The 141,872-nt window shown below is 49.0% G+C and overlaps 3 protein-coding genes and 1 pseudogene across 24 annotated transcripts in view; 2 read left to right on the forward strand and 2 right to left on the reverse strand.

Moving 5' to 3' along the window:
* DSTN (destrin, actin depolymerizing factor) overlaps positions 1–20,797 on the forward strand; it is a 35,400-nt gene extending 14,603 nt beyond the window's left edge. For 2 of the 3 annotated variants that reach the window (XM_032248047.1, XM_032248046.1), the window contains exons 3-5: positions 13,659–13,966; positions 17,116–17,192; positions 19,584–20,797. In XM_032248047.1, the coding sequence (XP_032103938.1) occupies positions 13,659–13,966; positions 17,116–17,192; positions 19,584–19,693 (495 nt within the window). In that variant the 3' untranslated portion in view covers positions 19,694–20,797. Of the gene's footprint in view, positions 1–7,575; positions 7,680–13,658; positions 13,967–17,115; positions 17,193–19,583 lie in introns of all 3 variants that reach the window. The other variant, XM_032248048.1, reaches the window with a different exon arrangement.
* On the reverse strand, positions 11,865–12,410 carry LOC116530100 (annotated as a pseudogene).
* A 5,324-nt stretch (positions 20,798–26,121) lies between the features above and the next one.
* Positions 26,122–95,127, reverse strand: RRBP1 (ribosome binding protein 1). 20 transcript variants are annotated; one of them, XM_032248070.1, is made up of 26 exons: positions 94,878–95,127; positions 72,774–73,997; positions 72,504–72,533; positions 71,930–72,413; positions 56,160–56,308; positions 54,891–55,013; positions 49,557–49,709; positions 48,495–48,613; positions 46,326–46,479; positions 42,695–42,833; positions 40,494–40,672; positions 40,333–40,370; positions 38,553–38,643; positions 37,606–37,698; positions 34,459–34,551; positions 34,295–34,378; positions 34,063–34,152; positions 33,316–33,408; positions 32,919–32,990; positions 32,252–32,347; positions 30,928–31,011; positions 29,089–29,205; positions 28,302–28,385; positions 27,791–27,889; positions 27,100–27,243; positions 26,122–26,653 (listed from the first exon to the last, which is right to left on the reverse strand). In XM_032248070.1, exons 2-26 carry the CDS (start codon positions 73,974–73,976, stop codon positions 26,615–26,617), a joined length of 4,050 nt encoding a protein of 1,349 aa, XP_032103961.1. In that variant the 5' UTR covers positions 73,977–73,997; positions 94,878–95,127; the 3' UTR covers positions 26,122–26,614. The 20 variants fall into 20 exon arrangements, with proteins under 20 accessions (XP_032103961.1, XP_032103958.1, XP_032103960.1 ...); XM_032248067.1 differs by having other exon boundaries at positions 71,930–72,473; XM_032248069.1 differs by having other exon boundaries at positions 71,930–72,187; positions 72,218–72,239; positions 72,504–73,997.
* Positions 95,128–112,835: 17,708 nt separating this feature from the next.
* BANF2 (BANF family member 2) overlaps positions 112,836–141,872 on the forward strand; it is a 32,689-nt gene continuing 3,652 nt past the window's right edge. Inside the window, exons 1-2 of the mRNA XM_032248237.1 lie at positions 112,836–112,943; positions 136,384–136,512. Of these exons, the coding sequence (XP_032104128.1) occupies positions 136,387–136,512 (126 nt within the window). The 5' untranslated portion in view covers positions 112,836–112,943; positions 136,384–136,386. The remainder of the gene's footprint in view (positions 112,944–136,383; positions 136,513–141,872) is intronic.

A 141,872-nucleotide genomic window follows, 5' to 3' on the forward strand; every position in this document is an offset into this window, starting at 1 on the left:
TATATATATATATATATATATATATATATATTCAGTATTTGACTTGCTCAGTTATTCCAGTTAATTGTAAAATCAGAAGTAGCCTGTGTGTATTATTGTTAGGTAAAATGAAATTATCTTTATTGCTGTTAGGAAACTTAGTATTTTAAATCTATTATTTCACTTCTCCAATAACTTAGGCTTTTGTTTCTCAAGGAATAAAAAAACCTCTTGTTTATGCCATCTGTAAGAATTAAGATGATGGGGAGCTTGCTTAAAGTCAAGCCCCTGCCTCTTTTTTTTTTTTTTTTTTTTTTGAGACAGTGTCTTGCTCTGTTGCCCAGGCTGGAGTGCAGTGGTGTGATCTTAGCTCACTGCATTCTCCACCTCCTGGGCCCACATGATCTTCCACCATCATCCTGAGTAGCTGGGACTGCAGGCATGCACCACCACACCTGGCTGAGTCAAGCCCTCTTGTATGAAACTTTATGACGATCCCTCATTTTAGTTATTTTGACTCTTTCCAAAATGACACTCAGAATATATATTTAAAAGAAAAGTTCATGTAAATCTCCCAAGATTTCTTCCTTACCTTCAGAAATAGTTAACCATAGTTACTGTAGTAAGTTAGAATTGAAGTCTCCCTTGGAGGCATCCTTCTTCTTTTTTTTTTCCTTTTTTCTCTTTGAGTGACTTTGATATTAGAGGCATTAGTCTGTCATTGTGTACATGATAACTCAGTTTCCTGATGACAGCAGTCATCAATAAAGCTAAATATTGTTTTCTGAGACAGAAAACTATGAAATATGGCCAATAAATTTGTTTACTCCAGACATAATACTTTGGTATTAAGAGAGTTAATTTTATGTGTTACTTTTTATCAAACTATTTAAAATAAAATTTAAAATTTTTTCAGCTTTGTTAGCCACACATCAAGTATTCAGTAGCCACACTTGGCAGTGGTTACCATATTAGAAATGCAGAAAAGGAACATTTTTGCCTTATGTATGTGTTGATTTACTGAGCACGAGACCAGTACATGATGTATTTGTTCCCTACCTGTTCCTTTTCTCTTGCACAGTGTGGATTACCATACCCTCTTCCTTTCTCCTCCACCCACCTTTCCCCTTTAAATATTGAAGACTTCAAAATCGTCTTTGGAGAAAGTCATAGGCCACAGACTGTTTCTGTGCTTCTGGGTTCTGTTCTTTCGGGCTTATCCTTAACCTTGGCAAAATAAATTTTTAAATTGATGGAGACCTGTCTCCGATACTTTTGGTTTACAGAATTCACCTATGTCCTGGAAGCCCGGTTTGAAGTTATCCCACCTTTTCAGACTTAACCAATGTATACTTTACAGGTATTCATTGTTGTCTGCTTGTAACTTCTGCCCCTTCTAAAATGTGTAAAATCAACCTGTCACACAACCACCTTGGGCACATGTTCTCAGAACCTCCTGAGAGCATGTCATCAGCGTGTCCTTAACCTTGGCAAAATAAACTTCTAAATTGAAGGGAATAAAAAGGAACATTTGTATCATCACAGAAAGTTCTATTGCACAGCACAACTCTCTGCAAGAGCAGGACTAAGGATTTAGTAAGTCATGACTTCAAAGTGGTGGTGGGGGCGGGGAGAGTGTCTTAGCACTCATTTACATATGGTCACCTGTATCCTCTTTTTCAGTATGATGACTAGTCCAGAAAGAACTACTGTTTACCCTCTCCAGAGAATAAACGCCAGAATTCCAGGGGTAAGGGGCTGGCAGCAGGATGGTGTTCAGGAGGGAGTCTAGGAATCTCAGTGCTTCTTGGACTAATTTCACTCATTTTTCCTTATTTGAACTTCCGTATTTCGTGTCTTCTTGTCCTGGTGGATAAGAAGAGTCTTGTCCTGTTCTTTTTCTTTTTAGTCCCATTTTTATAATTTCAGTGGAGTTTTGGTAGGGAGATGTATATATTCAACCTCCACCTCCTTTTTTTTTTTTTTTTTTTTTTTTTTGAGTCAGTCTCTGTCACCCAGGCTGGGGTGCAGTGGCATGATCTCAGCTCACCACAACCTCTGCCTCCCGGGTTCAAGTGATTCTCCTGCCTCAGCCTCCCAAGTAGCTGGGACTACAGGCATGCGCCACCATGCCTGGCTAACTTTTTGTATTTTTAGTAGAGACAGGGTTTCACTGTGTTGGCCAGGCTCGTCTTGACCTCCTGACCTCATGATCCACTCACCTCGGCCTCCCAAAGTGCTGGGATTGCAGGCATGAGCCACCATGCCTGGCCTAGCTCCCCCATCTTAATACAGGACCTGTGAGGCCCTGAACACTGCTGTGAAGTGGAAATGTGCTGAAGATCTTGTCACTCTCATTTTATTTGTTGTCTCAGCATTATTTCTCAGAGGCATCAATTAAAATAGCCAGAAGCCCACATACTTTGTCGTCAGTCATTCTATTCCTGTTGGCCCTTATGCGAGGCGTGGTATAAAGTAGAATCGTGAACCCAGTTTTTATCTCCCCAACTCCTTTGAGAAGTTGGTAGAAGTAGGTAGGTTGAGAAGGAAGCTAATGACTTTTTTGCCAGTTTGAAAATTTGTGTTTGTCTCTAGTATCCTACATTCAAATATTTCAGACTTCAGCTTAGAAAAATAATTTTTAAAATAATTTTCTGAGGTAGTTAAAATAGCTTCCATCCTGTTTTCTCTATTAATAATAAGGATTATGTAAAGTTTAGTTGGTGTTAATTATGTAGCCAAGGTCAGGTGTCTTACTTCAGTTTAGTAGTGTAGGAAAAGACCACCATTTCTAATATTTTGGTTTAGGAGGTCAGTGCATTTAGTTTTTGGACTGGTTCAGTTGTTTACAAAAATCAAATTAGAAAAATTTAACGCTCAAGTTTCAGAGGTTACTATCCTTATGCTAGAATTGAGAGAATTGTTATTTTAAGTTGTGTTCTGTCCTTTGCAACTGAAAATACCCAGTATTCCATATTCTTTGTAACATTTACTTCTCTCTGTGTGAGTAGTATCATTTTTAAAGAAGCTTACACTGAGTGATTCTTGAGTAGTCAGAAAGGGCCTCAGATGTGTTGATTTAATCTCTGAATCATTATTTTACAAAAGCTCTGCCAGAGTAGATTCAGGCAGGTTTGAGAACAAGTTAAAAACTGGTAGTCAAGAGAGAGAAAATGTAGTGAAGTATATTTTTAACAGCTACTTTTGACATGGGGGTGGAGCTCTAAGAGCAACTGTTCTCCAGTGGTCACTGGTATATGGAGAAACTGAAGTTGTGGATAACATATCTTTTTAAGGTAATCACAAACCTCTTGTTATGATAGCAATCTATTTTTGCTCTCAAGATTTTCCTTCCCATTTGTGCAGCAAACTTGGTGCTTATATTCAGAGGATCCTTTAATGGTCTTTATTGTTAAAACCGTGTACTTGAATATCAATAACTCTTAGAAAATTTTGTAAGTAAAAACTAAATTTGATTTTGCTTTTTAAAATAAAGTTTAGATTTCTTGACAAATGAGCAGTTAAATCTAATAACCTTACATTTTAGAGAAATACTAGGGTTGGGCATGGTGGCTCACACTTGTAGTCCCAGCACTTTGGGAAGCTGAGGCAGGAGGATCACTTGAGGCAAGGAGTTCAAGACCAGCCTGGGCAACATAACAAGACCCTGTTTCTACAAGAAAAAAAAATTAAAAATTAGCCAGGTGTGGTGGTGTGTGCCCGTAGTCCCAGCTACTCTGGAGGCTAAGAGGATTGCTTGAGCCCATGAGGTTGAGGCTACAGTGAGCTATGATTGTGCCACTGCACTCCAGCTTGGACAGCAGAGCAACACCCTGTCTTCCCCCTCCAACAACAAAACAAAAACAGAAATACTAAAAGAATGGGTCTGATGGGAAAGGATCTTTTAAGTAAAAAAAGTAATGAATAGTGTAAAGCAGATGATTCTATGTATTGGTGTTACAGCCACTTTTGTTTTAAAATTCAACGTGTTGCTTTGTGATAACAAATCCAAAATTAGTACAGGAACTCTTATAATAGATAAACTATGATTCAGTATAATTGCCTTTTTTTAAAAATTTGTAATCCTGTATATTTTATTTTATTTGAAATCCTATTTCCAGAAAGAGTCCATAGGCTTTGCCAGGAGTCCATGGCACACCCAAAAAATGCTTTTGACTTTGGGCCTACTAGTATCAGTAAAATAAAATATTCTTATCACTGCTACTTCCTTATAAAAATTATGCCTGTAGGCAAAGAAGCCTATATAGCAATGAGCTACAATTTTATTAATTTCATGAAATTGCAGAGCAGTCTTAGTAATCATCACCTGGAGCTTACTGTAAATACAGACGCTCAGACTCTACCCCAGATATTCTGAATCAGAATCTTTAAAATCTGCAGGTGATTCCTGTGGACATTAAAGTTAGATAATAACTGATCTAGTTCACTCCCCTAAGTACTGTTAAAGGAACTAATTTAATTCAGAGATATGGAATGACTGGCCAAGGTGACAGAGCTAGTTAGAGGAATGTGGATGGATTGTTGCTCTCGTGGTTTTAGTGCTTTAATATATCTTCTTTTGGTCTCTGAGATGTGAATAAATTGCTGTTACTTTAATCATTATCTTCTTTTCATCCTTCTAATCTTTACTCCAGATTTCCAGTTCACCAACTAGAGGCAAAGATGTAGCAGAGCTACCAGCTTATTGAGAGTAGATACACAGACACTGGAAGAATGGTGTTTAGAAGGTCAGAGCCCTGGACAGTGTTGGGTCAGGCTTTAGGGTTAGTATTCCATGCTCTCCCAGTCTGCCTCTTGGTTTTAATTTTACTGTGTAAAAATCATTATCAAGAATCTAGGGACCGCAGCCATGCATGGCAGCTCATGCCTGTAATTCTGACACTTTGGGAGGCTAAGGCAGGCAGATCACTTGAGCCCAAGAGTTCGAGACCAGTCTAGGCAACATGGCAAAACCCTGTCTTTATAAAAGATACAAGAATTAGCTGGGTGTTGTGGCATGCACCTCTAGTCCCAGCTACTCAGGAGGCTGAGGTGGGAAGATGGCTTGAACCCAGAAGGTCAGGGCTGCAGTGCGCCGTGATCACACCACTGCACTCCAGCCTGGACGACACAGAGAGACCTTGCCTCAAAAAAAAAAAAAAAAAAAAAAAAATCTAGGGTCCAGTTGTTTAATCTTCATTTCTTTTCTCTCAGTGCAATTTTAAGGATGTGGTAAACCGTGGTATAACAATTTAAGTCTATTCTCTAAATCTAACATATACTGTATCTTGTGGGTTTTTTATTATTTTTACGGGCAAAATTTAGTATTATAGTGTTACTAGCCATGAAGAGCCATACTACTCTAATATCTAAGTTTCTAAAGCCACCACAGTGGAGAAATTAAGGAAAGTGAGCATTTGGCATTATTAATTAGCCTCCTGATCACCATACCATCTCCTTCCTTTCCACCTCCCCTCTCCAGTCCAGTGATTGTCAAGTACAATTGCTTACACTTATGCAATATCAACACCCATCACTGCCTCCTTAGCACTGCTGCCACTACCCTAGTGAAGCCCATTAACACCTCTTGCCTTGCTTGCTGAATTCTTTTAGCTGGAATGCCTACTATAGTTCTCTTCCTCTTCTTGTTCTCTTATGCATAGCTTCATATATTTTCCCAGAGCACAACTCTGTTCCTCTTATTCTTTTTAAAAATATCCAGTCTCCAAACTCCTAAGCCTTCTGTTGGAGGCCTTTTTCATCTCACCTCGGTGCAAGTCTCCAGTTTCCTTCTGCCATATCCTCCTCTCATGTTGTATTTGCTGAATTCTCTTAGTCAGGAACAGTCTTTTCATCCTTTCAGTCTCCTTGTTTTAGAGTGCTTTTAAGTCGGCATGAAACTCTACCTAATGACCTGTCTTTCTGTTTAAGCTACATTCTTTAAATTTCCTTCCATGGGAGTTTATCAAGGAATAAAATATTGAAGCTTTATATATGCTGTCTTTATCTTCTCAATTAGTCAAACTAATGATTCATCTGACTCATCTTTTATTTTTATCAGGGTAACGCAATAATGAATAAGACAGACACAGTTTATCTTAAGGAACTTACAGTTTTGAAGAACTTGTAGCCTTCTTAAGGAGATGATATTAATTACATAATTTTAAAAACAGAGCATTGACATGGTGAGAGGTGCTGTGTGGTAGAGATACATGATCTTATGGGACCATGTGATACTGGTTTTGACCCAGAAGACTGAAGACTTTTCTGCATAGTGAGAATTGATCTGACATATGAAGAGTATTAGCCAAAGAACTATAGGGAAGTGCTTTCCAGGCAGAGTATATGGTATGAGCAAAGATGAGCAAAGGCCCTGAAGTGGGTGGGAGCATGGCAAATACAGATGACTGAAGGAAGGCCAGGGTAATGAAATTGCAGTGTATGTGGACTATGAGATAAGGCCAAAGAGGTAGGCACAGCCAGATGGAGCATGTTAATTATTGAGCTGAGTGTGGTGGCTCATACCTGTAATCTCAACACTTTGGGAGGCCAAGGCAGGAGGATAGTTTGAGGCCAGAAGTTTGAGACCAGCCTGGACAACATAATGGGACCATGTCTCTACAAAAAAATTTTTTAAAATTAACTGGGCATGTGGCATGTGCTTATAGTCCCAATACTACTCAGGAAGCAAGGTGGGAGGATCACTTGAGCCCCAAAGTGCAAGGCTGCAGTTTGCTATGATCATGCCACTGCAGTCCAGCCTGGGTGACGAAGTGAAACCCTATCTTAAAAAAAAAAAAAAAATTGCTATTTTTTTTAATCTTCAGGTCAATGGAAAGCCACTGGACTATTTTAAGTATGTTGATCAGGTTCATGTTTATGTAGAGGATGAATTGGAGGGTAGAGGTGATGGGTACTTGGTATGGGCAGTCTTGTTGTATTAGAACTGCAATAACAAATTCAGAATCTCAGTGACTTAACATGGTAAAGATTTGTCTCTGTCACGCAGAGTCCAGAAGGGTTGGGCAGCCTTCTTCCATCATGAAGTATGCCTACCAGGATCATCTTGGTGGGAGAAAACAGAGCTTTAAGATCACTTTTAAGTTTAATTTAATTTTTGATGTTTTAAAAACCATTTTATTGAGGGAGGATTCACATGTAGAAAGTTGTATGTGTTTAGTTTATTTAAAGATCACTTTTAAAAAGCCAGGACTAGGAGTGGCTTATGTAACTGTGCCCACCTTGGCTGTGCAGAACTCAGTCATATAGCCCTGGCTCAGCTTTCTGGGAACTCTGGGGATGCATTCTTTCCTGTTCAGCCAGAAAAGAGAAAACAGTATGATGCACATATCCTAATCTCCCTCCTCTGCAACCAGTTGAGAATTTACAACAGTCTTGGTAAGAGGCAATGGGAGCTTGGACTGAGGGTGAAATGAGATGAATGTCTTAGAGAAAGATGAAAATCCAAAGAGTAAGGTAATGGGGAAGGAGTTGTTAACATCTGTTAGGCTTGGAGCCTTATGTGACTACAGGAGTGGTATAGCTACTGCGAAAGGAAGACTGATTAGAAATGGACTAGCTTGCTTTTTATTTTAGACATGTTATGTATCGGATGTCTTTGAGACATACAACTGGAGATGTGAGATAGGAAATTGAATGTAAAGACGGGAAGCTCAGAAGAGCAGAAGTTAGAAGAACATGTAAGTCATTTGGCTTAGCTGGTTGAAAGCTTGAGCTTGAGTAAACTCTGCGGAAGAATGCAGTTTGTTCTTTCCTTCACACTGCCATCAGCCTCTGCTTTCTGCCATGTTGCCTGCCACCCCCACCCCTTGACCTCAGCTGACCTTTTAGAGGTCCCCAGAGCCCTTTTCCTTGTCCCTTTGGAACTCCCTGTAATAGCTATTCTGACTTGTTCGTAGTATAGTAGTAGATTGGAGGAGTGCCCTCAAACCGGTCCTGCTCCTGCCTTGTACTTCAGGGAAAATAGAATCTTTCAGACAGTTTTTGGCAGTATATCTTCCTTCCACCTCAAAACTGTCATTTTTCCTTCCTCTCTATTTTAGAGAAAAAAATGTATATCTTTTTCTTAGACTAACTCTCCCATCTGTGCTCTGGATCTCTGTTTTTTAGATCTCTGACATTGTTAATTGCATGAGTGATATCTACTCTGGAATTACTTGAATCCGGGAGGCAGAGGTTATGGTAAGCCAAGATGGCGTTATTGCACTCCATCCCAGGTGACTGGAGCGAAACTCCATTCCCTTCCCCACCCCCCACTCCCCCAAAAAAAAAAAAAAGGTATCTCCTCTGGAGCCAAATTGCCAGAGTTCAAATCCCAGCTCTGCTATATTTCCTCTGTGACCCTGGGCAAGTTATGCCTCAGTAGAAAAATTTGCATCTTTAAGATGCAAATAGTGATCATAGAATTGTTGTGATTTAGAAGTGTCTGGCAGTAGTAAGTACTCAGGATTTTTTTTTTTTAATGTTTCGGCTCTTCCTCTCTTGTTCCTTCTCTTAAACATCTAGCATAGTTATATCTCCCCAGTCATAAGACAACTTTCATGAAGTAGCATTCAGTCTTCCCTTTTTCCTTCATTGTTAACCATCTTAGTTTTCTGTCTTTACCTCTTCAATTCCCTGTGGGTCCTCAGTCCATTATGGTTGACTGCTGTCCCATTCCTCCAATCTGTTGAAATGTTCAGAGTCCCGGTTGCCAAGCCCAGCAGGATGTTTCATTCTCTCAAATACTGCACAGTTGGATGTTAATGACCTTCCTCCTCAAAATAGTCTCCCTTGCTTCTAAGATGCTGCTTTCTTCCTTCTTACTTTTTCTTCTTAGTTTTCTGATTACTTCTTTTTAGTGTCTTTGATTGGTTTCTTTTTCTTTCCTTTTAGTTTTTACATACTCAATGTTGAGAAACTAGATTGGTTTCTCTTTTGCTGCTTAATGTTGGTGATGTGGGCTAGTCCAAGGTACGTATTAGGTAAAGCCTTCCCGTGAGATCCATGCTCATATTTCTGCCATTGTCTGGTCGTCTCCACCTAGATGCCTTGTACAGTCTTCAGAGTTAAAGTGTCATACTGTGTGGTATTTCCTTTTCTGGTCATATATCGCAGTCTAGTTACTAATCCTGGGGCTTCTCTGATACCACTCTTTCATGTCTCATTCAGCTATATTGGTTTGACTTTGACATGTCCTTGAATGTTTTTGTTTTCAGCCCTACTACTGTAGTTCAAAGCTTGCTTCTCTGAATGTTTGTAATTGTCTCAAAAGTAGTTTTCTGCTTCCAGTTTTTGTGCCAGTTTCTCCTTCATACTATTCAGTGTTAATTTCCTCAAGCACAAGTGTCTAATGGTATGAGAAACCTCCACAGACATCATTTCTGATAGAAAAAAAGACAAAATTCTTCCTTACTGAGGCTTTTAAGGAACTTGTAAGTTACAGCTAGATTTGGCTGAGATTTGTTTTGTAATTGCAGAATACACATTTACTTTGTTTTCTGTTACTGGTACGTGGTTGATTTAATTTACAAATCAATTTAGAAAGTTTAAGATGCTTAGATATTGATAGATGTGTTCAAATATTGGTTGATTCAATATAAGGCTTTAAATGTTGCCTTCATGCTTTTAGAAATTGGTTGTTGGGTCAAATGTGACTTATTAATCAACATTATGGACTAGGGCATTAGAGGCGTTGGAGTCCGTTTCTAGTTCTTCAGTTTTTGTTGCTTTGAATATTTTATTCATCTATTGCAAAGTGATTCTTAACTTGCCTAACATAAGATACATTATAAAAATCAGAAATATACTACTACTAAAGCTGTAAAAGATTTAAGAAAAGTGCTCTTTTTAAGTAGGAATGTGATATCATTGTGTAGTTTGAGTTAGTTTCCTAGTCTTAATTCTGTATCTGCCACTTTATTAGAGTGAATGTTCATTTATAAACAGAATATGTGGATTAGATGGCATTGGAGTATATTACTTAGAGATCTTTAATGAATGAGATGATGAAATGGCCCAGTTACCTTAACATTAAGTAAATGCTAGGATCTTAGTGTATCTTTCCCAGAATTCTTGCATGCATTTTAAAGTAACAACTTTATTTTTATTTGTTTGTATAAATTTATGGGGGTACAAGTGTCTTTTTGCTACATACATGGATGGTGTAGTGGTGAAGTCAGATCTTTCAGAGTATCCATCACCTAAATAGCATACATTCTACCCATTAGTTAATTTCTTATCTTCCCCTGGCCCTCCACTGTCTGTCACTTCACAGGCTATGTCTATGTGTACACATTATTTAGTTCCCACTTACAAGTGAGAACGTGCGGTATTTGCTGTTAACAACTTTATTGAGGTGTAATTCACATACCGCAAAATACAGTTCAATTCAGTGGTTTTTCAGTATATTCACAGTTGTGTATGCATCACCCCAGTCAACTTGCAGAACATTTTCATCACTCCAGAAAGAAACTCCATACTTATTAGCAGTCACTCCCCATTCCCCTTTTTTCTCAACCCCTGGAAACCACTAGTCTGTCTATGGATTTTACCCAGTTTGAACATTTCATATAAATAGAATCATGAAGTAGGTGGCCTTTTCTTTCTGGCTTCTTTCACTTTGCACAATGTTTTTCAGGGTTCATCCTTGTCATAGCGTGTATCAGTACCTCATTTTTTTAATGGCCAAGAAATATTCCATTTTATAGATACACTACATCTTAAAAATCAGTTTATCGCTAAATGGACTTCAGGATTGTTTCCACTTTTGGTCTATTTTGAATAATGCTGCCGTGAACATTTGTGTACAGGTGTTGGTGTAGACACATTTTCATTTCTTTTGAGTATATATACCTAAGAGTGGAATTCCTAGGTAAGGTGTTAACTTCATGTTTAACTTTTTGAGGAACTGCCAAACTGTTTGCCAAAGCGGTTATACCATTTTATAGTTACACAGGAGCACGTGAGGGTTCCAGGTTCTCCATGGCCCCACAAACATTTGTTATTGTCTATCTTTTTTATTTTAGCCCTCCTAGTGGGTGGCTCATTATGGTTTTGATGTGCTTTTCCCTAATCAGTATTGACGTTGAGCATTTTTTCCATGTCCTTATCGGCCATTTATGCATCATCTTTGTAGAACTGTCTTTTTAAATCCTTTAACTGTTTTTCAGTTGGAAGTATTTGCCCTTTTGTAAATTGTTGAGTGGTAAGGGTTCTTTATTCTGACAAGTTCCATGTAGGATTTTTGGATGTTTTCTCTCATTCTGTTGGTTATCTTCATCTTATGTGTATTTTTATTTCTTAAATATTTGACATTAATTTTGGGTATCATTAATATTTTTTCATTGTTTAGTATTTAAATTCTATTGTTTATTATTTATTTTTCTTTTTTAATTAAAATTATAGAGGTGCGGTCTCCCTATGTTACCCATGCTGGTCTCAAAGGTCTGAACTCACTCAAGTGATCGTCTTGCCCTCTGCCTGCAAAGTGCTGAGATTACAGGCATAGCTGCTACACCCAGCCTAAAGATACCATTCTTGACTCCGAGCATGGTTTTACATAAATTGACCATATGACCCAACAATTCTACTCCTAGTTTTCTACCCAAGAGAATTAAAAACATGTCCACACAAACCCTTGTATATGAGTGTTCATAGCAGTGTTAATAGCCAAAAAGTGGAAACAACCCAAATGTCTATCAACTGATGAATAGATAAGGAAAATGTGGGATATCCAAACAATGGAATATTATTCAGCAGTAAAAAGAAATGAAGTAACCAGGCGCTCTGTCACACACCTGCAGCCCTCGCTACCTGAGAGGCCAAGGCAGGAGAACTGCCCAATTCCAGGAGTTCAAGATTGTAATGTGCTATGATCGTGCCTGTCAATAGCCACTAGGCTCCAGCCTAGGCAACATAATGAGACTCCATCTCTCATGTACCCCATCCTGCATCAGGGCTGAACATTCCAGATACTTAACAGCTCCCACCTGCTTAGCCAGGGAAGGGCTTTGCTGAGGTGTCATTGGCACTCTGCTCCTTCAGCTTCTTCACTGTCTCAGGGTCACTCCACAGGTCCCTTTTGGTGCCTACCAGCAGAACAGATACATTGAGGCATTGATGGGAGACCTCTGGGTACCACTTATGCCTCTCATTGGCATAAGAAGGTGAGTTGCCAATGGAAAAACAAATGACAAAGATATTGGTCTAGGGATAGGAGAACGTTTGCAGTTGGTCATACTCCTCCTCTTGGCCAGTGGTGTCCCACAGGTTCAGGCTGATAATTTGGCCATTACAGATGTCTGGGCACTGTAGTTACCAAAGACATTTGGGATATACTCCTTAGGAAAGGCATTTGTTGTATAACTGATGGGGAGGCAGCTTTTTCCTACAGTCACATCTTCTACAACCACACATTTGATTGTCTGCATTCCTCCCTCAGTCTGATCATCCTCTAGTGCCATTCAACCACGACCGGCAGAACCTCCTGGGCATCTCTTGTTGGGCCTTATAATTATTGCTTTAGAATAGCTAACAGGCAAAACAAAGTAGTTAATGAGGCATAAAAATTATGGTTATAGTAAAGTTAATGTAAATAGCACATTCCTCAAGATGAAAAAACTAAAAACTGGTTTAAGATCACTTGTGCTATTAAGATCTTGTTTAATTGTTCCTTATCTCAGAACAGCACGTATAACATAGTGGAAAGTTATTTTTCTGGTCAGTATAATCCCAAATAAAGCTACTCTCTTTATTATAGCAGTAGACATTTTTAAATTTATTTTAGTCTTAATTTAAAGTTTGGAATTTTTTTTTTTTTTTTTTTTTTTTTTTTTGAGACGGCGTTTCGCTCTTATTACCCAGGCTGGAGTGCAATGGCGCGATCTCGGCTCACCGCAACCTCCGCCTCCTGGGTTCAAGCAATTCTCCTGCCTCAGCCTCCTGAGTAGCTGGGACTACAGGCACGCGCCACCATGCCCAGCTAATTTTTTGTATTTTTAGTAGAGACGGGGTTTCACCATGTTGACCAGGATGGTCTCGATCTCTTGACCTCGTGATCCACCCGCCTCGGCCTCCCAAAGTGCTGGGATTACAGGCTTGAGCCACCGCGCCCGGCCCTAAAGTTTGGAATTTTTAAGTAAAATTTTAATGGCAAGTGACAAATACTGAATATTGATCACATAATTTTGAAATGTGAGTAGAACAAAGACCTCTTAATCTTTAATTAGAGAAAGAGATGCTGTAGGGATGAAAATTTTCCAATCTAGCAGCTATGACCATCAGTAATACTGTGTATTATGAAAGGAGTTTTAATTATCGTCAGTATACAGGACTGGGAAGATGATCTGCCTCTGGTCAAGGCTCTAAGCAACCTGTGTAAGAAGAAAATAATCCAGCACCTTAGGAGACACTTCTTCTAAGGTTCTAGGGTAGGAGAGGCTGCTATAGTTGAATCTTTCCTTAACCCTGTGCAATAGTGGTGAATGGCATGTATTTGTGATCTTTTAAAAAGTTTGATGTCTAAAAGTAGTGATTACAACTCAAATTTCTAGTTTTTTTAATTAGATTATATACCTTTAAAATTTGGAATGTATGCCAATCTATAAGCAGAAGTTAGCATTTTACAATGAGCACAATAAAAATTGTAAGTCATTTTCTCATGTATTTTCTAACCATAGGCCTCAGGAGTGCAAGTTGCTGATGAAGTATGTCGTATTTTTTATGACATGAAAGTTCGTAAATGCTCCACACCAGAAGAAATCAAGAAAAGAAAGAAGGCTGTCATTTTTTGTCTCAGTGCAGACAAAAAGTGCATCATTGTAGAAGAAGGCAAAGAGATATTGGTTGGAGATGTTGGTGTAACCATAACTGATCCTTTCAAGCATTTTGTGGGAATGCTTCCTGAAAAAGATTGTCGCTATGCTTTATATGATGCAAGCTTTGAAACAAAAGAATCCAGAAAAGAAGAGTTGATGTTTTTTTTGTGGTAAGCATGTTAGTGTTAGCACTTGGAAAACCAGTTCCAGCACCAAAGTCATTTTTATTCAAGCTATTTGCAGTTGTTGTCATTTAATTTTTGTTTACAGGTTTCATAATGTTACCTCGGTTGATGTTTATGGGAGCAAAACTAAATTTTCACTACTTTCTGTCTACCTCTTATGTGACTCTCAGTAATTGATTTTTGTTGTTGTTGTTTTGGTGGGGAAGGGACAGGAGGCATCCTCTGAATATACTCCTTTTATAAGCTAAAATTTCCTACTTCTTTTAAGTTTCTTACTCATAAACCAAAACCCTACTTTTCCAACGATCCGTACCAGGAGCCAGCCTTCTACTCTTTTAAATATGCACCCTTCACTTGTACTCTCCAGTCTGCTACTTTTGAAGAAGTTAGTATCATTCCCTCCCTGCTATAATTTGCTCTACATTTGCACTGTCTAGTAGTGTAGTCCCTAGCCATATGTGGCTATTTAAATTATTTAAAATTAAAAATTCAGTTTGTTTACAGAATGAATTACCACATTTCAAATGCTCAGTAGCCACATCTGACTAGCGGACACCTTATTGAGTAGCACAGATACAGAGCATTTCCATCACTGCAGAAAATTCCATTGGGCAGTGATACTCTAGATAGTGGAAAAAGTGCGATAAAGTTATTTTTATAGACTTTTTCTTGAAATGTTGTTTAGTTATTCTGGCCTTTTCAGGTAAGTCAGTATTTGAGATGAAGCTTTAGAGGAAAGTCACACCTGGATCCCTCATTTATTGAATATTACACTACATTCCTTGAATGGCCAGGAATAGAATACTCTCTAGTTTCTGAGGGGAGGGAGAAATGGTAACATCATCTGATTTTTCAAGAGAATCCTTGCCCCTCTCAAAAAAAAAAAAAAAAAAAAAAAATCAGACACGCCACTGCACTCGAGCCTGGGCACAACAGGGCAAGACTCCGTCTCAAAAAAAAAAAAAGATGATAACTCGAAGTCGCACCTCACTTAGCCTTTACTGCATGCACTTGATTAAACCAAGTTGCGGTGAGGAATGAAAATATGAGATCAGGGTGCACGTATTCAGGCAGGCAGCTTAGAGTCCATTGAGGCTGGTACATAAGACCGAAAATTGACAATGATTTGAATGCAGGTGCATTTATTAAACTTTATTTCTACTACATGTCAGCTGTTGTGTTAGGGCCTGTGAAAACAGCTGTGAATAAAACAGGTAAAGTCCCTGCTTTTCTGGCATTCACAGCTCAGTGGCAGATAGTCCAGTTAATGGTTTAGGCTTTTAAATTGGCCAGTGTTTTCTTAATTTGCAGGGGTTTTTTTTTCTGCTTTTTATGTATTTTGTAATTATGAAAATTATACATTCTTATTAAAAACATTCGGTAAATAATAGAAAAGGAAATTTTGTGTTAGTGCAATGGTTTATTTTGCACTATTGTTTTAAGAAAAGTTAGAACCTTATTTAAAGGCATTTTCTGTAACAAGCTCTGCCCAAGGCCCAGGGAGTAGCTCTTAAAGTAGTTTAACAGTTTGGTTAGAATAAAATCAGAACAGCTGATGCCTTTTTGTTTCTGACCTATTTTCATAAGACAATTACCCACTCTGTAGCTCAAACATCTGCCAGTCCTGAGGTTGCGATGGCTTTCCTTCCTTCACTGGACCTTAAGATTGGGAGGAATAAGCCTCTGAGAGACAGAGACTGCCCATTTCCTGTTTCCTAAGAATAGAGTCTCTGTTCACTAGGGTAAGGAGTATACTAGGTGAGGGCCACATGCCAGGGCTCATGGTTGTTGAATGTCCTGGATATATGGCAGCTAAATGGAATTATTAAATGCTCAGAAGTATTTAACTATACAGTAATGTCTCATTTAGTGACCATCAGCAGGCTCTTGGAAACTGCAACTGTAAGCGAAACAACATACACCAGGTCCTCAAATAACATCATTTCCTTCCATGTATTTTTGTTACAGCACTGAGAAAGGTTTTGGTATATGTCATTTTGTTTTAAGTCACAGGCTCCAAGAACCGATTGAAAACGTTAAGTGAGGACTTCTGTACTGCATCTTCTCTGTGATAGTTTGGCAGTGTGGTATGAGGGTGGGCCTGCGGGTTGGTGTACAGAGGAAAGAAGGACTCGCAGGCAAGCAGTCTGTGGGACAAGGGTTTCTGTGCATTACTAATATTCTTAAGTATCGCTGTTGAAGAAGGTGTTGTGACACATATGCTGTGCCTCCAACACACTTCCATTTTCTGAGGGGGAAGGCGCTCAAATTTTATAAATACAAGATAGTAATAATATTGACAGTTAAGACGTGATTATTGGTGAGTTGCCATTTAGAAATCTTTGTGAAAGCTTTATGTAGAATCATGACATTATACAAGTGGATTTAATATTTTTTCAAGAGAATTATTGAAACTTGGACTCCAAGATCTATAATTGAACATGTACTGTTGTGTTAGACTAAGATGGAGAACAGCTACCTGTGAGATCAAAACCTGCTGTTGGAATAGATGACGGACTGGAGAGGTCTAAGAAGAAGAGGACTTTTATTTGTAGTTTATTATTTTTTTCTTTTATTTTTTTTTGTTTTTTGTTTTGATTTATTTTTTAGAAAACAATCTGAAGCAAAGATGCAAAAATATTAGCATTTAATTCTGGGTCACACATACTTACAGATTATTCTCTGTTCTTTTCTGTATTTTAAAACCTTTTTCCAACTAGAAAAACTGTTAAAAACCTTGTGTAAATAAGATTATCAGCCTGAACCTAAGCCTTTATTAATAAAAAATAAAAAATTATTCTAAAGAAAAAGAATTGGTTTATACAGTGAAGTACTCAGTGTTGGTTCTTTCATTACGGCCACTTTAATCTAATTTTTAATTGGTGGCTGTGTTTTTCCATCACTGGTTCTCTTTTTTTTCCCACCCTGGTTAACCTGAATGATTCTGTATTCACCTGTCTGTAGCATTTCCCCTCTAAGCTGCTGGGGAGGTAGAAAAAATGTGTAGTTACAAACAAAATCTCTTAAGGAGATTCTGAGGATTCTCACCTTGACACTGAAGTAAATGTTTAACACAATGTACGCTGTACTTTCTCTAAACCACTTTTTTTCATTTTTGGCGTCTTTCTATCTAGGGCACCAGAACTAGCACCTCTGAAAAGTAAAATGATCTATGCAAGCTCCAAGGATGCAATCAAAAAGAAATTTCAAGGTATGGTCTAAATTACTTCTGAATATGTAGGGTATGGTGACCATCCAGAATGGGGCAGCAGCTTTTCTGAGAAGTACCTCATTTTCTTGCAGAGCTTCGGGCACAGGAGAGAAGTGCTGCTTGTTTTGAGAAAAGCCAAGGTTGAACCTGGCTTTCCATGTGTCTTCTACTTTGTGCTCCTTGCTCTAGGACTGCACAGCCTATGTTTAATAACCCTGCTCCCTTCACTTTGTCTATATATATTGTTTATTCAGGCTGATTTTAAACTAGTTTGAGGTGCTGCCAGTTTTCTCACATAGAAGGTGGAGACTAATTGTTTTACACTGGGTATAATAGTACATTTGCTCTTGCCTTTGAATGTAGTTGTTATAATAAAGTTGCAAAAAGGAAGTGTTCCTAAATGAGAAAGGATGCTCTTTTCTCCAGCTTTACTGTTGAATGGCATGATTTTAGGTAATTGATTCATCTGTGTCCCAAGGAAAGTGCACCCACTCCTGAGCTGGTCAGTTCTATTTGACTTGCTCCTGGGTGATTGGGATCCTGATGAGATGGCCTGGCCAGACTCCAGCCAGGAGAAAATGTTGGTATGATTGAAAGAGCATGCATGGGGCAAGTGCCCAAAGGCCTGAACTGAGGGCGAAGCCTGTCTAACTGCTGTGTGGCCTTGGCCAGAACTGCTTAACCTCCATGGGCCTTGATTCTCTCAGCTGTAGAAGGGGAGACTTGGTCTCATGTGTGCGCTTTAGTTTAAGAGTTTGCCCTGCTACCTTCCTGCCATGGCTATTTCCAAACAGCTGAGTGAGCCAAGGTCACAAGGGCTTGGCCTGATGTTGGTTTTGTTTTGTTTTATTGTCGCTGGGTTTTATATTCTCATGGTAGAACAGGTTGGTAGCCTGTTTTACTTAGGAAAACAAAATTCTTGCCTCCTTTCCCAAGCCTTGCTGCTGCATAGTTTATTGCCGGGTCAGGTTTTTGTGCATTTGGGTTAATGCCTGGCATCCCCTAGAAGTGTGTCACTGGACTGCTAACTGGTGCTTTTAAATGATTCCTTAGCTTCAGCACTTTTTCAGCCCATCCAAAAGTTTCAGAGTAGATTCCTTATTATTCTTATTCCACATTGCCTTTCAGTAAAGGGAATTGCTTTGCACACTTGATTTGGTGATACTAAAAGACAGTGACCGGCCGGGCACAGTGGCTTATGCCTGTAATCCCAGCACATTGGGAGGCTGAGGCAGGTGGATCACCTGAGGTCAGGAGTTCGAAACCAGCTTGACCAACATGGTGAAAACCTGTCTCTACTAAAAATAAAAAAAAAAATTAGCCCAGTGTGGTGGCACATGCCTGTAATCCTAGCTACTTGGGAGGCTGAGGCAGGAGAATGTTTGAACCCAAGAGGCAGCAGTTGCAGTGAGCCGAGATCACACCATTGCACTCGGGCCTGGGTAACAAGAGTGAAACTCCGTCTCCAAAAAGAAAAAAGATGGTGACCACGCTACCTTTTTTCTAATGAAACCATCTACTGGCTTTCTCAGCTCAGTCCTGAGTAGCTGAGTAGTTCAAAAGCTGACCTACTGTGCTTTCAATAGCTTGAGAAATAAATGGTCTTTAAATGATGGGAATAACCATGCAGCGATTTAAAAGACAGTGGCTGTTTACAGAGAAGCTACTGTATGTAATCCATAATTGAGCTCATTTTTGCAGTGTGGTGATGTAATTTTTCTAAGAAAGGAATCAGTAACATATTTCACACAGTTTTCATTGTGATTGATTTCATAAATGTGTAGTGTAATATTGAAGAGCCAGCTGTTTACTTTTCAATACAGTTGACGAAATCAGCCGTGCAATAAAATCATTTGTATTTTTACTTATATTTTAAAAACCAAGAAAAAATTTTTTACTAGACCTGCTTTTTAGCAAAGTACAACATATCTGTAGAAAAGTACATGTCACAGAATATTGTAGAATGTGATGAATTTTTCAGAATGAATATAATGGTTATTTCATAATCTAATGACCAGCACCCCAGAAGCCTCCCTGGGATGGCTTCAACTCATAGCACTTCTGCCTGCCCCTTCCTCCTCAAGGTAGCCAGCACCCTGGCTTCTAACAGCGTAAGTTAGCGTGGGCTGATTTTTGTATGCTATACGTATACATATAATAGAATAATGCATTTTTAATCTGGATTCTTTCAGTGAATGTGTTTGTGAGAGCCATCTATCTCGATGCATGTAGTTTTGTAGTTATAGTTATTTATTCTCATTACCGTGTAGTATTCCGTGTTTGTATATACCACGGTTTATCCAGATTATAACTGGTCTTTTAAAAGTTTAATATTAGAGAAAGAGGTAAACTGCTGGCATAATTCTAAATAGAATTGTTTTTCCTCTCTAGGCATAAAACATGAATGTCAAGCAAATGGACCAGAAGATCTCAATCGGGCTTGTATTGCAGAAAAGTTAGGTGGATCCTTAATTGTAGCCTTTGAAGGATGCCCTGTGTAGATCATCATTCAGTGCCACAAATTGAAAGCTTCCATGTTTAATGTTATCCTCTTGCTATATAAATAAAGCAAATATATTTAGGCCAGGGTCTCACTGAGAGGGGGCTGTCTTGTCATCTTTTAGAGTAAACTAAATATTCTGTGAACATATGCAAACAGCCCTAAATAAATCTAAAGTCTAAAGTTTTATTGGTGTGAAATTAAATCCTTATTGGCCAAATGCCTGTTTTGATGAGTTGATTTATAAAGATTTTTGTTAAGCTCAGGATTTTTAATTATGCAGTTCACAAAACAGTACAAGGCCATGTGAAGAGAATTACTATATCTTTATTAACCTCAGCACTTACTTTCTTTTGCTTAGAAAATAGCTCATCATCTGGTTATAATTTTGGCCCAAATTCTTTATTCTTCCGTGAGCTAAGCAGAATAATGGAATATAGTATGTCTTCATAATATAACAACACTAATACACTACTAGTAAGATTAATTCAGGCAGTTTTACTTCTACCAAATGTGTAATGGAGATTGTCTCAAAATTGTGTCCACATAATCCACGCTGATCTTGCAAAGCACTATTTCAAGCACATCATTGGAATACAAGTAGCCCTGCACCTGCTGGTGAGCTCAACATTCACTGGTTGGAAGAGTGACCTGGCATCTTGGAAGTCATGGCGTTTCTTCAGGAGAATGTGCAGTGTCTTGTAACAACAAATTATAATGCAAATTAGGGCTACACTGTAATCTGCTTTGTTAATGAAAATGATAAAATAATATTGACAAGCTAGGACACCTGTGTGGTACCTTTAATTGTATCTCCTTCAGAAGTTTGCTTCTTATTTTATAATAAAGTGTGGAAGAATATTGAGTATATGTTTACTCTGGGCCTGGGAAAACTTAATTTCCTAGAGCAGTTTGTTGACTGTGTGCAGTGTGGAGAAGGTACCATGGTGACACTCACAGTCCCTGCCACTGTTCACTGCCACTTGGAAGTGGTCATTGTTAACATCACAGGCATAACACTTTGAACAATATAGAGATGCACAAACAGTTGAACTTACAAGTAGCAGTATTGGCTTTATGTAATAAAGGAAGCATTTTGGACTTATCTCTTGTGTAATTATTCATGTGTGAATTGGGAATATAGGATTTTGCCTTCCACATTGGGTAAGTCATTGAGGTTTGGGTATTTCCAGTAATTAAGAATTAAGGTTGGCTGAGTGTGGTGGCTCACTCCTGTAATCAGAGCACTTTGGGAGGCCAAGGCAGGAGGACAGTTTGAAACCATAAGTTTGAGAATCGGCCTGGACAACATAGTGGTAAACAGAATTAGCCAGGTGTGGTGGTGCACATCAGTAGTCCCAGCTACTTTGGAGGCTGAGGTGGGAGGATCACTTGAGTCCAGGAGGTCAAGGCTACAGTGAGCCGAGATTGTGGCACTATACTCCAACCTGGACGACAGAGCAAGACCTTGTCTCAGAACAAAGGGTTACAACTCCCTCTGGTGAATAAGAAAGTTGGTGTAAAAGTTGGGAACCTTTTTAATGTTTATTACACTTAATCATGTAAGTGTAATAAATATTACACAATTTATAAAGAATTCACATTTAAAATTTAGAAAATAAAAGGGATTAATTGTACATTGTCTTACCACACACCATCACATGGTTAGCATTTTGATACACAGCTGTGCATTTATTAGATGTCAAAGACTGCATATACTGTGGTGGTCCCATACAATTATAATACTGTATTTTCTGTTGTACTTTCTGTAATTCCATACATAAACACCATTGTATCATGGTTGCCGACAGTATTCAGCATAATCCCATGCTGTCCAGGTTTGCAGCTCAGGAGCAGTAGGCTCTGCCATACAGCCTAGGTGTGGTAGGCTATGCTATCTAGGTTTGTGTAAGTGCAGACTAGGATGGGAAACACTTTAAGGTTGATCCACATGCCAGGCTTTTGTGAGACAAATAAGGTTATGTTTTAATCAAAATGCTTATTTCAGAATTGTCTAGAAAATAGTGCTGGCTGCTTGTCATTCATCCTGAATTTCTTCTCTACTGTGTAGCAGTCCTTTTAGTGTGGTTTTGTTTTTTGAGACAGGGTCTCACTCTTTCCCAGGGTGGAGTGCAGTGGTACAATCATACTTCACTGTGTCCTTGAACTCTTGGGCTCAACCATGGCTCCTCCCTCGGCCTCCTAAAGTGCTGTGATTACAGGTGTGAGGCACTGTGTCCTGCTAGTGATTGTGATTAACAGGCCTCCAGGTAAGTGCCATAAGCCCAAGGTTGCCTTACTCAAAAGTCAGCCATGTGGATAAAGCCAGATACTTGGTCAAGGAGTTTTAGGAGGAGGAAATTTTTCCTGCAGTGTTGGCTTAAGTGTGGCACTATTGTGTGTGTGTAAGGTGCATTCTGTGGGAAGGATTTCGAACAGTATAAAGGGATGTGATTGCAAACATCTAGAACTCATTCCAGAAACAGTAAGATGCTAATAGTTAGTCTCTCTCTACGGCAACTTTTGAGAAAGTTTTAGTGGATTCCTGAGGCCCAAGAATTGTGTTAATAAGCACTCAGGGTGATTCTGGTACAAAATTAGGGTTCAGACCTCAGCTGATTGGTCTGGAACAAAACTGTAGGTATACTCTGCTTCCAGAAAATACATTTACCTCTGCACAAATGCTAACACATTGCAAAAATGTATTTGTGGAAAGCTTAGTTTCATCTAGTGGTTACTCTTGCCCTGGCAAAGCAGCAAATAAAGCCTCTGCTAATAATACAATCAGAGGTTGACTGTGAAGTCATCTCAGAGAATATTACTCCAAGAACACAGTGGACACAGTGACTTGGATAATAGGCTTAGTTTGGTGGTTTCCTTTCTGCAGAACTACTGCCTGAGTACTGGCTGCTCCAGGCACGGCAAGTGCAACTTGTTTCTTGACTCCGGACCACCAGAGACTGAATATGCCTAACAACACATGTCACTTTGTGATTTGGGGCATTTCTGAAACTTAGAACAGGCTCTACACTGGGTTTGCAGCTGGAAGGGGCAGTAATTGCATTATGTCCAGCGAGGAGAGTATAGAGTGGAAGGAAGGTTTGAGTACTATGTTTTGTTACTGAGGGCTCTCTGGGTTCAGCACAGTCCCAAAAGGGCACTGGGGAAGGGACTTAGGAGCTTCTGGCCAGTACCCTCAGTAGCCAGGCCAGAGGTGAAGTAACTTGGCTAAGGTTAATTGACTCACAAGTGGCAGAACTAGGACAAAAACCCAGACCTCTTGATTTCTGTTCCTGAGCTATTCCCACCACCTCAGGAGAACTTCATTTCTTACTATAATTGGATCATTTTCCCACAACATTTCTAACATCTGAAATTCAAAGGTTAGACGTCTCACCTAGGGGTGAGATTTCAAAGGGCCAAGAAGGAAAGCATTTCTTTTGGGCTCTGAGCTCCTGTTAGACCCAGCCCTGAAGAAATTGCAGTGATGACATCTGTGGAAGGCGTGGAGTGGGTTATATAACAAAACCTCACTTTCCCCACCTGTCCCTCAGGCCTCGCTGGCTCCCTGCCTTCGCTGCACGGTTTCCTTCTCCAGGTGCCATAGGTGTGGCCAGCAGGCACAGCATCCTGGGGCCCACGTGTTCCGGAGTATCATGCAGAGACGACTTGAGGAAGCTCGTCAGGCACAGCTGTCTGCAAGGGGCTTTTGAGTCTCATGCTGTCTGGGGGCCCCATTAACCTGGAACTTCACATCTACCCTGTGGGCTCTGGTCTTCACTAAGGGCCCGGAGCCAGGCCCAGGAAGAGCAGTGGGTCCTCTGTCAGGCGGCAGCTGGGTGAGTCCTGCCTCCATAGTGAACTTCATTCCAAGAACAGCACAAGCCAGTCCCCTGGTGCTGCCTGAGCTCGGCTACAGCTGCAGGACAAGAGGCTGTGAATGGCCAGGCCAGTGACCTGTGCCATGCTGGGGAACTCCATGGGGCTGGGGAGGGCTGCCAGTTCCTTCTGCAGGAAGTCTGCAAGGGCTGTGTCTTGGCAGGCTTCTCCAGAGCCTGACCTGGAACCTGGCCTGGGACAGCTGAAGAGGCTCGGCCCACCTAAGGCAGGGCCCAGCCAATGGCCTGGCAGACGGGCTCCCTCTTCCTGCCTGGGAGGTGCCACTGCCAGGCCTAAGGGCTGCTCTGGCCCTGTTGGTGCAGGCAGGGACAACAGATGAGCCCTTAGAACTGGAGCTACAGAAGAAAAGCTCCCAAGTGGCATTTTCCTGAACTCACAGGAGGCCAGCTATACAGGAGTCCTACACCCTGCGCTGCCTGCCTTCGGCTTCCTTTCTTTTGCACGAAGACCCAGGGTTCCCAGCAGGCAGCCTGATGGAACAGGCTCCAGCCAGAGCCCAGGAGGAGGCCACTGCTCCTCAGAACCCAGAGGCGGCAGCATGGCACCCGAGCATCCCTTGTCTTTCCCCAAGGTCTCCCTTTTCCTCTGCTCACAATGGGTACCCCTGCCCCATTCCCGTGTCTTCAGATGGCATCACCCCAGCATGGGGCACTCAGTCCTGCAGTGTGGTAGGACAAGGGGGTAATCTCGTGGCAGCACTGGTGCAGGGCACAGGTCAACCTGTTCCCCACACTCACTCGCGCCCACGCCACTGACCTGACCTACAGTCACCCATGTGCAGAGTTCTGCCTCCTGCAGGCGGCCTCCCTCACCCAGAGTCTGTGCTTCGACTCAGCCCCCTGCCACGGATGCAGGGGGCCCAGTGGCTGCTGCGGGATGCTCGGCCCAGGGTGCTCTTCACTGGGCTCCCTACATTCCAGAGCCCAGCCCTGCCCCGAAAGCACTGACCTCCTAAGCTGCAGAGCCCGGCCACATGTCAGAGGTGGGTTTGAACCCACCCTGCCTTTAGCCCGGAGAGGTTCTTCACTTCCATGGGGCAGGGCTCACCTCACCAGGAGGACCGAGGGTTCACTGAGCGCCAGGCACAGGGCTGGGAACAGGCAGCCATCAGGTGTCCTTACAGGCACTTCCTGCTACTCAGTCTCCCAGCCAGAAGCCACGGTGTCAATGTCCCCAGACCATGGGCTCCCTTTCCACATCAGCCTCTAGAGATTGTTCTACAGCAGGCAGGCTTGGCTCTCCCTGCTCGGAAACCTTAGTAGCTGTACAGCCTTTCCCGGCCAGCCCCACTGGCCTTTGTGACCTGGCTCCACAATGGGCCATGCCTCACCCTGCCCTCCATGCCTCTGTGCTGATGCTGCCTGGGTGCCAGCCTCCCTCACCTGACACACATCTGCTTTTCCTGGGGGCTCAGCTTAAGCCCACTTCTCCAGGGACCTTCCTAGGATTCCCTGCACCTAGAACAGCCAAGACACACAGCACTGCACACCATGGCTGGTGGCCCATAGGCACTTCCGGAGAGCTGAGAACAGAAATGGGCTGAGCAGTTCAAGACTGCAGGCAGAGGTCCTGTGGAAGGTTGAGGAAGGGAGGCAGGGCTTCCCGAGGTCTAGAGGTTCTAGGCTGTTCCGTGAAAACCGCCCCCGAGCCACAGCCACTGCCTGAAAGGGCCATGCGCAACAGAGATCCCGAAGCAGGCCACCTGCCATGCCTACTGCCACTGTTCTGACAGCACCCGCCTCACAGTGCCACCCTGCAGGACCTGCCAAGTGCCCAGCTGTCTGTGCCCCAGACAAGTTCAGCCAAGCAGACCCTCTCCCCTAATTCCGAGGCTTGGCAGGGAGATGAAAGTATAACAGCCCTTGGTCAGGACAGACCTGCCTTCCATTCCAGGCTTGGTTAGGGCTCTCCTACGACTCTGAACCTCTAACTGTCTTTTTGTGGCCGAAGCTGCAGGTTCCTATTGTTTATACTCAGAGACACATTTCTTGGGACCAAGGACCACGCTGTCAGGGGCCACTGAGGACACTGGGTCTGAGGGTCATGGCAAGTCTAAGCTGGCTTTGTCAGGTGAAACTCCACTTCCCAAGGGCAGGCAGTGGTCTGCTGCAGCCCTGGCTCACCCTGCTGGGGTGTGGGTATTTGTTCAAGCCCCTGCCAGGACAGAGACAACTTGTTCATTTCCGGAGCTCTGCCACACAGCGGCACAGGCCACCAGCCGCACTCACAAACCTCAGGCCCTCCAGGGTGGGGGGGCCGCAGTCAACACGTCTGGCTGTCAGGTGTCGCAAGCCCTGCTCCCTTATCCTGCCCGGTGGGCACTGAGGTCCTGGAGGTAACGGGGAAAAGTGCTTGGGTCTTCGGAAGCAGCGATCTCAGCCCCATGCTACGCAGAGCTGCAGAGGCCCTGCCTTCAAAGCAGCTGAGGCCCACACCTGCTCTCTCCCTGAGGGCAGCCCCCCTGGGTTCTTCATTTTGAGCCCAACAGCCGGTGTGGAAGCCCCAGCAGAAGACCAGACGAGACTGCAGCACCGGGCACCAACGTTGGTTTTAATGGCATCAACACCCAGGAGGTTGCACGTCAGTTCTGGTTGGCAATGTCTAGGGGTGAGGGGCTGTGGCCTCCGGTCGGCCCCACAGCCTGAGAACTCACTGCCCGGACTCCCCGCCTCCCGCCCCACTGAAAAAAGACAACAATTGCACTAACAGACAGACCCCAGAGCGCCCGGCCTCCCACACACCCCCGGGCTGTCAGAGTCATCGAGGGCTTTGGCGTCACTCGGCGGTGGCCCGGGGCCGTGCCCGGGATAGTGTTTATCAAATGTGACACAGGTTCGTTTACAAACTGGGGCTCTGGAAGGTCTACTTCTGTGGTTCTAAGAGACTCTCGTCTCTAATGGCTTCTTGCGGAGCTACCGGAAGTTGGGCCTGGATAACGCTGTAGGTTGGTTGGTTGATTTGTAAGGAATGTGTAAGGCATTTTGGTAAGTTGAACAGTAACTTCTTTTTCCACAGAGGAGACTCAGACAGAGGTGCCCTCCTTTGAGCTGCTGCTGTCCTCCTGTGAACGAAGGCAGGCGGCGTCAGCGGGAGGCTGGGCCAGGAGCCACGGCGGGACCACCTGCCCTCCCTCCCTGGGCCTTCAGTCCCTCCCTGGACTGACACTCTCAAGCCACTCCAGTCCCTCCGAGGACAGCAGCCTCAGACCCCTGGGCTGGGAAACAGGGAGGAGTTGGTGGGAACTGAGAGCTGAGGCGCTGGCTAAGGGGCCCGAGCCAGTGCCAAGTGAGGACCTGGGCCGGCAGTCGGCTCAGACACTCGCTTCCCAGTGAGGGAACCCCAGAAGGGTGGGTGCTGGGCCTGGTGGGCTGGGGCCCTTGTTAGCAAGTCTCTGTCCCCCCACCTCCACCCAGCTCTGCCTCTTCTGGTCCCGCCTCCCCAGGGCTCCCGGCCCCGTGCTTCCAGGAGCTCCGCCTCCTCCCGCCTGCTTCGCGGTTGGGCACGCACTGTCTTTTCCAGCTGTTCCTGCAGCGTCTTCACGGTGTCCTTCTCTCTTGCCAGCTGCTCCTGGGTCATCTTCAGAAGCTCCTGCAGTTTGGCGGCGGCACGCCCCAGGTCACTCGTTAACTTTTTCTCTTTTTCTAGTCTCTCCTGATGGTCAGAAGGTTGACGGGGGTCAGCCTTTGAGTGGCACCAACAGGAGGGCCACCCCAGCTATGCCCATGGGACCTGGACACCAGGGGGCTGGAACCCTCTAGGGGCATAGGGAAGGCAACTCCTGGTCATCCAGAGACAGGTGCGGACGACAGGGAAACCGCCCGTGCTGACCGTCAGGGCTGGGTCCTGCTGCTCTCAGCACTGCCAGGAGAACTTCCTGGGGAGGGAGCAGTCTACTCTGTACCGTCCAAGGCAGCACAGGAGACGCGCCTGACCACCGAGCGCAGGACATGTGGCTGAGGAATGCACTTGGTTCTACATGATTTGCATTTCAACAGTCACCCAGACTAATGGCTGCCATGTGACCGACCATGTGACACTGCAGGGCTAGAAGCCCCCACCCCAGCCCCGGGTAGTGACAAGGGGAAGCCAGTGCCCTCGGATGGCTCTCCCCTTCCTGCCCCCTTTCCAAGGCCAAGAGTGGCCCCAGCCCCAGGGCAGACCCTGGGGTGTGTGTGACCCCGCCCCAGCCCCTGCCTGCCTTCAGCTGTGAGGCCTCCTCTGTTTCTGAAGACTCCAGGGGGCCGGCTGTGCGGAGCTTCTCCAACTCTTCTTGTAACCGACATGCCGAGGTCTGAGCCTTGCCAGATAAGGAAGTGGGGTCTGGGTGAGACACCTTACAAACTGCTGAGCTGTCAAGCTGTCCCACCAAGCATGACTGGGGACCAGGGGGCACCCCCCCAGCCTGATGGGGCAACAGCTCTATCCTGTAGCTGGAGTGGTGGGCTGGACCCCCAAGTTCAAGGAAGCCAGGGACTGACCCCAGCCCCAGGCCAAGACTCCTTAGAGATGCAGACCACCCACAGGGCTCCCAAAGCACCTCCAGCCTGTGTTCCACCTGACCAGACCCCACCCACTGCTGCCCAGAAGGCCCAGACCCAGCCCAGGTGCTGCTGGGCACAGCCAAGGGGGGCAGGGCCAACCCACTCATTCCCTGGAGACTCAGGGCCCAAGGGCTGATGGGGGCTGAGAGCCACCAGGCAGGGCCTGACCTCCTCAAACTCGGCTGTGAGCTTCTGTCGCTGCGTCTGCTCGTCCTCCAGGATGGCTTCTGTCCGCTCCAGCTGCATCTTCAGCTGTGCAAACACCACAGACATAACCCGGCTGCCCGGCGAGGAACCCTCCGGGGACCCTGGGTTCCAGTGCAGGTCCCGCTCTCTAGCTGCTTACAGCTCCCCCTTTCCCTGTCCCAACACTCCCCTCGCTGGGGAGAGGGCATCTCAGCCCCTGGTACAAACTCGGGTGTGGCTGAGGAGCAGCTGATGAGGCCTCTGCAACCTCAGGAGCCTCTAATGAGACTCACAGGACAAGAAAGATGTCTCCGAGCCCTGGCCCCACAACGATGGCCCCCTAGCAGCCACACCACGGCCACCCGGGCACAGGCTCTGCCTCTTGGTGGCTATTGCTGGCTCCAAACTCTGGAGAGCGGATGTCCTGCTAGTGGCATCCCAGCTGGGGCTGCAGTGGACGACAGTCCCTCTTGGTGGCTGCAGACCCTGACTAGGACTGCTCCCCCAGCCCTGTAGGTGCAGACCCCAAATCGTGGACTCCCTTCTCAAGTCCCACCTCCCCCCACTCCTCCAGCCTCTCCACCTGGCTGCCTACCTGTCCCGTGCTCTCTGTGTCTTTCTCAGAACCTGGGTGACCCGTGTGGGGTGAGGTGGGGCGGGGAGGGGAAGCAGGGGAGGCCAGGGCAGCCAGTGCAGAGTCTGGTCAGAACAAAGGCAGCAGGCCCTGCACTCTTCCCGGGGTTGGTGATGTGTCTGGGGACCGGCTCACCGCCCTAACCTGAACAGGGTCCTGCTCGGCTGGGGATGCCTCTGGGGAGGAAGCCGGCGCCGCAGCTATGTCACCATCCTCTACGTGGGTCTTCATTTCACTCAACTGCTGCCTGACCTGGAACAGGGAGGGGTGGGTTTGCAAATGCATGGCCAGTTGCACACGCACCATGCTCACTCTTGCAAGGACCCCCCTCGGAGGACCGTGGCTGCTTTCAACAGCCAAGCCCCTTTAGGGGACCTGGCTTGGTAACTGTGACCTATATCTGGGTCCCCAACCCCTCAAATCTGAGCCAAACCAAGGTCACCAAGCCTCTGGGCTAATGAGACCCATGTGCTCTGCTCCAAGGTCAACCAGAGCGGAGCCCTCCCTGGGAGTGAGGTGACACCCCTGACGGCATGGCCCACAGAGCTAACGAATCTGAGTGGAACAGAGGGGTGGCCGCAACCGTCTCCATCCCCCATTTCCCCGCACAGTCCACTGCTCAGAGCCCCTTCTGGGGTCTAGAAAAGATGATGAGATTTTGCCTAACAAGGTCCCCCACCCCTGAGCTCCACCACTGGGGGTGGGTGACGTATCTGGCTGCCCCCAAACCACTGGGCCTGCAAACTGAAGGGCAGTGTCACTCGGTAAGCCCGGGGAGCGGTTCCACTCGGAGACGCAGGTGGGGCCCTTGGCATAAGCTCCCCCGGGAACATGGGTGGTCTCGGGCCCTGGCTCTGAGGGGCCACCCGAGGTACGTGGGACCCCCCACACATCCTTCCCTCCCTCTGAACAGCCCCTCCCAAGGCAAATGCCAAACTGCACAGTTGGAAGACAACAGAAACTATGAGGGATTTTCTCTGCACACCCCCGGCCTGGGCCATGTCCCCTGGGCTTGTCACCCCGACCTCGCTCAGCCAAGGCTTTAGTGAGTGGCTCCTAGACCCAGGAGGGCAGGTGGCCTGGGCAGCACAGCCTCTGGTGTTTTGGGCTAGGTAAGACCTGAATGACCAAGGGAGACCCAGGTGTTGGAAGCGCATGCTGGACTCACTGGCTGCAGGGGGAATGCCAGCCCATTTTTATTTAAAATCTCCCAATTTCTCCCTGTTGACAACGAATTCAAGAATTAAAAAAACACTGCAGATCAAACAGAACATGCCTGCTCATAACACGAGCCTTGGGGCAGTACCAGATCTGGTGAGGCTGGGTGGAACCTGCCAAGGAGCCGGGACTTGGCACCAGACACCCGAGCTGAACACTAGGAGGGAGACTCAAGAGGCCGCCTGCACAGGCAGAGCTCGTGTGGTTTGCCAATGGGGCTGCTCTCTACACTGGGTACCTGGTACAGGGCCGGGTGTGGAGTGGGTCCTTCCTGCATGCCTGTGGCTTTGACTGATCCGATCTGAGCTGTCACTGAGGTGAGAAAAACCCAGAGAAGGAACAGGACTTGCTGAGAGCCCCAGGGCGATGGGTGGCCAGGCCAGGAGGAAGCCCTAGGCCTCCTGGTCTTGTGACGCTAGGGGTTGCAATGTCTCTGACGCCCCCAGGTGACTAGAGTGGGCTCGTGGGGAGTGCAGATGCCCAGAACTCCTACTGCCTTGAATAAGGGACCAGGGAGCCAGGGGACAGGAAATAGCGTGGGAGCACCTTGGTCCCTGCAGCCACAGGCCCAGCTCAGAGTTTTGGGCAAATGTGCAGGAAGGCCCCCGAAAGCTGGCCCCATGCTGCTCTAGGGGTGACACCGTCCCTTCCCCAGGCTTTATCTTTGGGTGTACGCAAACACATGACTGGCAAATGCATCTCACACGTGCAACACCCAGATCACACTCCTGGCACGGGAACACGGAGGCCACCTACCAGGGCAAGTTCATCGCTCTGTTTCTGGGCTTCGCTCTTGGCTGCATCCAGCTGAGACTGAGATTCTAGGAGAAGCTGCCTCAACTTGGGGAGAAAACAGAGGCGGGTGATGGGGAAAAAAGGAGAAAAGAGAACACTACTCTCCGTGAGTTAGCGCCTAAACATAAAACCTAATACATCCACTGAACCAAAACCCTGAGGAGGCTCACAGCACCAGGCTGGCGCAGGGCTCACCAGTCTTCCTACAGCTATGTTTCCTTTTTAAGAACTTAGGAGGGCCGGGTGTGGTGACTCACGCCTATAATCTCAGCACTTTGGGAGGCTGAGGTGGGTGGATCACCTGAGGTCGGGAGTTCAAGACCAGCCTGACCAACATGGTGAAACCCCATCTCTACAAAAAATACAAAAAATTAGCCGGGTGTGATGGCACATGCCTGCAATCTCAGCTACTTGGAAGGCTGAGGCAGGAGAATCGCTTGAACCTGGGAGGCGGAGGTTGCGGTGAGCCGAGATCGTGCCATCGCACTCCAGCCTGGGCAATAAGAGTGAAACTCCATCTCCAAAAAGTAAAAAAATAAAACTTAGGAAGAATGGTGTTCACTGCATACCTGTTTCAGGCCTTCACAAATATTTACTGATTATCTCTTGAGAAAAAGGGCCAAAACTTGGAGATTTTTTTTGTTTTAGAGATGGTCTCATTCTGTCGTCCACACTATCTTGAACTTCTGGGCTCAGGCAATCCTCCTGCCTCAGCCTCCTGAGTAGCTGGGACTACAGGTGCCCACCACTGTGCTGGGCTATTTTTTTTTTTCGGTAGAGATGGGGTCTTGCTATGTTGCCCAAGCTGGTCTCAAATTTCTGGCCTCAAGTGATCCACCTTAGCCTCAAAGTGCTAGGATTACAGGCATGAGCCGCTGTATGTGGCCCAAAAGTTTGAGATTAAACCAGGATTGGGGTACTGGGTTTGTGCTTTCTGCTTCTAAAAGCAGAAAACAGTATCAGAACTAAATCCATTCCCTACCAGATACGACATCAGCAAGACACGCAGAGAATCCCCTTGTGGAGGGGTAACTTAGAATGCCACATGCCTCCCTTGGGGCGGGGCTTGCCTGGCTCTGCCCCCGCCCTGGCTGGGAGGCTGCCTTTTGAAACCCACCCTGAGACACACCTCAAGTCTGACAGCCCACTGAGGAGCCTGCAAGGCTTCGGGCAAATGCCTGAGGACATGGCAATGAGAGCTGCTCCCAAAGGGCTGAGGAGAAGCAGCTCAGGCAGGACCACGGCTCTGCGGGCAGGGGCCGTGCTCCCTGGGGGGCAGACTCACCCCCGCCACCTCCTTGGCGTAGTTCTGGCACTCAGCACTGGCGGCTGCCATGTGCTTTTCCAGCTCCGCCTCCAAATTTGAGGTGTGCTCCCTCACCTGGACAGATACACAGACAAGCTCACGCATGCGCCAGCAGCCTCTCCTCAAAGGACACTAACCCCAGGGAGCACACTGGCCCTGGGTTAGGTGGGGGCTGTCGGGAGACCCCTGAGGCCCATCAGTTACCAAGGGAATGAGAAACTAGTCCGCGGCCAGAGAACCCCTTCCTGAAAGAGGCAGGCTGCACCCCGCACTCCTGGGAGCTGACATGCTCTTGGATTGACCTGTGAAGGTAGCTACCAGGAGTACCTTCTCCAGGACTGCCTGTGGCGTCTGAAGGGGGCAGAGGGGCCACCTTGACTGTGAAGGCCATGGCAGGAGCCCTCTCCACCAGGGCTGAGCAGGTCTGCACAGGGACCAAGGCTGTGTCTCAGGCTCCTCTGAGGTAGTCAATGTCTCTCATTGAGGAAAAGCAGGATGGACAAGATCCCTTGGCTTGGGAGAGAATGCCTCCCTTAAGGCACATGGTCCATGAGGAAGAAATAACTGAAGTGGCCTCTGCAATAATGTCACTTTCAAAGAGTATCCCAGGACAAGAGAAAGAGCTCTCCACGCAGAGCCCCCCTACCTGGTCCGAACTTTCAAGTTCTCCTTTTAGCTTCTCTACAGCCTCTTCGAGATGTTTCACTGTGACCCGTGACTACAAAGCAACGGAAAGGCCCCGTCAGACACGAGCACCTGGGGGTGTCTCCTTCCGAGGCCATCTTGGGACCTGAGCAGCTGTGACCCAACTCAGGAAGCCCCAGGGGTGCCCAGCCCACCCAGCTGGGACAATCACCCTGCCGCCATCTGGCAGTGTCTTCCTAGGTGGAGCTGAGCTGTCACCCTGCAACTGTGTTTCAAAGGGTGCCATGGAAAAGCCCCATCGCAACACACAGGTCTCACAGGTGACAGAGACAATGCTGTCAACTCTACTCTGGGCTTCATGAACTCCACAGCGCCAGGAGGCAGGCGGGACTGCGTACCTTCTGGAGCTCCTCCTCCGCGGCGCCCACCTTGGCCCTCCACACCTGCTCCTCCTCCTCCACACTCTTCTGCAGGTCTCTGAGCATGCCCTCCTGGGGGGAAACCGAGGTAAGGCAGGGCCCCTCCCTCCCGGGACCCAAACCACACAGTGCATCTTCCTGTCCCTGCAGCCCTGTGACCTGCCTTGCTTCCTCCGCTGTGATTTCATGAGTACCACCAGTAGGTGGGGAGGGAAGGCAGCCACTGTCCTGGGAGGGAGGTCCTCAGGCCAGTGTGCCAGTGTGGCCGCAGTGCCACTCAGGGAGATGAGGTCTGGGACCTGCATAGGACCACTAGGATGCTTGTCACTGCTGGGCTTTTCCACCAAGCATGTCAGTGGCCCAGAACAAGGAACACAGAATGGGCCGACCAGAGAGTGGCAGGGCTGGACCTGGCATTGCTCTTAAGAGTCACAAAGAAAGGGGGTTCAACCCAGCAGTCACCAGCCACTTACCCTGTCCTTCCCCTTCCCCTGCTTACAGACCAGTCCCAAACCTTCACCTCGGCCCTATCCTCAGCTTAAGAGAAAATGACGACCTCAGAGGGCGCCACCCATCTCCTTCAGCATGCAGCCAAAGAATGGGGCCCAAAGTCACACGGCCAGTGGGCTTTTCGAAAACACCAAGCCCCCTCCTGCCCTGGTGGACCCGAAGCGCTCCTTCCCGCAGCCTCCCGGGATGCCCGGCTCACAGGTTCCCAGGGCTCACCGTCTCCGCCAGGATGCTGCGATACTGGTCACACTCAGCCTGTAGCGTGCTCTGCGTCTCCTCGGCCTCCCTCAACTTGGAGGCCAGGTCCTGAGAGAGGCAAGAAGAGGTGTTTGGTTAGCCACACATAAAGGTTTTTCTCTTGGCTTCCCACTGAAATGACCTGGGGCAGTCTCCCTTCCTGGGGACAGGGGAGCCCGACAGAGGGCCTTTGCCAGGCAGCCACACTCACCGGGGAGGGCTCTGCGGGAGCTGGCGGCTGCTTCAGCAGCGTGGGGCCTTTCTCTTTAAGCTCCTGCAGCCACTCGGAGTAATTCTGCAATGAAACACACAAGGTGAGACTTGGTGATGTTCCCTGGGATCCGCGAGGTCCCTGGGAACCACCCTCCCTCCTACCTGTTGTGCCAAGATGGAGAGTTCTGGAAGCAGAGCCAGCAGGGCCTCCCTGGTCTGCACCTCAGTCAGGCGGAGCTGCTTCTCTGATTCCTCCTGGGGAACAGGCAGGAGAGAGCAGAAGAGGTTCAGCTTCAGAGGTGGGGGACACCACCCCAGGTCTTTACTGATATGCCCACGTCTCTGCCCCAGGAAGGGCACATCCTCAGCTCTTCAGGGAAGTGACAAGAATCAAAGATGACGAGGCTCCATGGGCTGACCATAAGCAGAGGGGTTACCTGGCCTGTGCCGGGTCCATTTCAAACAGACTATGCTCTGGGCCAGCCCAAGATGGCAGGAGCCCGCTCCTGGGACACCTCCCAGCAGGTACAGAGCCTCCAGCGGCTCTCATTTCCCAAGCTCTCTGGGTATGTGTGTGTGGGAGGGAATTTGGGTGGGGAGGGTTATGTGTGGGAGCCAGGGCAGGAAGAGGGGATGGGAGGACACTCATGCCCCCAATTTTTTGGAATCTGGAGCTGTAATGGCGATGGGGGTGAAGGCAGGGAAGCAGCGCATCTATTGACAGCACCACAGTCAGGAGCTAGTGCCAGCCAGGAAGGGGCGACCCAGAGAGGCTCATCTCCAGCCACCCTGGAGAGGGAGGATCAGCCTTCTTCCTCTGCAGAGGGAGAAGCCCACTCAGAGAAGACAGGAACTTTGCTTGGGGTCACATCTCTCCTGAAGCTTGACTCTATACCCTGTGACAAGGGCCAGACACCCCCTTGGTCCTCCTGGAGGAAGAGCCAGCGGCCTCCATTCAAAGCACAGCAAAGAAAAGGAAACAAAGGGACCTGAAGGAGCCATGAAACAAAGCCTAGGACCATATCGTCCCTGGATAGAGAGCCGGGCCCTCCCACAACCTGAGAGGGTGGCTTCTGGGGTAACAGTCTCTGTCTGCCCCTGCCACCACCTGGACAGGCCTGGCCTGAGACCCAGGGCGACCCCAGGCACTCCACCTGGATCAGAGTGTAACTCCCCTGGGCAGAGTCCTGGAATGTGCATGGATGCTGCTGACCACTGGACACCCTGCCTGAGCGCAGCACCTCTGGTCGGACACACACCTGAGAAGCAGGCCCTTCCCAGCTGGCCAAGTTATCCACAGGTAGGGCCCATGACCCATGTGGACCCCTGACCTCGTGTCCACCACGCAGGTCACTAGTCGTGAGTCAGTGGAGGCCAGAGACCCAGAGGCCGCCTTCTATCTTTATCTGGCTGTGTGACCGTAATCAAGTCAGCAGTTTGACTGTAGCTCTCACTTCACCTCCTGGTGGTCCTCATCTGATACAACCCTCAGGCTTCCTGGGAGTCACTGCAAAGCCCCTGCTGTCGCGACAGACATGCCCGAGAGGGAGGCTGGGAGAAGAGGCCGTTTCATAAGGTAGGAAAACACGTGTGACCTAAAAGCATGGGCGAGGCCTTTAGTTGCGGCTGCTGCTGGCCATTTTCCCTGGTCAGAGCATCCTCACTAGCTCCTGGACAGCCAGTGCCCCAGAGGCAACCGTGGGCCTCAGACACTGGGAGACGTCTTTACACGCCACCTGGACAGCATGGAGCATGCGGCCAACTCTGCCTCTGTTCCCTGAGTGGTCGCTGCAAACAATGTCCTCCCCTCTGTGACTTAAAGACTCCTCATGGGACTGGGCATAGTGGCTCACACCTGTAATCCCAACACTTTGGGGGGCCAAGGCAGGCGGATCACTTGAGGTCAGGAGTTGGAGACCAACTTAGCCAACATGGCAAAACTTTGTCTCTACAAAAAATGCAAACATAAGCTGGGACTGGTGGGGCATGCCTATAGTCCCAGCTACTCAGGAGGCTGAGGCAGGAGAATTGCTTGAACCCAGGAAGCAGAGGTTGCAGTGACTTGAGATCATGCCACTGCACTCTAGCCTGCATGACAGATCAAGACTCTATCTCAAAACAAAACAAAACAAAACAAAAAAGGCTGGGCGCAGTGGCTCACGCCTGTAATCCCAGCACTTTGGAAGGCTGAGGCGGGTGGATCACCTGAGGTTGGGAGTTCGAGACCAGCATGACCAACATGGTAAAACCCCGTCTCTACTAAAAATACAAAATTAGTCAGGTGCGGTGGTGTATGTCTGTAATCCCAGCTATTCAGGAAGCTGATGCAGGAGAATCGCTTGGACGCCGGAGGCAGAGGTTGTGGTGAGCTGAGACCATGCCACTGCACTCCAGCCTGGGCAACAAGAGTGAAACTCAGTCTCAAAACAAAAACAAAAACAAAAACAAAAAAGGGCCAGGCGCAGTGGCTCATGCCTGTAATCCCACCACTGAGGTGGGTAGATCACGAGATCAGGAGTTCAAGACCAGCCTGGCCAACATAGTGAAACTCCATCTCTACTGAAAATACAAAAATTGGCTGGGCATGGTAGTGTGCGCCTGTAATCCCAGCTACTCAGGAGGCTGAGGCAGGAGAATCACTTGAACCCCCGAGGTGGAGGTTGTAGTGAGCTGAGATTGTGCCACTGCACTCCAGCCTGGGTGACAGAACAAGACCTCCTCTCAAAAAAAAAAAAAAAAAAAAAAGAGTCTCCTCATAGAACCCCCAGGGCCATGACCTCAGCCGCCAAAACAGCAAGATTACCCTGACAAACGGCCACACAACAGAAATAACACTAAGAAAGGTCACAAAGGCAGAGCAGCCTCAGGCTCACTCGCCTCCAGGCCCACTCCAGCAGCTCTGCACCCTCAGCCAGACACACCAGCACAAAGCAGCTCATGGGGGACGCCCCCATCCCTCTCTTAGCGAAAGGCTTAAACAATGGAGGGAGAGAGGGCAGGGAAAGAGGTGGTGGGGGAGGCAGATGTAGAGCCAGGGTCTGTTGTGGACTCAGGTGCTCTGAGGCCAAAGCCACTCTGTGGGCACTGAGTGCACTTTGTGCATCCCAGTGCATCTGTGTGTCCTGGTGCATCCGTGCGTCCTGGTGCGTAGGTCTTAGTGCATCTGTGTGTCCGGGTGTGCCTGTGTGTCCTAGTGTGTCTGTACGTCTTAGTGCGCCTGTGTGTCCTACTGCATCTATACGTCTCAGTGCATTTGTGCGTCCTGGTGCACTCTGCGTGGCGGGGGTCTGAGTGTGGCGGGGCTCTGACCTTGGCCTGGGTCAGGGAATGCAGCTTCTCCTTGCAGGTCTGCTCGGCCGTCGCCAGTGCCTCCATGGCCTTCCAGTTCTTCTCCCGGAGGTCCTGGAGGGGACACAGGAGAAAGCTCAGCAGCCCGCGCTGGTCATTCGCTGACATCCTCACAAGCTGCCTAAGATGGTCCCAGCCAGAGCAGGGCCCGGAGACCCTCCTTGATGCCACCCTGACCCAGAGAGGACCTGCCACGGGACAAAACGCCCTTTCCTTGGCTCATGACCATGATGCCTGAACACAAGGCCCGGGTGCCGCAGCCCTGAGGTGGGCGGTGTGGCACAGGGTGGAGAGGTACCACCCTTTCAATGCAGACACCACCAGCCAGTGGGAGGAGGGAGGGCCAGCCTGTGTCCTCAGAGGGAAGAGTTTCCTGCCACCAAAAGGCAATTGCTGAACCTTGGGCCCGCTCTGGCGAAGCCTGGCACAGGGAGGCCTAGGCTGGGGCCTGCCTTGGGAAGCTGCAGCCTCTTCAGGGAGCAACTGGGCCAGCCAGCAAGCCTGGCTTGTGAGAAGGGAGCAGGAGGGTGTGGCCTCGGCCACACCGGGACAGCGGGCACACAACCTGCCCAGCTTCTACACCCTGTCTCCTGGGTCCAGGGTCCCCACTTGGGACGACCATGTGACTCAGACCAGGCCAACAGCACACTCTCCCAACCCCAGGGACGACTCCACACTTAAGCAAGTGGCGCAGGCTGATCCACAGGGAGTCAGCCCTGGGTCTTTGGTGCAACTCCGGGGTGAGCAGAAGCACCCCTCACACCCTGGACCCCCATAGCAAAATGGGGTATAGAGACACAAGCTCGGCCCTCCCCTGAGTCCGGGGTGGGTGCCACACAGCAAACCTTTCCCGGTCCCACCAGTGCGGCCCTGGCCGGGCCGTCCCCTGCTGTGCCTGCTACACTCACATTGTTCTTTGCTTTCTGCTGCTCGACAGCCTCCCTGAGCTCGGTGGCCTCCTTCTCCAGACCCGACACCTGGGACTCCAGCTCCTTCAGGCTGAGGGAATACAGTGAGGTCACTGTCCAGGCTCCAAGGGGCTACGGTCCCCAAAGATCCCACCTGAGGCCCCACCCAAGGAGAAGCACCTTTGAGGCCAAGCCATCTGGCCAGGGACAGTCCCCTCTGGCTGCCCCCACCTCACCCAGCACGAGCTCCCAGGGAAGCCTGAGCAGCTCCCAAGCCCCCTCCCCTCCCACCCATCCAGAGCTATCACCAAAGTCCCACTTGGGGACACTGAAGAGTTGGGTTTTTAGGAGAAGCAGAAGCATGACCCTGCCCTCGGAGCTCTCCTGGGACACTCACAGCTTTTCCCGCCACTCCCCACATCATGTGACAGCCTCCTCCAGCAAACTGCCCCAAGAGGGTCCCCAAAAGAATGAGACCCTGATGAAGAAGCATCAGCAGACCACTGGCAAGGACACACCGACAATCACGCCCTTGGTGGCCACTGCCCGAGTTCCAGAATATTTGGGACTGAACCACTCCCCTCTACTCCAGAGCAGTGTGGGCCCGCCCACAAACAACTTTCAGATCAACTGTCTGAGAAGGAAATACAACAACCAATTTCTGCCAAACACATCTCCATGATGCAAAAAAAAATTCAAATTGATGCTATTTGCAGCACGAGTTGATTATCCTAGTAATATGCTATGTGCCCCAAGAAACTGATCTTAAAATACAAGGGCAAAACCACCTCTCTACCCCAACAACCACCACCAGAAGAAACACCTGGCCCATGCTTTTTGAGAAAGGAAAGTGGACAATATATGGTTGTGGGTCATTCTGGGCCCTCAGGGTGGCTGGCTACCTTTCCCAGTCCCCAAGCCGCAGAGAGCTGTCTCTGCTGAGAAGCACACGGGGAGGTGCTTCTTTGATGATGAGGGCCAGGACAAGGGAACCTTCTGAGCTGGTGGCCTAGGACGCATCTGACAGCGTGTGATGGAATGCAAGACACCCTCCATGCATCCCCCACATGCTGCTGCGTGGACCCCTGGCCACGGCAGCCAGGACCTGCCTCCCGAGCCTGTGGGCATGTGCTATGGGATGCAAGCCCCAGAAGTGACTGTCACAAGAACTCCGGCCCCTGACTTGAGCCACCCCACCCAGGTGTTGGCTCCAGCCTTAGCAACAGCAAACAAACACTCCCCGAGCATGGCCTGGCGCTGGTGCTGCTGACACGGAGGGAAAACAAGGTTTGGCCAGCAGTGAAGTCACCTCACAGATGGAGGAAAATCACCCTGAGACGCTGCCAGCTCTGTCCCGACGCCTCAAACCTGTGCTCCAGCAGCAGGCCTGGGTTCGCCATGCTGGGTTGCACAACCATTTTTCCTGTTAGACTTACTGACCTCAGCCCTTAAAATCCCTTGCTTGTGGACACAGAAACTCTGACCAGTCAGTCCCTCCCCACAGAGAGATGGAAGGGTGGATGGACGGACAGACAGCAGGTGAGAGGGGGTGCTCCCACCCCGGCTCTGGCTCCTCGAGTGTGATCATGGAGCTCTTTCCTACCCAGGTCTGTCCCCTGTCCTCTAAATCACCGGGAGGGTGGGAGAGGGAAGGGATCCTCTGTAAACGGCTCTTCTGCAGAGGACCTGAGCACCCTCCTGAAAACTCCGGCCCCCGCATGTCTTCGGGTGACCCTGGTGCTGAGGCTCAAGTGAGCAGGCAGGGTGCTCCCCAGCTTACCGAGTCTGCTGCTGGTCAGCCTCCGCCGCCTGGCTGGCCTGGAATGAGAGAAAAAGCTCCTTGGTCTCCAGGGGACTCACCTCATGCAGCGGGGCTAGTCTACCCATTACCTGCTGGATGGGGTTCCCTCTCCTCCCTATGGCCGCAGGCAGGAGGCTGACCTGGGTGTCCTGGGCGTCCCGTGTCTGGCCTGCCTCCAGCAGGGCCTCGATGGACCGGATTCTCTCTGTGAGCTGGGAGTTCTCCGTCCTGGCCTCTTGGAGCTGCCCGTGGAGGCCACTGAGCTCCTCGCATTTGCTGCGCACCTCTGCCTCGGAGGACTGTAACTTGCTGTGCAGCTCTGGTGCAGGGGAGGAAAAAGGAGCTAAGCGAAGAGGCTAGAAACCCTGCGGGGGGAATGCGCTGACTGCTGCCCTCTTACACTTGTGGGGCACTGGCGGCTTCCTCCTTCCTCCTCCATGTGCCTGGGGCTCTTAAGGCATCATACTGACCACCGGGGACTCTTGTTAGCTGTTCAAGAAAGTGCCACTCTGGCATCATGCCTGAGAACCGTCAGGGTAGAATGTAATGCTGTCAGCCACTCATGAGAAAACTGTGAAGACTAGAAATGGACTCCAGCTGGGGCTTTTAAAGATTCATCTTCTAGAAGACTCTGGCTCCTACCAGCTAGGACCAGAAGTTCTTTAGAAAGTGACTAAGTGGACCCCACTGGCCACACCTCCCTCAACTCCCTGACTGGGTGCCCCCCCACACCCAAAACCTTTTCTCAGTGGTTGTCAAGAAAGGCCAGGGGGTGACTTTTCTGCCCTGGGGCCCTTTCTCCCCTTGAGGTGCCCTCCTTCCTAGGTGACACGCTCAGAGTCCCGTGGGTTTGCCATCCTCGTGCCTCTGAGACTGCACTCTCCTCAACCCCAGGCTCTGCCACCTGCCACTGCTAAATGAAGCTCTACTTAGACAAGGCAAACGCAGCATCCTGACCTCCCAGACTCCTCATCGTCCTCCCTCACTCACTGCCGAAGCCCGTGAGGCCACACCAGCCATCTGCCAAGGCGCCCTCACCAGCAGCTCTGCGGCCACCTGGGCCCTGCCCTGTTGCCTGGGGCCTCGACAGCTGCAAGGCCTCAGCCCTGGTCTTCCTGGGCCACTCCTGCCCCTCTGGTCTGTTCTCCACCCAGTGCCAGTGTCCAGAAGCGCATGAGAGGATTTCATTCCCTGTCCCCAGCGCTCTGTCACACTTTCCACAGTGCTCAAGATCCTTAGAGGGAGGGTGACCTGGCCCTGCCCTACACCAGCCTTCTCCCTCCGGCCATGCTTGTTAGCCCATTTCTCACACAGGCCGAGTCAGTTCATCCTCACCGCTGGGCCCTGTGCTGGTCTCCGCATGCACTCCGCTCCTGCCTCAGACAGCCCTCCAGGATCACCCAATCTAAAGCTACACCCAGCTCTCTGGAGCAGGGGCTGGTAAGCTGGGGCTGTGCCTCCCAACCTCCGTTTTTTTAAGTGACAACAATGAAGCTTTCTTTGAACTCAAGCAGGCCCCTCTGTTCACTGGTGTTAATGGGCAATTTTACCCACTGTGGTAGAGACTGGCCAGAAGCATTCACCATCCATCCCTTCACAGAAACAGCTGCTGACCCTGTCCTGAACACAGTCGCTGTGTGAGGGTCCTGTGGTGTAACGCTGTCCTTGCAGGTGACTCTGCTGTGCAGCCCCCAGTCCAGCCCAGCCTGGGCACCCATGGCGGTGCTTGGCCTGGGGAGTAACTTGGGAAGCACCGGTGAGCCAAGGGCCTCGGGCCTCTCACTGGCACCTTTGGCCCCCTTTCTCCAGGGGCTCTTGGCCCCCATCCCTGTCACACTTTCTATGATCAACTGTGGTGCAAGGGAACCACAGGCTTGTAAATCCCGCCTGGCCTCTTGGGTTGACTGAGCTGGGAGAGTAGAAAGGCCCTGAACACATGTTTAGATGAGATGCCTCAGTACCTCCTTGGCTCACCCACAGCCAGTGGGGACCCAGGTTTGGGAAGGAGGTGGTGCCTTCCACCCCCATAGGTCCTGCCCCCCACACCAGGCCCTTACAGGCCTTGCCTCCACTTCTAGGCCCTGTAGGCCCTGCACTCACAGGCTCCACCCCTACATCCCTGGCAGCACCTACAGGTTGGCTGCATCCCCCCACCCACCCCTCACTGGTCCTCTGACCAGGAATAATCTCCTGCTCTTTGACTTTCTGAGGGGCAGTCAGGGGATCTGTGCTGCCCTCACTCCAACAGGTCTAACCCACTTTGGCACTGCCCGTGGGGCTGGGCCGGCGGGCAGACCCTGCACCCTGCACTGACCCTGGGCCCCCCTGCTGCCACCCTCACCGGCCATCTGCTGCTGCTGCTCCTGGGCCTTCTCAGCGTCTGCCCGGAGGCTGGCATGGCTGTCCTGCGTGCGACACAGCTCCCGGCTGACCTCGTCCAGGCGCTTCTGCAGGGCCTCCTCGCTCTCCCTGTGGGACGCCTGGGGACAGGCGGGGGGGTGAGGACGTGGAAGGACCAGGCCCTCATCGGCTCTGCGGTGGAGGCGAACAGAGATCTTTACCCCACCAAAGCCCTGTGCAGTCTCTGGTTCATGCGGGAAGGAAATGTATCCTCGAATCTGCAGAGGGTTCACCTCAGCCAGCACCCTTTCAAGGAGAGAACACAGCTGCCATGGACCCACACTCACTTCCCAGTTCTTTTCTGAGTCCCCATTTTTACATTCTCAAGTGATTCATAAAGACGTGCTTACTGCAAGAGTCCAAAGATACCAATTCAGAGTAAACTGGCGACATTTCCCAATGCAGTCCTCAATTCCTCTTCCAGAGGCAGGCAGCTTGGCGGGTCTCCCCGCTGCAGCTCCATGCATCTCTCACAGACAGAAACACACACACACACACACGCACACACACACACACTGCACCACTGCGATCACGTTCCAGGGTAGTGCTCTTAGTTCTTCAGTTAATATTAGGTTGAACCCCATGAAACTGTCAGTGTTCGACCATTTTTACCTACAAAAATGGCAATTTGACATGGTTCTAAAGTATCTGAGTCATTTCCTCATTCGGGGCAGAGAGGTCCACTGCGCCCTTGTTTAGGTGCCACACAGAGCTCTGTTTGCCCAGTTACTAGCTCAGCGCCAGGCCGGCTGCTGTCAACTCTGGCAGTCCCAACTGATGCTCCCCAGGACACCCTCGTCCACCTGTAAAGGATTCCCACAAACTCGGTGGAAGTGCTGGCCAAGGCCTCCATTTAACCAGCCCTCTGGAGCTCAGTTCTTCAAAAAGCTCGACTACTGATTATTCTCTAACAAGCTTGTCTCAGGGCAGAACCAGGTAGGAGGAGGGGCATCCACAGATGAGCGCTGTTGATGAGGAGGCTCTGCGTTACCCTCATCCGTGCCTTTACCAGGCTGATCCCATCCACATCTGCTCTCATTTTCTTTTAGGGCAATGGCTGCAAGCCCTGGTAACTGCTCAGGTGAGCACCATCCGGGCAGAGGCACAGCTGGAGCCAGCGAAGCCATCGCCAAGGATGCGGCCACCAGGCCGTGGTTCACATGTGCTGTGCAGTGAACGCTGGGGGTGGCTTTAGGATGGGCAGTGCTTTCCACATTAGAATGTAGCAGGGGATGATTCAGTTCAAGCTCCAAGGGAAGAAAGGAAAGAAAGGAACGACTACAAGCTGCTCCCAGAACTCACACCTGCTCCTCCTCTGCCAAGTGTCTCGGGCAGGAGCCTGCCTTGCACCCACTGGCTCCAACACCCTCACACCTGTGCCTCGACTCAGACACTTAGGGCAGGGTCATTGCACAACTGTGAGAAAACACTCCAGCTGCTGCTGCTTTTTTTCTTTAAGAAAAGAGACTCCAGCTCAGACTGCAGGGAGACTGACCACACATGTTCCTCTGTTTGTTACCAACATTAGTTAGAACACTGGTTCCAGCGACAAGCAAACAAAAACCCACCCACCTTTAGGAACCCAAAACAAAATCTGTAATGGAATCCACGTGCCTCCATCTTAAGACCTGAGATAACAACTGTCTTTGCCTTGAAGAGAATGTCATTAGCACAACCAATCACACTGAACAATTTCAGAAGCGGGTCCCCTGGCTGGGCGGGCCAGCTGGGGACTTTTATAAGACCCTCCTAGATTTCTAAAACTCAGTACTTCCAGAGGGGTGTCATCAGCACCTTCAATGGGTACTTTCTTCCAAGCAGGCCCCAAGAGGCTGTCAGGGGAGAGACAAGCCTGGAGCGCTGGCATCAGGGAGATGCCCTGCCCCCTCATTGCACAGGCCCCCCGCCCTCATCCCTGCAGAGCTGGTTGGCAGTGAAGGGGCCTCAGTGAAGGAAGGACAGTCACAGTATGGAAAGAGTTCCATTTTCACGTCAGCAAAAAAGAGACACACTTTCTACAACCTCAACCACCAGTCTAACCTGGAGATTTCTTGAATGAAATTTTGCAAAGTTCATGTCCATTAAGCTCTTTTTCTGCAAGGCATTGATCTAAGTCCTAGGCACTCTGTGGGAAACAGCATGTCCCACAGTCACCCTGCAGGACAGCTCCTATTGTCCTGCCCATAGTATAGATGGGGAAACTGAGGCTCCGAAATAACTTGCTAGGAGGTGGCAGAGCCAGGACCTGAACCCGGCAGCTGGCACCAAGGGCTTCACTGTCAACCAAAGAAGGGACAGGCACAGAATCTTTGGTGTCGGGCTGCAGAGCAGAGAATCCTGTGCCCAGCCCCAGGCTGTGGACAAGCGCCCTGAGGCTGGAGAGGGCAGGAGAAACTGGGAGCCTGTGGGCCCTGGCTGGATCCTTCATAGAATGACACGTGATGGTGACACACCGAGCACAGGTCCATGCCCAGACGGGCCACAACCATCCGGGAGCCTTTAAAACTTAACCATAGGCAGGCCTACCCCACAGCTTCTCATCTTCTCACTGTTCTGGGTTGGTCTGGTTTACATGGCCATCAGAAAGCACCAAATGATCCAACTCAATTCCACCCCAATTCTAACTCTGTTTCTTTGTCCACGTTCTCTTTTAGTCCAAATATCGCTCTTAGAATTTCCTGTCTGTTCTAGTTCCTTCCAAGAGGCAGCACTAATGCCCCCACACACTACAGCCTGGTTTCAATGGTGGGGCAGAAAAAAGGCCCAAAGCCCCTGGGGTCACTGGGGTCTCATTATCCTGGAAAGTTAAGCCCAAAGTGGGCGTGACCTCAAGGTGCCTCATGCCTAGGGTAACAGCCCTACTTGGGGTCCACCTGCCCAACATGGGCTAGGTGGAAAGTCATCAGGCAAGGCCTCTGGGCTGGGAAAACAAGCTACATGCTGCCCAGTGCTCTCTGGGGACAGGAGGACAATCTTCCTCCCTCTGAAGGAGAACAGGCACCCTCCTGGGAAAACAGGCCTCAGGCCACACCCAGAGCTGAGAAAGAAGAAATCCCACCTGGCCTTGAAGGCAGAGGCTGCATCCACAGCCTGTGGGCTCAGCTGGCTTCTCCAGAGCTGCAGGACCACAGTGGGGGCAAGTATGGGAAGAAAAACACGGCTCCAGAGTGAGACTGGGGGTTCAAATCCTGCCTCTGCCATGTCCTGGCTGTGTGAACTTAAGATAGGTGCTGAACTTCTCCGTGTCTCAAACTCCCTTATGGGTAAAAACGCAGATGCTACCAGTGCCTACCTCACAGAGTTACAAGGAGAAATGTACGAGTTAATACTTGTAAAATGCTCAGAACAGCGCTTAGCGCACAGAAAGCACCCACTTGATGCCAGCTATCGCTACTACCAACAAGACCAAATGAGGAGTTCAAGCCTCAGCCCTGCAGACACTGCCATCTGTCCCAGTCGAGGCTAGAGGTGGGTGCCCAGTGTGGCAGGGCCAGCCTGGGCCCAACCTCGCTATGCAGACAGGCTTGCTGGGCTGTGAACGGGGCATTGAGGTGGCCACCACCCTGACTCACCTGCAGCTGCAGGACCTGCTTCTCGAAGGCAGCTGCCTTGGCTTCCAGAGCTTTCCGCTGCTGCTCATCTTGCCGCGCAGCCTCCGACTTCTCCACCAGCTCTTTGCTGACCTTGCTGAGTTCCTGCCGGAGCTTGGCCAGCTCCGCGTTCTGCCTGCAAGACAGTCACCAGCCCGACTGATGGAAAGCAGAGGGTGATCAGATCGGCGGTCCGAGCCTTCCCCCCAGAACTCCAGCTCTCTTGTAAATAGTTACCCAAGTCTTGAAGCCATTACCAAAGACACTTTTGCATTATCAGCTGTGGGGTTTTGGCATGTTTTGTTAAAGACATTGTTTTACCCACATAGTGCATGAAACTAGAGACAGCATAGAGTAAATGTGCACTAAAGCATCGAGGGGAGCCCCTCCCAGAAACAGCCAAAAATTCACAGAAAAAGGCAACACACTGTTCTGGGTGCAAACCAGGCCTGAGATGAAGATCCACCCACTTTGACCCCCTACAGGCCCGCAGGCAGCAGCCCAGAGTCCGCGAGGCCCCTCACTGGCCAACTGGACCAGAGCCAGGCTGGGGAGGCTGCCCGAAGCCAGAGCCTGAGGTGCTTACAAAACAAACCCTTCGGACTGCACTTCAAAAGCTGGGTCTCAGGAGCTGGGAGGAATGTTCCAGAGTTACAGGAGACTTGAAGGAAAAGGAGGCAGCTGGAGGCCTGCCTTTCCAGTGTGAGGCGTGTGATCAGGATGCCACTCCCTCACTAGCAGATGCTGCCTCAAGGCCAAGGACTGAGTGTCCAGCCAAGGGACACCACCAGACAAGACTGTCCCAAACCCTGGGACGAAGCACCAGGCCAGGCGGAGCTGGGACACCTGAGGGACACCACCAGACAAGACTGTCCCAAACCCTGGGACGCAGCACCAGGCTAGACGGAGCTGGGACATCTGGCTGAGGCTAGCTTCGCTCTGCTGCCTGGCGGGTGGTGGTCCCACCTCTCTGACTCAGGGGCTGCCTCAACTGTACTGGGGAGGCTGCACCACAGCCCGCTGCGGGGCCATCAGTTCTATGCTTCACATGGCCAGGATTCAAGCGACCTGGGAGGGTGGTGGGAGGCCGGGTGGTGCCCTCGAGATGGACTAGAAGCTCTGAAGTGGGCCTGGGAAAACACATCCCACTGCTGAGAGCCACCCACCAGCCAGACTTTCTGGACTAGCAGGGCCACTGCCTTTGCATGACAAGTCTCCTGGCTTCAGAGACTTCCCCAGCAAGGGGGCCACAGCAGACCCTATAACACCAGAGCGTTTCTCAGTCCCCCCATTTGCCTTCTGCTGTGGCTTCTGAGGAAACGGCAGCCACAAGCCTCCAAGCAGCCACCGGGTCAGGAAAGGGAAGATGTGTGCACACGCATACCAGAGGAAGCCATAGCCAAAACAGACACACGGCCCGGCTCCCCTCCCCGTCCCGCTCCCCTCCTCCTCCCCGTCCCGCTCCCATGCTGGGCTTCCCCCAACTCAACTCCCAGCACAAGGACTGAGAGTGCCAGTGCGCTCTGATGTCAGCCTTTCTCTTGCTGAGAGCAGAGGCTCTGGGGTAACACAGAGGTCTGCCAAGTCCCTGCAGGACACTTCAGGCCCAGAGAAGGCAAAGAAATGCTCAGGCCCAGGACTACCAAAGACACCCCGGTGGGTTTCTTGAGGGCCACTGCTGAGGGTGGAATGCTCCAATCAGGAAGCGGAAGTGCGCTTCCTGTACGTCACCCCAGAGGGAAAGTGCATGCTCCGGCTCCCTCGCTGTGGGCTCCAGTGCTTCAGCGACTCAGAGACAACACTGAGATGACAGCCCCGCGAGGCGGGTGGGGCCTGTGTGCTGGAAACTCTTCCTGGCACCAGCGCATCTGAGGCAAGAGTGCTGCAGGGCAGGAGGCCATGCTCCAGGGCAGTCGAGGCCCACCTCCGGCCACCGCAGGAACGCTGGGCCACCTTTTGGAAGACCCAGACAGGGGATGCAGGGCTGGAGTGGCTCCGCGTGGGGAGAAAGTGGAGCTGCACAGGCAGCCCCCGGCACACATGGAGGGCCCGTGCCTGGCTCTCACGCCAGCTGCCCCGGCCGCAGCCTTGTGCAGCCTTCCTGGCTCCAGAGCCCTTGGGGAGGTGCCGAGGGGGGAATGCTCAGCTTACTTGCTCTCCACCTGGCTCGTGGCCTGGTTCAAGGCATCCCGAAGGATGGAGTTCTCCTGCTGCAGGCGGGCCAGCTGCGTGTTGGGGCCGTTCTCCAGCTGCTCCTGAAGGGTCCGGATCTGGAAAGTCACGGGTGAGGGCATCAGAGGCAGCTTGGCCTCACACATAAAACTGAGTTCCGAGTCGGGGTTAGCAAGGACACAGCCCACAAGAGAAAATCCCCAGAAGCCTCCGCCTTTTCCACATGGAAGTTGAGAGGGTATAACAAGAGGCCTGAAAATTGCAAGGCTCCAGCATCGGGGGCTTGAGGCCAAGGATGATCCCCACCCCCCACCTCCGCCCATACCCAGCGACACGCCTCTCTCCCTCCTCACTGCTCCTGGCCTGCCCAAGTCTGAACACTCAGCCCAGAGTCTCTGACAGGCTCCATGAACATCTGCCCCCAAGGTCACATGGTTGACTGTTCAAGACAAAGCACATGGCCACAGCCTCTGACCCCCAGGGAAGCCTAGTTTCCTGCCCTCTGACCTCCAGCGCCTCCTGAGGCAGGGAGGAGGCTGCAGTCCCCTATGAGCAGGATGCAGGGATCAGCCTCTGACTACAGGGCCAATCTAGGCAGTGGCCCAGTGCTGGCCTGGAGCCCCACACTGGAGCTGTGCAATATTCAGGCCTCTGGTATTATGGGATCCTCCCAACTATGTGGAAAGAAGACAGAGCCAGCATTTCTCCAGGTACCTGTGAAGGGTGAGAACTTGACCCTCAGACCCCCAGGAGGCAGGGAAAGGGCTGGTCATTCGACGCTAGGTTCTTTTGAAAAGCGCTCTTTAAAATGTATTTCATACTTCCCTGGCTATTAACAGGATACACACACAGTGGGCTGCCAGATACTGTCCGGCCAAACACAACAGCCCCTGGACCCCTAACCCCGACCAGACCTTGCAGACCCCTGTGGGCATCCTCAACCCCCCCTCATGCCTTGCCCTTTGGGCCTTTCTGGCTTCCTCCATCCTGGACTGGGACTGGGCCCTGTCCCCTCCCGTGCCCCCGCCAGCCACTGCTCACCTTGCCCTGCAGCTGCTGCACCTCCTTCACGTGCTCCCGGTAGCTGGCCTGCATCCGCGCCTGCACGGCCGTGATCTCCTGTTCCCGGGCCACCAGCTGCTTTTTCACCTTGGCCTCCCCGGCTGCCGCTTTGGCCTTTTCCGCTGCCATCTCCTGGGGGCAAAGTAGCAGAGAGAGGGGTCAGTGAGGCTTGCAGGAGCAGGAGCCTATCAGAAGGGACCAAGAGTATCACCCGGGCTGGGAGGCTTGACAGCAGAGCACAGACCCCTCCTGCTAGCCGAGTTCTCGGACAAACCCAAGCCAGCAGCAGCGGGAGCACGGACAGACAACAAGGGATCCCTGGAAACCCTGCTGGCCCCAGCTGGTTGTGGGCTCAGTGTCAGGCCTTGGCCACAGCAGAGGTGGCAGACGCGGCAGGAATTGCAGAGACATGCAGTGCTGTCCCTGGCTCTCCAGGGCACTGGCTCGGCCCTGCTGTGACACCACCACCCAGGCTTGACTCAATCACTAACATCCAGGCCCCTTGGGCACCTACCCTACTCAAGTGCCTTTGCCAGGATGGAAAGGCAGCGACCCCTGATGGCTAGGGTGGGGACGGGGCCGGCTGCCTGTCCCGCCATGGCTGGGGGTAGGGCATGGGTTTCCACAGGCAGTTGCTCTGTCCTCCACCCACAGCAGCTCCGGTCAGTGCCAGATGCCTACAGTTGAACATGGATGCCAAGTCTGGAGGCCTGGCATCTCAGGCAGGGACACAGCAGGATGGGAAAGCTGGCCACGGTGTCAGCCAGAAGCCACAGGGAGGCAGGGTGACAATTCAGGGAAGGTTTACATCATGAGCCCCTGGGGTGGGGGTGTCCCCGTCTAGCAGGCCTGGACAGACCAGCCCCGATGTGGTGTGAATACATATCATGAACACAGCAGCCCTCGGTGACAGTGTCCCATGAGAGTCGAGGCTGCTCCATCATGGGCAGTGGGCCAGAAGTGAGGAAATCCACCCCCTCCCTAGGCCAGGGCTGCCAGGGAGGCCTGTCCCGAAGGCCAGAGTGTCCCTCTTGCTTGAGATAGGAGAGAACCCTGAGAAGCCACTGGGTGCCAGCTGTCTGTGCTCCTGGCACTCTCTGGGACCTCCTGGGACCCTTGGCCTCACTTTTCAAAGACAGTCATGTTTTTGGCTGTGCCCTGGGTGAGAGGCACACAGGAGCCTGCAGGTCCACTTCACTGATTAGCTACAGAAGTTGGAGGGGGCAGGAGGAGCTGACACTGTGCCCAAGCAATGTCCCATTTAATTCTCTCTGTAAGATGAGGATGACAATCCCCATCCAAGCTGAGGTCACACAGCCTTGGAAAGGACACACTTGTCCAAGGCTGAGGATCCACTCCCGCCTCTTAGGAGGCAAGGGTAGGGCCAGAACCTAGGACTCTACAAACCCAAGGGGTTCCCAGAAAGGGGAGGAATGAGGTCGCCTGCTCCTCTGTGTGGGCTGGGAAGCCTCTGGGGGAAGGGAGGACAGCTCAGCGGTGATTCCAGGACCCCTCCGTGCTTCCTCCCCTAACACACGCGGCCCCACTGGCCCACTGCTGGCAGATGGGTCTGGTAGGGATGGCTGGAAGCCTCCAAACACCAGCAGGGCAGGAGGCCACTCTCTTTGCTGGGTTTCCCACACAACAGTCCTTCCAAGAAGATGGTCCAGCCTTGCAAAGAAGAAACCAAAGCTCAAAGAGGCCAGGCATTCCCACAGCCCCATGGATGGCAGATTGGGGAACCACACTTGGGTCGTCCTCAGCCCACCTCTGCCACCTGCAGATATCCTTCCCAGCCCTAGGCAGGCCTCGTGCAGTGCCAGGGGTCCACCTGGCTCAGGGTCTGCAGACCCCTGTCTCCTCGGGGTCAGGGTCCCAAGGCTACTGGAATTCAATGGGATTTTCCTCCTCCTTTGCTTCTGGGCTTTTTAAAGGGCAGAGAAAAGTCAAATCATCCTAGGTGCAGCTGTTTAGCTCCCTGTGGTTTCTTTTACTTCGAAGAGCTCAGAGTCCCAAGATTTCTTCTGCTTGTCAAATTCTTAATTCAGTTGCAAGAATCATATTTATTTTCTTGAAAAGCATTCCCGATAGTGGTGGGGGGTTCCGGTGCACAAGAAGAGAAGGTTTGGCACCATCATTAGCACTGGCTCAGAAGTGACTGTCCCTTCTTTCTTCCGGGCGCTGTTCCCCAGGAGTAGTGGGGCCCTTCATGGTGTAAGCTTCGAGGACGCGGGAGAGCCCTCCAACCTGCTTCCCCAGCCAAGCAAGGAAGCAGCCTCCACCAAGAAGGCCTGGTAACGAACTCCTCCCATGCCCCCACCCCCAGGTCACCCTCTGAGGGTCCCAGGGGACATTGGGGCTCCTTAGCTGCATTCTGATTCACAGCCCCATCTCCTTCTGGGTCCTAAAACCAGAACACGGGACCAAGCCCAAGGTGGGCCAGTCCGAGGCGTGGCTTCAGGACAGAGGTTCTGGTGCCCAGGAAGATGACAGCTGGAATGTTTTTCCAAAAAGTTGTGCCTTCTTGGCTACATCACTGGAGCTCTGTATGGATTCCTCAACCCCCCACCCAAAGATTCTCACATAGCCAGGACAGAGTTCTCAGGGGTGACTGAGCCCATCAACCCCTGCATACAGTGCCTGGACTGGTCCTTGAACCCAGTTCTGCTGGGACTTCACACATTTGGGAGGCCTGGAGACAGCAGATGATCCAAACATTCTTTCTCAGCATGTCCAGATCATGCTTTCAGCATCAGACCCCAAGAAACAGAATTAAGGAAAACCCTTTTCAACTGTAAAAACTTCTTTACAAGGACCAAGGAAACATGTCAACGGAACTAGAAAAAGAAATGTCAGTTCTATCCATCTCTCCAGTTCCTGTGGGGGATTAAGGTAAGAGGAACTGCCAGACTCCCAGGAATTTGCTGTTTTGTAACATTTCCCTCAGCAGTGCTGGGCATTGCTGTAAGAATGAGGTAAACAAGCCGGGCTCGATGGCTCATGCTTGTAATCCCAGCACTTTGGGAGGCAAGGCAGGGAGATCACCTGAGGCCTAGAATTTGAGACCAGCCTGACCAGACAGGAGAAACCCCCGTCTCTACTAAAAAAAAAAAAAAATTAGCCAGGCATAGTGGCATATGCCTGTAATCCCAGCTACTCGGGAGACTGAGACAGGAGAATCACTTGAACCTGGGAGGCAGCGGTTACGGTGAGCTGAGATTGCACCACTGCACTCCAGCCTGGGTGACAAGAGCGAAAGTCCATTGAAACAAAGAAAGAAAATAAAAGGGGAAGGAAGGAAAGGAAGGAAGGAAGGAAAGGAAGGAAGGAAGGAAGGAAGGAAGGAAGGAAGGAAGGAAGGAAAGGAAGGAAAGGAAGGAAAGGAAGGAAAGGAAGGAAAGGAAGGAAGGAAGGAAGGAAGGAAGGAAGGAAGGAAGGAAGGAAAAAAGAAAAAAAAAGAGAAAGAAAGAGAGAGAGAGAGAGGTAAACACATCAGCTCTCCTCACCTCAGGACCCTCAACGGAGAGCATGAGCACAGGGAAGAAAAACAGCCAAAAGCATTGACTACAAACATTTAACTATTTACAAGAGGAAGACAGAAAACACTCAGGAATGCTTCCAGACTTCCCCTCAGCTGCGAGGTGGCCTCGGCCCTCAGTGGCCACTTGCTCACTGGCAGCCTGCTAGGCTGAGCCAGGCAAGGCCGCCAGAGCGCATCTGCCCTGCCAGGCGCGAGGTCTGACAGGAGCCAGACGCAGTTAGGTGATGCCTAACTGTACCGATGACCTCTGTGCAGAACAGGACCACGGGAGGTCCAGAAGGTTCCTGAGGGAGGTAGACCAAATTGAGTCTTCCAGAGCAAGAAGAAAATGTCCAGACATCCAGGCAGGGAAGGGATTAGAGGCCAAGGGAAGAGCAAGAGGAAAGCCCCAGAGGTGGCAAGAAAGGATGCGGGGTGTCTGGGCACAGGCAGGGAAAAGGAAGATGGTGGGGGGCTGAGCTGGGGCTCAGGGGGCAGCTTAGGTCTGAAGATTAGGGGCTACTGGCAGAGCTTGAAGGGGGTGCTCACAGATCAGCATTTGGGAACCCAAGAGGACCTCCTCAGGCTTAGGGAGGAGGGTGTGGGTGGGTGGGAGGCCACGCACTGTTAACCTTCTCCTCACCTGAGAGCCAAGGGCGGTGGTCTCCGAGGAGACTGGGTACTGAATGAGGACCACAGGCTGCCTTGAGCATGCGGCCACGGAGATATTCTGCCACCCCAGCGGGGAAGGGGACAGCATCAAAGGGCGGCCATCTAAGGTGTGTCTTCTGGTCCTGCCCGTCCCCTACCCAGTGAACTTCCCATCTGGCTCAGAGCTGTGACTCTGAATTTGCGACAAAAAGTCAGGCTGCCTTCCAATTCTTTGTGCTTTAGCAGACGGAGGCACCGGAGGAAGGGCAGCAGCCCAGACACTGCTGGAGAGTCCACCATCCAGGCCGTCTCCCTGTGCCCGCTGCCCGGGATGGAGAAGGCAGGGAGGCAGGGCGAGGGTGAGAGCAAGCCTGCGGTGCTGCATGGGGCAAAAATGGCTTTTGACAAGGTCTGACCAGCCCCAGGGGACCAGGGGACCCCTCACCCTACCCTTCCTCCAGGAAGGCTGGGGCACCAGGACCCACCCTCAGGGAGAGACCCTGAGGAATTCCGCAGGGGGAAGAGCAGCCCCTATGCGGTGCATCCCAACACAATCTCCATGACGCCGTCAGCCCCGTCCTACGGCAGCACTGGCCCACCGCTGACTGCTGTTCAGAGCGCAAATGCTACCTGCCACGCCAGCCGCTGATACGCAGAGCCAGGTTTCCCTGCACATCCCTCCTCTGACATCAGATAAGGGAGAAGAGCAGCCCCTCCAGCCCCCTCCCCACAAGGTTTTGCACAGTTCTTGAGAAAACAACCTTGCATCTACTGTGGCCCACCTTCCTTTCCAGTCACAGCCCCTTGACAGCTGGCCCGTGACCGTGGGACCTGTCTCGTGAAGGCTAGGTCTGGTCCATCCCCATCACAAACTGATGCTGCTTAACTTCCAAGCCCTCCCTGCGTTCTTATAGCCACGAAGGAAGCCACCAGCAAGCAGAGCCACGAGCACTGCCAAAGGTAAGGCGCCAGCCCTCGGCTCTTTAGGCAGCAAATAAGCAGCAGTTCCTACTCAGCGGCCTGACAGCCCGCTACGTTCCAGGCAGGCCAGAGCATCTCAGCCTGGGATCCACCATGGATGGGGTGGGGGTCCTCAGAGGACGGGGCAGGACGAGCCATGCCTGAGCCCACTCGGGCTGTACCTTGTTGAGCTCTCTCAGTTTGCTCTTGGCGGCAGCCGCGTCTTCCTGCTCTGTGGCCAGCAGTTTTTCCTTCTCTTCCAGCTGGCGTTTCAGAATCGCCACAGGGTCACCCTTCTGAGTGGCCTAGAAGTACCCAGAGATGTGTTAACAGAGGGGACAGATGTGACTTGGCTCATCCCTGACTCCGGACAAGAGCAGAGGCCCGAGTGCTTGATGAAGTGGAGCAGGGGCTTCGAGTCAAGGGCTCCACTGGGACTCCAGATTCTTGTGGGGAAAGGTAGCCCGGCTGGGACCCCAGGCCCAGTGTGTGCGTCAGGACTGTCAAGGCCAAAGGCTTTGCATCCCCGGAGTGGCGTTTAGGAGTGTGGTGTTGCCAGCTCCTCTGAGGGGCAGCTGGCCGCCATTTCTGGCCTGGAGCCTACCCTAGCCGGGCGTGCAGCCCATAGGCCTATGGCTGCAGCATGGGGGCCGGGTACTCTGGAGACAGGGCCTGAGCAGGGCTGGGCCTCTCCCTGGTCATCTTGATTTCCTACGTCCACTCATACCCAGGAGAGCCCCCAGTGATGAGTGGCGGGCTCCCAGCACCACTGAGACTGTCCATGATGTGTATGGCCAGGAAGGGAGTGACCCACTGGCCTCAGGGCACACCTGAACATCTCTAACCACTAAATTCTGCAGCAAAGTTACTGTGGACTCTGATTCCACTGAAGGAATGTGCCATGCATCACTTCTTGTGGACAGCTCTTGGCCAGAGGCACGGGACAGCTCGGAGCTCTCAGCCTCTGAACTTGTCCCTGGCAGCACGAGGGAGACCAGGGGTGCTTCCGGGCTGGGGAACCTCACAGGGCCCCAGACAGTGTGTCCCTACACCTTCCTTTCTGCACCCTGAGCTCTGGCCACAAACTGGCTAGCTCCCAGTTCCCCAGATTCCCTGCAATGCAGAGCCCTACCCCAGCCCTGACTCTCTCAGCAGCCGGGCCACAGGTGGCTTGACAGAAGTCAAAGCACCTGCAAGCAATCCCTCGAGGTGGCAGAATTCTGCCAGGAAACAGAAGTGGAGGGTGTTTTATGAATGTTATCTCTGTGGCGGGGCAGGCTGTGTGTGGCCATCCTGATGGGCATCTGGGGATAGTGGGAGGCACGGGGCCCGAGAACCCAGGTAACCATTGCAACTCACTGGCCCCTGGGGGGAGAGGCAGAGGGAAGGGCAAAACCGCCCTAGCCAGCTGCAGTGGCCTCTGAGTGTGGCCAGCGGGAGGGTGGGCCTACCTTGTGCCAGGTGTCCTGAATGATGCCAGCCTTCTCAGACAGGATCTCGATGAGCCGCTGGGCCTCGCCCTCGTTGAACACCATGCTCCCAACTGTGGAGACCAGCGTCTTGTAGGGGAGGTAGAGAGGGCCATCGGCATCTGGGGGCCCTGTGCAGTGAAAGGGAAGGAGCAGAGACTCAGGCCCATACGCCATGACACACACGGCCATGAAGCCTGTCACACCAAGAAGGTTCTGGTCACAGCCAAGAAGAGCTCTCTGACTGCCTGGGGTGGGCAAGCTGAGCACGGCGAGTCTGCTCCGGTGTCTCCTGCTTTTTCAGGACACCGAGAAACTGATTCAACGATGGGTCCCTGCACCGTCCTAACTCGCCCATAGGAAGTCCCGGCCTAGAGTGGAAGCAGCACCCCCTCTTTTTTTTTTAACCATCAAGATGACCTGGAATAAAATTAGACGAGGTGTACCTTTCCCAAAGGCTTTTCTCTCTTCCTTCTTTTCCCGCAAATGCACCGGTCCCATTCTCGGCCTGCATGGCTCAGCAAGGTTCTCCCCAGTGGCTGTGACTGAGCCCCGGGGCTTTATGGAACCTGACTAGGCAGCAAATCCACTGTCCACCACACACAGACACCCAGAGCCACACTCCTGCGGCCATGGGAGGGGCACAGAAGGTAGGAGAGGCTGCTTCCTTCCACACATCAGTGCAAACCCTCTATTTCCAGCTCCCTGGATGAAGCTTAGGCAACAACAGGTTTTGGGAGAGGAAAAGCTGGCTGGGTTCTCGTAGAATGAGCTTGTCCACTCGCCAGTCCACGAGTGACTGCCTGGAGGACAGGGAGCCATCTGTCAATAACCAACCACCAACCGTCACTTCTGAAAAACTAGAACTGCAGACACCCGCCCCCCACCTCCCAGTTTTGCTCTCACTGGGGCTTGAATGCAGCCTTGGAAGCAAGAAACGGTGAACCGGCCTGAGTGCCTGGACTCTTTCACAGCTGAATGACAGCACCAAAAAGGAGCCAAATCAGAAAGCAGACCGGCCTACAACAGCCCCCTCAGCTGAGCCCACCTTGGGAGGACAATGGAGAGGGCTGGTTTCCATAGCAACCGTCTATTCTCTGGCTTGTCACAATATTTTCACTTACTAGTCACAATATTTTCATTACAAGTCAAAGCATTTGGCACGATACCTTAATACGGGTAATGTGGGATGTGGGCGAGCTGGTTGCTATGAGCACCTTTATTTCATAAATTCTTATCCTGGTGAGGCTCAGGAGATTAAAAATAACCACGCTGACACCAAAGGCCTAAGAGCTCACAGGTGCCACGAAAATGGGTCCCAGCAGAAGCACGCCCCTTCAACCTTCTTTTTACTGAAATAGGTGTATGCATATTATGTAATTTTAATGCACACACACGAGAAAATTCTAACCCAAAAGCCAAAAGAAAATAAAAACACATGGCTGGGGGTATGGTGGCTCATGCCTGTAATCCCAGCAATTTAGGAGGCCGAGGCGGGTGGATCACGAAGTCAGAGATTGAGACCAGCCTAGCCAACATGGTGACACCCTGTTACTACTAAAAATATAAAAATTAGCGCGGCATGGTGGCATGTGCCTGTAGTCCCAGCTACTCAGGAGGCTGAGGCAGGAGAACTGCTTGAACCCGGGAGTTGGAGGTTGCAGTGAGCCGATATTGCACCGCTGCATTCCAGCCTGGTGACAGAGTGAGACTCCGTCTTAAATACAAAAGAAAAAAAAAAAAAAAGAAAGAAAAAGAAAACCACACACGGCTGACTCTCAGGAGAAACCCCCGTGTTAGTTCACATTTTGGTTCCCAGCCTTCCTGCCTTCCCCCGCTCAGCCTGCAAGTGCGTGTCTCCTGCCAACGCTTCCCCGGAGATGGAGGCCACTTGTTTCAAAGGCACTTCTGTAGTTACAGACGGGCAGGGCAGCTGCTTCAGCCTGCGTCTAGCTGCTGGCTGCACAGACATTTTCCCCTCCTGACTCAGAAAGGTCTCCTCCTGCGCTGTCTGATGCGCGGGGTGCCAGCCGTGTGTGGCTACTGGGCTCCTGCAACGTGGCTGGCGTGACTCAGGATGTGCTACGAGTGGAAAGTACACACAGGATTTAGAAGATGTGATATAAAAAAAAATGTAGTATCTGTAATAATTTTATATACTGATTGTATGTTGAAATAACATTTCAGATAAACTGAGTCAAATAAAACGTATCATTAACATTCAGTCCATTTGTTTCTTGCTTGTCTTTCTAAACGTGACCAACTAATAATATTTACATCACATCCATGGCTCACATGTATGTGGTCACGCTTTCTCCTGGACTGGCTGGTCTATTCTTCAGAACCGGGGACCCCCAAAGCACCCCCTGCTGAATTCCTGGCAGCCCCTGGTCCTACAGAGGTTCCAGAGTGACCCAAGAGCTCTAGCCTCTCTTGAACTCTCCCCTTAAAGAACACCCTTCCAGGGCCCACTGCCCCTACTGCACTGCTGGGTGGGGAACATCTGGATATGACAGCTGGAGAGCACTTGCTCTGCGACACCGCTTCAGGCACGGGGGTCATGGCCACATGCTTACCCCCTGCAGGCGCGGTCCACAGTGCTCCCGAGAGCACTCTCAGAGTGCCAGTCTCATAAATCTTTATTAAAACTTTCTAATGCAATTCAATTTTATTAGGTATTTTAATATAAAAATAAAAGCTTGTAACAAGGGAAACAAATGCAAAGCCGCGTACAGCAAAATTGAACACTTTCCTCTGCCCATCCCTCATGGCCCCCAAGAAACTTCCACAGGCTTTGCCACACAAACACTACCTTTTAAATTAGAGAGCTGTAACTTTACAAAACATGTTTCATTAAATCTTTTAGGTAAAAACTGTGCTGTCTCAATTGTCCCCAGATCAAGGGCAGCGCAACTGAAAGAAAAAAGGAAGGCACTCGGAAGCAGAGGCAGATTTTCTGGGCCTCTCAGTGAGCTGCATTTAAATAATGTACTAACGAGAGCCTAAGGCGTGTCCAGCACATCACTCAGTGCTCCAGCAAATACTGGAAGACGCCAGTAATCTTCGGAATTGTGAAATCTTAAGGCACTACACTAAGTCTGTCAGACTCAACACCTAGTCTGTGAAATCACAGAATTCAAAAGGCCCAGGGCGCAGTGAATTCTGGAACAGGTCGGCTCACTGAGAGCTTGCTCCTGTGGCTAATGCTTTGCCCATCTTGGCAGATGTGAAATACCAGAAAGGGACAGGCCAGGGGGCCTGGGGAGCGACCAGGGAGGGAGTGGGAGAGCCGGAGTACAGACGCAGGCCAGTGTCTCACTTTGATGGCATAACTGAGACCTCTGTCTGGCGGGGACACAGAAACACCCCAGAGGCCAGGCCCTGCATGAATGCGACAGGCACTGTGACAAATAACCACCCAGGCCTGGGCTCGGTGCTTCACCTCCAGGTGGCGGCTCCCATGGGGGAACCTGGGCCAGAACCCCAGATCTGCCCAAGAGCCTGGAAGCAAGATTTTCAAGTGCCATCTTCTCACCTTTACTCTTGACGGCTAACTCAATCAAAAATAAACAAATGAATAAAACCACTGTCCAGATGGAGAAACACACCCCTGGGCCACATCCAGTCTGCAAGTCACCTCTGTCCTTGAGCCATGGGGCATCAAGGTCAGAGCAAGGCCTCTGGGACCAGGTAGCCTGGGGTCGAATCACAGCTTAGCTTCTTCCTGTGTCCTTGGACAAGCGGCTTAACCTTCCTTTGCCTCTGTTTCCTTACCTATGAAATGGGGATGATCACTGTTCCCCACCCCCCAGTTTGGCTGCAAAGATTAAGTTGCAATATGCTTGGAACCATGCCTGGCGCAGGGTAATGCACAGCAAAATAAATCAGCATGGCCAGCCTACAAGCAGCTCACAGCAGCTCAGATAACGCACCTCACACCCCAAATTTCAAAACAACTCCCTTCTGCGACCACGCTGGGAGGCTCAGGCACCTAAAATTAAACTCATCAGGCAAAGCACTTCGGGATCTCTCTGTCAACTGTGGCATCCTTGCACGAGGCTTTTCTCTCTGTATAATTTCCAGGATCCCCCATGGCCAGGGCTCAGCCATAGGAGGAGGACCTCAGCCACAGGCAGCCTCACGAGATTCAGCAGCCAGCCCCGCACAACAGCTGCTGGAACCCCCCTGCACTGCGCACACCTGGCTCTCTCAGCCCACGGGGAGGGTGTCGGAACCACTCCAGGAACTGCTGCCTGAGCCCCAGCAACAGCTGTGGTTAACAGGAAGGGATTTTCACCTCGGCCCTGGGATGCTGGGATGGGCCCCATAAAAGGCTCCAGCTCAGCTCCAGCTGCCGCCACAGGTGCCCAGCAGCCCTGCCCAGGGTAGGCAGGGCCAGGTGGTCTCTGGACACAAAGTATGTACCACCCGTGCACCTAGCAGTCCATGAAATGCTGGGCTTGGAAAAGTAATTTCCAGGTTGGGCTGTGGCCAAGAGAGGCAGAGGACGCAGCACCATAAGGCAGCAGGGTGACACAAGGGGGACCTGGGGAGCGACGGTGGCAGCAATGCCGAGAAAGGCTTTAAGGCAGGGTGCTTGGGCCAAGCACAGGTGGGTACAGAGACGGTGAAGGGCTTTGGGCCCTAGCGTGTCAGGTTTGTACCCAAGGCTGGAGTAGGTCCAAGTCTTCATAGGCCCTGGGAATCTGGATTTTACCCTGCAGGCAACGAGTGATGCCTAGAAAGGAACGTTTGAGTTTGAGAAAATGATTTCAGGATGCCCAGGGGGATGAGGCTGGAAGCAGGGAGACCAGCAGGCCTGGACCCTGGTCCTAAGAGCCCGAATCCCTGCTGGATTCAAAGAGCCCAGGACCAGGGTCCAGGCCCGAGTATTCAGGAACTAGGTTGGTGGGAGGACGCCCAGGTGTCGACCCAGGGACCCTGAAACGGCGTGGACTTAAGGGCTGGGGGAAGAACTCCACTGGCAAAAACTCATTTCCTAAGGGACTTTGCAGATTGGTTCTAAGGACCCCTCCCTCAGACGCACAGATCTCAGTCTGAATAGTTGCTGCCTCTGGGCCTGCATAGGGGGACTCCAGACTGTGCAGACCAGGGAACCCAGCATAGCTGCCCCTGTGGGAAGAAAGCCAAATCGCAATCTTGAGCTGCCTTCCATGCCCTGCAGTCCCCAATCACCCCAGCCAAACTCAGGTCCGCTCTAAGAAGGTGGAGACCCTAGGGCCCAGGAAGGGGCTCTCCCATGCCTCCTGGAAGCCCAGCACCCCACAAGCAGTCATCAACCTCTGCACACCAAGATTCGGAGGCCGAGGACAAGCTCCCCATTCCTGCTGACCCAAAGTTCAGAGAGCGTCTCTCTCTCAACCTGAGGAGCCGGCTCCCTTCAGGGTCCTGCCCCGAGGTGGGACGCAGGACGCTCTCTAGAGAGGAGCTCTGGCCAACAGCACTGCTGGCCTCTCCCAAAGCACTCGTTCCTGGACTGTGGACATGAGGGCTCCTCCTGAGCCTGCGGGTGAAGTGAGCTTTATGAGACCCTCGAGGAAATGAAGATCTACCGAATGTTCCCGGAGGCAAACTGCGACTCCTGCTGTCACTCACTGCTCACCTGCCCACAGTTAAGGCAGGCCCTGGGCAGCATACGAATGTTGGACTACAGGCCCAGCTCAGGCCACAGAGCCCAGCCTTGCCCAGGCGCTGGTCAGCTGCTCCTGAGCCCGAATGCCATGAACAGTCACATCCACAGCTTTAAGGGCAATGGAGCTAAGTACAAATAATGTCAAGAACAACCTGATTCAGGGCCTTTAAATTAGTCCTTTTCCTTTGGTTGGAGAAAAAAGCAATCAGCTACCAACTTGGGGAGTCAGACATTTAATGGTATCTAATGGAATTAAAAATATCCTATAGATTGAAGGACTGTTTTCCTCTTTAAAGTTTTGGTTTTTCCTCTGAATTTCAACAAAACCAATTTTATACCTGGAGTTAAAACCCACATTACAGTATTTCCAAAAGAAAGACGCTCCCTGGAGGGGAGTGTCCCTGGGCAAGGGCTTTCCCAGGGCACACAGGCTGGCCCAGGAGGATCCGGGCTAACAGCAATCAGGGCTCTACCTAATGCCTGCAGAAAACAGCAGGGATTTTTAATCCTGGGCTGTCTGACCACAGCTGTCTGGGGGCAGTGACCGGAGTCCCAGCCTTGCCATGTTTCCAAGTGGTTGAAAAGAGATTCCTGGAAGAGTGTCATCTAGCAGCTTCTCACATTGATACTTGGCTCACTTCCCTAGGGGATGTTTTTGTTCTTCTTTAAAAAAAGAAGAAAAGAAAAAGCTGGGTTTGCAGAACTCACACAGAAAGTGAATAAAGGCTCAGAAGCCCCAGAGTTTTCTTCAGAGCTTCAGACCCTGAGAAACTGAGTTACTTTAAAAAAAAAAAAAACAAAAAAAAAAAGTATCTGACTTGATCTCTGTGCACACCTCTCTGTACTCTGCCAGTGAGAAGGGCGCAAGGGCACCTGCCAGGCAGGGCGGGGGGGGGGGGACTCGGGGGAGGGGCTGCCCACACATGCCACTCTGCCATCTGCTGGTCACCTTCATGACTTCTGGGAAGTCTGAGCTCTGGCTTCTGCTTTTGTCCAACAGGTAAAAACTCAAATCCACCTAAGAGAATTGCACAGGGGAAAAAGGCATGGAAAGCAGCCTCCTTCACTGTACATCTGAACAAACACCGGGTTGGGAGCATGGTGGCGTCATACCCGCTGTGCTACGCAGTGCCGGGCCTGGAGCACAGCAAGCCACGCACTGGGAGGACAGGCGGCGGTGGGAGCAGTGAGGAGCCCGGAGCAAGGGGTGTTCCCACCACCAAGTCAGATCGTTTAAGATGAGGGCTCTGCTACGCTAGACATCTTGAATACTGTTGAAAACTCTTTCCCCACGCCCACCGACCTGTGACCCCAGCCCCATCAGATTGCAGAACATGACTTTGGACTTTAGGTTGTATTTCCTATTGTGGGGGTAGAATGGGGGCTCGGCAAGACTGCACACCACAGGGAGCTCCTAGACCCTCCCATCAGGGCACTGCCAGGCTCCAGGATGTGGGACCTGCCTTTAACTTCCCACCTTGCCCAGTTCATGAATGCTTCCCGGGCGCCTGTGTGCCAGGGCTGGGACAGGCACTGGCCTCCTGGAGGCCTCAGAAGAGCTGGCACTGCCTTTCCTCACCCCAGGCCCCAGAAGGAGCAAGGCACTCCGTGCTGCTCCTCAGAGGACGCAGAGCCATCTCAAAACACCCAGAGGATGAGAGTTCCACCAGCTTTGGTACAAGGAGGGCCCATTTATTTAACTTAGAGACAAATAATGGAGTTTTTGTTTCTTCTCCATAAAAAAAGAGAAAAACTGTAAAATGCAGAAGGGTGAAAGGGAGATACTAACATTTACCCATAATCCTACCTCGCAAAGGTGGCCCTTTTCCCACATGGACTTATTTGACGACATGACCAGGACGGGCCTCTGAAATGCCTGTTTCTGTGTGTTTGCCACCTCACATACTTGGGCTCCCCTGGGCCTTGACACAATGGTCTCTCTGGCCACAGAGTAAAACTGGCTCGCATCAGCAGGCTGGGGAAAAAGGGCCCCATAGAAAGCTGGCCCACAGCCAAGAGGGAAGTGCCATGACCCCAGGGGTACCCACCCCCTTCCATTAGGCTGAAAGGTCACAGGTCCTTGGGTGGGCTTTAGACTCCCCAACAGTGCGACAAGGACCCTGCATGCCTGCATCTCCCTGAGTGACGTGCTGGCAGAGGTAAGGAGCAAACAGCTGTTTCCACCCAGCAGCAACAGTGAGTGAAGCACACTCCAGTTAAAAGCATACTACTCTGGCGCACGCGCTAACTGTGGGGTCTCTAGAATGTACATATGTCCTTCCTCAGTCTATGCCCACACTGTAGGATCCAGACTCGATTCCAGGTGCTGGGTGGGACAGCTCTCCTGCCAATGTAACACCCAGATGGCAATTAGTACGAGATCACTGCAGCCCAGGGTGGGAGACAAACAGCATAATCCTGCAAAGACTCAATCTGAGGATAAAAATAGATTTAAAAAAAAACCAACACCATTGCATACACATGCATCCTGTGCAAGAAACTTGGCTTTCCTAATAGACACTGTGCACACATGCTCAGTTAACTATCAGAGAACGAACCAGCTAAGGCCTGGACACGTGCGTCCAGCTGACAGTACCCCGAACACGGGAAGCTTCGGCTCTGGAGAAATTACACTTCCCGAGGATGCCGTCAGTTACCTCCTCTCCAAACATTTATTAAAGAATTTGTGCCTTTCATTTCCAAAGGAAGGGGTTTTCCTCCTTATCCCACCTCTGGGTTTATAATGCTTCTGCCACCCCAAACTTCCTGAAGTTAGAAGCATTTCCAGGGCAGCACAGCGGCATCGTGTGAGCAATGCTGAGTCAGAAAACAATCATGTGGACCTCTCATCGTAAAGTGTGAAACACTTCTGGAGAGCAACGCAGCACTGTCTTCCTAAATTAAAAATGTAGGCACCTTTTGACTCAGCAATTACTTATCTAGCAATTTACTTTGTAGAGACACACAACAGTGTATGTACATCATTGCAGCATTAATTTTAGCTGCAAAATAGCTGCATACTACTTAAATGCCATTTAAATAAATTATAATACATTCATGCTAGGGAGTATTATGTAGCTGAAAGTGGCAGCTTCGCAGGTGCAATATGGAAAGATGTCACCAATAGAGTTAAGCAGACAGCAGTGTGCATGGCAGCTCCCGTCTGTGGGTGCCCAGGTGAAGAGAACGGTGAATTTCAGGTCCCCCCGCCCCGGGAAGTGGGTGGTAACTGGGATGGAGCAAAAAGAGTTTCTATTTTCACCTTCCATGCTTCCATACTGTGAATTTTGTTTGCTGGAAACACATATTTATATAATAATAAATTGCAAAAGGCAAGGATTAGGAAGGCAGGTGTTCACTGTCAAACAGAGCCATGGACGAGTGGTAAAAACCTGCTGCACGGCCCCAATCTGCTCTTGGAGGAAAATCAAAGCCGACGTTCTGGATGAGCTCCAGCCTGGGTCTGCAAAAACGTGTCCTGGGCCTACCACTCCTGCCGGGTCTCCCTCTGGGGTACCTGTCAGCGGGGGGCCCTGCGGGACCAACCAGGTAACGGGTAAGGCCAGGAAGACAGAAGAAACAATACAAGTCTCTAGTGGAGCCCAGCTCCAGCACTGGTTTTGCTGCTAATCTGTCACGTGCTATGGGCCAGCCACAGCCTCTGTGACCCCTCAAGGCACCCCACTGTGATATGGAGGTCAAACAGCTCACCCCACCCTGTACTCAGGACACAGCAGCCAGAACAAAGCAGGAAGGGCACAGCGCAACACCAACACAGGGCTGCACAGACCTGCCAGTGACCCGAGGCCCCTCCTTTCCAATGGTCCTGTCTAGAGCAGTGCTGTGCAGAACTTTCTGCTCTGGCAGAGGTGATCTGTCTCTGCACTGCTGCTAGCCAAGTGTGAGTAGGAAGCACTTGGAATGTGGCTAGTGTGACTGACGAATGGAATCTTTAAATTTATTTACTTCTCACTGATTTAGGTGATAATTTAAATGGTCCCATGCACCTCCCGGATCCCCGCAGCAAAGCCACCCAGCCACCTTACTCCTCACCCAATACACAGCCACAGGTCTTTGTTTCTGGATGTCTAGGGCCAGTCAGCCCACCCAGAGTTCTGCCTACGGTTGCCTCAGGTTGGGCATACATGGCCCCAGAGAAGATGGAGTGGGCCAGCCCCATACTGACAGGAAGCCCAGCCCCAGCCGAGGGGCGAGGAGGCCCAGGGCGGCCAGTGGGGGCCACCACAGCCTTTCCAACAAAGGGAGGAACACTTGCTCTAATGGATCTCATCAGGCCTGCTCACCCAGCAATTAAGTGGGAATCCAATTAATTCTGGAACACAAAGCTCCACATATAAGACGTGGCTGCAAGGGGGGAACCAATTCCATAAGCCACTGGCAAAAACCTGTGTTCTGGACTCATGGATTTCTGCTTCATACCCTCGGGCACCACAGCTCATGGCTAACTGAAAACGAAGAAAATCTTCCGAGGGCACAGAGGCAAGGTGGGAAATCACTGCGAGTGATGGAGAGTGACCGGAGCAGAGAAGGGCCTTTGCGAGGTGAAATGGCCAAGCATCCAGAAAGTGCCACTGACAACTGACTCCGAAGTGGCCAGGAACTCTGCCATCTGCAGCTACGTTTCCACCATGCCCGGCGCGCCCTTGGCCTCTTCCCTGCGTTTGCGCTGTGTGTGGGAACAGCACTCTAACTGTGAGGAGAGACGCACACTTCACTGAGCCCACCCAGGGCCTCTGTCCTTTACAGACAGCTGCAAAGAACCTGGGAGCTGCGTGCTTCGGAGACAGTCCTTGTTGCACATGCCACCCAGCAGTGGCTCAGGGATTGGGCCCCCCACCCATGCTGTTAGCAGGAAGATGGCAGCCACAAATAAATCAAGAAATGTCCCTGAAGCCATTGGTTGCAAAGGGTGGAAAATACATGTGTGCCAAAGAATAAGCAGATTGTGACAGAGTCCAAATAAGGTCAATCCATACAGATCACAGGCCAAGAATAGCCCAGCCCTGGCCAGACATGGTGGTTCACGCCTGTAATCCCAGTTCTTTGGGAGGCCAAAGCAGGCAGACCATCTGAGGTCAGGAGTTCAAGACCAGCCTGGCCCACATGGTGAAACCCCATCACTACTAAAAATACAAAAATCAGCTGGGTGTAGTAGAGGGCATCTGTAATCCCCGCTACTTGGGAGGCTAAGGCAGGAGAATCGCTTGAAACCGGGAAACGGGGGTTGTAGTGAGCCCAGATCGTGCCATTACACTCTAGCCTGGGCAACAGAGCAAGACTGTCTAAAAGAAAAAAAAAAAAAAAAAAAAAAAAGAACAGCCTGGTCCCAAGATAGACAGAAAGAGCCACACACACGCGCGCACCTCACAACCCCTGGCCACCAAAGACCTACGCTGACTGGGACATTAACATTAGATACCCAGCAGCACAGACCAGAGAGAAGCACACACTCAGCGAAACCGTAACGCATGAACCCACTCCTGTTTTGGTTTGACAATGGCCATGCAGGGTCTGACCGCTGTATTAAAGGACACAGCAAAAGGACAGGATTCTCCATCCCAATCACTACCCGCACAGACTGGTGTGGGCCCCTCCATGTGACATATAACCGACCTCTTCATATCCCAGGGCCAGTACCCTCCCTTCACAGTCTCCATGCAGGAGACTCATGTCATTCCAGGGACTCCAAGGTTCCCTACATCCTGAGTGTGATCCTATCACAGAACTGGTGGCAGCAGGAGCTGAGTGTGAAGCATCTTAAGCTGGAATCCTGAATGCTGCTTCTTGTACAGAGGCTGCTCCCCCCGTGAGGTGGTCTCCACCTGGGACCATGGAACTCCAGGTACATTAAGGACGTAAGGGTTTTCTGTTGATAAACTTGGAGCCTTATCAATACGCACTACCGATTCTGGAAAAAGAAGTAGGCTGCATACATATGCTTGTTAACTGGGATTTCAAATACCTCGAATTTCGGGCCCTATCACCCAATCACATGTGTGTTTGCTAGTGAGTGCCTTCCGTGTTCATAAATGCCTCCTTTCATCTGTCCTGGGTTTTTGTCGCTTCAGCACCATGGAATCATGGAGGGTCTCTTCACTGTGGCTGGAGCCCTGGACCCGGTCACCAAGTCCACGCTCCCCTATCAACAATCCTGGATGACTCTACAGCCTGTGCTGCTACAAGCCACCCTCAGGCCCGAAGGTCTGCCCGCTGTGGCTCTCAGGTCCTTCTCTGCACTTCACCCCAGAACTACTAAGATGAACCCATAGGCAGGGGCCTGTGGTGCTGAGCTACGTCCGGACACAGCACGCAGGAGCAAGAGTTTCAGCAGCCCCTGCCTTCCAGGAATCTTTTTCAGTTGTTTCAACATCTGGAACTAAGGAAGTATCAATATTCCTTTATTTTTTGGAATGGTAAAGAGAGTGTTTAAGATAATATATCAAGACCCAATTTATCTCCCTAAAATAATCTCTAAAGGGCATTATATCAGAAAGATTTTGATAGAAAATTCTCTTCTTCGTCAGCTCACTGGAATTCCTGTCCCAGGAGCATTACTGAAAGCTTTCCAAACAGCGTTCCCAGCTCCAGGGGGCGCTGTCACAGCCACAAGATCCTTCAGCGTTGCTTTTTGACTTTTATTTTTTCTTTCTTTTTTAAATTTCTTGTAGAAACCAGGTCTCACTATGTTGCCCAGGCTGGTCTCGAACCCCTGAGCTCCAGTGATCTTCCAGCCTTGGTCTCCCAGAGTGTGAGCATTACAGGAGTGAGCCACACGCCCAGGTGCTTTTTGACTTTTGAAGAGAAAACCATTACATTGAAGAAAAAAATCAGAAAGGAACTGGTGCTCACACTGTAGTGTATTTCCTACAGTTCTTGTTTATCTTGTTATCACTTATCTAACGTCTCTGCCCTCCATTGTTCTCACGGCATCTAAAGAATTTGGCACCTGACTTTTTCAACTAAAAGTCACACGTGACCAAGTCTTTGCAGGTTCCTATGGGAGCTTCACAGGCATCACTGTTAGTGGCTGCACTGTGTCTCGGTGACCAAATGAGGCCCTCAGGGTGGTCCGAGGGACACGCCAGCCACTCACCGGCAGACCTGGCTACCACAGTTTACAGTGTTTCCTGGGGGAAGTCCGGGAGAAGAAGAAAAACCACTAGCCCCTTTAAGGCTCTTGATACATTTTACGAAATTGCTCTTCAAAATGGTCACACAATTTGCTGTGCCAGCATTTAAAAAAATGTTATTTATTATAGTAACAGTTTTTAATAAAGCTTATTTGCTTTAAGGTGAGTTTTCAAAATTGCCAGTTAAATGACGATGTCTCCTGGTCCTGACTGGCCCCACGTATGGAACCAGGACCCCCAGCATCAGCAGCTCCCAGGAGCTGCTCAGAAATGAAGAATCTCGGTCACCTCTTGGGAGCTGCTGAGTCACCACAAGATCCTGGGTGATTCATCCGCATGCCAAAGTTTAAGAAGCACTTCAGGAGGGTACATCTCCAGGATCCTCATCGGAGTCTGGGGAGCAGCCCAAATCCACCGCAGAGGGCCCTGAAGATGCCCTTGTACATCAGCCACGGGAAAACAGGCCTGAGATTCCTCAGTGCGAACTCAAGAAACGAAAACGCAAGTCCAAGACAGAACCTTCCCCATGTTTTCCAGACTCCTGACATTGAAGAAGAAAGAAACCGCCTTGCGGACAGCGTGTTGGTGGCACAAGTGGGCCTGCCTCTGCCTCCTCCTTGTGGTCAGGCAGCCCTGCGTGGCTGTGTGTCAAGCTCCCCAATGCCAGCCTTGGCAGTGTCTTCTCATGACAATGTTAGAGTGGCCATCTTCCACCATCTGGGTTAATCCATATTCATTTCTTTCCAGATTAAATCTATTTCATCCAAATCTTACATTTTTATAGAGGCAAGTGTCTGGCAGGTATAAGGAGACTTTTCCAAATTATGAAGATATGAACACGCTGCCCTGGATTATTTGCTGAACGTTTCCCTACTGTAATATGATGCTTCTCTCATTCAAGTTCTCAGGGCCTTCTATTCCCCTACTTGTAATTACAACAGTTGAGAGATGCTCACACATCAGACAGGACTGGCCTTCTAAAAGCCATTTAAAAAAAATCTGTTCAATTATTCTTACCTATTCTTCCCTCAGATGGGACTTTTGGAATCATCTGTCAAGTTAGGGAGAAATCTTGCCAAAAAAGTTTAGCTGGAATAATCGTAGGCCACTAAATTAACTTGAAAATTGCTATCCTTCCATTGACAATATTTAATCTTCTTCTAGAACATGGGGTTTATTTTCTCGGATCCAGCTCTACCACCTCACTCAATGAGCTGCTGTGTTAGGTTTACAGATGTCATGCGTAGGTCTCATCCCTAACAAGGTTCTTTATTACCTGCAAATTTGAACAATTTTGTCTTTCTTTCCAATATCATCATCACACTTCTGTTTCGTATCTTGTTTCAAATGTCTAAAACCACACAAGGTAACAATGACCATGGGATGCAGGAAGCTCTGGACATGCCTGATGTAGAAGAACCTAGTAGCAGCCAGTTCTCAGCTCCATCCCCAGCTTTGGGTCAAGTGGAACGGCATGTTAAAGAAAGGGCAGCATGTTGCCCGCCAGCCTCTGCAAGCGGGGCTGAGGCCGAGCGTCTGGGTTTTCAAAGGGGTTGCAAGGCCACCTGACCTGGTGGGGTCAGGCAGCTGATCCCTGGCTTCCCGCAGGAGCCTACAGCCACTCACAGGGGACAGAGCCTCTCACGTGGAGCAGGGAGCTGCTGTCCTAGCAAATGGCCCATCAAAAACAGTCGGAGGAGGAGAAAACCCGACTAAGGTAACAGCCTAACAGAGGCAAGATAGGGAAGCCCAGCTTAAGACACAGAGCCTGTGAGACCCAACACTGCTCCAAACATTTCACATCTCTAAGATACCATTTATCAACGCAAATGCAATTATTTTTCCAAATCAGCTAATGGCTATTCAAAAACTTTAAAAGAAAGAAAGAAAGAAAGATAAGTGAAATTGAATGAATGATGAACATGAAACAGGAACTCCTTGGCCCAATTTCTACAATAATATACACTAAAAAGATAAAGGTAAACCAGTGTGGTATATGATCACGTATCTATGTAATCCAGTGTCTATATATAATGCCTTACTACATGACTAGCTGGGGCAGGGGAAGGCAGAGGGGGAAAGAACGAAACTGCTCCTTAAGAACGCCTTCCGGCTGGGCATGGTGGCTCATGCACGTAATCCCAGCACTTTGGGAGGCCAAGGTGGGTGGATCACAAGGTCAGGAGTTTGAGACCAGCCTCCTGACCTACATGGTGAAACCCCATCTCTAAAAAACAAAAACATCTTCCTACTGTCATTCATTCAACAAGCACAGATACACGAGTCAGGCTACACAAAAGCATCAGGTGAGGTAAGAACACCAAACAGGCTGAGAGAACACAGCTGGACAGGTAAGAAAGACTTGCCAACAAGCAGAACGCTTCTAGACGGTGTGGTGGAAAGAATTACTGCTCCTAATTCCTCACCTCTCCTTGTGCTCCCGTATGTTTAAGACATGCCAAGACACGGACCTATTGTTCGCTCCTCACCTCTCCTTTCTCACATCACCCTGCAGTCCCTTCTCCCTGGAGACACAGTGGACTCCCTGCCCCTTGACTCAGGTTCAGACACATCGCTTGTTCTGGCCAATGAAATGCTGGCTTGAAATGCCCCTTTGTGCCTCTACTGTAACCATGAAGGGCCTCTGCCCTGGAGGGCCCCAGAAGGACCACACGTGGAATTGACCTAGCTCAACCTGCAGCAAGGAGTTGCCAGCCCAGTTAAAGCCAGACTGAGGCAGAGACACCACCCGAGAAAACTCACATTGGCCAACTTCCAGAAGCATGAGCAACAATAAATGACCGATATTGAAAGCCAATGAATTTTTGGAATGTTTGTTACACAGTCTTATTATGGCAATATCTGACTAATAGATTCCCCAGAGGGAATCCACAAGTCATTTAAAGACAGCCTTTCTTTCTAAGTTCATAAAGAAATCAGTCACTTACCAGGCTCACCTTTTTTCTTCGAACCAGACTTCTTCTTGGCAGGAGCCTCTTGTTTTGGTGCCTCTGGGCTCTGGGCCACATCTGTATTTCTGCCCTGGACAGGAGCTGATTCTGCCTTTTTACCCTGATTGGCAGCTGCATCTGCCTTTTTGCCCTGGTTGGGGGACCCTTCTGCCTTTTTGCCTTGACTAGGGGACCCTTCTGCTTTTTTTCCCTCTGCCTTTTTGCCCTGATTAGCAACCGAATCTGCCTTTTTGCCTTGGTTGGGAGCTCCCTCTCCTTTTTTGCCCTGGTTAGGACTCCCCTCTGCCTTTTTGCCCTGAGCCCCCTCTGTCTTTTTACCCTGATTCTGGCCCCCCTCTCCTTTTTGGCCCTGGTTCTGGGCCCCCTCGGCCTTCTTGCTCTGGTTCTGGGCCCCCTCGGCCTTCTTGCTCTGGTTCTGAGCCCCCTCAGTCTTCTTGCCCTGGTTCTGAGCCCCCTCAGTCTTCTTGCTCTGGTTCTGGGCCCCCTCTGCTTTCTTGCCCTGGTTCTGAGCCCCCTCGTTCTTCTTGCCCTGGTTCTGGGCCCCTTCAACCTTTTTGCCCTGGTTCTGGGCCCCCTCAGCCTTTTTGCCCTGATTCTGGGCCCCCTCTGCTTTCTTGCCCTGGTTCTGAGCCCCCTCGTTCTTCTTGCCCTGGTTCTGGGCCCCCTCTGCTTTCTTGCCCTGGTTCTGAGCCCCCTCGTTCTTCTTGCCCTGGTTCTGGGCCCCCTCTACTTTCTTGCCCTGGTTCTGGGCCTCCTCGGTCTTTTTGCCCTGGTTCTGGCCCCCCTCGGCCTTTTTGCCCTGGTTCTGGCCCCCCTCCGCCTTTTTGCCCTGATTCTGGGCACCCTCAGCCTTCTTGCCCTGGTTCTGGGTCCCCTCTGCTTTTTTGCCCTGGTTCTGGGCTCCCTCTGCCTTTTTGCCCTGATTCTGGGTCCCCTCTGCTTTTTTGCCCTGGTTCTGGGCCCCCTCTGCCTTCTTGCCCTGGTTCTGAGCCCCCTCAGCCTTTTTGCCCTGGTTCTGGGCTCCCTCTGCCTTTTTGCCCTGATTCTGGGCACTCTCGGCCTTCTTGCCCTGGTTCTGGGCCCCCTCGGCCTTCCTGCCCTGATTCTGGGACCCCTCTGCCTTTTTGCCCTGGTTCTGAGCCCCCTCGGCCTTCTTGCCCTGGGTTGGGGCCCCCTCCGCCTTTTTCCCCTGGGTTGGGGTCATATCTACCTTTTTACCCTGATTCTGGGCCCCCTCTGCCTTTTTGCCTTGGTTTGGGGTTCCTTCTGCCTTCTTGCCCTGGTTTGGGGTTCCCTCTGCCTTCTTCCCTTGGTTTGGGGTTCCCTCTGCCTTTTTCCCTTGGTTTGGGGTTCCTTCTGCCTTTCTGCCCTGGTTTGGGGCTCCTTCTGCCTTTTTGCTTTGGTTCTGAGCCCCTTCCCCCTTTTTGCCCTGAGCAATGCCAGGGGCTGGTGTGTTGCCCTTGGAGCCCACTGGGGGCACCACCACCATCGGCACCTCCTTGGGCGCAGTTTCCAAGATGGCAGCCTTTGAAGCAAGAACCTGGATGGAATTCACTACGGAACTGACAGCTGGTTCCACTTTTGCCACTTTCTTCTCCTTCTTCTTTTTGTCCTTGGGGGAGGAGGCCAGCTTCTCCTGGGGCATGGCTGGAACCGTGGCGACAGGAGCAACAATAACGGGGGGCTGGACTGGGGTTGGAGCCACAGCCACAGCAGGAGCCCGCACTGGTTCTCGGAGGAGCACAGTCACGTTGGGGGCCAGGTCGTGATCAGGTATCTTCCCATTAGGTTTCTCTTCCTTTTTCTTGGTCTTTCCTTTCTTCTCCACTGTTTTCTCCTTCTTTTTCTTCTCTACTTTCTGGTGGTTAGTTTTTGCCATCTCCTTGCGCTGGTTGGCTAGGGCTTCTTCATATGACGTTTCCTTCATGGAGAAGGTCGACACCAGGAAGATGCCAATGGCAGAAACAACCATGAATCCGCCAAAGACCACAACCCCCAAGGTTTGAGTGTCGTAAATATCCATCCTGGCTTGCTTTCCTTTCACCTGCCAAACACATACACGGAGGTTACTATTTGTAGAAATGGAGGCATTCAATAGTTTCCATCCCTACTCAACCACCAAACTTCAGGTTTCACTAATTCTTTTTTCAGACTGATAAGAAGCAAACCCAGGCACTCTCTGATGTCATATATTCTCCTCTTTAGAAGTGAGCAATTTGTACCCAAGGCATGAGCGGTCCCCATTAGTGCTGGGAGATACAAAGCAACAGCAGAGTCAGAGCAGAGTGCAGGTCTGTCTCTGGAGCACACACGCCCAGGAGCCTCGGCAGCCATGACCCTGATTCAAGATGCTCCCCACCACACGGGCAAAGGTGCACAGGAGCACAAACGCAGGCCAGGTGTGAGACCATGGGGAGTGGTGGAGACTGCAGCAAAAACACCTGCCTCCTAAAATTAGGCAGTGACACTCTGTCAGGGCCGACTGCCCTAGAAATGTGATTGCTGAGTTGAGAGATCTTTTGATTTTTCAGGTTGGGCCAGACATCTTTCAAAAAATTTTTCTCACAACATGACATTGACTGATTTAAAAAATACGTGAACCAAACCAACATATCTGCAGGCTTCAGCCACATGCATTTGAGCCAGCAGGCCCGCAGTGTGCCATCTTCACTCTGCTGCTTGCCTTTTCCCGGTGCCAGTAAATGCCGCTACCCAGGGTCAGAGATGAAAACTTCTGCGTTACAATCCTAAAACACGACCAACAATTCAGCAAGGGAAAATAGCCTGTTGCCAGCAATAGCTCCTGAGGAGTTACGGAACCTGCAATTTGCATGTTGGGAAACAGGAAGAATGAGTCTTGGGAGGCCCAGAAGGTGCCAGGTTTGGAATTTCACATCCAGAGGCTGCACGGAGGGTGAGGAGACAGTGTCACCAGGCTCTTTCAGACAACACACCCCAAACCATGAGGATGAATAACACCATTCTCACCACCTATGGACAAAAGTCCAATGGGTCAGAGGCAACCAGGTTCACACACCTTCCTGCCACAGCCCAGGCTAAGTTCAACTTCACTGAGGAACTCTAAGAGGTTCATTTATTTGGATGCATTCAACCCATCCCGAGTACCCCTAAAGAAGATAAAAGGAATGGGCAAAGAGAACACAATGGTAAGAAGGGGTGGGTAAGGGGAGGCAGAAAGAGGTGGGCGAGGACGGGAAGTGGACTGGCCTACCCCAACACTGCCCTGCAAAACCTCCAGATGACGTGGGAGGCTGGGTCTAGGCTGGTTAGTGGCTTAGACATTGAGATTCTTCTCCTAAGAAATTGAGATTTGCACTCCTCTTGAGTGGATATAAGGGGAGGGAAATAGAGTAGGAATGTCTAATCAACAATCACGAAATCCAAATTTTGAGATTAGGGCATTTTAAGGAAGGGGCTGAGAAGGGAGACTGTTTTCAATGTCTTGGCATTGTGTTCTAAGAAAAATCACTCTCATCACAGAATGAACACATGACTTTGGCCTTTCTGAGAGCTTTGCAGGAAGAGGGTTTAAAACACCTGTGACAAAAACTTTCCAGCATGTGCCCTCTCTGGGGACAACTCTAACAGCTGCTGTGGCAACACTCACTTCTCCCACACTGTCACTCTGCGTTGTGGGGGCACAGAGTCACAACTGTTCATTCCTGACTAAACCTCTGCAAGCAAAGGGGAGCTCGTGGAGGCCTCTGAATCCTGGGTAAGGGAGCATTTATGTTTCCAAGTGAGTTCTGGCCTCTGGCCACGGGCAGTGACAGTGTGACCCACAGCCAGCGCACTCTCACGTTTGATCATCAAGGGAGGGTACCAGGAATTGGCCTTCCAAGAACACAGTCTAAAGCTGGGTGTGAAAAAGGAAATCGCACCCTGCTCAGCCGTGGATGGATTCAGTGGGTAGGAAGATGGGGACAAGAAGGTTTGGAACACGGTACAGTCAACCCTCACTTTTTGGCAGGTATCCACCAACCAAAACTCCTCTGGGTGCTTCCAAGAGTTTCTCAGAACTCTGCCAAAATGGACGCGTTCAGGCACATTATAATCACTACATTCAAAAATCCTAAGTCCAGGCATGCTGGCACAAGCCTGTGATCTTAGCACTTTGGGAGGCTGGGGTGGGAGGATCGCTTGAGTTCAAGATCAATCTGAACAACATAGTGAGACCTCATCTCTATTTAAAAAAAAAAAAAAAAAAAAATCTTCTAAAACACTCCCCTTCTCTAGAGAGACCAGCATCAGGGGCCTGGGTCACCCTGGCCGAGGCTCTGTATAAGCCCCGAATGGTTTCCCAACAACCACGTGCTCGAGGGCTAGTCTCCACGGAGCCGCGGTTGGCACTGGCTGCAGACCGTGATGCCGTGAACGGCCATGCACAAAGCAAGGCCTGTTCACAGCCGAGGACTGTGGGGCTCTGTGCAGCCTTGTGGTTTCCAACTTCTAAACTCCGGCAGAAAAGCTAAGGCTGGAAAGTGAGCTTTTAATCTTACTCAACATAGGCAAACACAGAATACAAAAATATATTCTCTGTTGGGATCCAGAATCGAGAAAAGCAAACTTGGGAGAGTATTTTTCCTTTGCAATGCACACAAATGTATGTTTTATAGCAGCACAAATGTGTCTTCCCAACTTCTGCAGAAAAAGAAATTACATCCCCACCACGAATTCCCAAGTTAGAATTTTTAAAAAGAAATCTTTCACAAGAAAATGAAAAGCCCTAGTCTTAAGTAGTAATACACTGAAACATTTAAGGCTAAGGCACCACAGACAGCAAAGAAATCGAAATGAAAAACAACCTTTCTGCTGCTTTGCCGAGTCAGCTTCAGTGGGGCATAAACATCATGCTGGGAGATCCTTGAGTCACAGAAATGAGGAAGCCAGGGATGCCTCTCCAACTTGGTTATCAAGATCAGCATTCCGGGAGCTTCACTCCTGAAATCTGCATTGTGGTAAGAGGCCCCCAGCAGACACCTTCTCTAGTGCTTCCTCCTCTGCACCAAAGAATTAGGGCAGATGTGTGCCCACCCACACCCTGCAGGGTCTGACCACAGGAAATCTATATTCTGTTGATTCCAGAAACTTCTGTCAAATATGTACTTTTACTTACTGCAGTGGTCCCCCTTATCCTCTGGGAATATGTGCCAACACCCCAGTGGGTCTGAAATTGCGGTAATACTGAACCCTACATACACTGTTTTTTCCCTGCACCTACATAGCTATGATAACATTTAATTTGGAAATCAGGCACAATATGAGAGTAACAACAATAAAAAAAATATAGGACAATTAGAACCATATGCTAGCACTCTTGCACTTTGGGGCTATGATTAAGTCAAATAAGTGTAACTCAAACACATGCACTGTGATACCAGACAGTGGATCTGAAAGCAGAGAGGGCCACCACGTGACGCACAGGCAGGTAACAGAGACGGCGTGAATCCACCGCACACAGATGGTTCACATCCCAGGCGAGGCGCTACTCAGAATGGCATGCAACTTAAAACCCAGGAAGAGTTACTTTCTGAAATTTTCCATTTAATATTTTCAGACCACAGCTCTCTGCTGGTAACTGAAACCACAAAGAGTGAAACCATAGATAAGGTGGGACTACAATATTGCCAACATACTCAGACTGTAAGACAAAGAGACGAAGGCCCCCACAGGGAAGGATGTGGGAGGCTGCCCAGAGCCTCGACGGACTGAACTCACTGGTCCGCCTCTAAGGTCTCAAGAGAATGGCTCTTCTGTTCTTAAGATTCGGGGAACAAAAGTAAAAGGAAGCCCCAAACTCTTTAGACGCGGAAGGTATCTGCTAACTCACACGGCCCACCTAGGCCAAGGTGGGTCCAATTTGGCAGCTGGGATTTTGGTGGGTTTTGTGAAAGGACCCTCAACAGCTCCCGGAGCTCTGTCTCAGCGCTAAGCAGCAACTCCACGGGGCACCCTGTGTCAATGCTGGGAGAAGCCGTGGGGTAGGGGTGGTCAGAGAAAACCCCCATATCCACTTCCTGGGCATAAAGTGACCTGCTAGGAAGGTACAGAACTACAACAGAATGACAATAAAACAGAGACTCAAGCATACATGGCTACATCAGAATCAACAGCTCCTGATTTTTAAAAATTATGAAATAACTCATACAAAAGGCTAAGAAGAAAAATATGAACATCCATTAGCCTACCACCCAGGTTTACCAAACCTGAACATTGTCATACGCACCTCGGATATATATACATATATGTGCATGTGTATATACATGTATATGTGGACACACGTGTATGTGTATATATATGTCATCTCCCTCCCAGAGGGGACAACACCCTGAATGCATCACTTACCACTTCCATGTGCTTATGCTTCTATTACATGCATCTCTACAAACAAAATATAGGTTGCTTTGTGTGCTGGTAATTGCTGTGTAAATGATATTGTTCTGGGTGCTATTTGGCAACATTTTTTGACTAAAGTTTGTGAAATTTATTCATATAGATACAAACAGCTTTGGTTTATTCTTTTTGTTTTTTTGAGACAAAGTCTCTCTCTGTCACCCAGGCTGGAGTGCAGTGGCACAATCTTGGCTCACTGCAACTTCTGCCTCCCAGGTTCAGGTCCTTCTTGTGCCTCAGCCTCCTGAGTAGCTGGGATTCCAGGTGTGCGCCACCACGCCCAGCTAATTTTTGTAGCTTTTAGTAGAGACAGGGTTTCGCCATGTTAGCCAGGATGAGGCTTATTTGACTCCTGCATTACATAGCTGAACCACAAATTATTATCCACACGCCTATGCTTTCAGGTTTTAAAAATTTATGCTGTCGCACAAAACTGTACTGTCACATGTCTACCATGCTGATTGGAAAATCTCCTTTATACCCCTGATGCCAGCCATCCAGGGTCCCTTCCTGGATACAACCATTGTGACAGAAGTCATTTTACTGTTTAGAAGTTATTTTCTTTGAAAAACTTTGGTAATACATTTCAAAGTCAGGTGTTCAATCACCAGGAATTTACTTTCGTATGTGACAGCAAACAGTGATAAAACTTTCCCCATCAGTTTAATTACCCAGCACTATTTCCTGACTGGTCTTTTCCTTCCCCTATAGACTCAGATGGCCATCTCTGTGGCATTCAGTGGATCTGTTTCTAGATTCTACACTTTGTTCCACTGTTATATGTATGCCCTGCATCAATACCCCACTTTCAGCTTAAGCATCCCCTACAAAATTTCTACTGGAATTTGTATTTGAACCACACTGAGTTTATACATGAACGTAGGAAGGACTGATATTTCCAACTATAGAAGCTTTCTGTCAATGAATATGGTATGCTAGAGCACTACACTGATTTAAACGTTTTCTTTGAAGCGTTCATATCTGTAGTCCAAGCTACTTGGAAGGCTAAAGCAGGAGAATCACCTGAGCCTCGGAGTTGAACACCAGCCTGGGCAACATAGCAAGACCCTCTCTCTTAAAAAAAAAGTCTTCTTCCATACTTCTATAAAATTTTGATGATTTTCTCCAAAGTCTTACATGTCGTTTTGTTGATGGTGTCAGAACATCTTTTGTAAATTACTATTTCTATTCTCCAGCTACAGACAACCAGCAGAGTTACTCATTTCTGCGTATGTATCCTTTACCCAGCTATCATCTATGCTCTTGTCCAATCTAGGAGTTTGTAGATTCTTTTCAGTTCTCTTTATTAAAAGTCAGCTGTGGAAAAAAAGACAGTATTGTTTCTTGCTTTCCAAACCATATGATCTCATTTCTTTTTCTTGGCTTAACAGAGCTGGCTGAGAACTCTGATGCAGTGCTGAGCTCAGTCTAGGCAAGAAGCTGCCTGAGGCATTCCCAAGTTACTGCCTCTCACGTTGTGCTACAGCGTTGTACCAGCTATCAGTTTCCGGCTGAAATCCTTCCTCAGGTTAAATAGCATATCTTATATTCCTAGTTATCTTTTAATATAATTGAGTATTGGATTTTGCCAATTGCTTTTTCTTTACCAGGTGACGTTTTCTCATTTAATCTGAAGTATGTGGAATTACAGTAATACACAGTCGAATGCCAGTTCACAGGAAGTTTCTACGGTTTAAAGGTTTCTTGATGGAGACGCTTTTCTTTTTTAACACATCACTAGGTGTGGCTTGTTGACATTTTTAGGTGCGATTTCTATGTGTGTTTTAAACTGAGAAAAATCAGGGGTCATTCTCAGATTGCTCTCTGATCTTGGTATTAGGGTCACTTGAGTCTCACAGAAGGAGCTAATGATCATTCTCTTCTCCCTATTCTTTGGGACAGTTTGTGTAAAATTAGGGTTATCTGTTGCTTGTAGATCTCTAAGAACCTGCCCATAAAACTGTCAAGATTCGTGTTCTAAGATCTTTTCTTAAAAGGGGAAGGGTAGCTCGAGGGCTGATTTTTAACTGTTAATTCAATTTCAATGATGACTCTAGGACCAGTTGCTGGATTTGTGATCCAATCTGTAAAATTAATATTCATTATTCCTTCCTCCATCTTCCATTGGTTTATTCTGTCTTTTCTAACTTCCTGACATGGCCATTTATTAACTTTCAGTCCTTTCTCTTTTCTTGCTGCAAACATTTAAGGCAATAGATTTCCCCCTAAGTACTGCTATAACTTTATCCTACAAGCTGTGATGCTAACACATCTTAATATCCATTCACAACTGAATTTCACGAATGCCTCCGGCTGCCTCCCCAATGGTGGAACCGCCTAAAAGGTCTTAGGTCTGGTGCCCTTCCCCGTGACATAAGCCCCCATCACACACACATCTGGGCTAGACAGTGTTGTCTGGCTCTGGACAGCTGATACTTGCTTGTTTAAATTACCCAAATGCTGGCCATCTGCTCTTCACTGCTTCTGGGATCTCATTCCTTTTTTGAGGATCTTGCCAAAGTACATCCTTGAGTAGTTCTTTCAGCAAGGATCTCTCCTTCATAAACTTTCTCAGTCCTTAAAGCCCCAAGAAAATTTAGTTCACCTTCAAGGATTAACTGAGTATAGAATTCCATGCTGACAGTTTTCTCTTACCACGTTGAAGATATTATTTCATTTTTCTTCTGGCCCTTTCTTGATGGGATGTTAAGAAACACACTGCCAGTCAACCTGTCATTCCTTTATAGTTTCTTTTTAATCTCTCATTACTTTTAAGATCCATTTCTGGGGTTCTAAGGATTCAGCAAAATGTTTTAAAATGTGTATTTAACTTATTCAGGCTCACTGTGCTGAGTGTGAGGAGCTACATTTTTCATCAATTCTGGAAAATCCTTGGCCACTCAGTTCTTCGAAATGGTCTTATCCCTATTCCTTCCTGTTGAGCTCCTAATCAGACTTCAATCTCTTTGTGCCACCACTGGGAAAACTCAGACCTACGCTCCACTCTTCAGCCGAATCTAACCAGCTTTATAATCAGTCCTTTGAGTTATCTGATTTTTTTTTTTTTAAGTCTGACCAGTTTTTTATTTTTCATTGTCTTCTTTTCTATCTTTAATAGTGATTTTGTATTATAACTTTGGTGGGGCTTTATCACTGGCAACCCTTAATGGGCTGAGTTGTGGGCCTGCCTCTAATGAGCTGTTTTATCTTTGCTTCAACTAGGACCTCAAGGAAGAGCAGCCAGGGACTAACTTTTACAAGAGGCATGGTTTCCCCTTACAAATTCTCAGGAGACTCTGCCTCCCTTTCCTGTGACAAAACAGATAAATTCTTACATGTCATCTCCCCTTGCTACTACGGGGCAGATGTTCTCTCTAATCTGTCCTCCCATTGAGGATACAGCCCTTCAAGGGTTCAAGTCTTAAGGAGAGATGTGAGAAGGCTCTGTTCCCATTCCCAATCTCAGATAAAATCCCGTTCCCCCTGGACATTAAAGCCAAAGACTCAGATGACTCCAACTGATAATACAGCACCCTTACCCTGTCCCACGGTCAGCTCACTGCAGGCCCCAGTCACTGCCCGCAACCTTGGCTTATAAACTCTGGTCATCTCTTTCCCTACCTTGTGAGTGCACTACTATGCATTTTAAAGAGTGCTTACTAACTATGTAACATTTCTAAGTGTTTGGAGAAGTGGGTTTCAGATCAGCTGATCTAAGATTTTAAGTGTAATCTCTGATTTTTTTTAACCCAAAGAAACTAAGAGAAAATGCAGTAACTAAGAGAGTCTAGAAAATTTTATTTCATTTCTAGGAGGATACATATAATGGACTTCCTATTTTAAAGAAACAATGTTACTCATTTCAAAGAAGAGTTGAAACACTAAAAATAGAAATGTATTCTATTATAAGCCTTTGCTTATTCATCAGCCATTTCAGATTCAATTTCTCTGCCTGTGGGGGAGAAAAATAAAGAATTGACAAATTGGGTCTGGCACAGTGGCTCATGCCTGTAATTCCAGCACTTTGGGAGGCCGAGGTGGGCGGATCACGAGGGTGAGGAGTTGAAGACCAGCCTGGCCAAGATGGCGAAACCCGTCTCTCCTAAAAACACAAAAATTAGCTGGGTATGTTGGCAGGCGCCTGTAATCCCAGCTACTCAGGAGGCTGAGGCTGAGAATTGCTTGAACCCGTGAAGCGGAGGTTGCAGTGGGCAGGGATCGCGCCACTGCACTCAGCCTGGGCAACAGAGAGAGACTCCGTCTAAAAAAAAAGAATCGAAAAGTTTTGGTGTCTCTCCAAATAACAGCCTTTGGAAAGCAGGTACTTAAATAGACCTAACTCTTCTGCAAACTTCCAAGAAGCCTACAGACTCCACCTTATTAAGGAAGAAAACATGCCTATGAGGTGGGAATCAAGAACTGATGTCTCAAAAAATGGACACAAACTGTCCCACAATGGAGTTCTTACTGCGGTAGACATTTGTCTCCCCAAAGCCGGGGTCAGTCTCACCTGTACTGCATCCAGTCAAACCTCACCACATCAAACACGGTAAGTGATGAATCAATCGTCTACTCAATATCACATCAGGATCACATGTACTAATGTATATGGTTATAAGGATCAGATCTAAACAGAATAACCCAAGTGTCCAGATGGAAAATAATACACACCACAGAGTCTCACACATTTTCAGAACTACTTCTTAGTTCTTCAGTTTTCACACTTACAAATGGTCGCTCTCAAGTTTCATTTTCTGCTTGTTGTTGGTATATGGAAACGTTAACCGATTCCAGTAGGGTGCTTTTTTTTCCCCCAGCAACTTGCCTAATTCTAGTAACACATCTGTCCATTAAAAAAAAAATTCTACATATATAAGCATATGAATCACAGTTTTGTTCCTTTCTTCCCAGTTTCCTATCCTCTGCTTAATTTTTCTTGAATTTTTACACAGGGTAGGACCTTCAACACAGTGCTCAAGAGAAGGAATGACAGCAAGTATTCTGTTTTCTCTCACATCAAAGGGGAAGATTTAGGTGTCTCTCTTCAGTGTGATGTTTGCTAAAGCCTTTTTGTGGACACCTTCATCAGGCTGAAGAGGTTGCTTTCTTATTCCTAGTTTACATAAATGGATGCTGAGTTTTATCAAATACTTTATCTGTATCTATTAAGATAATCATACTATTCTACTCCTATAATCCATAGGTGTGGAGGGTGAATATAAACTTATTTTTAAACGTTAAACCAAGTCTGAATTCCTAGGATAAATACGATTTAGTCATGCATACTGCTGGATTTGGTTTGTCTTTTCAGGAATGAGATCTGACTGATGGTTTTCTTTCCTCCTACTGTTCTTGTCAAGTTTTGCAACAAGGTTGGCTGGCATCGAAATGAGAAGTGTAGGATTCCTTTTTCTTTTTTCATTGTTTCTACTATTCAGCAATAAGCTTTAAGAAAGCAGTAACACACAGCATTCACAAAATTCAAAGTTAAAGAAATCTTTACCCGCCCCATTAATTCTATTACCCCTTCCAACTTAGATGTTACTGTTTTCACGTATTTAATCTTATCCTTCTTCCAGCCTCTCCAACATTACTCCTTTATATGTATTTAGAATTGTCCAAATATTTACCACTTGACTCGCCGCTGCCTGTCATACCCCACTTTTCCCACTTGCCATCACCTTCCTTCCAAGAGTATCCTCGAGAAGTTCCTTCAGCAAAGATCTGTCAGCAGCTATCTTGGGTTTCTGTCTTAAAACGATCTTTTCACTCACTGTTGAATTTTTCCCTCGAGTTGCTGTATCACTGAACTGTCTACATGTGGATTTGTTTTTTATTTATCCTGCTTGTGTTTTAGTTTTGAATGGGTGCCTTATGCATTCTGTAAAATTCTCAGTCATTAGTTCTTCAAGTGTTGGCTCTGTCCTTGCTCCTCTCCTGGAACCCCAATTAGACATACTTCTGAACCTACTCTTCCTGAATCTTAATTGACCTTACAAATTATTCATCTATGTGGTTCTCTAAGATAAAGTCTGCGTATTTTCTTCTTCTCTACTTTCCAGTTCATTCACTCTCTTCAGTTGTATTTAATCTGCTGGTAAACCTATCTGTTGGATTTTTATTACAATTAGAAAGACGTGAACTTTTCACGTCTACAAGTTGTTCCTGGTTCCTTTTTCAAATTTGCTAGTCATTGTATAGTTTCCTCTTCCTCGTAGGTATTTTTGATCTTGCCTATTATTTTGAGCAAGGCCTTTAAAATCTGTGTTGACAAGTCTATTATCTTATGTTTTCTGAGATCTGCTCCTGCTGGTCCTCATTCAGTGCTTCCATCCTTTGCATTGAGTTGTTCCTAACTACGGACTGTTCTCTTTCGGTTGATAATTACACCTGGGGATTCGGTGAGCCAAGGATAAAGGCGCAGTCCTTCAAAGATCTGCTTGCCCCTGGACTGGCCCAGGAGCACTAGCTGTGCAGGTCCACTCTCAAATAAAGAATCTTGAAATCAGTTTCCCACTACTCAGGTCATGGGATCTGCATGAGGGACAACTTGTGATACCCACTTCTCAGAATGTGCCCCTTCCTACCCTGCCTGTGGGGTGAGAATGAACTTCTTTCTGACTCCCCTTCTTCCTGAAAGTATCATGGCCCCTTGTGGTTCCAACTCAGCAAGCCAGCATTAATCTCTGCCCCCGGTGCCTGGAGATGCTCTCAGAACTTAAGAGTTTGTCCATTTCACTCAAGGCCCTCAGGGTTGTCCTTATCCTCTTGGGTTACTCCTTTCACCACCTGCCTCAGTATCTTCCATTCTAGGATTGTCTAAAGCTATTTTAATGTCATTTCCCTCTTGCCCAGGCTGTTCAGCACGTTAGAAGACTCGTTCAGGCCACCCAGCCTAACGGATCACCAGAAACCCAGTGTTCTCTCCCCCAACAGCCAAAATCCCAGCCAACCATGCTCTTCAAATAAAAGAGCATGTGGCTGCCATGGCCAGGAGGCTGGCTGTGCCAGGGAGACTACTTCCAACTCTGGAACAGGATATACCCTCCTTCAATACCAGGTGGGCCAGGGAGGAAGGGTTCCTGCAGGAAGATCCTGACAGCCAACCCCTGGAGGTGGGCGGAGCTTCTAATTACAAACATTTGGGCTGGAGCTAAGTGAGGTCTGGCACCCAACTGTTGGTTCCTTTGTTTTTAAGAAATTCACTTTGTGGGGGCAGAGTTCTGATGAAGAATTCAATCTCAAGATACAAGCTTTGCTGAACTTGCTTCCATTAACACCTTGGAGAAGAGATGCATTTCCACTCAGATTTATATCAGGAAATATCACCTGCTCACAGGCAATAAAAGCTGACCCTCTAACAAGCCCTTTGCAAAGGCCCACCCTTGGTTAACGAATTCTGCTGGCCAAACAGCCCATCTCTCTGACAGCAGAGAACTTCGGCATCAGTGAGTCATTTCTTATTCATTATCAGTGGTCACTCAAAACTCATTCTGGTTCCTCTTTAAAATCAGCCACTTTATTACATTCCAAGGTCTCTCTCATTCATATACTGTTGGTGGGAATATAAATAAGTACAAGCGCTTCAGATAAAAAGTCTGGCACTTTCTTTTAAAGCTGAGCACACACCTCCTTCTGGTCCTGCAATTCCACTCCTAGGTAGATAGACCCAATGGAAATGTGTACAGACATTCACCAAAAGTCTGCGGCATGACCGTTCACTAAGTATTATTTATAATAGTCCCAGACTGGAAACTCTCCAAGTACCCACCTACAGTAACATGAATGAACTCGTATATTCACATGCTGGAACAGTGAACAATGAGAATGAATGAACAAACTACAATTACCCCAACAACCTGACGATCTTACACATAACACTGAGTGAAAGACACAAAAGAGCATATGCCGCGTGAGTCCATTTACATCAAGTTCAAACACAAGTGAAATCAATCACTGGTATTACTAAGAAGACAGCAGGGATTCCCTGCCCAGAGACAGGGAGCAGCTGGAAGGGGGGCACAAAAAGACTTTGGGGAGGTCGGGAATCATCTATTTCTTGATCTGCTGGTTAAACAAGCATGTTTAGTTTGTGGATACTTATTGTGTAGACTCATGACAGTACATTATTCTGTGTATGTTTTACTTTAGTAAAGAATTTAAAACGTGTGTCGTATTTCCTTGGAAAATGTGCCCCCACAGATCCTGGAGAAGGAGCATCTTCAAGGCCTGAAGAATCTGTTACGGAGCCCTCTTACTACTGCCACTTCCCAGCGCTCACCCGCACATAAGATCGCTCCTTCCCCAGACAGGAAGTAACTGGGGCCAAGGCAGGCAGTCACCTCCTGACCTGACAAGGCAGTGACTCAGCGGGACCCACAGCCCGTTATGGTCCTGTTGCCATGCCACCATGCCGAAGTCTTTTTTTTTTTTTTTTTTGAGATGCAGTGGCATGATCTAGACTCACTGCAACCTCTAGCTCCCAATTCTCCTGCCTCAGCCTCCCGAGTAGCTGGGATAACAGGCATGTGCCACCATGCCCAGTTAGTTTTTGTATTTTTAGAGATGGGGTTTTACCATGTTGGTCAGGCTGGTCTCAAACTCCTTACCTCAGGTGATTCGCCTGCTTCGGCCTCCCAAAGGGCTGGGATTACAGGCGTGAGCCATCACACCCAGCCTACCTGCAGTCTTTTTAAAATCAAACTGTACAGAATAAGTCTCCAGATCTTCCAACTTAAGAGGGATGTGACTTAAGATAGAAAGACTAGCTGAGCTTCAGAGTAGTGGCTAAAGTTGACCTTTTAAGAGTCCTTTGACACATCACCAATAAGACTCTTCATTAAGGGTTTCAATAATTCATTTATTCTCCAGCAATGACTCCTTTGCGCCTTCAATCACTGTGATTACTAGTCTGAAAATTAAGACTTTCCTTTTTAATTACTACAAATACCTAGAACTACCAAGGAAATAAAAATGTATTCATAAAAGTAAAGATACATCTAATTCCTATTCAGGATCAGTCTTAATTAAAAACCAATTTGATGCAGTTGAGTTGTACACTTTAATCACTGAGTGAGAACTTCAAAAAAATACACCACCTGGATTTGAACAAGGGTCTTTCACCTTTCCAAGTAAAATGAGTAGGTCAGATGTTCCCGTGAGGAAGGGCTAGGAATCGAGGATCTACTCTTCTTCACCTGAAATCAACAGTGGAGAGAAGGGAAGAAACAAAGGACAGGGCTGGACCTGGCATCGCCTCCTCCCAACCAGACCACCCTGCCTCAACCATCGCTCCTCCCACTCAGCGGGCTGCCACGCGGTACTCCTCTGAGAAAAGAAAAACACCATGAGGTGAGGCAGGAGAACCCTGTCCCCTCCTTCACTTCCTAGCATGATGAGGACTGACCAAGAGAAAAAAAAAATGTCATGCGAACTATGAGAATTCGCCCTTCTCCCCCCAAAGAACACTTTTGCCCACTGAACACAAAGTTTGCCTCTTTTCAGAGCAAGCTGGCACACTGCTCACACCCAAAACAAACGTTTTGTTTCCTGGTGAGTGTGTCGTCACTGAGATGCTCAGTTACTCTGCAAGGCCCACCTCACACTCGTTGGTTATACAAGGGGTTAAAGGACGCTGACAGCCAAGTCTCCTCCCCAGAACTGGTGCATGCACCTGGGCAGGGCCCAGTCCTGCCGAGGTGCCATTCATGATGGACTCCCAGAGACAGGTAGCACTGAGCTCAATCTAACAAGGCTGGAGACTGAGGGCTCTCAAGAGAGAGCCAACATCCACATCTTCTCCTAAGGCTCGCTTCAAATCCCCGCCTCCGCTGGCAGAGCATAATGTCCACATTTAACAGTGCCCTCTGCATGCGACTGTCAATTTCTCCACTGGAGCCAGGCTGGAAGTAATCCAAACTTGCCTTGCATTTGGCTCTGGAGTATGTTTTTGTGTTTACAGTTGATGCTCTAGGAATCTGGACTACTTCGGGCTACATGATATATTCACAGAACACCAGCACTAGAGAATCATCTCCATTAGCTCAGCAAGAATGGGCCCTACTGCGTGCCGGTCACTGCCCTTGACACTGGGTGTACCGCAGGAAACAAAAGCTACATCTCTGCACTAGTAGACCTTACGCTCCAGAGGGGGAGATGACAAAGTCAGTCAAATACGGGAAATGTCAGGTGAAGAGAGAGCCATGCAGGGAAAGGGGACCGGGAGTGGGGGTGGGGGAAGCAGCAGAGGCTGCCACTCCACACGGGCTGGCCAACAGGCCTGGAGGAGGCGAGGGAGCCAGCCCTGTGCCATCTAAGGGAAGGCTCTGCAGGGAGAGGCCAAAGCAGGCGCAAAGGCTTTGAGGCAGGAGCAAAGGCCTTGAGGCAGGAGCATGCCTGAGGAATGCAGCGACCACCGTGGCTGGAGCAGAGGACAGGGAGATGGCAGGAGTAAAGCCAGAGCAAAAGGGGGCCCTCGGAGGCCACTAGAGATGTTGACCAAGGAGGGCCTTGAACAGAGGAGTGACATGGTCTGCTCTGGCATGACTAGAAGGCGGGGAGCCCCTGGAGGCTTGTGAAACAACACAGGGCAGAGGTGAGAGCAGGCCATGTGCCCCGGCTCACGCCTAGGATCCCGGCACTTTGGGAGGCCAAGACAGGAGAACTGCTTTCGCCCAGGAGTTCAGGACTAGCCCAGGCAACGTGGCAAGACACCATCTCTACAAAAAACTTAAAAATTCACTGGGTATGGTAGCGTGCACTTGTGGTACCAGCTATCCAGGGGCTGGGGCAGGAGGATTAACTAAGCCCACAAAGTTGAAACTGTAGCGAGCCGTGACTGTGCCACTGTACTCCAGCCTGGGCGACAGAACAAGACCCTCTCAGAAGTAAGAAATAAAAATAAAATGGTAAGAGCTGTTTGGTCCAGGGAGAAGACAGAAGCGGTGAGAGTCACTCTAGCTATCTGGAGGGCAGAGCTGATGGGACCTGCTGTGTGTAGGGTACAGGTATGAGATAGCGAGGAGTTAAGGAGAAACCGAGGTTTGTGGCCTGAAAGGGGGAGCTAGCTGGCCTAGTTTCATTTTACAGGAGGAGGAAACTGAAGCTCCGGGAGGAGAGGTCGTGTCCAAAGTCACACACTTATTCCAGGGATTAGAACACCCAACCAGAACTTTTCCTACTGCTCTGCGCAGCAGCTCCATGGGACGTGGTGGTGACTAGCCCGGTCACACCAGACAGCCCCCAGCCCCAAGGGACTGCCAATACTCAAGCGTGTCATGTAAATTAGGGTAGGATGCTGGGCACTGAGCACATAGGCCTCGCCCAGAGAGGACAACCACAGTCCACAGCTGCCACACAAGAAAGAACCTGGTGTGGCAGAAATTCCCATTTTCCCCTAGAGAACCCAAACATCTAGATTTTGTTTTCGCTTTTTGTTTTGAAAGAGTCTCACTCTGTTGCCAAGGCTAGAGTGCAGTAGTGTGATCCTGGCTCACTGCAGCCTCCACATTCCAGGTTCAAACAATCCTCCCACCTCAGCCTCCCGAGTAGCTGGGAATATAGGCACATGCCACCAATGCCTACCTAATTTTTTAATTTTTTGTAGAGATGGAGTTTTGCCATGTTGCCCAGGCTGGTCTCAAATTCCTGGGCTCAAGCAATCTACCCGCCCCGATCTCCCAAAGTGCTGGGATTATAGGGATGAGCCACCGTACCCAGCCCAAAAATCTAGATTTTAATGAAAAAAAAATTCCGTTTTTAAAAAGTGACTCAATTGCTTAATAACATGAGGTCAGTGAAACAAATCGCATGTGCGGACCGAGTTCACTTCACACAGGGCACCAGTTTGGAATTTCTCTCAAGGCAGCCTCACAGACTTTGTTTGCTTATAGTTTGCCCAGGGTTAGGGTACAGAATTAAGATTTGAATTCAAAATGGTCTTTTATTCCAACTTTTGAGTCAGCAGATGACATTCACTATCACTATAAATAGTCGGTAACTTCCAGCAGTCTCAGTGGGCCTCCTTTTTGAGCAGAAAGAGATTAAGCAGCTGTCCATCATTCAGCTTCTTCCTTTAAAGTTAAACTTTGGTTTTATGTTATTCTTTACAGAGTACTAATACTAAGATGAGACCATAAGTACAACCCAGAATTTGAAAAATCTTCCCCAATACTGCACAATGATCCTTTCAAAGTTATATGGAGGCCAGGCGTGGTGGCTCACACCTGTAATCCCAGCACTTGGGAAGCCGAGGCGGGCAGATCACCTGAAATTGGAGTTCGAGATCAGCCTGACCAACATGATGAAACCCTGTGTCTACTAAAAATACAAAATTAGCTGGGCGTGGTGATGCATTCCTATAATCCCAGCTACTCAGGAGGCTGAGGCAGGAGAATCACTTGAACCCGGGAGGTGGAAGTTGCAGTGAGCCGAGATTATGCCATTGCATTCCAGCCTGGGCAACAAGAGCAAAACTCCATCTAAAAAAATAAGTAAGTTATATGGAGAATAACAGAGCCTTGGAAATAGTCACCAATGTAGGAAACAATTTCTGCCCCCCAAGAACACTGGGACTCTAATACTTTGGAACTCAAAAGGTTTCGGGACTGGGCAGGTATTCTAGTCTTGCCAAAAAATCTACGTTAGAAATGATAGAATGTTCTTGCTAAGTTAAAGTTGCTGCCCATTGGTGACAAGCAGAAGACATATGTTACTGAATGCACATAAAGGACACACAGATACGTCTGGTTTTGGGGGAAGTCTCCCTGCCTAGGCACTCTCACGTAGAATTAAATATTTACCTTCCCTTCTAAGCCATCGCTTTCTACCTAACATCTATCTATTTTCTGTCTTTGTTACAAGTCTCCATTTCAGTGCCGAGGGCATTGGGTAAAAATCCTTCCAGGACAAGGCCACTATCTGTGTAGCCCCACCCCCCCCAACTCCCTTTTCTAGGAATGCAGTTTACAATGCATAGGAAGAGGAAGAGGCGGGACTCATGCTTTCTCAGGATGAGATCTTATCAGGTTGAAGTGTATCAACTGCCACCAGTCAACTGGTTTTGATCTACAGAATGGGCAATTTCGTGTGGTTCAACGTATTTCCACATGATCAAGAGGGACAGAGACTGTCCAGAACTTTCGGTGATGATGGAAGCCATCTACACCCACACAGACTGACTTGTGACTACCGAGCACCTGAAATGTGGCTAATTTGACTAAGAAATTGAATTTGAAATTTTACTTAATTTGAATTGTTTAAACTTAAATTGCTATTTGTGGCCACTGTATTGAACACGGTTCTAGACAATGGCTTTTTCAGGCGAAAACTAGGTCTTACTTGCAGTGTTTGAAGGCCCACTACACAGGAGACACTTGGTGGAAAAAAAAAAAAAAATGAAATGAAAAACACCTTCTACACTGCCAGATTTTCAAATGCCTCCCCACCTTCCTGCCACTGAAGCTCTGAATTTTGATCTTCAAGTTCTGTATCCTCCCTTGGGTAATTACTGTCCCAGGAAGGTGAAGATATATGGCCAGGAGGGAAGATTCGGAAGGCCGGGCCACACCGCCTAGGAACTGGACAACAGGAACTGGCAGACAACCTCCTGACCAGCTGGGCCTCCACATTCTCATCCACTGAATGGTGACAACCATTCCCACCCACTAGAACAGAGTTACTGTAAGGCCTAAACGTAAACCAAAGTTGTGGAATCTGATTCTAAAAAGTGAACCTTAAAAACCAGGTTGGGCTCAGCTTCGTTTATCCAATGAGACAGCTGGGAAGAGCTTAACAGGTATGGTTATCCACCTGGTGTAATCAGTATTTTTGATGTTATAAACCTGGCCTTAACTACTGCAGGCCCAGCATGCACAGACAGCACAGTCCCTGCCTTCATCATTCTGACTTGACCATTATTTTTGTTTCCCCTGAAACAAGATTTTAGCAAAGAAAAACTGCTGTCTCAACAGATCTGTTGATCCTCTAAGTGTCATTTGTCTATTAGTTAAAATTCCCAGGGCTAAAAGGGCAAGAAGAGTCTGGGGTCCCGACACTTTTAAAGGTGTCCCTGCTACGTAATAAGCCAATACTCCAAATCAATCACTGGCATTCAATCATTTAAACTGACTTTGGTGCTATGTAATTATTGCAGCCTGTTGAGTTAGGGCTCATTTCAGCAAAGAGCGTAATTGCTCAAATATGACTTGATCTAAGACTTATTTAAAACTCTCCTATCACCAAAACATATTCATACACCATGATACCACTGTAACTTCTTAATCTCCCTTTAAATGTTCAGAGACGGATTCCTAACTATGAAAGGTAAGAGTTGTTACAGTACCTAGAGCTCTAAACCCTCTGCTTCTAAACCCCAAGATCCCTTTCTGGTGCCCCCTCCCCCAACCTTAGTCTCCTCCAGGCCTCCACTGGCCTAGGAACCCTGCAAACCGGCTTTGCGGTGGTGCTCTGTGCAAAAGGAAAACTTCACCTACTAGGAGGTCTGCCCTCGCCTTTGCTTCAACCGAGAGGGAAGTGGCACCTCCCGGACCTCAGAGCCGGAAGCTTCTTTCTGGAAGGAAAACAGGTTGGCAGATCATAGTGGGAGTGACCTTTGGTAAGTCCATAAACGAGTCAAGACATCACATAGTAAGCGGCATGTTGCAGGGTCACAGATTTCTCTAGGTGCCGGATTAACAGGAAGTTAAATAAGGAGAGTGAGGAGAGAGGCAGGGGCAGTGGGAGAATGCCCCCAGCTGCACCGGGAGTGGGGGGAGTGTGGGGGGGGTAATATTCGCAGTTGTTCTTCCTGGGAGTGCTGGACAGATGTCCTGGCTCTCTGGGGACACCCAGTTCTGAAGAGGTGTCTAATGTAAGATGTGAGGCCCTACCAGACTCATTTCTCCACATTCCTTAAAATGCCATCCAGATGGCCCCTACCCTGAAGGTTCCAGCACACACAGTGAATAGCTGGGCAGTGACGTGGGAGGCTCCTCAGGGACCTCCGAGTTTCATTTCCTTGGTGCTTCCCAGTCTCTCCTAACCTCTGACCTCCCAGAGTAATTGCCAAATTGCCTTCTGTTTGTACAAGGTCCCAGCACTTCCCGGCGTGGTTCCCGACGCTATGAGTGGGTGGCGCTGTCTCCAGGCCACAGACAAGGAAACTCGGGTTCAGAGGAGCTAAGGAACCTGCGAGGAGGCGGCCAGTACGTGGCCCGGACGGAGACAGACTCCACCTTCCTCCTGCGTCCCGCAAGCCCCTACAAACGCATCCCAACTGGAACAGCCAACACTTGTGGCTCCTAACTGCAAGTGCTGGGTCTCTACAGCTTTTCTCGCAAATCGAAGCTAAGAGGAGCCAGGTTTGCAGACGGCGAAATGGAGACCCCGAGCGAAACAATTTAGCCGGGATCACCCTCGCTGTTGCCGGGGCACTCTAGAGTTAAAACTCGAGACTTATCATCCGGGTAGGGGTCCCTGAAGCATCGCGGGCGCCCCAGTGGAAGCGCAGACCCCGGCTTCCCTCCCCCGCCCAGGGCGCAGAGGGGGAGACGGGCAGGCTGGGGCGGGCGCCAGGCCGGGTGCCAACGCGCTTGGCCAGCCCGGAGGTGTCCACTTCCGCCCGGGGCTGGCACCGCCGGCCCATTCATCGTGGCCTCGGGCGGGGCTGGCCGAGCCGGGCCGGGCCCCGGGCGCCCTCGTCCCCCCGCTGGGCGCCCTCGAGCCAGACTCCACGCAGCCCCGCCGGGTAAACGGTGGCCCCAGCCCCGCCGCCAGGGGGAGCAGGGAGCCGCCTCCCGCACTCCGGGAAGTTGCCACCACGGCCGCCGGCGTCCATGCCCTGCACAGACCCCGGCTCCCGGCGCTGCGAGCCCCGCGGCCCCGGCCCGCCCCGTCGGGGGCCGTCCCAGCCCCGCGAAGAGCCAGCGGGCCGTGTCCTGGGATCAGCGCGCTGGGCCCGCGGGCCCCCATTCAATACCGCCCTCCTCCCTTCAGCCGGCCTCCGCCGCCTTCCGCCCGCACCCCCACCCCTCCGGCCCGGACTCCAGCCGGGCAACGTCATCCGGCGGCTTCCCGAAACTTAACCCCTTCCTCCGCCAGCTGTGCGCCGCCCCGCCCCGCCGCCAACTTTCTTCGCCCAACTTCGGAGCGCGCGGGCCGGCCCGACGGCCCAGCCGGGAGGTAGGGAGGGAGGCAGGGAGGGGTCGCCACGTCGCGCTCGCCGGTCGCCGCAGGTACACCGACGACGAGGGCCGCGGGGTCCACACGGCGGGGCGCGTCCTGCCTACGCCCCTGCACGGCGCTCGCCCGGCACCCCCGCCCCGAGTCTGACCCCGACCCCGAGGGTGCACAGCCGTGGCGGGTGGCGGCGGGCGGCGGGCGGCGGGCGGCGGGCGGGCCGGGGGAGGGGCCGCCCAGGAGACGTGTCACTCGCGGCGCAGCGCGGTCGACCCCGGCTCCCCGACGGCCCGGCCCGCGCGCCGCCGCTGCAGGGCCCGGCCAAGTTTCTTACCTGCAGCCGGAGACGCGAGAGGGCAGAAGCCGCTGCCTTCACCGCCGCCGCGGAGCCGGGAGAGAGGAGCCGGCCGCGCCTCCGCCGAGAAACCGCCCCCGAGCAGCTGCAGGCGCCGCGACCCCGACGCCGCCCGCCCCGTCCGCCGTCCGCTCCGGCCGCTCGCTGGCTGCGTGCGCGCGTGTGGAGTCGTGGCACTTTCTGCCTCGGAGCTGGCGAACGGCCCCCTCCGCCGGGATCGCCGCCTCCTGCCTTCCCCACCCGGGCCAGCCATTCATCGAGTCGCCTCTTCCCATTGGTCCGCACCCCGCCACTCTGCGGGTCGCTGGCCAGTCAAGACGCGGGTGGCCGAGCCGCGGCGGCGGCCATTGGGCAGAGAGGAGGGTCTCCACCTCGGCCAATGGGAGAGGGGAGGAGCTGCGGGGAAGTGAAGGAGGCGGGGCCAAAGAGGGGCGGGGCCGAGCGGCGCGGCGCTCGGCTGTGCGCGGGGCGGGGCGGAGAAGGAACGCCCCGCCCACCGAGGGGGGGGTCTCCGGCCAGCCCCGCCCACTCTGGGCCCGCGGCGCTCCCAGCAGTCGCTGACTTGGAGCCGGCTCTGCCTAGGCGGGAAGCAGAAGGTTCGAGTCCCGACGGCCCGGGGCCTGCGCCTCTGGATACCGCTGGACTGACATGGCGGTGGCTGTCATCCTGAACAGGGTTGCGCAACCGCGAACGGCCAAGGAAGCTGCTTTATTTAAACTCAACTGACTTCCCCCGAAGCAGCGCCCCCTCGGGCCGCCGGATGTGAGGACAAGCTCTGCTGGGGGTCAGCCCAGGGAGGACAAGTTCTTATCTTCAAAGAAATGGAAATCAGCACCAGAAGGAATTTCCTTGAGTAAATGGAGGAATTGGGGCGGAAGAGCCAGAAGGTGCACAAGGAATTGAAGCGGATGTCATTGCCCTCGCTGTTAGGGAGGGTACAACTGAGGCATGGTCTATTTAAGATACTCATCCAAACCACAGCCGGCAGAGCAATAATTACATTCCACTCTGTGGCGTTTTATTCCATGCGGTGGGGAAGGTGAGAGGTTCTGACCTAAGAAAACTCACCCGTGTCCCAGAAAAAGGAGCAACTGGTACTTCCTCATTCCCTGACTTTCCCTCCAATATCAGCCAACACTCAGTCTTCATAATCAATCCTGATTTTTCACCACTATGTCAGCGTCTCTTAAAGCCAACCCTTTGAACTTGAGCCAAAGCCAGCCTCTTTGGAATTTTTGATCCTGAGAGACCAAAGGCTGCCTAGACTGCCCACACCACTTCCCCAGCCCCCTTTGCTGCAGAATCCCGTGCCTAACATCTATTTATTGGACAATTTTCAATCTTCCCCTCCCCCATTTGTCACTGGTACTGTACTAGATGTTATTAGAAAGATGTGAAAAATACAAGCTTTTATGGGGAATAAAGAGGGATTGGGTTGAAATTAAACCGTTCATTCCTATTTTTAATCTTGGCGGTTCCTTAGCCCATTAATGATTAATCAACGGGAATTAACCTGGATTAGCTCTTGAACACGCAGTCATTTTCCAGCAGTGAGACCAGGCTTCAAATGAAAGTCAAGAATCCCAGCTTCTGACTAGCAATTGCTACCAATGAGTCCTATTTGACCAGGACTGGGCCATCTAACCTTTCTGAACATGGGTATACTCCTTTAGGACAATCACTCCCTCCTCGGTTTTATGAAGGAAATTCGTTCATTTATTCATTCATTCACTGGTGTTTGTTGAGTGCCTGGTATACAGTGCAAGGTTGGACAAGCAGCCTGGAGTGACACATGGGTCAAGGGAAGACACAGCTGCCCTCAAGGGCCTGTCCAGAGGCAGGGACCTCCTTTATCCAGTTCACTGTTTGTCTTTTCTCAGAAGCAGATCCTGGCAGTAGGGTTTGTTCAAGCATTCATTTGGGGGATTATCATAAGAAAAATTGGTGGAGAAGTGGGATGAGAAAGAGCCAGTAAAGGGACCAAGAAGCCAGTGACTGCTGTGGGTACACGGAGCTCAGTGTCTCTGGGGATGCTGTGAAACTGTGTAGAACACACCCAGAGAAGTCCCAGCTGAGGGGTGAGGACCTGGTTATTTATTCACCCACTCCCAGTCCTTACTGGTTAACGGCTCCTTCTGGGGGGACTTTAACACTTGTGCCCAATCAAGCCGGAGAAAGCCTTGTAGCAAGAAGCCCTTGGCAGAATGGTGAGTGCCCGAAGGCATGTTGGGGGCCACAGCAGTGTCTCCCACACTGAACCAGCATCCTACACAGCACCTGCACAGAATGGAGGCTCTGTGAATATATGTGTTCTGTAAATATTGTCACATAAGCGATAACAGTACAAAGTCCTTAGGAGTGAGGAGTCTTTACAGAAAAGGGGCTCCGTCAGTTCCCTCCCATAACTTAATGTTTGATTTGGCCTCAACACAACATTTGTTTCAGGATGGAAGAGCAGCTCTGTCTAAGCCTTTGCATTCCTCCATCCCTGTCCCTTGTTCGCCCACAGCCAACCCCAGTGTGCTATGAAGACTTCCAGCAGCATCATCCTCATGCCCTTTGAGTAAATAAATCAGTCTTGCTGCGCCCGGCTCTGTCAGGGCTAGTCTGCCCACCCACAGGATGGCCTTACTCTCACAGCCACTGCTGTGCCTGTGGACACCCAACCTTAGCCCCCGGCAGCCTCCTCAGCTCTCCCAAGGCATATCTGGGAAAAAACAGACCCATCCTCAGGACTAGACGGACAGGGGTCGCCTGTGGGCGGAGTGAGAGGCATCCTCCCAGGCTCAAGTCTTCTGCCAGATCATGCAGCCCTCCAGCAGCTTGAGAGAGCCCATCCCACTGTCTGGCCTCCAGGCTGTAGGTGCCCAGTGCCAGGCTTCAGGCCAGATCCTGGGAAACAGGTCCCTGCCATCCCCCGATGGCAGTGCAGCGAGGGGCTCTCAGATGGGAACAGGTCATTTCAAACCGACAGCAGTCTGGGAGCCCCCGGGCAGGGGATTTATCCCACCCTGAGGGGAGCAGAGGGTGACAGCAGAGGCTTGAAGGAGTGGGAGGTAGCCAGGCCAAAAAGGGCACAGTGGCAAGGAACAGCATGGGCAAAGTAAGGCATGATATTAGCCGGGCATGGTGGTGTGCTTCTGCAGCTCCAGCTAGCAGCGGAGTTGTCTGAGCCCAGGAATTGGAGGTTGGAAGAAGAAGGAGAAGGGGGAGAGGGAGAGAGAGAGGGAGAGAGAAAGGGAGAAGGAAAGGGAGAGGGAGAAGCATGGTGATCTCAGATCACATCATCTCAGTTGATCTGTTGAACAGCTCAGTTGTTGGCAAAGGCTGAAGGATGAGGGAGAGGCTGGGAAGAGCTGATTCTCCACAGGTGATTATAAGGGAAATAGGGAACTTTCCTGGGGTGGTGCAGATGTTTCATGTCTTGATTATAGTGATGGTTACATGGCTGTGGTAAAACTCATCAGATTGTACACTCTTAAAAAGGATACATTTGGTCCGGAAGCAATTTTTGTTTCAATCAACCTGACAAAAAAAAGATGCATTTGGTTTTAGGTGCGTATTAAAAACAAATAAAGCATTCTTATTAGAAAAAATTAAACAAACAAGAACAATTACCTAATATGGTCCATTAACTCATGACAATGCTTTGCTTTCTATTACTAAATTGCAAAGATTATCTGAACGAGTAGACAAAAAGATGAGAATATACTATATCTTACAGTTTGTTTATTTATTTATTTATTGAAATGGAGTCCCGCTCTATCGCCCAGGCTGGAGTGCAATGGCATGATCTCAGCTCACTGCAACCTCCACCTCCCAGGTTCAAATTATTCTCTTGCCTCAGCCTCCTGAGTAGCTGGCATTATAGGCGCCCGCCCGTAATCCAGCTAATCTTTGTATTTTTAGTAGAGACAGCATTTCATCATGTTTGCCAGGTTGGTCTCAAACTCCTAATCTTGAGATCCGCCCACCTCAGCCTCGCAAAGTTCTGGGATTACAGGTGTGAGCCACCACACCCGGCCTATACATTATAGTTTAAAAAGAGATTTTGCTTTGTCAATAACTATGAAAGGATGACAAATGACAAGTACAATAAAATATCATGTGAAAATAAAGCCACTGTGATAATATAGAACGTTTAGGTCTTTGGCGCCAGGTACCATTTGAGACACGCAACAAATATGTAAAGTTATGTAACCCTCAGAACAACTCTATAAGGGAGGTAGAGTTATCTCCATTTTAGAAATGAGGAAACTGAGGCACAGAGAGATCGAGGAACCTGCCCATGTCACAGAGCTTGTTGGAGGAGGAACATTGGGCCCCAGGGCCCATGGCATAACCCATGCCTTCGGCACCAGGTTGCAGAAAGTGTGCTAAGCCTATAGAAGGGGGCAGGAGGCCGGGCACGGTCGCTCAAGCCTGTAATCTCAGCACTTTGGAAGCCCGAGGCGGGTGAATCACAAGGTCAAGAGATCGAGACCATCCTGGCCAATATGGTGAAACCCCATCTCTACTAAAAATACAAAAATTAGCTGGGCGTGGTGGCGCGTGCCTGTAGTCCCAGCTACTCGGAAAGCTGAGGCAGGAGAATTGCTTGAACCCAGGAGGCAGAGGTTGCAGTGAGCCAAGATTGTGCCACTGCACTCCAGCCTGGTGCCTGGTGACAGAGTGAGACTCTGTCTCAAAAAAAAAAAAAGAAGGGGGCAGGGCTTGAGCCTAACCTTCTGGGAGTGGCAACTCAAGGAAGGATTTGTGACTGATGACAGCTGTGACGACTTCTTTGGTATTCTATATTTTGGATGGATGCTCAGCTAGGTTTGGGGCCCACAGGATTGGGAGACCCATCCATCACAATATCTCAAGTGAGAGGTGACGAGGGCTGGAATGGGGCAGTGGCAGGGGTAGGCAAGGTCCTTCATGAGGGGTATTAGGACATGAAGTAGTAGAAAGTGAGGCTTGGGGACCAGCAGGTGTGGAGAGAGAGGGGTTACCTGTGAGCCCCTGTTTCTGGCCTAAGGGACAGGGAGGATGGCCGTGTCACTGCTGGAACAGGGCACACAATAGGATGAACAGGTCGGGGGCAGAGGCTGGGGGAAATGTTGTATTTTGACATGCTGGACTTCAGGAGCCTGAGGAAAGCCCAGGTGGAGACAGTGTTTCCATAGTTCTGAGGCTCAGGGTTGGATGTCAGGGGCAGTGATGCAATTTGGAAGCCTAAGCATACCCATGGAGGTTCAAACCCCAAGGACAGCAATGACCATACTCCCTGGATAGGGTGGGAGTTGCACGTGGATGGGAACAGGAGAAAATGCTTGAGTCCTGAACAGAGAAAGGAAAGCCCAGAAAAGAGTCTGTATCAATAAGTTTTGCTAGGTAACAAACCACTCCCAAACTCAGTGGCTTAAAACAAATATGGTTTCTTATTAGAGCTCACACGTCTGTGGGTCCGCTGTGGCTTGGCTGATCTTGGCTGGCTCTCTCATAGGTGTCTGGGTGGCCTGGGAGCTCACCTCCAGCCTGAGCTTGGCTGGGGACCTTGCAAGCTCTGCTCCACCTGGCTCACCCCCTCTTGTTGTGATCAGCAAGCTAGAAGGGGCATTCCCTTCTCATGGTGATGGTTGAAGGAAAAGAAAACAAGCAGATATACATACACGAGGTGTGTTTGGATAGGTGAGCCCAGATTCAAGGGGTGAAGAAATGCAGGCAGGAGTAAAGCAATGGCACCAGTGATACAATCAGCTACTGAGTCCAAGAAGGAGCGTTGGAAAAGGTAAATCAAGCAAGGATGGCCTCAGGGAGGGAAGAGATTTTCAGGAATTGGGGGATGTTAAATGTAATCTGGAAATCCAGCAAGACAAGGATCAGGGTGCGTGGCAACTCAGGAATCACCAAGGACCTTGGGGAAATAGCTTTAGAGGAGGGGTGGCTGGTGAGGAGACCACCAGATCATGGAAGGCTGAGAAATGAATAGGAAGGGTGAAGGTAAAAAGAATGTACATCCATTCATCCAATAGATGAATGCAGCAGACGACCCACTATGTGTCAGTCACTGTTCTAGGTGCTGGGGAGACAGCCACGAACAAACAAAGGGTCTTCTCTCATGCAGCTCACATTCTAGGGGGAAGAGAGACAGTAGACAAAGGAACCAATACCTAAGTAAGATGAACTGAGTGGTGCAAAGGGCTATGAGGAAATGAGAATAGGTTCAGGTGATGGAGACGGACAGGGATTTGGAGATGGGGAGTGCAGCGGATGGAAAGATGGTCAGAGAAAGCGTCTCTGATGGTTGAGTTGAGACTTAAACAATGAGAAGAAGCTGATCTTGTCTTGGGAAAAGGAAGGATAAGTACAAAAATCCTGGGGCAGGGAAGAGCTCAGCAGCTGGTTCCGGGAACAGAAAGAAGGCCGTGTAGCTGGAGCTCACAGGCAAGTGGAAGGGAGAGAAGGGAAGGTGGTCTGCAGGCAGGGAAGTCCCAGACCAGGGAGGCCTGAGGATACCATGGAAAGCTGAGGTCGAGTGGGAGCTTTAAGCAGAAGAATGATGCAACCTGACGTGCGTTTTCAAAGGTCACTTTAGCAGCGATATGCAAGATAGATTAGACAGTGTAATAAAGGATTCAGGACTCAAGTTAGAAGACTATGGCAAGATTCTAGGTAAGATATGGTTGATGATAGGCTGATAAATATTTAACAACTGACTCTCAGAGGTGCAGATGGGGATGGGTGCACTCCCTGATTTACAGCATCTGCCAATTTCTGTGGTGTAAATATTCCCATCAGAGCCAATCTATTTCAAGCTATGGAGTCATTGAAGACAAAGATGGGAAGAAATTTGCTGTAGCACACCACCGTCTACTATTTCTACCATAAAAACATGAGAAACACAAATCTTTCCAAGAGTATACATGATAATGCTAAAATGTAGTAATTAGGAAGTGATGATTTTGAGTGTATATTACCTTTGTTTTTCATATGATCTATTTCATTGTAAGTTTATATAATTTAATTTTTAATAATGGCTGTGTTTAACAGACTGCTCAAAAAATTCCTAAAAATGTAAGTCCGCTCTCATAAGCAAGCTGGCTCTACCATACCACTAAATACAATAGTCACGTGGATCAGAGTAGAGAGTGGTTGTGTGTGTGCGTGTGTCTGTGCATGCACTTCTGAGTGCATGAGAAAGAGCGTGAGAGAGCCCAAGCAGGATTTTTAAATGTTAGAAAAATTAGATGGGCATGTTCATATTGGCATTTCTGCACACATATCATCTCCCTGTCTGAGCTGTGGATTCATTAGAATCAGTGGCTCTACCCAATGTTTAATTATGGACACTTAGTCCGATGCCTTTGTTCTGGTAAGAATTTTCTCTAGGTTACATCTCCCCAGAAGCAGACCCTGAGAAAAAGGGTTGGAGTGAAAGCCACTGGAGGCTGATCCCAGGAATCACGAGTAGGGGAGTGGGGAAGTAAGACACGGAATGTGAGAAAGTCAGTGAACAGTGCATCATCAGCAAGTTACCACTGTGGGCAGCTGATGTGTAATCCCATTGAGGAATTCTCCTGCTTCCAAACTGAGAACAAGGAAGTGGAGTACTTATTCACCAATTCCTATCCATCACTTGTTGAAGGCTGCTCCTGGAGGCATTAGCTCTCTGGTATTTCCAGCCCACATCTCAGAGAAAACACTTAGGAAGAAGGTTGCTGGTGTTTGCAATCACAGGCTGTTGATATGCACAGGAATGGCAGAGGGGATGTGGGCAGAGTGCCAACAGTTATCTACTCCAAAACTCATAAATATTTATTTAATGAATGAACAAATGAATGAATGAGTGTAGGGCCTTTTGAGCTTCTTTAAACACAGACTTAGGGTTTAAAAGTTTTAAAACAGAATGGAGGCCGGGCACGGTGGCTCACACCTGTAATCCCAGCACTTTGGAAGACTGAGGTGGGTAGATCACCTGAGGTTAGGAGTTCAAGACCAGCCTGGCCAACATCTCTACTAAAGATACAAAAAGTTAGCTGGCATGGTGGTAGGCATGTGTAATCCTAGCTACTCAGGAGGCTGAGGCAGGAGAATTGCTTGAATCCGGGAGGCAGAGGTTGCAGTGATCTGAGATCACACCATTGCACTCCAGACTGGGTGACACAGTGAGACTCCATCTCAAAAAAAAAAAAGAAAAAGACAAAATAGAATGGAGAGCCTTCCATTCCATAGCCAGCACAGGTATCATGCGCTTTTGCAAAATTTAGATCAGAGGATTTATGTGATATCCTAGACAATTTAAATTCTGCAATAGTTTTACTCAAAGCCAGATTAATGTTGTTACACAAGAAACATCTCTAGAGACTGTAGTAATCATCAAACCAAAATAAAATATACTCAAAGGAAATAGACGTAAGTGTGAACCCAAGTTGCCAATTTTTGTGGCTGCAAGTGGCAGTAAAAGAAAACTTGGGAAAAGAATATTTGGTTTGTTCTTTGGGTGACGTTAGCATTGAGCTTAGAGATAGGAGTTTTTGCAAAAATGACAATGATTGTCTTAGTGGCTCGTGGTGAGTCTCCAAAGAAAATAAGAAAATCCAAAATAATAGATGCGTGATATTTATCTGACACTTTTCTCTTTGTAAAGTGCTTTGTAATAATTCTTCCTATTACCACTATTATTATTATTCTCAGTTCACAGGGGAGGAGCTGAGGTTTACAGAAGTCCAGTTGCTTGCTGAAGGCTTCACATTTGTAGATAGCAAAATTAAATAAGCCTTGAAGACTCCAGAAATGGCATCTTTCTAGGATACATCTCTCTGCCTCTCCCACAGAAATGCCAATGGAGAAATGAGCAGGTATAACAGACTAGAACTTCATCTCCCATTGATCATTGAGTATGTTCATTCACTCAATAAATATTTATAGACCACTGCAGCATAGTGTAGTCTATACTAATTGCTAAGAATTCAGCAGAGAATAAGACAAATAGGATCCCTGCCCTCAGGGAGTTGATAGTCTGTTGGTAATAGGGGATCAGGGTAATGGGGGGAGGCAATCGGTAATTCAATAGACAGACGCTTAATTTGTGGTCAGTGCTCCAAAGCAAATTCACAGGGCGAAGTGGTATACAGAAACTGTGAAGGATCAAGCTGTCTTTTTTCTCCCTTGCCTTCTCTTTCCAATGCATCCTGCTCACATTTAGCAAACTTAACATTCTAAAACCACTAGTTCTGTCTTTTCTTGTCTCCCCTTCAGGAGCCTAAAATGGTACCCACCATGTCAAGTCTCTTTCTCTGCCTGAGTTTTGTGGACCTCCAGATACCAGCGCCCCCCCACATTCACCAAGCTCCTCCTCTTCCCGTTTGTACCCTACGTGCCTCTGCCCAGAGCACACTCCCCACAGCCTTGTGTGCCACTCTTGCCCTCTCATTTTTCAAGAGCTTTCATTGGTCATTCATCCTGTCGGTGGTGCTAAGTTTGCCAGACACCCTTTTGTTGATAGGGGTGCAAAGTTGGATTGGACTTGGTTACTCTCTGCCCTTGAAGAGCCAATGGAGCAGATTCTTCCACAGAACCCCTGAATACATAGCTACGACCCTTTTCCTCTGCCCCACCAACTCCCTTTGGAGACCACGACAACACAACTGGGCACCTGAGTTCACTGCTAGATTCTGTACCTATCAATCCTGACTCTTCAACAAAATAGCTTATAAAAGGCCTGAGTCATCCTTTGCTTTTCCGTCTGAACTCCCTGTGATTTCAATTCTGCAATGAGTTGCTTTTAGCTTCAGGAAGTCCTTTCTTATGTCTATCTTAAATCACTTCTACATCACTGTGCGTTTATTTCTTAGAATCTTATTCTTCATGGCTTTAGGGCAGAGCTTTGGCACCCTGCTCAATGCTGGGTCTCTGCTAAGTGTTCACGAAGTGCCTGTCACTTGATTAGTAAGTGCCTGGTACTTAAAAATCATTATTTGATTCCCTCCTCCAGGTTCTTCCCTCCAGACTTAAAAACTGCAGCTCCTTCAACCTTTCTTCCCCAGCCACTTAATCATCACGTGACACTTCTCAAATTCTGGTAATCAGCTTTTTTTTTTCTTTATTTTTAAATGATTAGTGAGAGTTTTAAAGAAGGCCCTTAAACCAGAAACAAAAAGAGAAAACAGAAAATTCAGAAAGGTTGTGCCAGGGCGATTGAGTTCAGCTCCCTGTCTTTGGTCCGGCAGGCCCTTCTGCCAGATAATAAATCAGCCAACTGCCCCAGCTCAGCACAGTCGTCCTAGCCTCTGATCTGAATGTGCACTGCAGAAAAACTAGATTTGCAGGGATGAGCGCATAGCCTGCAGCCCCATCAGTACCCTTCTTCAAAATGCTACTAGTCACTGTGGTCAGAAAACTCCAGACCGGCGCAAAATTTGGTTGGGTGGTTGAATTTAGGCAACTTTTCATCCTTCCTTCCAGTGCCATTTCCTAGTGAGTCTGCAGATTCTCAGGAAATTTTAGGTGCCGTGTGTGTGTGCGTGTGTGTGTGCTTGTGTGTGTCTGTGTGTGTGAAAGACAGAGAGAGAGTTGACGTCAGATAAACTAATTTGCACTAAAGTTTTACTGACTTACCATGCAATGCCTTTTGAGCATTTTTGCCACATACCTCTAACGTCATATAAGAGTGAAGGTGGACACCAAGGAGGGGTGTGGCCTTTAAGCCATCTGTCCGAGAAGACGTTGAAGTTACCATTAAACACCCAGATGATTTTTTCTTTTCTTTCTTTTCTTTTCGTTTCTTTTTTTTTTTTTTTTTTTGACGTCGTTTTACTCTGTTGCCCAGGCTAAAGTGTGGTGATACGATCTGAGCTCACTGTAACCTCTGCTTCCTGGGTTCAAGCAATTCTTGTGCCTCAGCCTCCTGAGCAGCTGGAATTATATGTATGTGCCACTATGCCCAGCTAATTTTTGTATTATTAGTATAGGCAGTGTTTCACCATGTTGGCCAGGCCGGCCCCAAACTCTCGACCTCAAGTGAACCACCTGCCTCAGCCTCCCAAAATGCTGTGATTACAGGTGTGAGCCACCACACCTAGCCCCATGTGCTTTATTCTTCTCCAAGCTATTTCTACATAAGCCAGTTTTGTAAAACTGGAAACAATATCATTGTTATTTTTATGACATAAGAGTAATACATTTGAATGCATAATACAGTTAATACAGGACAAATTATCAAGAATAATGTAAAAGTCACCAGAAATCCCAACCCCTTGATGTGATATTTTAAATTTTTTCCCCTTCTACACTATTTTCTAAGACATATTCCTTGTTTTAATGTAACCAAAAAAAAAGTTTTTAATTACTTACCACTGCATAAAAAGATTCTGGCTTATTTTTGTGGTAGCATCAGGTCCAGGCCCTGGGGAATTGGCCCAGCCTGATCTCCACTTTGAAAAGCTGGCACTCAGGTGTCACCTCTCCAGGAACCATGGCCATTTCACAAGAGGAGGGAAGAGACAGGGAGAAGAACTTTCTGGAAATGCATTGCATGGGCACTTTAGGGAGGAGTGGGGTGCGTTCCTGCCTTTGCTCAAGTCACCCGCAGGCAGCAGGTGGCCATCAGCGTGGACGATGTCTTTTGCAGTGTATTGGTGTTTCCCTGAATGACCTACCTACAAACCTAGATTAATCTTCCTTGCAGGGAAGTTTCACCCTCCTTCAGCAAAGCGCTAAACATGCCAATTTCCAAAGAAGTGTTTTCTTTCTTTCAGGCACGAAAATTAATGAGCTCCATCTTTGGCATGGCTTAGAAAATTCCACTTTGGCATTGGCAGAGTTTATGCAGCACCAGAACTTTAAAGCAACCTCGCGCCGAACGCCGTGCGGAACAAAGGTAAGGCAGATTTGTCTGATTTCCTTGTCCACAGCGGGTAGGAGACGGGGGAGAGGAGGCAAGAACAAATCACCTGGCTAGGAGAGGTGTGTCCAGTCGGGGGAGGTGCTTTCCTGACTTCTTTTCAGAATGTGTCTCTGCAGGCAGCACAATGCCCTCCTTATTCCCCCATTCTCACACCACGGTGGCCGACGTGGAGCCTGACGGGCAGTGGCAAGCATTCAGATCTGTGGCCGATGGGCACGTCTTGGACGGATTCCTTCAGCCACTGGGGTGGGAACAAGCCGCGCTCACCTCACAGTCTCTCCTTGTTGCCTTGAATTGGCAGATTGAACTGAATACATACAACGTGTGGCCTAATTGTCAATAAGTGCTTGTTCATTCATTCAGTTAATGATTTTTGAGCACCTACTGTGCTCCAGGGTCTGGGCATACAGCAGTGAACAAAACAGACACAAAGCCTCTCCACAAGGAGGTGTGAGCTGGGGTGGACAGTCAGCACAAAACCAAGACCATTTCAAGTACTCACAAAACAGAGTGATGGGACTGAGTGGGAGGAGGCTATTTTGGGATGCTTAGGAAAGGCCCCAAGAGACATAGGAGCTGAAATCTGAGTCACCAAGGGAACCAGCTGTGAGGAGATGCAGGGGCAGAAGTCTTCTAGGCGCAGGGATCAGCACGTGCAAAGGCCCTGAGGCAGGAATTGATTTGACAATCCTAGGAACTGAGTACAAGCTGGTGAGGAAGTAGCGCTCATAAGCAAGGGGTTAAGAGGTCAGAAGCAAAGGCAAGGGCTGGATTTATAATTTATTATGTGAAACATTACAGCTAACATTGTAGTGTTTTGTAGTTTGCAGAGGGCTTTTTTCTTTTCTTTTCTTTTCTTTTTTTGAGACAGAGTCCTGCTCTATTGCCCAGGCTGGAGTGCAGTGGTGCCATCACAGCTCACTGTAGCCTCTACCTCCCAGGCTCAAGTGATTCTCCTCCCTTAGCCTCCCAAGTATCTAGAAATAGAGGTTCGTGCCACCACGTCTGGATAATTTTTAAAAATTTTTTCTGTAGAGACAGGGTCTCACTCTGTTGTCTAGGCTGGTATTGAACTCCTGGAATCAAGCAATCTTCCTGCTTCAGCCTCCCAAAATGCCGTGCTTATAGGTGTGAGCCACCGCACCCTACCTGCAGAGGGCTTTGAACATACGCTATCCTAATTCACTCATCCCAACTAACTATATAGATAAGAAAACTGAGGCTCAGGAAATAACTTCTTTTAGGTCATAAAAGGAGGAAGTAGTGGCACAGGGACTTTGATCAAGGACTCCGTTTGCACAGCTCCAGAGCTGCTGTAGCCCACCATAAGCACTTGCCTTTAGCAGCTCATAATTAAAAAAAAAAAATAAGATTTTCATTTTTCATTCTATCATTTAAAAAGTAAGTCTGGGTGTGGTGATGTAATCCCAGCACTTTGGGAGGCTGAGACTGGAGGATTACTTGAGCCCAGGAGTTTGAGACCAGCCTGGTCAACATAGGGAAGGCCCCATCTCTACAAACAATAATAAAAAAAAATATTAGCTGGGCATGGTGGTGCACGCCTGTAGTGACTCAGGAGGCTGAAGCAGGAGGATCGCTTGAGCCTGGGAGGTCAAGGCTGTCGTGAACCATGTTCACAAGCCTGCACTCCAGCCTGGGCTACAGAGTGAAACTCTGTCTCAAAAAAAAAAAAAGTAGAATCACATAGGTAAAATTTTGGTGAATTTAAGAAGAGAAAAAACATATCTATCATCTCATCTGTGAAACACAACCACTTGCAACCACTTGCACATTTTAGTGTATTCTTTCTAGTTTTTTTCCCTGAGAAAAACCTAGGGTGTGTGTGTGTGTGTGTGTGTGTATTACACATTACACATATACGCATCACATATCCATATGCATGTATATAGTCACCTTTATTGAGATGTAATTTACATGCTTTAAAATTCACACATTAAGTGTACAAGTCAATGAATTTTGACAAATGTATGCACCTGAGTAATCATCACCATGGTAGAGATCTGGAATATTCCCTTCGTCCCACAGAATCACCTGTGCTGTTCAGCCTGTTCTCTCATCCCCGACTCCAGGCAATCATTGCCCTTATTTCTGTAGCCTCAGATCAGTTTTGCCTATTCCAGGGCTTCATGTAAATGGAACCCTGCGTTTACTCTTTTATGTCTGGCCTCTGTTGCTCAGCATAATGTTTTTGAGGTTTATCATGTTATTATATATGCATCAATAGTTTGTTCCTTTTGTTGCTGATTAATATTTCATTATAAGAATGCACATTCACCTGTTAATGGACGTTTGGATGTTTTTGGTTTGGGGCTATAACGAATAAAGTTGTTATGACCATTCCTGCACAAATCCTTTTTTGGACATGTTTTCTTTTTTCTTATTTATTTATTGTAGAGATAAATAAAGTACTGAGATTACAGTCATTAGCCCCCACCCCCAGCCTGTAGACATGTTTTCATTTGTCTTGGGTAAATACCCAGGAGTAAATGCTGGGTCACAGGGTAGGTCTTTATGTTTAGTTTTACAGGAAACTACCAGACAATTTTCCAAAGTGGTTATATTATGTTACATTATGTGAGAGTTCCAGTTACCCTGCATCTTTGTCAATACTTAGTGTTGTTGCTCTTTTTAATATTAGCCATTCTGGTGAGCATGCAGAGGTTTTAATTTGCATTTCCCTTATCACTAATGATGTCAAACATTTTTTCACAGGTGTTTTTTTGTTTGTTTGTTTGTTTTGTTTGAGATGGAGTCTTGCTCTGTCACCCAGGCTGGAGTCCAGTGGCATGATCTCGGCTCACTGCAACCTCTGCCTCCCAGGTTCAAGCTATTCTCCCACCTCAGCCTTCCAAGTAGCTGGGATTACAGTCATGCGATACCACACGACTAATTTTCAATATTTTTAGTAGAGATGGGGTTTTGCCATGTTGGCCACGCTGGCTTTGAACTCCTGACCTCAGGTGAACCACCCGCCTGGGCCTCCCAAAGTGCTAGGATTACAGGTGTGAACCACCACACCTGGCCAGGTAACTGTTTTTATAGTTGTAATTCTTTTTCTAGAGGCAGGGCTAAAGGCTATTTGAGGCCAATTTTTGAGTCCTGGGTAATGCTGAAAATGTTTATACTGTTATTGATGCAATGCTCTGGTACGGTAGACTTCATTCTTCCTCTGACCAAGTTGAAATGTGGAGGAAAACAACTCTGGGTGCCATGTTGCCCAAGAGTGGTTTGTGTGAATGACCAGCCAAGCAGAGACTGGATCTTTTCGGTGGCAATTCCAGAATTTCAGTACATGCTGTGTCTGACTGGAAGGCTGGAACTGGACTTGAAGAGGACTTTCTCACCATATGGTATTTTCATTTGGATCTCTCTGGGAGATCTGATGGTGATAATAATGATGATGGTGATGATAAGGTGGAGAACGTGGAAGGAGTTAGGGTAGAAATGAAGGCCCACTGCAAAGGCAATGGCAGAGTTGCATTAATCCTACCATAGTGCAGGTGTGAGGCCGGGCATAGCACAGTACTGAGCAGAGCACCTAGGATAGCATATTAATCCTAAGAGGCCAGCAGATATCCCTAGCGAGCCTTCACGCACGCGAAACTCCCCCAAGAGCATGAACAAGAGCCATATTTTATATGGTGCTAGCTCCACCTCCATATGCTTATTCCAGGAGGAATTGTCCAGGGAGATGGAAAGAATTTGTGTAACAAATCAGTCCCCTGGGGGTAGCACATTCAGGCCCCCCTGTGCAGAAGAAAAGTCCTTTGGGCCAGGTTGCCAGGCCTCCCCCTGAGCATATCAGCTCATGTGTTTCCTCAAGAGATTCTTGATAATACTCCAAAGTCCAACCAGCAGAACACCTCCAACTGCCCTGAGACCTGACACTCACCAGTTCCCAGATGTTCTGCATTGTACCAAGCCAATTTATATACTTTCTCCGTCTAAATGCAAACTTATAAAGAACAGCCATCATTTCTTATTTATAAAGTCTTAGTTGGGGTTTCCCCTGAAGCAGACCTGAAACAAGGATTTGAGTGGAAGTAGTTTATTTGCAATTTGATCCCAGGAAACGTAGGTAGTGGAATGGGGAGGTGAGGCAAGGGATGGGGGCAGCAATGTGGGGTGTGTTAGCAAGCCGGTTGCCACTGTGGACACTGATATGGTTTGAATATTTGTCCCCTCCAAATCTCATGTTGAAAAGTGATTGCAATTTTGGAGGTGGGGCCTGGTGGGCGGTGTTTGGGTCCTGGGAGCAGGTCTCTTGTGAATGTCTTGATGCTGTCCTCATGATAGTGAGTTATTGTGAAATCTGGTTGTTTAAAAGTGTGTGGTACCTCCTCTGCCTCGTTCCCACTCTTGCCATGTGATACACTGGCTCCCTGTTTGCCTTCTGCCATAATTGTCAGCTCCTTGAGGCATCACTGGAAGTGGAGCAGATGCTGGCATGATGCTTCCTGAACAGCCTACAGAACTGTGAGCCAATTAAACCTCTTTTCTTTGGAAATTACCAAGCCTCAGGTATTTCTTTATAGCAACAGAATGGCCTAGTATAGGCATCTAAGGCTCGGTCCTGTGGGTCCTCTGGTACACGGTGCAGAACAGGCCTCCCAGTTATTCCACCTGGGCAGGGAGGGAGCTGGGGTATTTATCCACAAACTGCTAATAGTCATTGAATGAGGACATTCCTGGAGGCTTTAATTTCTGGATCTTGCAGCTGCCCTTCTTGTAGGCAGGGTGGACTCCAGCAGCTGGAGAAAGCCCCCAAGCAAAGATATGCAGGTGCCGACAGCTGGGAGTCAGGCTACCTTTGTACAATGAAGTTGCAAGGCTAAGAGGGTATGGGCAGGGCACTGACAAAGTCAGCTGTGCTTCCCCAATGAACAGATCCTCAATAAAGCATGCTGGCTGAACCCAGAGAGCTCAGCCAGCTTTGGCCCCAAAGCTACAGCTCCTGTTTATTCTCCAGCAACCCCAGAATACTGCCATCAGCTGGTAATACTACTTCAGGATCAAACCTGAGAGACCAGCACCCTTACATGCTCTTAAAGTGCGTAGTCCCAGAGCAAGCAGCCTGAACGTGACCTGGGAACTTGTAAGAAATGTGAATTATTGGGTTCTACCTGAGACCTACTGAATCAGAAACTCTGGCAGTGGGGCCCAGGAATCTGTATTTTAAGAAGTCTTCCAGGTCATTCTAATGCTACCTGAAGTTTAAGACCCACTGTTTTGGACTCTAAAATCTAGGGCAACCCAGCAATTTCCAAAGCGAAGCCATTTGCTCTTGGTTAGAACTCCTCCACCCCCAATCCCAAGCACCAATAGCAAAAGTGGATGGGGCCTCCAGAAACATGTGATACTTTGCCCCCTTTTTTGAGTTTTTCTTTTCTTTTTAGGCTTAGTAAATATACATTGTACCAAGTTATCAATTACCAACAATGGAAAGTAGCCCAGGCATATATACTATAGAAGATAACCCAAAAGGCACCTGTGCTGAATTTAACTTGAAGGTGGGAGGATTTATCTTTCTGCTTGTTTTCCTGAGCTAATATTTAAGTTACTTCTCTTGCCTTGAATCCCTACCAGATGGGCAGTAGGGGGGAAGTCATGGGTGTATCAGTAGAAGAAAAACCTGCCCTGGGATTTTAAGTCTATTACAGGAGATGTACAAGGAGCTGTGGGTACCTGTGAAAGTCGCTGTGTGGGGAAGCTATGAAGGATGTGCCTGGTTTAGCTGAGCTGACCCAGGCCAGGTGAGAATAGGAACCGTGGCAGCAAGTGGCAGCAGATGGATCCATAAGCAGTCTTCCAGGCCGAACCAGGCTGTGTTCCGCACAGCAGACACCCCTCACTCCTTCCAGCAACCCCAGCTGAGAACAGCACCTAGACAGGCCCATTTCTTCTGGAGAGGCTCTTCTTACTCCTGCTCTGCCCTGTGCCCTGATGCCAGCAGCCACAGCAGCCCTTCTTGTTCCCACCCCCTGTGGTGTGACATCATAATGTAGTCCATTCAGGATCTTGAGACTGATTTGCCCCATGGGCCTAGGATGTAAGCTCAACCTCCGGCCTGCAGTTCCAGATCCAAGGTGACTAGGACAAACTGCCGGCCACCACTGGCTTATCAGGAGCACCTGGTGAGTATTCGGAACTTCCCCAAGCAGCATGGAAGGAGATACAGCCAATAGCTGGCTGGCTTAGCACTTTGGGATCTCATTCTCACACAGGTTTAGGTGGGCCAAACTGGTGGCCGGGGGTTTGCTGGGACAAGCCCCAGACTCTTCCTAGGAAAGCTGACTCACCTGATGGACACACCCCTTCCGAGCTCCTGCTGGGTCACCATCTGCGGGAGGCGGTACTCTAGTCTCCCCTAAGACTCGGCTTACCACCTGTATCAGCTCCCTGGGCAAAGGTCACCTGTGTTCTTAATAGACAGGGCAGAGAGGCCAGGCTCTCAGATAGCAAATTCACTGGAGCATCACTTCTAGCCCTAATTGAGGTCAGGGACAGCCATTGGCCAAATGACACGCCACTAGCAGCAAGAGCAGAGGTAGCTGGCGCAGCCACTGGTGCAGCCACCTCCTGTCCAAAATGTGTACAATGGCCCTTGCTTCCTGTAAAAGGCCTTCCTGCTTTGGGTGTTTTTAAATCTACCTCCTGGTGACCCTCTGGTACATATATTGGTTCCTTTCCTTTGGGACAGTAAGAGAGCTTTGGGATGGTGACAGGAAATGAGTAGATGGATTAGGACACCAGGAAAGTCAGCAAAATCTAAGATGGAGGGGCCAGGGACAGAGGCTACAGACATCTCTCAAAGAGGATGCTGGCTCTTCCCAGCTGGGCCACCCGCACTCGGTCGAGGGTGCTTTGAGGCCCAAGGCCTTCTACATCAAACAGTGGGGACCCACTCTGGGCCCCAAGAGGCACAGCTGCCTCCCCACCACGGCTCGTTCCTGTTTCCCCGCAGTCTATCCATGGTCCATTCACCATCTGTGAGTGCCAACACGTCCACATAGCTGCAGCAACGTCCCTTCTCTCACACAGGAGTGGCTTCTACAGGGACCCTTTGATTTTGAGAAGGCTCCTGGCTCACCCTGACTGTAAGGTAGAAAGAGAGGTGGGGGTGGGTGATAAGAGACATCTCTTACCCATAGGCTCTGCCAACCCTCCTTAGTCTTAGGTGTGATGGGCTGAAGCTAACCTCTGCTTCACACACAAGTCCAAGACGCCAGTGGTTCACCAAGCATGGTAAGAACATTTTAGCCCATCTTAGGCTTCACTGGAAAAGGAAAAAAAAAAGCAGTAGAGGGGACAGCATGAGAGCAACCTGTGGTCCCCGACCTGCAGCAGGTTCAATTTGGAGAGGAGAAAGGGAGAAAACGCTGCACTTCCTGTGCCAGATCCGCCACCTGCATTATTGCTGGGTTTTATTTTTATTTTTTCTTTTCTTTTTTGGACAGAATCTCACTCTGTCACCAGGCTGGAGTGCAGTGGTACGATCTAGGCTCACTGCAACCTCCACCTCCCGGGTTCAAGTGATTCTCCTGTGTTAGCCTCCTGAGTAGGCAGAACTACAGGTGTGCGCCACCACACCCTGCTAATGATTGTATTTTTAGTAGTGACGGGGTTTCGCCATGTTGGTCAGGATGATCTCGATCTCTTAACCTCATGATCCTACCGCCTCGCCTTCCCAAAGTGCTGGGATTACAGGTGCGAGCCACTGCGCCAGGCCATTATTACTCTTAATTCTGACCTCTGTGAAGTAGGTGTTCTCAGGCCCATTCTACAGACATGGAAACTGAAGACTGTTCTGTGCTGCGCTTTGCATTTAAAGAGGGACATTAACCTGGAACATGCATTCACTCTCTATGCACCGTCTCCAAAATTAGAGCTCTCTAAAAAGAGAATGGGCTGCTTTGCAAGGGAGCGAGAGTATGCAGGCCAGGGCTCTTCGGTCGGCATAGAAAGGAACGGCATTCTTGTGATCAGCTGGGAGCTGGACCAAAAGACCTTTAAAGGCTGTTTCCAAATCCATGATTGTAGGATTCTGGGTCTTAATACTTTGCCCACCATCTGCGATTGAACCCAGATGGGTCATGCATTTAAGGGGGCTGCAAACTTCCCATTAGGCAGGGAGAGCTAGAAGGCACCACAGAGATCACCTACGGGCCCCGGTAGGAAAGAGGAACCCAGGGTGGTTGAGGGCATTTTCCGAGGCTCCAGAGCCAATTTGCAGAGTTAACCTCTGTTGACTGAACAAATGGGGGAGCCAGGCCCGAGTGCTGATCAAACGTCTCTGTGCCCATCTCTCTTGTTCACCTGGCTCTCTCCTATCAAGGCTGTGATTCAGCCACCATTTATGCAGCGCCTACTGCATGCCGAGTGTTTCTAGAAATGATTTCACTTAGTCCTCCCCAACTCCACGAGGTGGGTGCCATTCGCCATGTTTCCCAGATGAGCATGGTTAGGTAACCGCCCCAGAAGTTCAGGTACTTGTGGAGATGTCACAAATACTAAATGACAAAACAGGCCTTGCTAACCCCAAGGAAAACTTATGTCTCCATCTGCCGCCTCCCAGCTTGTGCGAGGAAGCACTTTCCTTTCTTATCTTTTCCCTAAGACAAACTGCCATCGACGTGCCAAGCTCCACGGTGGCTATTTCCAGCCCCTCCTGGACGCTGCCCTGACAGATGCTGAACTCCCTGTGGGCCCGCTGGGTTTGCTGGCCTGGCCCCTCGCTCTGACGGGATGAGATGGAGCGGTGTCTATGCACAGACAGATGTTAGGCACCGAGGAGGAAAATTTGCTAATCGAAAGCAGCTTCGGCTAATTGCGGCACTCTCCCTTCTGCGTGGTGCCCTGAAATAGTAGCCACGCTCTGTTCTTTTTTCACAACAGGGAGCCCCAATTGGCAATTTAAATGAGGTTGCAAAGAAGTCAGTTACACAGACCTCTGCTGCCAGTTTCCATGGGTGAGGCCTTGCTGATGCTTCTTGGATAAGGCCTGTGTGCAACTGTCTGTGGACTTGGCTTCTTGCTGTGGGTAATTTGGACTCGCTGTTGGGCTGGAAGAGCTTCATTTAACCCTGGGGAGAACTGGAACCTCCAGAAATTTGATGTAAGCCCAAAAGCACACGATCTGACCTTAAACTCTGGTTCTGACCTGCTTCTGATTTATTCTGTAGCCATCTGAGCCAACAGAACTTTCTTCTGTCATGGGAATATTCTATCTCTGTGTTGTAAAATATGATAGCCACGAGCCACACAAGGCCACTGGGCACTTGGAATGTGGCCAGTGGGACTGAGGAGCTGCACTTGTTGTTTAAATGGCAGCTTAGATTACACAGCCGTGGGTGGCCGGTGGCTGGTGTGCTGGACGCTGCCGACTTTTGTGACTTCATCCCTGATCTCATTCCCCTCCCCTGGCTTTCTCCTTCCCTCCGCCTTCACTCCCAGACCTCCTGCCCTTCTCGATTTTTGCATTTGCTGTTCTCTCTGCTGGCATCACTTTTTCCTCTGATCATTTTATGGTTTGCCCTTGTTCAACAGGAGGGCCTTGGATCAAGTGCATGTCTTTAGAAAGACCGTCCCTATTTTATCGAATAGTGCCCCCAGCCCCACTCCAATTGCTCCTTATGTCTCTGAAGTTATCATGTTTGTGGGTTTTCTTATCTACTGCCCTCTCCCTGGGTAAGAATACCAGTTTCACCAAAGCAGGGATGCGATCTGTCCTCTCCCATTCCAGCTCTGTGTCTGGAACAGCACCTGACAGGCAGAAAGTGCTCAGCACAGTGCCCAGGGCACGTGAACAGCCTGCAGGACAGCCCCCACTTCAGCAAGGAGGAAAGGCAGTCACGGCCCCAGTAATTTCTGCTGTTTGACAAAATAACGTGATCACAGCAGCCTAGAACAGCAAAGATTTGTGATTTCTCCCAATTCTCTGGGTCTGGAATGTGAGCAGAACTCAGTTCCACGTTGTGTCAGTGAGGGTAACTCAGCTGGGGGCTGGGCTGGGCAGGGTGTGTTTTCCTTTCTCCCATTTATCCCTGGATAAGGGTCTGTGGTCCTCTGTGGCACTACTCCTGTGAGGGCCCATGGGCACCCAGAGTGCCCGAGCCCTGCCTGGGACATGCCCCTCACTGCTGCATGGCTGAGGGAACTATTGAGAGGTGCAGAAAGCCACATGGGTCTGTACTTAGGAAAACACAGCCACCCAACTGGCAAGGTGGTGGCATTGATGAGGTTGAAGGGGCTCGAAGTTTGGCCAAATCCAGAGAGTCAGCACAGACAGACACCAAGAGTGCCAGGCTGAAGGGTGAAGGGAAAGGAAAGTCCCTGGAGCCAGGTACATGCTTTAAATCCAGGGAGAGATTGTGGGTCAGAGCTGGGGCGTGCTGACGTGGGGGCGATCGTTATAGCGACATTACCTTTGAGACCCTCATTAGTCTGGGCGTTTCATATGAGCTCATTCTAAGCCACTCAGCGATCCGGCTCAGGGATGATCATGACCCATACAGATCAAGAAGAGAAAAGTAGCTGTTGGTTGGTTGGCTGAACTTACAGGTATGAGCTAAACACTAAGGATTTAAGCTCTGGCTCTTATCTTGGCCAAGTATATCATCTTGGGCATGTTACTAAACTAAGTCTCCATTTCCTCATCTGGCAAATGGTGCTTAGATATGTTCCCACAGCATAGCTTTGTTATGAGGATTAAAGAAGATGTCTGTGAATTAGCAAGACACCCAGCCCATCCATAGTAGGGTATCCTTATGTGATGGTGGGAATGGAGAGGTGGGAACAGATCCACCAAGTAAAGGGCAAAGCCAAGATCAAATGCAGGTCCAGCCGGCTGCATAGCAGCTCCTCCTGCCTCTTCACTGCCACTGAGAGAGGGGTAGCATTCAATGAGCAGATGGCAGTGGCTCAGAGTGCAGGTCAGTGCAAAGGGCTTTCTCAAGTCTTCTCTGCAAAGGAGGGATGGCATACGTGTGTCTTTGGTCATTTCCAGGTGATTCTATCCAAAGTCCATGCAGGAAAGTAGATGCTGTGAGCAAGATGGAATATGCATATCGAAAGATCTAGAGCCAGGGCCCCAGGCATGACTGATCAACATCTAAATGCCACAACACTCAAGGGCCACGCGGTGGGAAGAGACCAGGGACTACGTTTTGGCACTTTCAGATGGGTTTGCAAGCACTGGAAATCAAACCTTCACCAGGAGATGCTTTTGAGATGAAAATCCCAGCAGGGATTTCAGGGATGATGCGGGGAGTAGCATGTGGCCCCTGAGTGGGAAGTTGGAAGTACAGCAGAATGGCAGTCCCTGTTTGTAGACGTTTTTCACGGGGAAGGTCAAAACACGTCCCAGGGAAACCACATCCAAGGTTCAAGATGAGAACCACCTGACTCATTTTTTTTTTTTTTGAGTCTGAGTTTTGCTCTTGTTGCCCAGGCTGGAGTGCAATGGCATGATCTTGGCTCACTGCAACCTCTGCCTCCCGGGTTCAAGCTATTCTCCTGACTCAGTTTCCCAAGTAGCTGGGATTACAGGCATGTGCCACCATGCCCAGCTGTTTTTTTTTTTTTTTTTTTTTTTTTTTGTATTTGGTAGAGATGGGGTTTCACCACATTAGTCAGGCTGGTCTCAAACTCCTGACCTCAGCTGATCTGCCCACCTTGGCCTCCCAAAGTGCTGGGATTACTGGCGCGTACCACTGAGCCCACCCCGGCCAAGATTGTTTCCTAAGAATCAAAACTTGACCACAGGCTGAGTATAGTGGCTCACACCTGTAATCCCAGCACTTTGGGAGGCTGAGGCAGGTAGATGACTTGAGGTCAGGAGTTTGAGACCAGCTTGGCCAGCATGGTGAAACCCTGTCTCTACTAAAATAATAATAATAATAATGAAAAGCATTAGGCAGGTGTTGTGATACATGCCTGTAATCCCAGCTACTCAGGAGGCTGAGTCAGGAGGCTCATTTGAACCCAGGATGTGGAGGTTGTGGTGAGCTGAGATCATGCCACTGCCCTCCAGCCTGGGTGACAGAGTGATACATCTCAAAATAAAAATAAACAAACAAACAAACCCTTGACTACAGAGGCTGGTAACCTGAGATCCCTGATCCACAAAAGCCTGAAATATGATGTCAAATTTTATTTATATGTGCAAGGGAGTATTTTCCTTGAAGGAAGGTCTACAGCAGGAGAGGCAAACTGTGGCATGGCTTTGTTTTGTTGGGTCCACATAGCATTATAAATATTTGAATGACTTCCCAACATTTAAAAATTGGGTACTAGTCCAGAAAAATCTAAATGTTGGGCTTCTCTTGAAAAGACTCACAAGATCTGGTCACATGGGACCCACATTCCAGAAAGAGGTGGCCTCCTTTAGATAGGGTGTTGGAGCCCAGTCAGCTACACGGTCCACAGCACTTCTGTGACCTCCCCAGTGGATGTCCAATGTTACTCCTTATTATCCACATCTTGCACTCTTTTCTTCACTGTTTTATTTTTTAAATGTACCTGGTTCCTCTGGCTTTTTCTTTTGCAACCCATGATTTGAACTTTTAATTGATGCTCAAAGGGTGGCTGATTTCAAGAAGGTCATTGAAACTGAGATCTTTTTTTCCAGCTTAAACTCTTTCCCAACAATCCAGAGTTGAAATCGGCCCTTAGTAGAGGCAGAACACCACCCTGCTCAGGCCTGGAAGCACAGATGCTTTTCCTCCAAAGGAATGTGTGTGTGCTTTTGTCCAAGGGCACATTTACAAATGGCAAACTTATCTTCTGATGCCATAAAACACCAAAAGCTGTGTAGAAATTACTGAAACGCCTATGTATATTCTCTGCAAGATAGTCCTCAGGTGGCAACGCAATCACTGAAAGCAATGACAATCTGGGAAATCCTTTCTTTACAACCTTGATAATTTGGCTTTGAACGGAAATGGATGTGACAGATAGAACTCTTGCTCAGACCCCTTTTCTGAAGCCAGAGCCAACAAGGCTAGTGCTTTTCTTTGGAAAGGGTCTTAAGTAGGTCTTTGCATTTGGGAAGGTCAGGCAAGTCTCTTAGAGCCGATTTCTGAACAGAGACTCACAGATGCACATAGTCACACCCTTGCAGCCAGAGACACTTGGACCTGGAGGGCTGGAGGGACTCAGCTGCCTTGGTCCTTAGGAGGCTTCAGAACCCCCGTGCTGAGGCCCAGCTGGCAAGGGCAAGACACACACACACACACACACACACACACACACACACACACACACACAATGTGAGAGCAGAGGATTAAAGGAAAGTGAAATCTTGGGCGGGGCATTCTGTCCGGCAAAGCACAGGAGGTAAATATGGGCCTTCAGTATCCTATGAGTGGAATGAAGGCAACGCTTAAAAGGCCGCGCCACTGCGCAGCTCCGCCTGTACACAAGATGCTCCCTTGTTGCTGGGCGACAACTGCTGCATCCCCTGCTTGTATTTGCACCCAAGCAGAGGAAGTCACCCCAAAGCTAGAAGGAGAGAAAATGATTGCCCAGAAGTTCATGGAAGCCTTTCTTAATGCCTCAGTCGTTGAGAGCACAGATATTAGGCTGAGGCCCACTCAGTTTGAGGCCTGGCGATGCCATAGGTCAGTTAGTTTATCTTATCTGTGAAATGGGGTAATCATAGAACCTATCTCATCCCAAGGGTGGGTGGGTGGATGAAATGAGATGATCTTGGTGCGGAGCTCAGCACTGTGCCTTGGTAAGCCTGGATAAGCATGAGCTGCTCTCTTAGGTTGGGTTTCCCCGTCACTGACCTGAGACTCTTAACTGCAGTGCAAGTAGTTGATATGGAAAGGGATGCTGGTCCCATGAGGAAGAGAGTGAGGAAGTGAGGCAGGGAAGGGAACGTGGCCTTGAGCAGTTACCACCATGAGCACTGGGGGCTCCCTCCCACTGGGGATGCCTGGATGTCACCTAATGTGGGACAGGCCCCAGAGCTGTCCCACCTGAGGGGTGTGGGGTTCGATACTTACCCACCTGCTCACATCCTGGCCGGGGGCTGCTCCCAGTGTGTCCCGTCCCCAGCCCTGCCCACTTGCAGGGCAAAGAGCCACCATGGGAACCGTGAGCCTTTGGGGGACATGGGCAGGACAGGGACAGCATCTGCTAAAACTGTCCTTGTTTTTCTGACTCCTGTGCTGGAGAGAGAAGAGCTGGGCTTTGGACCCACCCACATCTTAGCCTATAGCTCATCCCTGCCTTTTATAGCTAGGTGGCCCCTTTGCCTCTTTGGGCCTCTGTTTCCACATCTCTTAAAATAGAAACAATGCTCTAATGCTGCAGAATTCGTTTTGAGGACTACCTGTGACAGTGGCCATACAGAAGCAGGCGCGTAGTAGGTGCTCGGCCACTGTGAGCCACCTCACTCGCCAGCTCAACTCAGTTCTGGTTCTCCCGCTTGCCTGTGATCCTTACTCTGTTTCTAGTCCCAGGGTGAGCCCAGGCGGGCACCAGACCTTCTTTCCGCGTGAGCAGGGACAAGCTGACATCCACACCAGTGCTTGCCTCCGAGGTGACTTCTGAGTGACAGGTTGCTGCAGTGATCTCCCATGCTGTGTATTATCATCCTGTTTCCCCTTTAGCTTCAAGCCTCGTCAGTGTGTGGCTTTCATCAGATCCAGGCAGGGTGGAATAACTGCCTGGCCTAACAGTGGCGGAGCCAGCCGGGAGTGGAATCCCAGTGGGAAGAACTTCGGACGATTGCAGCTTCCCCGGCAGGCAGTGGCCTGTGGGCAGATCTGGGGGCTTCTGCTGAGTCAGGCTATGTGGGAGTGTTGGGGCTGGGGCGGGGACGGGGGGCGCCGGATGACATCAGGATGCCCAGTGAAATTTACATTTAGATAAACAAGAAAAAAACCTCTTCCGTACAGCCTGTGAAATACTTGGGCCATGCTTATACTAAAAAGTTATATAGTGTTTATCTGAAATTCAAATTTCACTGGGCCTCTGACATTTTTATTACCTAAATCTGGCAACCCTACCCTGGTGGGAACAGAGAACAAGCCTCCTGAGAGGTCTGGGTCACAGACCAGCAGAGCACCCTCCCACTCGCTGGTAGGCAAAGGCCAGTGTGGAGCCACCGCTTGCCCCGACATGGCCTTCCCTGGGGTCCCCATCCAGGGCCTGTTAAAGCCCTCAGGGCAGTCATTTTTGCCTGAAAAGACTGTTTAACTACACAGCGGGGTCAGTTACAGATTCACTCTTACCACACTCACCTGTGTAAAGAAAACACGATTCTTTATTCTTAGGCGCCAACAGAGCAGCAGCAAATTGTGCATGTGTTGGGTCGTGTTCCCTGGAAACAGAGCCTGAGACCTGGGCTCCAGTGCCCCTGACCCGGTGAAGGAAGCAGAAGAGAGCAGAGGAGGGGCTGAGAGGTGTGGACCAGGGGCACTCAGCTTCTGCCTGGCCCTCCGGGGGCTCGAGAGCCAGGATGGTACCAGGGAGTTGGCTCCACCTTGAGACAAGGGGGTTATGGTTTTGTGCTTCCGCATCTGCAGGCCATTAGCTGCCTTCAGGCAGAGGGCTGGGCCTTGCAACCTCCCAGGTGTCTCCAGGTGTGGCAGTTTCCATGGCAGAGGTGACAGTCCAGAGAAAGCCACGACCATGCATTGAGGTTCCCTGAAACACTTGTAGCAGCTGGGTGCACCTGCTGGTCAAGGAGACCTGGGCATGGCACCAGCAGCCCCCACTACGCTCTGTCTCCTTGCAATGTAATAGTCAGATTCTCTCCGGACTGCGTTCAAGGATCCCTATTGGGAGGTGCACTCTCCTTAGGGACTGTTCTGCCTCTTGTCCATCCCTCCTAAAGGGTGATGGCTGCCAGGTGGGTGTGTGGAGACAGGTGCTGTGTCTTCAAGGCAGTGGAAGAGGGGACTTTGAATACCCATGGAATCAGCAGGATGACGATGGCCTGAGCTTATGTGGCCGCTGGAATCTGCTCCCTGCTGCGGAGGGGTGAGCAGCCCCTTTTGCTTTTTAGGGATATCTTTAGTACTCATTGCTGCAGCCTGTGGCCTGGCCATTTGCCCATGGTTGCGAGGTCCCCATGCATGGGACTTCTTCATCCTGACTCCAGGCTTCAGTTCACCCATCAGACCTTAAAGCATCTTCTGCCCTATCTTGCCCCGGGCTTCTTGTTGCCAAAAGCCAAGGGCACTGCCTCAAGCTTATCTTCCCAGACACTGTTTACTGCTGCTACCCTGTTGCCCACGACACTTCCAAAGTGACCATTGTTGTCATCTCCTGCCACGTCCTGGAAGGCAAGCCACCAAATCCCATGCACCATTCCCACAGCCCAACAACCTTCCCGACTCTACTCTCTGGAATCTAAAGAGTCTGCCTGCTTCTGGGTTTTTGTTCAGGCGGGAAAGTTCAAGCCCCATGCCCGTGAACATTCATCTTTCATTTCTCTTCCACCTTCCCTGGGAAGGTAGTGTGGATACTGAGGTGAGCCTTCTTCGTCTTTCTAGAATCCATGGGGCGCAAAAGGTAGACTCCCCCTTCCTCTGTTCTGGGGAAACTCCTCCCTCCCCAGACGACATTGCTTTCCCCTTCTCTGTGGGATTATAATGGCAGAGAGAGTTGGGATGAAAATGCTTAACTCACAAGGGGGTGTACATCGAGAGGTAGTTACAGTGCCCCTGTGTTTATTGCGGCATTAGTCACAAAAGCCAAAGGTAGCAGCAACCCCGGTGCCCATGACGCATGAATGGAGGGGCAACGTGTGGTGTATACAGCGAATGTTGTTTAGCCTTGGAAAGAGGAAAAATCCTGGCCGGGCATGGTGGTTCATGCCTGTAATCCTAAATATTTTGAGAGATCAAGGAAGGAGGATTGCTTCAGGCCAGGAGTTCAAGACCAGCCAGGGCAACTTAGGGAGACCAGATGTCTACAAAAATTTTAAAAATTAGCTGAGCATGGTGGTGCACATCTGTAGTCCCAGCTACTTGGGAGGCTGAGGTGGGAGGATGGAGGATCACTTGACCCTGGAGTTCAAGGCTGCAGTGATTGCACTCCAGCGTGGTGGCAGAGCAAAAGTCCATTTTAAAAAGAGAGAGAGAGAGAGAAATCCTGTCGCATGGATGCACCTGGAGGACATCACACCTAGTATAATAGGCCAGTCACCAAAAGACAACTCCTGTGTGATTCTACTTCCATGAGGAAGTAGAGTAGTCAGTTTCATAAAGGCAGAAAGTAGAATGATGTTTGTCAGGGGCTAGGAGGAGGGAAAATGGGGATTTGTTGTTTATTGGGTATGAGAACGTTCTGAAGATTGGCACAACAACGTGAATATATTGAACATGACTGCACTGTACACTTAAAGATGACGGAGATAGTCCAGGGACAGTGGCTCATGCCTATAATCCCAACACTTTGGGAGGCAGAGGCAGGAGGATTACTTGAGGCCAGGAGTTTGAGATCAGCCTGGGCAATATAGCAAGACCCCATCCTTACAAAAAAATTAAAAAATTAACCAGCATGGTGGCTCATGCTTGTAGTCCCAGCTACTTACAAGGCTGAAGCGAGAGGACTGCTTGAACCCGGGAGTTCGAGACGGCAGTGAGCTATAATCAGGACACTGCACGCCACCAAGGTGACACAGTGAGACCCTGTCTCTAAAATAAACATAAAAATAAAAAAGGTTAAGGTGGCAAAAATTTAAGTCGTGTATTTTACCACAATTAAAAATAAAAAGTGGGCTGGGTGCAGTGGCTCACGCTTATAATCCCAGCACTTTGGGAGGCCAAGGCGGGCAGATCACCTGAGGTCAGGAGTTTGAGATAAGCCTGGCCTCTACTAAACATAGAAAAATTAGCCGGCATGGTGGCAGGCACCTATGATCCCAGCTACTCGGGAGGCTTAGGCATGAGAATTGCTTGAACCCGAGAGGCAGAGATTGCAGTGAGCCGAGATCATACGACTGCTCTCCAGCCTGGGTGACAGAGCAAGACTCCATCTCAAAAGAAAAAAAAAATTCATCTGTTACAAATGCAGATGTCTGGTTCAGGGAGGGTGAACTAATACATTTGTCCATTCTTTATATGAATTATTCTATTTCATCAGCTCCTGTTCCTTTGCAGAGAATAGGACCCCAAAAGGGAAGAGAATATTTTCATGAAGGAAAAATGCAACCAGGAATAGTCCCACCTAGAACCCCTATCAGACAAATATGTCCAGCCTGGATAGGATTTTATAGACAGGGGACAATTCTATTTACAAAGTTTGGGAGACAGAGTCATGGGGCAAGAAAGGTGGAGGTTGGACAAGCTGGCTTCTACATGGGTGTTGCAGTTTGTCTTGCTTGCAGGCATGGTGATCTTTGTATTCATCCATAAAGCTTACTTGGAATTGCTGGGGCCAGAAGTCCTAGAGAATTAAAAAAAAAATTTTTTTAATGGGCAATGTGATGCCTCTTTTGTATATTACAGAACATTCCTAGTGGGGCCTGGCTCAGCACCCTGTAAACCCATTAATATTCCTGTGGTGGAGTGTATAAATATTCACAGTGACTGAGGTAATGAAGACTATAAATAGCATCATGTCAGTTCCGGCCAGGGTTTGCTGCCAATTAAGTCTCCCCGCCCTGCACCCCCAAAAAGGATTTCTGGATTTCAGAGCCTTCTGGAAATGAAAATGGTAGCTTAGGGATTGTGGACCTGTATGAATTTTGTACCATCTAGAGACTGTAAATGAACAGAGACAGAAGGTAGGAAGGAACCAGCAGGATGAGGTCAACTAATTCAACACCGATTTTATTTTTTTAAAAAATGGAGGTGACTGGCCCACGGTTGCTCTGCTGATCATTGGTGGAGCTAAAGTCAGACAGAGTCTCCTACCCTCAGCCCAGCTCCTCCAGCAGGAGGTAACAGGAACCTCCAGACCCAGAGTCCATGAAGTTGAACTCCTCTTTCCTTCCTAGTTCCCTGAAAAAGTGAGCCCTGCCTTTGGGAATGCCCCCTTACGGCTAGGACACTGTGTGGTGTGCCCTGCGATGGGCTGTTCTGTTGTCCCTGGGAGAGGCATCTGCGGAAGATATTGTCCCAAGGGTTCATGCACTTAGCTCAAGGCCTTGCATACAGATGGCACTCAGCGAATGTTTCAGGAACTGCGAAATTTATTTAGTTATTTATCACCTGTAGACCCATCAAGATAAGGATGGTAATCGAAGGGCTATATGTGAGACAGCCACAAGGAGCAGAGAAAGAAAAGATCTTGCCCTCCATTGCAGAATCTGAGCTAATGGCAAGGAAGGCAAACGCTACTTTATTTTTGAACAATGAGTATTAATGGTCATTGGAAAATGATGACTAAGCCATGGGCCTGACCCCTCCCCAGCCCTCTCGGTACTTGTTGGATGAGTAAGTGAGTCCATGAGTATTAGGAGTCACTTGTCAGAACTCCGTTATAAAAGGCGCAATCCCAGCTGAATCTGAAGTAAGCAAAAATGCCTATTTGACTTATTTTGCTTGATACAATTGAAAAGTCCAAGGGTAGACGCCTTCAGGCATGTCTAAATCCAGGTTTGCAAATGATTGCTGGGGAGTCTGCCCCTTCCCTTCTCTCAGAGCTGCTCTCCTCCATGCTGGCTTCTTTCCGAGGTGAGCTCCGCAGGTGTGGCGACCATGGCCGCAGCAGGCTCAGGTCCCTCCCGCTGAGCAGCCCTCACGAGAAAGTAACTCATATGGCCCAAGAAGGTGACAGGTGGTCACATGCCCACGCCCGGATACTGTGGTGAGCATGGTGCACCCTGAAAGGTAGTTCCTGGGTGGACTGTACGACATGGAGCCCTATGGAAGCTCTTGAGGGCATGAGCTTCCATCCAAAGTGAGGACCATTTCTCCCTCCAAGGTGTGACTACAGCTAGTGCTCGACTTATGACCACGATTGGGACAGGCAGACCGGTCGTAACACAATTTGGTCGTAAGTTGAGTAGGCTATATGTGCAGTTGAAATGGTGCACGCGGAGATGGTAGTGCTGCCGGAAGCTGGTCCGCACTGTCGTACGCCCAGCTGGGCAACGTGTGCGCTGCCAGACGCGGAGCCGTCGTGGCTAGCGATTGTGGTCGTAAAGTCGAATGGTCTTTCAGTTGCATAGGTCGTAAGTCGATCAATACCTGTACAGCCTGCAGGGCCTCTGCGGACTCTTAACAGCCTAGGTGGGAGGGGGCTCCTCACAGTCCGACCTCAGTGTTGTGGGAAGATTACCACTCTTCTTTCCCTTTCTTTTTTTTCCTTTTTGAGACAGAGTCTCCCTCCTTCACCCAGGCTGGAGTGCAGTGGTTCCACCACGGCTCACTGCAGCCTCCACCTTCCCAGGCTCAAGCAATTCTCCCACCTCAGCCTCCCAAGTAGCTGGCACCACAAGTGTGTGCCACCACGAGTGGCTTATTTTTGTTATTTTTGTAAAGACGAGGTGTGGCATGTTGTCCAGGCTCACCATTCCTTCCTGTCTTTTTATTATTTTTTAAAGACAGAGACAGGCCGTATGCAACAGCTCACACCTGTAATCCCAGCACTTTGGGAAGCCGAGGCGGGTGGATCGCTTGAGCTCAGGAGGTCAAGACCAGCCTGGGCAACATGGTGAAACTCTGTCTCTACCAAAAATTAGCCAGGCGTGGTGGCGCACATCTGTGGTCCCAGCTACTCGGGAGGCTGAAGAGGGAGAATCTCTGAAGCCCAGGAGGCAGAGGTTGCAGTGAGCCAAATTGCTCCACTGCACTTTGGCCTGGGAGACAGAGCAAGACCTCGAAAGAAAGAGAGAAAGAGAGAGAGAAAGAAAGAAGGAAAGAAAGAAAAGAGAGACGGGGTCTCGCTGTCTTGCCCAGGTTGATCTTGAACTCCTGGTCTCAAGTGATCATCTTCCTGCCTTGGACTCCCAACGTGTTGGGATTACAGGAGTGAGTGACCCTCATTTCCATTCTTTCTCTATGAAACACTGGTCATGTGAAGGGAGAAGCTGCAACCCTGGGGAGTGTGGGCAGAGGTACAGGGAGCCAGGCAGCAGCATTGTCAGACAGCGTTCTCTGAGATCCTGAGAGGTAAGCATTTGAGCTCCCTCAGCCTCTACTCCATCAGTGCAGAGGTCCCATCATCGTCTCACTGAAGACCGAGGGCACAGCAGGCCTCCAAGGGACAACCATGGGTTCCTTCTCACCCTCATGCTCTCCCCTCCCCTTGGTGCTGTAAGACTGAAGTGTTCTCGGGGAATAGGGGTAGATCCTCCGTTTTCCTATAAATCTGCTTGGTTTGGGAGATACTTACATTCTCCATATCTTTGAGGCATTAACTATATAATAAAGTAGCTTTTAATAAAGGATATCAGTGCTTTGAATACGTGACTCTACATTTATAATAAAAGTAGAAACAGAAAATGAAGGCACTGAGCAAAAGAAGCAAATTTAACCACAAAGTGAAAGAGCTGTTCATCTATGCTGGTTTCCCTATACGGTCATTAGGGTTAGCTCAGAGCTTCCTAGTAGGCCGAGTATAAAAGGAAATAAGATCTTTACAAATTCTTTGTATCATAAAGGTAGAAATATACCAATTTTGAAAAGCATACTTTTTTCTTGGCATTAAGTTCTGAAAGAAATATATCATGTGGGATAATTTATAAGACAAAATGTGAGTAGCAACATTCTCAACCGTGTTCCCACAGTTGTAGATTCCCCTGCCCAAACCCCGTAATACACCTTGTGACTACCCTCTATAATAGGGGAGGGAAAAATGCTAATTTTAAGTATTAACATCCCACTTCCCTGGGGTAGGCAATACCATATGTGTCTAAACATAAAGCAAACCATGAAAATAAGGTAATCTCACAGTTTCTCAGCAAGAACATCCCCAAAAATGCTTTTTGGCCACTTGAATACATAAACTTTTAGGGATATAGATTAAATAGTCTTACATGTATCATTAGATTTCATAATTTAATTACACACACTTGAAATCACATATTATATAAAATAATATTCAGAAATGTTCATACGGTAATCTGTTAATGGCAAAATAATACATAAAAATATTGCACTTTTCCCATTGACCTTTTGCAAAAACAGTGGTATTCTAATGGGAGTCATTTTTTATGTTGTCAAAGTGTTTTTTTTTTTTTTTTTGTTATTGTTATTTGTTTGAGATGGAGTCTCGCTCTGTTGCCCAGGTTAGAGTGCAATGACGTGGTATCAGCTCACTGCAACCTCCGCCTCCCAGGTACAAGCGATTATCCTGCCTCAGGCTGCCGAGTAGCTGGGATTGCAGGCACTTGCCACCACACCTGGCTAATTTTTGTGTTTTTAGTACAGATGGGGTCTCACCATCTGGGTCACTTTGTAACCCCAAAGTGCTCGGATTACAGGCATGAGCCACCGCGCCCGGCCTGCGTTGTAGAATTTTTAGAGAATAACAACTTCACTTCCAGCCCATGGTGGAAGAAATGTCCTTTTTTGAATCCATGTATAATGTGCTCACTGGTAATTGCATCCCAAGCCCCAAATACTCATTTGTATGGCATTAGAGCAGTTCCCTCATCCTCACCCCATTTATCTGATAGAGGGGGCATATTTGTGATCACTTCCTTATGAAGACCCGTCATACAGCTTTTAAAAATAACCTTAGGCCAGCAAGGTGGTCATTCCCTGCCAGTGTGTCCTCCCCAAATAGGACTTTGTGGTTCAAAATACAGTACAGTCTTGACAGAACACCCTGTAACACAAGAACTTTTACAGGGCAGGATTACGTTGTGCCTGTAATCCCAGCTACCTGGGAGGCTGAGGCAGGAGAATTGCTTGAACCCGGGAGGTGGAGGTGGCAGTGGGCCGAGGTCACACCGTTGCACTCCAGCCTGGGTGGAGGACAAGAGCAACACTCTGTCTCAAAAACAAAAAAAAGCTTAAAGGATGTCAAACATTTGCAATTGGGAGGTCATTCTTTTGGGAATTGAGATTAAATTCCACGGATTCCTTTATGCCTTATTTAAACAAGTAACTAAGCATCTAAAACCAGAATTGATTGTGGTCATTCCCGGCCCATGTGTCCTCCCCAAACAGGACTTTGTGGTTCAAAATACAGTACAGTCATTGACAGAACACCCTGTAACACAAGAACTTTTACAGGGCAGGGTTACGTTGAGACATCTGCTTAGTTCTGTTGTATGATGGCCAAGTGCTTAAGCTGTCCATAATGCACCCAACCCTGCAGCTTGTCCAGGTTAGAAAAGGGATGCCTTAGAAGAGGGGTGCTCCCCTGGGGAGACGGAGAGCTGAGTGTGCTTTGCCAGGTGCATGATCTGTTCTTTTTTTTTTTTTTGATACGGAGTTTCACTCTTGTCACCCAGGTTGGAGTACAATGGCTCGATCTTGGCTCACTGCAACCTCTGCCTTCCTGGTTCAAGCGATTCTCCTGCCTCAGCCTCCCAAATAGCTGAGATTACAGGTGCCCGTCACCACGTCCAGCTAATTTTTGTATGTTTAGTAGAGATAGGGTTTCTCCATGTTGGCCAGGCTGGTCTTGAACTGACCTCAGGTGATCCAGCTGCCTTGGGCTCCCAAAGTGCTGGGATTACAGATGTGAGCCACTGCGCCCCGCCCAGGTGCATGGTCTTGAATAGGTCATTTACTTCCTTGGGCCTTGGTTTTCTTATGGAAGAAATGAGGGGTTTAGGCTAAATTAGAGAAGGATTTTGGGGAGCACAACAGGGGCATGGGGATGGCATCACGTACTGGGGGTTCTCTAGTGCCCTCTTCTCATTTCTGTCAACAGAATATAATTCTTCTTTGATCTACTTTATATAAAGGAATTCCAGGTAACATTTCCTTTGAAGTAAAGATCCCTTTTTTTAATTTAAAAAAAAAAAAAAACAGAGGAGCAGCTTGTTATTGAGGTTTGCATGCTCTGGAGTTCTCTGACTTCAAAGCCATTGAGGTCATAGTTGTCTTCCTATTGATGGCTAATGAGGACATGATGCGCGTGGTGATTTGTGGGTAGACGCTGCCTGGGAGCTGTGAGCTGCACCATATGGCAGCACAGACGCTGCAGATCCCACCATAAAGGGCCGTTTAGCTGGAAGCCCCTCATCCCAGCAAAGCTGCTTGGAATTTTATCAGATAGAAGCGAAGGACAAGACGTGGTTCTCCAATGTTGCAACATACTTGAGTCACTTGGGGAGTTTTTAAGACTTCTGATATCCAGGCCATTCCTTATGCTAATCAAGTCAAACTCTGGAGGTGGGATCCAAGCATCAGTAATTTGTAACTCTCCCCATGCGAGGCCTAATGTGCTGTCAAGTTTAAGAATAAGTGCCACTGGTAAAGCCACTTGGAAAACAGTATGGCAATCCCTCAAACAATTAAAAATGGAATTACCATAAGATCCAGCCATTTCACTTCTGGGTATATACCCAAAAGAATTGAATGCAGGTTCTCAAAGAGATATTTGTGTATCCATGTTCATAGCAATATTATTCACAACAGCCATAAGGTGGGAGCAACCCAAACGTCTATCAACAGATGAAGAATAGACAAAATTGTGTTGTGTACATACAAAAGAATATTGTTCAGGCTTAAAAAGGCAGGACATTCTGAGACGTGCTGCAGCATGGATGAACCTTGAGAGCATTATGTGTTGGAGATGAATGCTCGGTGCTGCAAAGAAAAATTAGCACTGAGACAAAGGATTTGTGAAATAAGCCAGACACAGAAGGACAGATACTGTAAAATACCACTTAAACATTTTTTCTTTTTAAATTCTCCGCAGGGCAAGTTGTACACAGCTCCACTTAGATGAGGTGTCTAGAGTAGTCAACTTCATAGAAACAGAAAGCCAGAATAGTGGCTGCCAGCGGCTGCCGGGAGAGAATGGAGACTGACTGTTCAACGGGTATGGAGTTTCAATTTTGCAAGTTGAAAAGAGTTCTGGAGATTGGTTGCACACCAATGTGAACGCACTTAACACTACTGAAGCGTGCACTTAAAAATGGTTGAAATGGGACATTTTATGTTAGGTGTATTTTACCACAGTTAATACAATAACCTGAAAAGAGCAAGTGGCATCATGAATGTTTTGCTGGGGAAACTGAGGTCTGTGGGCCAGCGGCATCACGTCTCCTTGGAGATGGTCACACACGCAGCATCTGAGGCCTGGCCCAGACCTGCTGAGTCAGCACTCGCATTTTTTAACAAGAAAACTCCAGGTGGTTCGTGTACTCACTCAATTTTGAGAAGTACTAGTTGTAATAAACCAAATATTAGACTAAGGTTTAGAAGATTAGAAGATGTAGCAGACATTGTTGTTTGCCTACCCAGCATTCATTTCTTCTCTTCTTCCTTCCTTCTTAGAGAAACTGACATTCTGTGAGTAGCCTCACGTTTCAGAGGGGGCTCACCTCATCCACGCCCCCATAACCCCATAGCAGTCCCACTCCCCTGGCCAGTGATTGCTTTACAGGTGGACATGTTGCCCAGTTCTGGCCAATGAAACTGAAGGAAGTTCTGCTGGAGAGTTTCTGGGAGAGGTTGCCTCCCCTGAAGGACACCCAAGAAGAAAAAGGCTTCTTCTTCCTTTGGAAGTTTTTTTCTTCTTTTTCTTCCTTTTTTTTTTTGAGATGGAGTCTCTCTCTGTTGCCCAGGCTGGAGTGCAGTGGCATGATCTTGGCTCAATGCAACCTCCACCTCCCAGGTTCAAGTGATTCTCCTGCCTCAGCCTTTCAAGTAGCTGGGATTACAGGTGCATGCCACCACGCACAGCTAAGTTTTGTGTTTTCAGTGGAGACAGGGTTTTACCATGTTGGCCAGGCTGGTCTTGAACCGCTGACCTCCAGTGTTCCAACCATCTTGGCCTCCCAAAGTGCTGGGATTACAAGCATGAAGCACCACAGCCAGCCCCTTTGGAAGTCTGCACATTGGAATGGGACCCCAGCAAAATCTTGGGACCTTGGGAGCAGCTAGCCTGGCCCTTGTTCACACAGTCATTGACTGATAAGATCCTGGGTCCACCTCATCAAAGGATTTCTTGTTACGTGAGATTAGAAATGTATTTACTGTTTCAGACCATGTGAGGCAGGATTTTCCATTACTTATAGCCCAGGGTTTCTATGCTATTAACCCGATGTCCATGCTATTGACATCCAGGGCCAGATAATTCTTTGTTGTGGGGCGGTCGTGTACATGGCAGAATGCTTAGCCGTGTCCTCGTCCTCTGCCCATTAGAGCCAATAGTCCTTCTGCCTCTCCCAGGTGTGACAACTCAAGTGCCTCTGGACATTGCCAACGTTGCCTGGGGAGGTGGGGGCAATGGCCCCAGTTGAGCACCGCTGTTGCAGCCAAAGGTGTTGTAAAGAACGTGAAGACCTTTTTATTCTGGCCCCCGCTGTTGCTGGGGAGCCTCAGGAAGGCAAAAATTGCTGCCTATGTCCCCGCCCCAGACATGGTGCAAGGATCAAAGTGAGATCAGGTGTGTGAGAAAAGCAAACACCCTCAAGGTGTTACTAACCATTACCCGTCTTTGATGCTGCTGGTGCATTGATAGCAATGTTGTAGTTTCCATTTATTCTTAGAAGATTTCATAGGCAGAGATGTTGAACTTAACAGATGGCCAGCATGGATAGTGAATGGAATTTTCCCTCAGCAAAGGCGGAGCAGCTCATGAGACTTTCAGGCTTTTCCTTGCTCAGAAATTCTGGATTCTCACTCAATTCATCAATGCTAATTCTCAATCCCAAATTCATCGTCCCATAAAGCCATGGATGCTGAGGCGTTCCTCTGTTCACACCTGAGATACACACCATCTGTGTGAAACAAACACATTTTCACAGATGAAGAGAGAGTTTCCTAATTAGCTGCTGAAGAGAGACTAATGCCCTCAGCTCACACATCTGTGGATTTAAGACCCACAGAGTCAGGGGACCCTGAACAAACTCTCATGTCTTTTGCTCCCCTTCCTAGGCCACTTTTCTTTTCTTTTTTTTTTTTTTTTTTTTGAGACAGAGTCTCACTCTCACCCAGGCTGAAGTGCAATGGAGCGATCTCAGATCACTGCAATCTCCGCCTCCTGGGTTCAAGTGATTCTCCTGCCTCAGCCTCCTGAGTAGCTGGGATTACAGGCACGTGCCACCACGCCTGGCTAATTTTTCGTATAACAGGGTTTTATCATGTTAGCTAGGATGGTCGCCGTCTCCTGACCTCATGATCTGCCCGCCTGGGCCTTCCAAAGTGCTGGGATTACAGACGTGATCCACTGTGTCTGGCCCAAGGCCACTTTTCTCAGGAGCCCCCTGACTTCCAAAATCAGTGCCTTTGGATCTCTCTCTTCTGGGAGAGTTCAGTGTCTTCTGAAGGGTTCCAAAATGTCCTTCGCAGTAAGAAGGCGTACACAAGGAGCTCAACTTTATAGAAAGATGGAGGAGAATTGGGAGAGTGGCACTGGAGAGGGGACAGGGCTGTGAAAGGGAGGTGCCGGATGCACCTGATCGTTTATATCATCGAATGCTTGCCATGTGTTCGGCAGTGGGGCCGGTGTGAGAGGTAGGAACAAAGGCCATTAGGAGGCTGCTACAGCCTTTGGGGGCCTCATTATCTACTGGGGAACGTGTGGAGGACTTTGGGTCATTCCTGTAACATAGTCCCATATTATGATATGGGGTACCTGTCCCCAAGAACAGGATAACTGTCTCAATTTTGGTTCCCCCATCCCCACACCTGCACCCCATGAGCTTTAGGGACATTGACTCCCTTGCTGAACCCAGAGGTAGAACACACATAACAGACCATAATTTTTGTTTTAGGGATTGGCACATTACAATTTGAACCAGAGAAGGCATTTATTGGGGGCCTCTACAAAAAGACAGCTTTGTGTTTCTTTGGGGGAAAGGGGTGTGCCTTGCAAAAGCGATGTTGCAGCCCAGTTACTTCCACAAAGGAGTTAAGCCGAGGACTGAGCCGATTTACAGAGGAAGGGTGAGTTGAGAGAGCTCCTGGGAAATCAGGCTGGAGCCTTGCTCAAGTCACGTCTGATCTACCTCTGGGCTTTTCAGTAGCATGTGCTAATAACACCTCCTTATTGTGTAAACTGATTTACACTGGGTTTTCTGTTACTTTCATCGTAAACTGTCCAAACTGACACAGAATTTTGTGCCAGGAAGGGAATGCTACAAGGAACAAACCTTAAATGTGGGTTGGTTGAGAAGCAATGTTCAGGCAGACAGCAGCAAAGATGGCTCTGTGAAACTAGGAAGGTGGCAGCGGGTGCGATGGATCACGCCTGTAATCCCAGCACTTTGGGAGACCGAGGTGGGCAGATCACTTGAGGGCCGGAGTCTGAGACCAGCCTGGTCAACATGGTGAAAGCTCATCTCTACTAAAAATACAAACATTAGCTGGGCATGGTGGTGTGTGCTTGTAATCTCAGCTACTTGCGAGGCTGAAAAAGGAGAATCGATTTAACCCAGGAGGCAGAGGTTGCAGTGAACTGAGATCATGTCATTGTACTCCAGCCTGGGGAACAAGAGCGAAACTTCATCTCAAAAACAAAACAAAACAAACAAACAGACAAAGAACAACTAGAAAGATGGCAACCCTCATTTAACAAAATGGATGGCCAGTCGTGCTGGGATGCAGACCTAATACTTATGAAGCCCATAATATTTTGAGATCTTCCGGGAAATATTCAGGATGTTGGCTACCTCTGGCAGTCTTCATTAAGGTCCTAGGAGACTCCACTCCTGGGAGATAGTGGTCCATTTGAAAGTGGAGAGGGATGAAAATAGTTTTGCTAAGAAAGAGTCTTTTTGCCTGGGGCCTGCAATCCAAAGTTGCAGGAAATCGATGAGCAACTCCTGCTGGTCAGGAAAGCTGCTTTATCTGGCTAAAGTTGGAGCACAAGCAGCAAAGGAGGTGACGTCAGCAAAAGCCACCTTCTCTTCCTCCTTTTGAGGTGGAGTTGGTGAGGCCGGCAAGTGCTGGAGCAGCCCTTTCACCACCATGAGGGGAGCCAAGCAGGAATAAAGCCAACCGGAGAATCCCCGAGGAGGGGAGCCGCGACCCATTCCCATCTCTGGGCTTTGGATTTCTAGAATGTGTTCTTTACGATTTGAGCCAGTTTGAAGTTTCTAGAAAGTTTACACTATACAGAATGTGATGAACACTGAAATAAAAGTCTGACGAAAGTGTTGGGTGGTTAAGAGAGAAGGTGGATTGATTAGCTAAGAGAGGCAGGTTGTTGCTTTAGGTATTTAGGGTAGGTGAGTTGGAAAGATCCTGCTGCAGTTCTTAATATGAGGCACACCCTTTTCGTGGAAATGTATTCGATTCATTTGTGGCCATCATTATGCTTCTCTTCGTCCATCCAGGTAGAAATGCATGTGTGAAGGCCTTAGTGAAGCCCGGTGCACCTGCATTTAGCAGACCCCAGGAAATGCTGGGTGATGGAAGGAATTCTGCCACCTGTTGCCCCAGTCGTTTGGTGGGCTGAGGGGGTTCCCCAGTGTCCACACACACTGGGAGCAGTCAGGTATCTGCTAATCCTCCTCTCTCCTCACTGCTGTCACAGGAGATGGACCACATGTCTCCCAGGCTGAGAGCCTTCCTCTCCGAACCTATTGGAGAAAAGGATGTCTGCTGGGTGGATGGCATCAGCCATGAGCTCGCGATCAATTTGGTCACCAAAGGTATCAACAAGGTAATTCATTTTTTCTTACTTCTCTGATTTCTCTTCCCTACCTCTTTTCCCCCAATCCTGAGAGATGGCAGTTCCTGCCATGTGTCCCTGTGAAGGGCCATTAGAGAGCAAAGCTGCCACTTGGCAGGGTGCCACATTCTTTCATGCTACTGAACCCACATGCTTGAGCAGCCTCAAGGGCCTGCAGATGATGAGCACATACCGTAGAATGGCTTCAGCTCAGAGCAGCTGGGCTGGGCATGATTCACTTGGTGTTCAAACACTCAGGGTCAACAGAAGCAGGTCAGCCGCCGGGGTCTGAGACAGAGCTGTCAGGATGTGTGATTTAGGTGCACTCCACATCCCCCTGAAGGGACCCATGGTGTCTTGCTCGCCCCTGCCAGGGCACCAGACTGGCAATGGCAGGTGGAGAAACAGCACCCTGGGGTCTACACCAGAGTGAGTTCATCTATCATGTCATTCCCGGCCCAAGAGTGACCTCAAGGATATCCAGTGGAATTGGAATATTCTTTTCTATGTCATTGTTTGTTTTTATGGGGCTTTTAAAAAGTGACTTGGAGCCTCAGACGAGACAGTCCCAAAGACAACGCGAAGACACTGAGCACAGACCAGGCAGGCTGTGACCTCTCAGAGCATGGCACACTCACTCAGCAGAGGCACCAACTAGAGCTATGCCCCTTGGTGCCCCAAGTCAGCGCACTCCACCAGGCAAGGACAGTGTCACAGAAACACCCAAAGAGGCTGGGAACTGCTGCACGTATGGCTGATGACTAGTTTGGTTTGCATCTAAATCTGAACCATGGGACCCATAGTTTTCTGATTACCCCACTGCTCTGCACTAAATATTCAGAATAACACCCCAATCTGAGAGCCAGTTTAATGTCCAGTAGACGGTATCATCAGAAATGGAAGCTCCCCTATTGGGTAGATTGGATTCTTTCTTCCCAGATGAAGGAGGCAGAACCATTCCCTAGGGAACAAATTTAAAAAAAAAATTTTTTTTTGTTTTTATTATTAATTAATTAATTAATTTGAGACAGGATCTCACTCTGGTGCTCAGGCTGAGTGCTGTGGTGCCATCTCGGCTCACTGCAAACTCTGCCTCCCAGTTTCACGCGATCCTCTCACCTCAGCCTCCCGAGTAGCTGGGACTACAGGTGTGTGCCACCACGCCTGGCTAGTTTTTTCTATTTTTTGTAGAGACAGGGTTTTGGCATGTTGCTCAGGCTGGTCTCAAACTCCTGGACTCAAATGATCCACCTACCCCGACCTCTCAAAGTGCTGGGAACCACCACGCCTGGCGAAAAATTCTTTAAAAAAAGCAATCATTGTTTCTTTTACTTTCCTATTGTGATGTAACATACCTAGGGGAATATGTGTTGATATAAAGGGCTCAGATCAATGAATTTTTTACCCATATATGTACACCCATATACCCACTACACAGATCCAGCAATCAGATGTCTTCAAAATTCCAGATGATTCTCTTGTGCCTCTTCTTGGCCAAGGCCATCCCCTGTCCTTAGACGGAACCACTCTTCTGATATAGAACGCCGTTGATTAAATGTGTCCCTAATTGTGGGGTTTTGTTGTTGATGCTCAGCTCTACTCATTGTTTTAAAAATCTTTTTATTAAAGTATAATTGACATACGTACTGTAAATTTCACCCTTTTTAGTACATCGTTCTACGAGTTTTGACAAATGCATGCGGTCATGCAGCTGCTACCATAGTCAAGACACCGAGCAATCCCATTACTCAAAATACGCATTTCCTTGTGCTCTTCATAGTCACCAGCCTCAGTCCCTGGCAACCACTGATTTATTTTCTGTCTCTCTGGTGTTGCCTTTTCCAGTTTAAGTCTGTGTGTGTGTGTGAATAGCTTAACTGTGTTTTAAATGAGGATTATAGGTGGGTGGGTTTTAGAAGAAAAAATGAATGAATAATGGGAAAATGTCAGGCATCTGAGAACTTGTCTGTAGAGTCAGGGCTGTGGGGATGGTTTGTCTGTGTGCAGCCGGGTCCCTGGAGATGTGCCGCTCTTGTGTCCATGACCTTCTGTGCAATGAGCACTTTCCTAGAGCTGCTAATTCCAGGCACTGGCACTGGGCTCTCACCTGTATCCTTCGCTTTGAGCCACCCACGCCTGTGATTGAGATGAGGGTCTCTCTCTCCACTTTACCAATGAGGAGACAAGGGCTCCAGGGAGTAGTGCCTTGTCTGGTCCCAGGTGAGGACTGGAGCAGCCATGGATTGTACTGTCACAAATTGCACCTGAAGATCCATGGTCAAGTGGTTACACCCGGCAGGGAGGAGGCTTAGACTAAATTTGGTGGTGAGACCCCGCATCAGGGTCTGGAGTCTGGCTGGGCCTGTAATGAGACCCAGGAGGAGACCCAGCTCTGGCTCCTCCAAGATGGGCAAATGCTTCAGGGTGAGGACCCATCTGAAGTCAGGGCCAGCAATGACAGTATCCCCAGCAGGGAGATCGTGGCAGGACAGGGGTCTCAGATTTAGATAAAGATGCTGGTTCTTGGTGGTTTTCATTTTGTTTTGTTTTTGTTTTGAGACAGAGTCTCAGTGTATCACCCATGGTGGAGTGCAGTGATGTAATCTCAGCTCACTGCAACCTCCTCATCCTGAGCTCAGCCTCCAACCTCAGCCTCCCAAGTAGCTAGGATTAGAGGCACACACCACCATGCCCAGTTAATTTTGTGTGTTTTTGTAGAGACAGGGTTTTGCCACATTGTCCAGGCTGGTCTCATCTCCTGGGCTCAAGTGATCCTCCCAAAACAAAGCGCTGGGATTACAGGCATGAGCCACCACACCTAGCCTCTTATATTTTCATACTTTGCCTGCAGGGGACCTAATCCTGGCAGAGGGAGAGACACCTTCCTGGGGCTCAAGCAACCTCCTGCCTTGCTGGCTTCTGCCAAAATGCAGCCATCACCCTCCCCTGCTCCCCATCCCACCCCAGGCTGGGGCCCAGCCTTAGTTTCCTTGCTGTGCACAAAGCCACCTTGGGTTCCACCCTTGCTTGTGACAGCATACCTGGCCTGGTTTTATGAGCTCCATTCTTTCAGCCCTTTCTGCACCCTCTCTGGGTGCAGAGCACCTGCTGGGATGCAGGCCCGTGGGCCACCCTCACACCTGCCTCCCTGGGCTCCTCACTCAGCCATCAGGTCTCTCCAAAGACCCCAGTGTGCTGGATGCCCTGGGGGAGATGAGACACCAGCGCCCTCCCCTCTCTGATTTATCTGGGTGTCCTATTACTTCTCTGGGGGGCCCCTTCTCAAACTCTCACCAGCCCCTACGTCGGGTACCTTCTCCTCCGTTCCTCCTCCTGCACAGGTCTTTCAGTGTTTTTTGTTTTGTTTTGTTTTTGGTTTTGTTTTTGAGATGGAGTCTCACTCTGTCACCCAGGCTGGAGTGTAATGGTGCAATCTTGGCTCACTGCAACCTCCGCCTCCTGGGTTCAAGCGATTCTCCTGCCTCAGCCTCCTGAGTAGCTGGGACTACAGGTGCGTGCCGCCTTGCCCGGCTCATTTTTGTGTTTTTAGTAGAGATGGTGTTTCACCATCTTGGCCAGGCTGGTCTTGAACTCCTGGCCTTGTGATCCACCCGCCTCGGCCTCTCAAAGTGCTGGAATTACAGGCGTGAGCCACTGTGTCTGGCCTCTTTCAACTTTTTTTAACAGAAGACATGGGGTGCTGGGAGGGGACTGTTCTTACTGCCTGTCCCCGTTTTCCCCAGAGCTTTGGCTTATGCCATGAACTGGTCTCTGGCTCCCAGTTTAAGTCAGGACTTTCAAAACTATTGATTCTGCCACTGATCTACCTAAGCCTCTTCAGAAGCTTAAAAGCCATATGTGTTGGCCCTTTCTTTTCTTTTCTTTTTTTTTCGTAACTGCCCTTCCAGGGGGCAGTCATTTGTGGCCTGAGCATCTAGATCCAGACAGCAGCCGCAGGTACCTGTGCCCTTGTCTGAACTGAGATGTACTAGAAATATAAAACGCACCCTGCGATGTTAAAGACTTAGCCCAAAAAAGAACGTAAAACAGCTCATCTGTAATTTTTTTATTGATTTCATGTTGAAATGATAATATCTTGGAAATATGGGAGAAAAAATATTATTGGAATGAATTTCCCCTGTTTCCTTCCCCCCTTTTTACTGTGGCTACTAGGAAAATCAACATCACATATGTGGCTGGCTCACTTATTTCTGCTGGGCAGCACTGCTCTAGATGTAAGGGTGAAAGAGTTTTAAGGGAAAAAGAAACTATGGGAACAGAAAATCCATCGTAGGCCGGGCATGGTGGCTCATGCCTGTAATTCCAGCACTTTGGGAGGATCGCTTGAGGTCAGGAGTTCGAGACCAGCCTGGCCAACATGGTGAAACCCTGTCTCTACAAATAATACAAAAATGAGCCAGGCACTGTGTCATGCACCTGTAATCCCAGCTACTCGGGAGGCTGAGGCAGGAGAATCACTTGAACCTGGGAAGCAGAGGTTGCAGTGAGCCGAGATTGTGCCACTGCACTCCAGCTTGGGCAACAGAGTGAGACTCTGTCTCAAAAAAAAAAAAAAAAAAAAAAGACACAAGAGTTTAAACCTGAAATGACATGAAGACTTAAGTGACTGGCGAAAAAGAATCAGAGAAAGTTGTGTCACTGCACCGCGAAGTCTTGTGGTCATTGAAGTCCATTCAGCACAGGTGCTCAGGACCTGTGGACTTGGGCAGAGGGCATTGTAAGCAGCTGGAGAGCAGGAGAGGCCCAAGACCACTTACCTCTGCTTGACAAAGCCCGGCATATGGAGAGGACTGAACATTTTGATGAGGGTGGACCTCAGCCAGTTGTCTAATTTTCAGGGCCCACTGTAAAATGAAAATGTGAAGCCTCTAGTTCAAATCTATTAGGGGTGTGGTGGTGTGTGCTTGTAGTCCCAGCTACTCGGGAGGCCGAGGTGGGAGGATCATCTGAGCCCAGGAATTTATGGTTGCAAAGAGCTACTGCACTCTAGCCAAGGTGACAGAATGAGATCCTGTCTCTTAGGAAAAAAAGTAATTAATTAAAAAAAAGAAATGTATTAGGAATCTAAAGATGACAAGAGCAGTGTCACACCAGCTGAGGAGGGGGGACTCTTGGCATCAGGCCCCGTGTGAAAACTCAGCTCAGATGCAAGGGAACCCAACCCCGGCATAGGCTCAAACTGCTGCTGTAAATTTAGCAAGGAGTGGGCACAGCAAACTGGAGGGCCGTTCTCCCCCTGCTTGGGGGCTGTCCTCTGGAAGAGCCTCACTGTTTGCAGTTGGAATTGAGGGAGATTCCGCATTCTATCCCTTATTCCTTTTTCTTTTTTT

This window comes from Sapajus apella, unplaced genomic scaffold (genome assembly GCF_009761245.1).
Source record: "Sapajus apella isolate SASKATOON/1434 unplaced genomic scaffold, GSC_monkey_1.0 scaffold65, whole genome shotgun sequence".
Taxonomy (NCBI): domain Eukaryota; kingdom Metazoa; phylum Chordata; class Mammalia; order Primates; family Cebidae; genus Sapajus; species Sapajus apella.

What these genes read in the sequence shown, in the direction of transcription:
- RRBP1 (XM_032248049.1), bottom strand. Translation starts at nt 73,976, where the DNA reads ATGGATATTTACGACACTCAAACCTTGGGGGTTGTGGTCTTTGGCGGA. An exon ending in ATTCCCTGACCCAGGCCAAG is followed by an intron (nt 34,552 to 37,605) that starts GTCAGAGCCCCG and finishes CCTGTTCCCCAG; the next exon opens with GAGGAATCAGAGAAGCAGCT. An exon ending in AGGAACAGCTGGAAAAGACA is followed by an intron (nt 26,654 to 27,099) that starts GTGCGTGCCCAA and finishes CTTCGTTCACAG; the next exon opens with GAGGACAGCAGCAGCTCAAA.